This window comes from Epinephelus lanceolatus, chromosome 1 (assembly GCF_041903045.1).
Source record: "Epinephelus lanceolatus isolate andai-2023 chromosome 1, ASM4190304v1, whole genome shotgun sequence".
Classification (NCBI taxonomy): Eukaryota; Metazoa; Chordata; class Actinopteri; order Perciformes; family Serranidae; genus Epinephelus; species Epinephelus lanceolatus.
In genome coordinates, this window is record NC_135734.1 from 18,794,849 (window position 1) to 18,918,547 (window position 123,699).

At 40.6% G+C, this 123,699-nt stretch overlaps 6 protein-coding genes and 1 long non-coding RNA gene across 11 annotated transcripts; 1 reads left to right on the forward strand and 6 right to left on the reverse strand.

Annotated features, from left to right (window-relative positions):
* Positions 1–18,479: 18,479 nt before the first annotated feature.
* myorg (myogenesis regulating glycosidase) lies at positions 18,480–28,849 on the reverse strand. Of its 3 annotated transcripts, none has more exons than XM_033627207.2 (3): positions 28,731–28,849; positions 23,477–23,855; positions 18,480–23,317 (listed from the first exon to the last, which is right to left on the reverse strand). In XM_033627207.2, the coding sequence occupies exons 2-3, from the start codon at positions 23,737–23,739 to the stop codon at positions 21,526–21,528; spliced, it is 2,055 nt and encodes a 684-aa protein (XP_033483098.1). In that variant the 5' UTR covers positions 23,740–23,855; positions 28,731–28,849; the 3' UTR covers positions 18,480–21,525. The 3 variants fall into 3 exon arrangements, with proteins under 3 accessions (XP_033483098.1, XP_078023051.1, XP_078023046.1); XM_078166925.1 differs by lacking the exon at positions 28,731–28,849 and adding an exon at positions 27,345–27,583; XM_078166920.1 differs by lacking the exon at positions 28,731–28,849 and adding an exon at positions 24,035–25,117.
* Positions 28,850–33,757: 4,908 nt separating this feature from the next.
* On the reverse strand, positions 33,758–36,595 carry LOC117257516 (uncharacterized). Of its 2 annotated transcripts, none has more exons than XM_033627761.2 (5): positions 36,476–36,595; positions 34,613–34,917; positions 34,485–34,529; positions 34,255–34,365; positions 33,758–34,158 (listed from the first exon to the last, which is right to left on the reverse strand). In XM_033627761.2, exons 1-5 carry the CDS (start codon positions 36,593–36,595, stop codon positions 34,068–34,070), a joined length of 672 nt encoding a protein of 223 aa, XP_033483652.2. In that variant the 3' UTR covers positions 33,758–34,067. The 2 variants fall into 2 exon arrangements, with proteins under 2 accessions (XP_033483652.2, XP_033483651.2); XM_033627760.2 differs by having other exon boundaries at positions 33,758–34,161.
* A 953-nt stretch (positions 36,596–37,548) lies between these two features.
* LOC117257373 (BOS complex subunit ncln) lies at positions 37,549–46,868 on the reverse strand. Its single transcript, XM_033627532.2, has 16 exons — positions 46,778–46,868; positions 45,303–45,488; positions 43,449–43,639; positions 43,052–43,196; positions 42,863–42,960; positions 40,877–40,954; positions 40,681–40,784; positions 40,361–40,449; positions 40,134–40,273; positions 39,873–40,051; positions 39,031–39,118; positions 38,883–38,921; positions 38,330–38,502; positions 38,169–38,222; positions 38,008–38,086; positions 37,549–37,878 (listed from the first exon to the last, which is right to left on the reverse strand). Exons 2-16 carry the CDS (start codon positions 45,448–45,450, stop codon positions 37,822–37,824), a joined length of 1,662 nt encoding a protein of 553 aa, XP_033483423.2. The 5' UTR covers positions 45,451–45,488; positions 46,778–46,868; the 3' UTR covers positions 37,549–37,821.
* Positions 46,869–50,822: 3,954 nt separating this feature from the next.
* fam219aa (family with sequence similarity 219 member Aa) lies at positions 50,823–63,389 on the reverse strand. Of its 2 annotated transcripts, none has more exons than XM_033627496.2 (6): positions 63,179–63,389; positions 55,972–56,068; positions 54,924–55,017; positions 54,184–54,264; positions 52,171–52,225; positions 50,823–51,125 (listed from the first exon to the last, which is right to left on the reverse strand). In XM_033627496.2, the coding sequence occupies exons 1-6, from the start codon at positions 63,236–63,238 to the stop codon at positions 50,967–50,969; spliced, it is 546 nt and encodes a 181-aa protein (XP_033483387.1). In that variant the 5' UTR covers positions 63,239–63,389; the 3' UTR covers positions 50,823–50,966. The 2 variants fall into 2 exon arrangements, with proteins under 2 accessions (XP_033483387.1, XP_033483386.1); XM_033627495.2 differs by having other exon boundaries at positions 52,150–52,225.
* A 2,588-nt stretch (positions 63,390–65,977) lies between these two features.
* Positions 65,978–93,671, forward strand: dnai1.2 (dynein, axonemal, intermediate chain 1, paralog 2). The gene is made up of 20 exons (XM_033627270.2): positions 65,978–66,152; positions 66,368–66,433; positions 66,596–66,694; positions 66,918–66,998; positions 67,282–67,408; positions 67,711–67,766; positions 67,932–68,087; positions 68,281–68,340; positions 68,468–68,596; positions 69,419–69,503; positions 69,628–69,745; positions 69,961–70,004; positions 70,110–70,357; positions 70,722–70,811; positions 71,099–71,186; positions 71,388–71,467; positions 75,466–75,614; positions 80,303–80,402; positions 84,436–84,621; positions 92,165–93,671. The coding sequence occupies exons 1-20, from the start codon at positions 66,120–66,122 to the stop codon at positions 92,264–92,266; spliced, it is 2,097 nt and encodes a 698-aa protein (XP_033483161.2). The 5' UTR covers positions 65,978–66,119; the 3' UTR covers positions 92,267–93,671.
* Positions 92,274–102,307, reverse strand: LOC144462732 (uncharacterized). The gene is made up of 2 exons (XR_013490953.1): positions 101,515–102,307; positions 92,274–96,470 (listed from the first exon to the last, which is right to left on the reverse strand). It is a non-coding gene; the product is annotated as an uncharacterized LOC144462732 (long non-coding RNA).
* A 13,667-nt stretch (positions 102,308–115,974) lies between these two features.
* Positions 115,975–118,838, reverse strand: LOC117257243 (transmembrane protein 233). Its single transcript, XM_033627271.2, has 3 exons — positions 118,380–118,838; positions 117,685–117,819; positions 115,975–116,549 (listed from the first exon to the last, which is right to left on the reverse strand). Exons 1-3 carry the CDS (start codon positions 118,563–118,565, stop codon positions 116,538–116,540), a joined length of 333 nt encoding a protein of 110 aa, XP_033483162.1. The 5' UTR covers positions 118,566–118,838; the 3' UTR covers positions 115,975–116,537.
* Positions 118,839–123,699: the final 4,861 nt, after the last annotated feature.

The window sequence follows — 123,699 nt, forward strand, 5'->3', positions numbered from 1 at the left end:
ACATAAAGATGGTAAAAGTATTCAAATTAAAATGTAAAATGCACTAAAAGCTGCTCATCAATTAACCAATCCACAGCATCATCTCACGAACGTCGACAGGCAGTGGGATTAGTATCTCCAGGCTAACAAGCACTGATTCTACAGTCTGAAGCCTCTGTTATGATTTCCACACAGACAGTTGCATGGATATGAGTTTACGTAAAATCGTAACAAAGAAACGTTTGGATCTTTCTATTCCATGGGGGTTTTTCCTCACAGTAAACCAATATTCTCCCAAACCAAAGGGGGGCAGTGTATTGAAAATTTACATCTACAGCATTGTTCTCCATTTGCATTATGTATGTATAAAGAGATACAGAGGTGGGGCCCCATTAATTCCTATGAAAGTTGCCCAGTAGCGCATGAGGCCATAAAAAGTTCCACTCCCACGTGTAAAACTCAGATGATGGGCTTTGCACTGTGTGGTCCGTGGAACAAAAGCACTAGAGTCTTCCACCTGCTGAGCTGGCTACTTTTGATGAAGTGCTCCACTAACTTGAATAGAGAAATAATGATTCAATCATGCAGCTCTTCTGGACTTAACAGATGTTATTGCATCGAATGGACAAAATCGTGATGGTGAAAAGATTTATTTCAGAGTTGTGCAAGTCCAAAAATTGAATGTATCCACAGATTTACAGACATTTCTTTTGCCATGCAAGTCAATGGGAAAAAAGTTTTTTCTTCTTTCCCTTTGCCACCATGTGTCAATGTAATTACACTGTTTGGCCACTCCAAAGCTTGGTGCACTTCCTGATCCGCATCCACATTGTGAGAAAATCTCAGAACTCCTAGAGTTGAAAAAACTTTAAGCGGAAAAACGTCCCCCATCATCTCTTTTTTCATCATCTTTTTTCCCATTGTTGAATCGGATGATTTGAGAGGCGGGTCTTCTGTAGTGGTCAAGACAACAAGTTTACAGTTGGTAAACAATGGAGGAGAAACTGGTGGTAGCGGTTGCTGGATACCCAGAGCTATACAGCCCGGCGATAGACAGCAGGTTATCAAACTGCCCCCGAGTCCTCCTGAAATATGCCTGGAAACGGCCATCATTGAGGCAAAGCTCCTGCACCAACTAGCGGTGATCGTGATCTACCCTCTTTTTTGGGGTCTCATATACCCACACCGTTCTCTGTTTCTCACCCTCAGCCACGGCTAGAGCAAATACCCTCTGCCTGTCCGTTTTAGGAACTAGATAATAATTACTGTCGAATAACTTCAACGGTAGATTGATTACACTGAAAGGTTAGAATAACGAGGTGAGTCTGTGGTTGCCTGGCAACAATAAAAAGGCGCAGCAAGCTCTTTTTTTTTCACTAGTGGCATTCAATTTTTTTTTAAAAAAGCCAGTGCAGTGCACTTCGCGATTTTGCAACCTGCAAAACACTTTCAGTGTGATCGGGGCCTTAACAATGCTAATGTGTTGTGATTTTTTCTGCCACTGCCAAGCAATAAACCTCATTCAAAATGTACTTTTCCTGCCTACACTTATCGGGCTTGCTCATATTAACGCAAGAAGCTTTGTGTGGGTGGCACAGACTGCGTGGGGCATACTTAATAAGCTTCTGTGTCCTGCTTTTTGTCAAAGTTAGGGAGGGGCGAGAAAATTCAACTGAACTAAACGTACAAATCAAAAGAGACAAGTGCATGCTAATTTTGAGTAGAAAAAAAAACATACACACACATATGCATAAAACCTACATACGTGTGTTTTGTTGAAATAAAATCATCTGTATGAACACATGGTAAATAACCCGCCACGTCTGCTCATATAAGGTCGTGACACGGAACAATGAAATTGCAATCTTTGACAAAAAACATGTACTCACCACACATATGAATTGCTGAGTTCCTCTGAGAAGTGAGTCCAGCTTCGTCTGCTCTGTCACCCACAGAGTGTTTCCCTACCTGCCTCTGCCCACCTTGCTCCACAGTTAGCCATTCGGAGCCTTTTCCTTGTCCCAGCAGCCCATAGCCCAGCCAGTCAGAAGTCATTACACCCGCTATTAACTCCTGCTCAGCTTCATTAGGCATGCAAATTGAGGAGGGACAAAGACTTGAAAAACTTTACTCTGTCTGACGCCCTCCTCCTCCTCCCTCTCTTTCTTTCTTTCTCCCTGCTGCTAAACTGTCACCTGTGTTCAATTAAGCCTGGATCTGCATTGAATAGTCTGATGTGAGAACTTGTGTCGCGTCTTCAAGCATGGAGACTCTAATTGGCAAAATACACAAAGACTGTTGGCTCAGTGGCATGACCTCAAAGTCTTAAAACAAAAACTTGTGCGACTGCCATCACATCCGGCTGTATCATCAGCTGACAGCATACATAAATAAATTGTAATTCTTCTCGCATTACACAGATCTACTGTGCTGATGTCACCATCCTTTCAAAGATTCCTCAATTTGTTGGATTTGAGATTTTATGCCACATTTTTCACAAATAGCCTCTTCAAATATTCATGAAGCCAAACTGTGGTAATGAAATTTCAGTGGCTTATTATGTCTGATCACGCAGGCCTGAAAAACGAACGTGGAGATCCACGATTTATTAACTGCACTGGCTTGTCATAATTTTAAGTGGAGGAGGTTTCTCTTTTCGCACCCTGACCTCCATCCCTCTTTAGTAACCCTCTCCTTGTCCCTGCTGTCTAAAGCCACCAACATCAGAGGCAAGGCCAGCATGGGTCAGGGCCAATCCCTTGCTCTGACGGAGCATAAATGTATTACCAGCGGGCTGAATTACCAAGGGATAACACGGTGTGTCGCGCTATGCCACTGTGCATCACACAACAGGTTCAAACAGGTGGAAAATGTATTCAGAGGAGAGGAATAAAATCAGCCTCTGTCAGTTTGCACAAGCAACTCACCTTTAACATAATCTGGTTTCAACTGTACGGAGAGACAAGCTTCGAAGAGTGGTTAAAATTAGGACCAAGATTGATTGCATTCATTAAATAATAAATGATTAATTTGATGAGCACTAATGATACAATGAAATCTAAACAAGTTTAAAGATTTTTACAGGGTTAGAGTTATTTTACAAAAGAGGGTCATAAAATTAAAATCTTCAAATGTTGAAATATTTATGTGTTAAAACTGTGGTGATACTGTGATCTGACCAAAAGACAATCAATCCATTTACATTTGTCATCTGAGCAAAAGCATTAAGAGCTATGGCTGCTCAGCAGTCAGCTCAGCTCTGGAGTGTTAGAGCAGGTATTCTGTAGTAAACAGTGCCTTCCGCTGATTCATAAAAGAACTACACTGACATGACTGTCATCCAAAACTGAGGAACACAAGGAAAGTGTTACTGAGCTTGTCAATGTGCTGTGTGGTCTTTTATTATTGGGTCAGTTGATTTCTGCTTGGGCTTTGCTTTTTGAGTTGTGAATCTATATTTCTATAGAATGCTGACAGAAAGATAATGTGAATGAATAAAAATGGGATGGGGAACTGATCACGTATTTGATGAAAAAGTTTTGTCTTTTTTAAACATAACTTTCTACATTACTTGTCCACGTATCGAAACATAAAATCATGAAATAATTTTTGAGACCTTCCTTCCATCAGGTCCACAGTGATGAAGCATGTCTCAGTGAAAATCTTGCCAGTGCTAAATGGTGCCGTGACGCGGGCGGCCCAGAGGCCAAGGGCCAGCCGGAGGACAGGTGGCAAGCTAATCATGTGGAAAATGAGAGCCTGGAAGGCAAGTGTAGGGGTGGGGATGGGGGCTGATGAGGGGTGTCCACCTCATGCTCACAGGTCCTGGCCCGACTGGGAACAAGACCAGCGCCGCGGTCCTCCATTCTGTCTGCCAGCTAGCCCCCTTCCCACCCGACATTCCCACAACTTTATTTTCCATCCAGTGTACCTTACACCAACTCCTCAAGGCCAACCTGTTGCTCCACCAGCCTTTCTTATCCTCATTAAACAGATTAGAAGACACTAGCTCATAAAGTCATTATACTGAAATAAAGAGGATGAATGATATTTTAACCAACCTGTTTGGTCAATGCACTAATACAATATTCTCCCCTTGTTCATTATATAAAACTAATCAACAAGACATTATACAAAGCCCACACAGTACAATGACAGACCGGTCAGCATTGATGCTTAACCCTCACAATGCAGCTAATTGTTAATGAACTCTTTGGTTAGAGCTTTGTCACTGTCTAATAGAGGACTTGTGTTGGCAGCGATGTTAAAGCAAGACAAAGGAACTTCTGCTGAAAGGCAGCCAATGTGGACCCAAATAAAAAAATAATAATAATAATATTAAGTGCTAACATTGGCTAACATTAGTCATCATAAGCTACTGGTCCAGCCTGGTCTCACAGAAATAAGTGGAATGACCACAACCTCTTAACACCACATTATGTGGTGATGGCACATAATGGGTTCACATCACACATGCCAATGGAAAGTCATTTATGGGCCTTTGTTGTGGTGGACACACAAATTCTCTGGTTCAACAATGTCACATAATGGTAAAGTTCATGTAGGGAGGTGGTCGGGTTTGGGTGGTGAATGGGTCAAATAAAAACAGGACTTTCACCAAGGAGATCAGTGTTTGTGTCCCATGTGAAACCAAAAGTCAGCGTTGATTTATTTTAACTACATACTTAGGTACTCAATAAACTTGGCTCATGTTACAACCTACTTGCATCCTGTGTGTAAGAAACGTACTCATTTTACTTTTCCAAATCTACAATCTTTTTCTAAACCTAACCTAAGTAGTTTTGGTGCCTTAGCCTTACCAAAGTGCAACCGTTTCATAAAATTTACGTGTTTAAAACTACATCCGTTACAACACATTATTTAAACACATTGTCATGCCATGTTCTGCTACAGCAAAACGTGTATTGCGTTAACTAGCGTAGTGTTTTAACTATGCAGGATTTACCTAAAAAAACGACACATAGACTAATATTAAAGTAATCTCTCCCAATCATCACCAAGGGCCCACTAAAGGTGTGTGGTGGTGTATTTTTCTGCAGAAACTCTGCCCTCTGCTTGCACAGTGTATTTTATTTTCTTCTTATTTTCAGTTATCGGGACATTTCTGGGCATGTAGCCTCACAGCGCTTACATGAGGTCTGAATTTTATAAAAAGGTAGCAACCAGGTGCCAGACCATAAGCAGCCAGGAGAACCAGGAGATACAGTGCCAAAAAAATGCAAATATTGTGAGGCGAAACGCCAAATGACAGTGGAGCTGGCTTTTACTTTCTCTTTAGCTGGCAAGCGTATTCTCAAACAATAACCAGCAGTCCTGCACAGTATACCTTTCATACTTGTAGATGCAACTTTTGATTTGTGAAATGGGAAATGTGTTATTTCCACTTTCAAAAGTTGCATTGTCTCACCAAGCAGCACATGGCTGCTGTGACTGATGTGCACTTCAAGGTTTAAAAGAGCGAAACATTTGTGCATTACAGTTAGATAAAGAAATATTAATATTTATGAGGATTCAAATGACTTCCTGTAATGCGAAAGAGCTGCTAGTGCCAGTGATACCAAAGCTCAAACCAGTGTCAAATTTGCAGAAACTGTGGGTAGTCACTTGCAGCCTACAAGTACTGATGGACAACACCACAAATTTTGGTTGTGATCCAATACCAAGAATTATCAGTGTAGGTATGGTAATGGTCATGATGCCAATACTCTGCAGTAATAAGGACACAAGGCAGGAGCTTTAAGCCACTGGTTAAGACATGTGGATGACACATGGTTGGGGAAAAAAAGGGACCTGCAAGGTAGTAGCTTTCACAAAACACAACTCAGTGAATGATACCATCAATTTTACAGCGGAGGACATGTCAAGCAACAAACAGGCATTCCTACACCATTTTCTCTCTGGAAAAGTGGAGAGTCTTGAAATTGAGTACCATTCCCACCATCCACTTGATAAATTAGGTGTAAGTCAAACCTTGCACCACCAAGCAGAAACCAACACTGACTACTACCAGCTCTCACATGACTACCATGTGAGCTACAAATTATCATGTAACCTCAACAACTTTCATGTGACATCAAGGTGTGAATGAAGCACAGATGTTTGGCATCCACTGGTGAAATGTGTTTGGATCACTGAATCTTGTTTCATCTTTCCTGCAGGCGAGACATCTGTATGCTCAGTCCCCAGTTTCATTCTGATGTGTTTTCGCACAATATTTTGGTGTTACCACTATACCTCAGATTGCTGGGGCCAGTGTTGATTCAGTAAGTGGAAAGCAATTTGTTAAAGCAGGGCATCATGGGTAGGTATAAAATGCACTGCAGCAGCTAATCTCTTCTTTGACCATAGGTGATTGTAATTATGTGATTCTGTGACAATTTAGCAGTAAATGGAAAAAGAAATGGGATCAGTATTTTTGTGCAAAACATGAGGGAGACAGCATTTTTTACATTTATCATATTGATCTGGCTCTTTTTGAAAATCAATAGCTTGCTAAATGACACAGGTATTACAGGATCAGTACTTTTGGTATTGATGTGTTCATCACTACCTGCAAGCTCTCACAAGCCATTTGTACACATACTGAAAGGGCAGTAAGTAAACAAATGACTGAAGAAAGTCGAATATAACTAGGATGAGCATTTTCACATTTTGTTCTTGTATGTTTCCTCCAAATCTACCTAACAAAAATACAAGGAAGTGTTTGAGTGTTTGCCATATCTTACTTGGATTCCATGGTTCTTTGCTCCTGGCTTGTAGCACCCAAAATAATTTTTAATATAAAGATAAGGTTTAGCTCGTGTTCCTTTCTTCATTCAAAACATCAAGTAAAGAGAGACCTTTTTTTTCCTAAAGTTGGTGGACCAGATCGGAGCTGAAGAGTGAGTGAATATGACACTTATTGTACACTCAACAGATGGTGAAGGACATGACATAAGCAAAGGTGTGATAACATTAATGATGGCAGCATTCAGTTTGGCTGTGGCAGTTCATAGGCATGGCTGGGACACGTAAATGAGAGATACATCATTAATGTTATTTGTTTCACCTGTGCTTTTACAGCCAGAATAAGTCAAAGTGTCTCCTGTTTTACCACCTTCATGTGGTGTTCAAAATTGCTTTATATCTGCAATAATTGTTTTTTCCCTCTTGGGAATTGCAGCAAGCTGTAAACACAACACTGAAATATTATCGCCTCATATATTTGATATGGCAAAGGTGTTGGCAAAAAGTTGCCTATTTACACATCCAGCAGATGCAGGGCAACATTAGGCATGACTGAGTTTCAGTTTCAGTTTGGGTGTTTCAGGTGACCTGGTAAATAAAGGTCCAATATATTCTCTTCTTTTGGCAATGTTTTGCTCTTCACCAAATCCTGAGGGAAATTTTTAGTTCCCTAATGTTCCACTTTGTTCACAACATGTTCTCATGCATGTTTGTATGTATACCTACAAAAAGGCACCACATTTTGTATATAATCTACATAATCAAGAGCCAGTAAACAGCTGAATTTATTCAAGTTTCTCACCAAAGACTAGATTTTACAAGATTACATTTAACACTTCATGAGATGTGTTCAATTACAATTTACCCTCGCCCAATATGCTACTCATTTTTACTGAATAGTTATTGAACCCTTCACAATGTAAATCAGTGCAACCTCTGTGAGCCGTTTGTTGCGTCTGCTGCTCGGACATTACGATAACTAGCTCTCCTCATAATGATTTCAGCATGGGTTTGTTGTTGTTGTTGTTGTTGTTGTTGTTGGTTTCTTGTTCCTTCTCACAACATCCATTCCTCAAAGTAGTGTAGTGGTAGTTGAAATCATTTGTCGTTTCAACATGATAAGGATACAGCGTGTTATGGGGTTCACGTGACGTTAGATAACACGTCCATCTCCCTCAGAGAGCAGGTAAAGTGTAACGAGCTGGGGAAGGGGGCCGGGGGGCAGCAGGGACCCAGAAAAAAAGGCCTCTATTATTTAGTGGGTTTTGTTATGTAGTTATGTTGTTTAAGTTCAGTATGTAACATCATTTGTTGGTCGCAAATTTGTTACATATCATATGAGCCTTTGTGTGAGGATATGTTGCTAATTACAAGTAGCTAGTTACTAACTCTGTATATGTGAATTTTTTTTCTCTGCTGCTGCGGGAAATGACATTGATGATGACAATGAGTGAGTCACGTGCCATGAAACTAAAATAATCAGCTCAGACACCAGTAGTTCAGATGAGCTGTTGAAATTAGTAATAATTGTCTGTGGGTTTTTCACTGTATGAGCTTTCACATTTCACATTTGCATAAAAAAAATTGATTAGTGCAGCGTTACACCATTTACACCAGTACAGATTATCATTGTTAATCACTACGCATGAAGTGTTGGATTAGTCTAACATTTTTCTTACTTTCAGCAGCAAGCCTTTGGGTGCAGCAACACTGAGAAGTCACTGAGACACAAACATTTTAGGAATTTTTTTTTTTTTTTTTTTTGAGTGTCTGTATTGGTTTACTTTGAATATCTCTTGATGCATTTTCTCTACAACTGCAAAATGATGATGATGATTTACCCAACAGTGTTAGGTGCACTTAATTCAAAAACAAATGCAGGCAAACTAACCAGCTCAGATAAAACACCTACAAATAGATTGTCCCATGTTTCCTTTAAAACTCTCTTAAATGTCAACCATACAGAATGCATTGCAGGAGTGTAAGAGGGCTTTGAAGAAACTGTGACAGAGAGTCATGGTGTTAGAGCCATAAAAGCCAGAAAACCTGCATAGAGCAGAGGGCCACAACAATGTCTGTCTCCTGGGTTACCCGCTTCTTTGAGAAAATAAGAAGGCCTGCAGGGCAAGAAAAACGGGTCAATATCACAGTGTTTTTCAGGAAGGCATATTGCTGTATATGTGTTTGAATAACATCCTGAGGGGATTTATTGATCAACACTACACCATGAAAGAGAAAGGTCCCACAATGGCTTCAAATTGTTCCTAAATTGCTGTCAAATGAATGCCACTCACATTAGGTTAGCTGCATTTTGAGGGAGGAAGAGAGAGCCTTGGATGAAATCGAACGTGTTGCAGTTGCAAATAAAATTACATGGGTTTTTTTTAATGTGCATAGGAATACAAGTATACAGACTGTTAGAATATTAAATCAAATGTTTTTTTTTCTGTATCTGTGACTTGCTTGCATTCATTGAATGATCTCTAAAAGTCCAAACTGAGTGCAAATTATGTGCAAATTTGCAAATTTCATCTTCTTCCTGTTTTCATACTGCAGCTTCTGCCTTTTCATTTTCTCTTAAAGGGCCAGACACACCAAACCAACATCAAAGAACTGGTGGCAACAAAGACTTACTGTTGCTTCATCTCATGCTACCTGTGTCTTGGCCAAAATGTTGCACCTGAACACACCACAAAGACAGCCAATGGCCAACTAGCATGTACATGCTGCGCCTGCATGAGAACAAATAACTCAACACCAGCCGATGGCAGTAGTCTGTATTCATCATTCAAAAAGGGAAACTGGAAGACTTACAAGATGGATTTGAGAGGCTAGTTAGCCTGTTAGCACAACCGGATGTTGACAAACAAAGGATTATTTTATTTACCTTGCAGTGGTTCCCGACTGGTCCAGCCACAGGGTCCAGATTTCTCCTATGTCAATAGTTCAAGGTCCACACAGTTTAATATATTCAGGGTCATACTTGTGTTTGGCTATGTCGTCGAGCTAGTTTGCTGTCTCTGTCAAGTAGCCACCTGTTGGTTGGTCACTCACTCACTCACTCACTCACTCTTTTTCTCCTTCTTTGACTTTAATGGCAGTTGGCAAACCAGCTTTCAGGTGCATTGCCGCCACCTACAGGACTGGAGTGTGGAGCAGCAGATTGGCAGGAAACAAATAAAAGCAAAAACTTAATTATCTCTATTATTCCTGTCACTCTTGAATAATTAAAAAGAAGCTTATGTACATTCCTTGATGTCTTTCCAAGTAGATTCCCTAATGCAATACTGTGCTTCCTTGACACTGAGTCACATGCAGTCCATGCAGAATGGATCCACGACCCAGCAGTTGGCTGACTGGTACCAATGGCTCAGAACACACTGTAAAAACTGGGTGATAAACACTCACTGATGGCCCTACATTGACCAACAGCCAACCGTCAGCTTAGTGTGTCACGGCCCTTACACTAATGTTCTTCACATAATATTTTTTGGAATGATAAACAAAAGGTTTTTCTTCAGTGGGGTGCCACTGTTAGTAAGAGAGATACATTTATTACTGCCTTTTTTTTAATCAACATGACTAATTTTGTCACCATTGATGTGATGGGTGACAACAGCAGCTCTATCTCATCTGCTCCCCACAAAAGAAGAAGAAAACCTCACACAACCAACACTGGTGTGATGACACGAATTGCAATTTAGCAGTAGCTTTGCCCCCCCCCGACTTGAGAAAGCAGAGGAAAATTAAATCCTGTAACTCAGGGGTTCTTTTTCAGTGCAGAACCCAAATTAGAAATTTAGTCTCTCATCCTAGGATACGGACTCATTAATATTTATTGGTACTTTTACTTTGTGGGAAGACACTAAAAGTAGAGCTGTGACCCACTTTGGGTCTGATCCATAGTTTAAGAATACATATTATGCTCCATTTCAGATGCTGCAAAATATCCTAGTATTAAAAATAAGCTGTGAAAAAAAAGTAAATCTCAATGACATTAAATCCCTGTTAGTGGACACGACTAGCAGAATATGAAAGTCAGGAGCGTGAGAGGTGGCAGAGAGGCAGAGACTGATAAACAGAGAGAGAAGATGTGTTATCAAACTTGCCAGAAGGGGAATCAACTCCCCTGTCCCTATCCATATGTTACTAAGGTGATGTTCCATGACATCCATCTTGACTCAGACACCTGCCAGCCGGAGGTTCTAGCACTGTTCCCCTGCACGTCCATCTGGACCACTACTACCAGTGGCAGCTGCAAAACAGGACAGGAAGAAGAGGTAAAAGCAAAGGCTGCCAAATATGACAAGAAAATAGTCTGTACTAGTTAGGTCTTTTTTTCCCCTTTGAGAGTTCAACAACATTGTTAAAGCTATCATATCGGGAGCTGCGTGGTTGTTATGAAGCATGCAAGGTGTTCTTTTTTTGTAATGGTGTATTCATTCATCCCTAGAATAGTGTTTGGCTGTACTCTAAGCAGCTTCCTGTCTGTTAAAGATAGATCAGCAGGCAAGACAAGGAGAGAAATAACAGAGGAAACAGAGGACGAAAGAGAAAAGCTGTTTTGTCCCTGTCGCCCTATTAATTTGAGGAGAACTAGGAAATGCCAGCAGGATTAAATGTGCTACTCCCACGCCCCCCCCCCCCCCCCCCCCCCCCCTTTCTTATTCTCTCTCTCCGAGTTCAAATTAAAGGATGGGGTGGAGGGGGTTGGGTGGGGCAAAGAGGAGGGTGGAAAGAGAGAAGAAAGGTGTTAATTGCTTGCCAATCGATAATTCTATAATTACTTTGTGACAAATGGCTGGCTTGCGGTGCAAGGGTAGGTTCAGAGGAGGGTGGGGAGGGTGGTCAGCGGGTGGGGATGTTAAAAGGGATTGGCCATGATCAGGAACGGAAATATTTGCTTTTGTGCCTACAAGCCTGGCTGCCCCAGGGATTTGTGACAGGGAATTTATGTCAGGTTTAAAAGTGAAGCAGAGTCTCCCTGGGGGGTTTGGGGGTGGGGGGAAGGGACACGTTGCAGGATGGAGCGCGTGTACACACATGCACATAATGACACTCACACTCCACAAAGTAGTTTTTGCCTCAGCATACTTTACCTGATATTTCTACTGTGGTTGAATGAGTTACAGAATCCCTTTATTCTGCGGTACACGAAACAATAGCCACACAGAGTATGAAAGCATATTAAAGATAGGCTGGCAGATTATCATTTGTGCACCATTAAATTGTCAGACCGATTCAAGAGAAAAGCGGGCTGTAAAAGGAAACCTGGAGCGAGTGGTTTGAATTTGGCTAGACGACTTTGAGTCTACTACTGCCTGTCACAGTTCACTATCTCCCAATCACAGTTTCATTATGCCAGCCAAGCGTGAAGTGATGGGAGTCTCTCCTAGCCGTAGGGGGAGCTTTAGGCAGACAGCAGGTGGGCTATCTGGAGACCTGTACAGGTCAGGGCGCCATGACACCTGGCGCCCCCTAGCTGCTACGGCTGGGCGGGGGAGGGTCATAGGGGCCAACAGGAGATTGATGGCCCACCTTCACTCATGTCAAATCACCTGTCAGCACGCCCCTGGCACTGAATCCATTTTGTTCCAGGCCGCCATTAACCTTGGACCAGTTGGATTCATTCCTCCTCTCCATGGACCAGGCCCCTGCAACCTTTGTCTACTACAGCTGCCAAACTAGTTACTGGGCTCAACTTTTATCATGTTCACTGAGCTTCCGTCAACACAGCCGACTTTTAAACAGTAAACAAGGAAATAGTTGACGCTGAGTTGTGCTTTCTCGCCCCAGTCTGTTGGAGAAAAGAAGACAGCATGCGATTATTTGGAAAACAATAAGTTGATGAATAGCTTTATGTGTCAGCCATTTTGGCTTTCTTGATCCAAAGTATTTTGGTGAGTCTTAAAGGAACAGTAGGATTTAGTGGCATCTGGCTGTGAGGATTACAGACTGCAACAAGCTGAAATGTCTCCCATGTGCCAAGCATGAACTCTGGGTTAAGATTCCCTCAGTGTTAATTGTTCAGGAGGTTTTTATAGGGAGTTCTCCCCCTCTCCAAAACAAACAGACCAAGTGATTAAAATTGGTAGTAACACTGGATAAAGCAGTTTACCTTAAGAAACGCTGCTCATCACGAAGGGGCTGCTAACTACAATAGCCGACGCAAAAACATGAGTGGCCCTTTCTAGACCCAGTGTTTGGTTCAACATGGCAGCCTGGACAAGGACCCGCTCCTTATGTAAATATACCGGCTCATTCTTAGGTAACAAAAACACCACGATTCTTATTTTCAGGTGATTATACACCAAAGAAAACACATATTATATTCCATTTCTTGCAATATATTCCCCCTTAATCCTACACACTGGACCTTTAAAGAGCCCACTGATTCTCAAGGCGACTTATACCCCCATATATGCCTCTGTGAACACTTTGGGGTAAATGTACTGTATTGTTACACCCTGTTGTGCAGCATGATATCATCTGAATTTGATATTGTATGTATGATCCATCTATATATGAAGCATGGTTATGAGCAGATGTTTGATCATTTCACAGGCCTATAAAAGGGCGATTGGGCTGCCAGTGGCCGCTGTAATATTGATTGATGGTGGGCAGGTGGGGGCCACAGTGCTGCCCTCAGACAGACTCTGTTTATTTATACAGTCTGCCGTCTGCCCACCTTACCCACCACAGGGCTACATTCGCTGAATTTACAGTCGTCAGGAGAGAAAAAATATGCTAATGACGCCACGTAGCCCTGAGGAGAAACAAAAACATTTTCAATCCAAACTTTCCACAGACGTATCAGTTATATCAGGCAGGATCTCATGCACATTCGCCAACCAATGCGCCGCCGTACAGTATCTCAACCATTATTTGCTACTCTGTCCCCTGGGGCATACATAAATTGGATCCAGTAATGAGAGACAGTAATGATTGTCTTTGAATATTTGGTCTTGATTTTCAATTATATATATAGCTGATATTATTGTTCTGGATGCTGTGCGGTGTGGTATTAAATTGAACTTCTCTGTAAAAAAAAAAAAAAAAAAGGACTGTTATTGAACATGCAAAAGAAGCACTGTTTTCAGGCGAGATTTTATAATGGCCAGCGTCCCAGCAGGCTTATTCAAATCAGGAATCTGTGTGACCACTGTGTGAGCATTTGCATCATTTACAAGTTGCCACTACAACTTCAGCTTATTGCCTTAATCAGATGCTGAATGCACGTATATATTCCAGTGCTGTGACACACACAGATACAGCACGAGAAACGGGAGACAGTCCTCTCCACACCATTAAGGATGCTGAATAGTGAAGTCCTTGGTCCATTCCAATTTTCTAAGCTTTGAAGGAGTCAGTGGTTGGATGTGGGCTGCCTCACAGAGCGTGTCTTCTGTTCCACTGAGCACACAGTAGCTTAGGGATCAGCCTGTGTCCCCGACAGGAATGTGTGCCACTGAGTGTTGGCCTGTCCACTGAACAGAGCTGCGAGCCTCAGATCAGTGGCATTGGCTGGCCTACGGGTTGCTCTTTATGGCTGTGTCGCTGAGTGGCTGGCTCTCCGCTGTGCACACGGCAGCCCTCCAGATGGATGCTGGGACAGCAGCAGGCCACAGGGCTGAAAATCCCATCAAGCAGCAGTTCCAGGCCCTTGCACTGAGAAGATGAAGCGCACCAGCACGCCAGGGGACACGGGCCAAACCCTTCTGCACCTCCATCACCCCCCAACCCCAATCCCTTCATGCCCCTCTTTTCCTTCCTCCCTTCATTCCTCCCTTCCCCTTTTTTTCTTCCTTTTACAGGAGAAGACTGCAAGCCCAACCAGCCAGAATATGGAGTGTGGCCCTCAGGGTCTGTGGCCCTCGCTTGTTAAATAAAGGAGCTGACTGGCTGATTGATAGACCCTCAGCAGTCCCTGCACCTCACATGTTTTCCGGTTCGCTGCCTTATATACGAATCCTTTGTTGGCCAGGCCTGCGTTAGCGTTTGTTAAATGCAGTGTTTGATGGATGGCACCAATTTTCCTCCAAAACCCAGATGAGCCACCTAAGCACCTTTCCCCCTCCCCTGGTTTCTCCTCAGGTAAACCCCAGGAGCATGAGGGGACAGGAGTGTTCTAAAACGGTATCAATCAAACAACCTTGTGCGCGGCTGCAGCAGCAACGCAATGTTTCAATTATGCATCTGTTTCTCAGTGGCTGACATTTCGTTCAACCTCTTAGCCCCACTGAGGCACAAAGGAAGTGACCTGCCTGTTGTCCTCACCTAAGTCCTTAATTTCACTATTTAAGCATATGTGTCGCCATTTTCCTTAAACCTATATTATGTTTATATCAGCGTAGACTCAAGATTCAAAAGAGCTTTACTGTCATTGTCTGAAACACAGGGCTGTAGCCATGGAGTCATCATAGCCCCTAACAGCCCCCCGCCCCCCAGGTACATCTATCCTGTATATTATATGAATAAGCAGCATAAACATTTTACCTGGAATATACATAGGCTATCTGACAACACGCAACATGCAATAAAGACATTAACGTTAGCTGAATACACCCATGAGACATGTTGTGCTGGGGTACGGCAACACCACTTGGACAAACTACAATTATTTTCTTGATCAAGCAATTATTCATTTGATAATAAAATGTCAAAAATAGTGACTCCCCATTAACAGTTCCCTAAAGCTCTTGGTGATGGCTTCAAATTGCTCGCTTTGTCCAAGCAGCAGTCTAAACCCAAAAGTTATTTGGTTTGAAAACAAAAAGAAAAGACAAGCTGCACATTTACTTGGTAGACATGAGAATTTTTAGCGAATTTGTTGAAAAATTGATCAGTTATTAAAATAGGTGCCAATCAGTTTTCTGTCGATGCACTAATCAATTTGTAATTGTTTCAGCTTTAACATGACAATAATACCAAATAAGCAAATACTAAATAAAGCCATGAAAAAAAGATAAGATTATGCAGAGAAAATAAAAAAGATATTTAAAATATATATGTAAGTCGACTTGCACCCTATACTACACTATCTCACCAAGTCATAAAGTTAACAAATGTTGCAACCAGCCAACACTGACTATCTCCGTCCCTGTAATGCCAGAGGCATGCTCTGAAATCCACAAAGGCTGCAGAAGAGTGTAAGCCTGATGCAGTGCAGCGAACCGACAGGTGAAAAAGATAAACAGATGCGAGACAAGTCTCAGGGGTGTTGGGTTCATTTGTTACCTAGCGAGGACAGACATATTCCTGTCAGACAAGCCATGGCAGCACCAGATGCGAGGTCATTCTAGTTACGGAGTGAAAATCTTGGGTTAAGGACAAAGATTCTCACTTCACACAAGAGACGGCCATGGGGTTTTATTTCCCCTGTGGTCTTCTACAATAAATGCTCATTCCACACTTAGCGGCAAGAAGCCGGGAAGCTTTTCTAATAAAAACTGAAGCTTATTCATCATTGTTTGTCTCCTCTTCATTTTGCGTTATAATTGTGACCTAACAACAATTTCGATGATGGATGAAGTAGTTTCAGTGTTCATTACGGGTATTTTAGTGATCATGTTTAATGAGTTGTCTGCAATATGTATTTTTTATTAATTAGCTTATTTGTGGCTGCTGTTAGTTCCCATTTAGCTGAGTTTAGCTGTGCAAATTACAACATAAATTGAGATAATGCAATGTCAAATCTTTGGCACAATAAGCCACATACACTACAATACTGCACTTAAATATTCCTTTATGCACTAATTCTCGATGGTGATCATCATTTATTCTACATATTGTCAAATATTCCAAGCAAATGAGAACAATAACCTTAATTCTGATTAGAAAAGCAAGTTGGACACTGCAAATATGCATCTATTTTTAGTGTTTTTATGGTTGCTGTCCTGAGTACCACTTCTCTCTCTCTCTCTCTTTGTGTAATATATATTTGCTTTACTGAGGAGGACAGACAACAGACAGGCTCATGGAAGGAGGATTTGGGAAGGTACTTGAGACACACTGGCTCCTAACCAGAACAACTGGCGTCTCTCCTCTGCAGATGGACACACAGGTGGGCTCACAGGTGGGGAAGGAGGAGGGGAAGTGCTCTGCCAGTTTTGTGTCCTGCTCGGTGTGTGTGTGTGTGTGTGTGTGTGTGTGTGTGTGTGTGTGTGTGTGTGTACGCACATAACATCTGGACCATGGTCCACTGACATGTCAAAGAGGGAGTTTATCAATGAAGCTACACTGCACCCTTCTGGACATCTGCAGCACCACATGGCCAAAACACTGGTTTCATTGTTTATTTTTTAATATCTGTTAAAAGTGCTTTCACAAATAAACTGTGATATTTTTTTATCTTTTAACTACCATACTTATACTATACAGCTTTTAAAATGCTCTGTATCATAACTGTCTGTTGCTACCTCCATTCTTACTGCTATATCAACAAGTAAATATGCATTTTCTCCTTCTTTTAAATCAGTGGCTCTCAAACTTTTTCTGTCATACCCCCCTTCAGAAGCTAAAAAAGGTACAAATTAAAGAAACAAATTGTGGAAGCAAGAAATAAAAAAGGATACATGTTGAATTTAAGTTAAATAAAGATCAGTGTGATGCATCAGCAAACTGCATAAAGTATATGCATTCAGCTTTGTTAAATTTTCTCCTAGTCATCCACACCCCACCTGCAGGGTTTCTACCCCCACAGAGGGGCTCGCCCACTGTTTGGAACCCCTGATTTAAATTAACAAATTCATATAAAGTGAAAACAGTAAAGCATTTGACTCAAAACACTAAACTATTGCACAAATCCAACTAATCAAGCCCCCCACTGTTGAAAATTGTCCATTTTTCAGCCTTCCTCCTACATAGCTCCAATTTCCCCTTAAAGCTCCTATATACAGTAAATGACTTGTCCAGCCTATGAAAAGATGGCCAGAGCCAAACAATATGATTGCAGAAAGCAAACCAACAAATAATATTGATCCCTGCAACACACAGACAGCTAATCAATGAATGTATGTCCTCCCCGCACAGGCTGCAAGTCAAGATCAATTCTGAAGAAAGATGAGGCATTGGCAAACAAAGTGAAGTAGTTCTGAAGCATATCCCGCTGTTTTGAAATAGAATAAATTCCCCAAACATATGAAAGATCGACTATAGCTGTAAGAAATGGTCCTGCCAGGCTGTTTGAACTCAGAGCAGAACAATCATGCTTACGGCTGTAATTCTAATAAATATTGTTGCTATTATCTCCTGCTGATGTTTATCTTTTTTATTCTTGGTGTCTGGTCGTTTCATATCACTTGCTCTCTGGCCTCACATCATGAACCGCCAGATGATTTATTGATCTGAACACAGCCTCCAAATAACCTGCACAACTGTTTCATCACCTTGTCATTATCGCCCCGTGATGAGCCTGGCACCAAAAGTTGAAAAAGTCCCTCAAGGGTGTCTCTTTCAATATTGAATTGATAGGCACATTAGTTTTCATGTGTTGCAGACTCATATGAGGTTACAGGTTGGTATTGGCTCACTGGTTGCACAGTCAGCTTACTGACCTGGATTTCATGTCTGTGTGTCTTTTCTTGAACTTTATGTGTTTGTGTGTGTAAATAAGTAAAAGTTGAGCATTTATTGATCTTTGGGGATTTAACACCATCTGGTAGCAGCAGTAATTGTAGCAAGTCCTTCATGTGACACTTCCCTTAAAACTAAGATTATTGTGTGTTTCACACAAATTAAGCCGCAGACAGAAGTCAAACATGATTCCTTTTAATACATTCATACAAAATGACATCAAGTATGCACCCTTGCCGAAATTAGCACAATGTCCAGTTACAATAACTCGAGGCAGACAGCACACACTGGGTCATAAGAGCCTAAAGCAAAGAAACATTCAGTCCGAGATATATAATCTCTCAGTCTCATCATAAAGCAAGACAGTCTGAGACAGAAATAGCCTCAGAGGTTGGCCTGGCCCAGATGCTGAGTGAGAACTGCTATAAATAGGTAGTGCTGTTATGATATTACTATGTCAAAAGGCACAAACAAAACCCACTCAGGTCAACCTGCGAGCCACAGAAGACAGCGTTAAACAAAAATAGAGAAATATTGTCACACGAGAACATTGCACCATGAGAATGTGGACATTTCCTTTTCGTTATTATACAGTAACAGTGTTTTTCTAAATGCAACGTCAAAGCTTACCTCAACAAGTTTTATGAACGCTAACAGGAACCAGAGGGAGTCATTGTCATGTTCAGGGTCGGGATCCAAAAGCCTGGTTACCAATATTATTCTTTAATTGCCATTGGTGGGATCAACTCATTGTTTTGCAAGTCACAAGTAAGTCTAAATTCTTTGTACTCAAGTCCCAAGTCAAGTCCCAAGTCTTTAATGAGTTTTGAGTCCTAAACAGATTATAATGTACCCTTCATCACATGTAATGCCATTTTAACAATAGAGTAATAATGTATTATACTAACATAATTAATAAATGTTTTTTCATAGCATATAGCACAATAGTCCAGTACCACAGAATGAATTTTGTATGTTTCTGGCCTGTCTTGTTGTATTTAACTCATCTCATATTGAAATCATTTCTCAACGTTCTCTTTCCGAAGGTATCGAGTATTTTCAAGTCAAAGTGAGGTCAAGTGAAGTCAAGTGTCAATGGTGTTAAAGTCAAAGACTTTTTTTGATTTTGTCGAGTCTAAAGTCATCAAATTTGTGACTCAAGTCTGCAAGTCAAGTCCACATCTCTGCTTGCTGCCTTAAACAGAGTTTGAGGAAGTATCAGTTGCATCACATGATGTACTCTGATATGATACGATATGATATGAAAACTATGAGATTCTTTTTTTTCTCAGATATTTACAGATGCATAATGGGAACTTTAGTTTTCTAGCATAAGTGGTGCACTCTCTGATTGCACATAAAGAGTTAACTCACTCCGTTAAGTGGTTAAATTAATGATAATATTACATAATAAATGTACAATATGTAACAAGGCAACAACAATAAATGTATAGCATAACATGAAATCACATACAGTATGTGGCAGTAATTATTAACACATGGCACTTTGAGATGTCACTGCAGTTACAAAATATTCACATTAACAAACTCAAGGTTACAAAACACACTGTACCATCTACTTTGGTAATTTAATTTACGACATCTATGGACTTCCTCACTGCATAAGAAGTAGGTTTAAAGTAACCAGAGCATATTATATACTGGAGTATGACTAGCTGTTTAGCTGCATTTGGAGTCAGCAAAGCAAAATAAGACAATTACAAGACACTTAAAAACACACCACAGCCAGAAAAAGGCTGTTACCTGAGGAAGAGCATAAAATATTTAGTGCCTAATAAAAGGCATCGTCGTCTGGGCTAAGAGTAGTTACATGACACTCAGTTCCACAAATGAGAGCATGTGCAGTTTGTAATGATTAAACTTCAAGCATTCATCCTGATAAGTGAAGCATAAGACCTGACTTCCTGGAAAGTATCTCGGAGCAGCAGAGAAGAAGAGTCATTAGTGTCACAGGAAAGTAGGATGTCTCAGTCAAAGGGAATTTTTTATCAATATAGAAGGTTTTATGTAGCCTACTGTCTGTTTGATGACGATAATGACACCCCTTTAATTGTCCTCCCATGACATGATCTGTTTGGCTTGAATTTAACTTCAACTTTATGGCATGCAAAGACAACTTTGCCTCACTTAATTCACAGTTTGTGTATTCCCTTTATGACAAATGTTTGATATATGTGGCTTGCACAGGCTTTAAAGTGAGACCGTGTAACTTTTATATGTAATGGGATTTTGCTGCTGGAACTTTGCGTGGTCTGGTATGACAAGTAGCTTAAAGTGGCTAACATCAGCTAATGTCAGCAAACTTGAAACATACATTGCTGTTTAACTGACAATATGGAGCCAGTTTGTTAATTTGTATGACTCTTCATTACCTGTGCTACTGTTATTACAGTCATCATAAGTACATAATTGTGACTTCTGGCTACAGTGGCCAGTGTTGTGCATGAACACGCTAGCAGTGCATGCTCATTGAATGTGCTCATACTTTTGGTGAATGGTGAATTGAATGCATCAGTTTGCAATTTATGGACTTGAACACAAGTGTCAGTCACTCCTGTGACATTGACACTCAATTTGAGGCAAACCGAGGTTTACAACAAGTACTTTCATATTTCATATTTGCCACCAAGTCTGAAAATACAACTCTCCCAACATCAGCCACATTTGGCAACAAATATGAAACAACACATCGAGTCGATGCATCCAAGACACAAACGTAAACTAGTTCATTCTTTGGAACTGTGAACTTACTTCAAATTTCAAATTGTGAACCATGAACGTGACCTAGTTCATTTTAAACTATGTGAACTGAACTTTGACCTGGCTCTTGTCAAGTGTGAACGTGCATCACACTGACAGTGGCTGTCAAAAGTTACATAGTCTGTCTTTAAAGGACAATACCTTGATATATATTTACATCAAACCACTAAAAAAATACAAAAAGAAAATAAAAAAGATTCTACCTTTATTCATTTAAATGAAATAAGAAATTAAGATGAGGTTTTGAGCACTTTTGAGATGAACAGTTTCACATTTGTGGTGTATTGTAGTATTTAAAAAGTTGTCATATTGTGTGGCAGAATAGCTTTTCCATAACAAACAACCTTTGCACACAAGAATAAAAGCTGAATTTGTGAAGCTTGTCTTACAAGCAAATTGTAGCAAAGGCTAATCAAGTCTGTTCAGCTTTACAATCCCTTCTTGCTACACCCAAACAAAGTAAGCAATTTCATCCAGGTCTACAGGATAGTCTGTGAGATGCAGTGGCTCCTTGATATCAAATCTCTCCCCCTTGTAGCTTCTCCAACGGCCGGCAGGGAGGTAGATGTCACGCTCTTGCTTTCCAGGCTCCAAAACTGGGGCTACCATGAGGTCATCCCCAATCAGGAACTGGGAGTCGATTTTATAGGCTGTCTCATCAAGTGTGGCAATCCACCACAGGGGCCGTATGATTGGGTCCCCGGTGTCCAGCACCTCGCCAGCCAGCTCCAGGACCCGTGGCGCCACAATACTTTCGTGGATGGCTGTGTATTTCCGAGCAATTTCAACTACCTCATTGTCGTATTCCCATGGCGGGACAGAAAACTGCATGGAGGGCATGAAGGCTGCCAGCTCCAGCCAGCGGATATAGAGCTCGCGATCGGGTAATACACGATCTCCATCAGTGCGGTTCAGATAGGCATTCCCTCCGATCATGTCAGGTAGAATGAACTGATAGCCGAGGATGCTGATGGTGAGCACTGTGGGGATAAGGGACTTGAGACCCAGCTCATAGCCCCACACAGAGTCTCTGTCAATTGGTCTGAAGAAGCAGGATATGTTCTGGGACTGGTAGCCACTGCGCAGCTCAGCTCTGTCATTGTAGGGAATAGCCATTTCCGTGTAACGTCTTGTGAAAAAACTTGGGTCCCGAATGGGAGTAAAGGTACTAAATTTCCATGGTAAGTAACTGGTCTCCCCAGCATCAAATTTGAAAGATGACACTCCATAGCTCGAGCGCAGTGAACGGAGCTGGGAGGAAAACCAATTACGGGCTTCTGGATTTGTAAAGTCCACAATTCCGCCAATGCCATTCCACCAGCGCACCAAAGCTGGCAGCCGGCCTGTAGGCTCTCGGACTAAAAGCCCCCTCTCTACGCAGTAATGGAAGTTTGCAGAGTCATAATTGACAAACGGGTGAATCCAAAGCGACACCATAAATCCATCAGATTTCAGCTTTTGGAACATGGCTGAGGCATTGGGGAACTTTATTGGGTCAAAGTCAAATTCTCCGTGGCGGCTGGTGTATCGATCGTCTAGTCCCAGGTGACTACAGGTAAAGTTATACTTGCGAATGTTGGCGGCATACGTCAAGAGTTTCTCTTGGTCAATGTCAGTCTTATGTAGCGCCCAGGTGGACCATATAGGATGGCGAAACATGGATTTGGCAGGTACTTTGTATGGTTTGTTGAAGTATCTGCGGACCATGTACTTGTGTATGGATGTCACATCCAAGCCCACACACACTCTGTAGCTGAGTTCAGCACATGGAGCCTCTCCTGGGTTTGGCTTGAAGGGACTGTCATTGTATCGCGCTTGGAAGGACATGGTCTTCTCAGTGTCATTCCAGCCCAGGTGGAAGGGCACTGAATTATTTATCTTGATGGCTGTAGCATTGGAGGAAAGCCAATAACTCTCCAAAATTCCACCAAATTCATGGCGGTTTGAGTAAATGTCACTAGTGACAAAGGGTTTGGGAGCCTGTTGGCCGTAAATAGAAATAGGCCAGTGTTGAATTGCTGACACTGCACCACCATACCAGTGTGCAAACTTGTATGTCATGGCATGCTCAACAGGAATGTCAGGAACCAGTTCCTCCCAGCGCACACGATAGCATTGTACCGTGTCTTTGGGTCGCACTGTCTCAATGAAGAAATTCAGATTTCTATCAGAGGTGCGTGAGCAGCTCAGCATCTCCCCTTCTTTGGAGCATGAATCCAAATCAAGTGTACCTGACCTGCCAAGATTGAAAGAAAATCTTTGTCAGAACAAAACCTTACATATTTGATGTAAATAACTGAAAACACATTTACATTGTACATACATTGTCTGATGTATCCGAAATATGCATCATCACACAAACATCAAAATTCAAAGACCGTTGAAAATTACCAACCTGAAATCCATTCTGAAAACAATAGACCCTCCCTGGTTACGGATAATGTAGCCATCTTTATTCAGATCCAGAAGCTGAGTCTTAAGCAGCTCAGCTTTGCGTAGAGAGGCTATGTAATAACACCATGCAGTCACTGCTGCAATTACCAGCACCAGACCGATTACTCCAGCTCCGACTAAGGGTCGAGTGTCCTTGCTGTGTTTCTGCTTGGGGAGTGCATCTGTAATTGTGCCTCCCGCCCCTCCTGGCACAACTTGGTACATGACTTGTGCAGTTCAGCGTGCAATTCTGAGAGTCGCTGTCCTACAGATCACAGAAATGTTTTCCAGGGAACCTCGTTTGCTGCACACTGGCCCCGTCGTTATGTCTGTTTGCTTGCCTGTCATGAGAGAGAGAAAATAGGCTTTGAAAAGTCAGTGTCTGGGTCTTCATGCAATATTTGCTCTTCTCATATCAACACTGGTTTTTAGGGAAAAGTGCTCAAATAAAAATGATAACTACAAAGAGGCAGCCTGTAGCTTGAGCCTTTGGACAGAACATTCACCTAATGTTGCTTACCAGTTTTGCTTAGTCAAAAGATACATTAGGGAAAAACAGCCCCAGCATGATCAGCTTGAAGTGTCAGCCTGTTTCTTAGTCCATCTTGTTTCCTTGTCAGTTCAAAGCCTCCATTACATTTCTGGCATTGTCTTACATGCTCTGCATTACTGCACAAAGTGATTCCACAGCACTTAGAGGTATTACGCTGTCAGGATGTAAACTTTAAAGATGTGTCTGAGATTTAACAAAACAAATCTACTACCAATTACCCATAAGAGGATAAAGTGGATGGTCCCAGCAGTAATTCTAACATATGAGTTCAATTGAAAGAAGACTCATTTGTATGTAAGGAAGTAGGGGAGCAGAAAAGGGGATTTTGGCCTTAAAGCTCTGCCAGTGCTGGGAAGGAGAGGAAAGAATACTAAACTTTGTGCTCTCTGTCAAGCCAGACCAACCAAAACTGGAAGTAACCTGGTTCGTTCAAGACAAAAACATTCTGACATGCACGTTCGTTTCTATCGCATTCAGACCTGACTGTCCCTCCCAGCAGGGACACGGCAAAAAGTCTTACAGGTAATTAACTAGTTGATGTTAGTTATTTTGGCTTCAGCTAATCAGAATGGATTAGATTAAAGGTACACAGCCGACCGAGGGGAGTTCAGTCCTCTCCAGATTCCCTGTTTGCTGACTAGTCCTAACTGCAATTGACCCTCATGCTCGGCCCTGGCAGCAAGGGTCGATAATAAAAAATGCTTGCTATTAATTAGCAATCTAATTGACTAATTCTGTGTTCAACTACCCTTAGTATAGATTTCCCCCAACAACAGGAGTGATAACATAAGCCCATCATTAATTAACAGAGAACTAACTGTTGGTTCCTTGGAGATCCGCTCAGGCTGCTGGAATTGACCAGGAAAGTCGGGGGAAGATTTACTGTATTTATTCATTGTCTATTTCTTTCTTCTTTTCTATTGGAAAAGTGCAAGAACAGATGTAAGAACTTAACCTAAGACAATCTATGATATTACATTTATCATATCGGGCTGCAACTAACAACCGTCTCTATTAATCTTTTAGTATATAACATTGTAAGAAAAGAAATGTGTAAAATGACCACCACAGGTTCAGATCCCAGGAGATGTCTTAACATTTTGATCAACCAAAAGCCCAAAACTCAGTGACATTCAACTATTTTCATTTTCACTAAATCTGCAGATCACTTTCTCAATTTACTGAGTAATTTCTTTGCCTATAAAACAAAACAAAATAATGACAAATGCCAATTTCCCACAGCCCGAGGTGATCTGTTTAGCTTATTTTATTCCATCAACTAAAATCAAGATATAAGATATTCAGTTTACTGTCGTGAATGACAAATCCTGATATTTGAAAAGCTAGAAACAGAGGGTTTGATGTTTTTTGGTTGTTGTTTTTTTGCCTGAAACGATTAATCATTTATCATAATGTTTCATTTTCTGTGAACTGACTAATCGATTACAGTTTTTTCTGAATGCATAAAACACCAGCAGTGATCCTTGAAGCACTATCTCTGAAACCATTAGGACTAACAGCCAATAGTTGGACAGAGTGTACCAAACTGAATAGACATTCTCTGCTTTACAATCAGTTTGTAATTCTATAACACACTTTTTGCAAAACTGTGAACACTGGTCTTTACATTGCTACACTATTTTTGCCAATGGCCTTTTTATACTGACGAATGTGCAGCCTGGCACGACATCCCATGTGATGCTAATAAAGTGCTCCACAGCCAGACCCACAAGGAAGACGAGATTTGACATGTGTACATGTATGACAAAACTTCAGTGCAAACTGCTGTACCCTGCACACACACAAAGGAAAAGCCACAAGTGTTTTTCATTTTCACCATCAGTGCGTATTTGGTGCGTCATGTGCTTATTTAAAGGGCCAGTGTGTAAAATGGGTTGAAAACCGTTGGAAACAGTGACATCAGTGGTCAAATTCTAGATTGCAGGGCTCACTCGCTCACCCCTCCAGTCGGGTAAATGACGGTGGCCTCGTAGGGACAAAAAGCCTTGCGCACGAGTTTTTCAGGAGTAGGTCTATCTAGCGACGAGGTGAATGTTTATTTAGAAATCTAAACCAGGTTACGATATTGTAATGAATCCCTCAAGAGCAGGAGACCAGAGGAGCGTTCAGGAAAAAGGCCCGTTTATTTGAGCAGTCCAGAAACTCTGGTAACACTCCACTCCATCCCAAACTCTGACTCTTCTGGCGTAACAGACACACTTCATAACTTTACACACATGCTCGTTTACGATACTAAGTGGGGACCGACCCCTCTCCCCTCTCTGCTCCGCCAATCTCCAGCCCGCACACTGACTGACAGCATAGCCTGTAAACAGTGCTCAGCTGTTTATTTAGCCTAGCAAGCGCCGCAGAGAGTGCATCACAAGGAGTGAAGTTGCGTCTTCTTTTCCTCGCAGATGACGGTTCGGGTTCATTTTCTCCTGTTGCGTGGTAAGTGTGGTCCATTCGCAAACTTTATAACTAAAAAAACTTTTCACTTCTCTCTATCGATGAACTACTAACACTCTGCTGTTTCCTCCTCCTTCTTCCTTCCTTCCGCTGTCCTCGTTGGTTCATTTATACACGCGAAACGCGTTCTCTGGCTGGCTGGATTGTCCACTCGGTCTGCTGTACATACATGGCGGCGCAAGATGGCGACCTCTCTAAAGCAAGGCCCTTGCTATATATATATATGTGAAAGCATAATTATAAGGCTACGAAAACCAAACGAATTTTATTTTATAGCGATCATACACTTGTATAAACATATTAATGGGTAGAATATTCAGATTCAGATTCAGATTGACAATAAACCATGCCAAATATTACACACTGGCCCTTTAAATGATGTGTTTGTGTAAACTGTATTGACGCAAAAATTGAGAGTTAGAAAAGTTTTGCAAGAGTTGTTTGCTTTTCACAGAAATGTATAGTGTTTTGCTGTCTGGTTTGCTGTCAAGTTTTGTGGTTAACGCCCCAGACATGGTGACGAAGGCTGACTGCTGCATCGCCTTACATCTCCTGTGTCTCAGCAGATGGTTGCACCTTACACACTGCAAAAACCACAGCTAACAACCAAATATGAATGTACATTCTGCACCTGCGTGAGAGTAAATAACTCTCCTAACCTGAAGGCAGCGGTAGTCTGTTTTCGTCATTCAAAAAGTGATTTTAGAGGCTAGTTAGCCAGTTTGCACATTAACAACACAACTCAATGTTAAAAGCACTAAAGATATTTACCGTGTGCTAGAGAACAACTAAACAAACAATTACAAACCATTTTTGCAAAAGAGATCAGCAGTTAAAATCACAGTCTTATCCAATATAACAAGTTTGTTTTGATCTCACGCTCTCTTGACTTTAGTTGTTTGTTTGCTTCCCTAACTTCTGTTTCTCTTCTCGTGCACTGAGCTCAACTGCTTCTGACCGACGGGCTCTGTTATCTCAGATTCAACATGCTGAACTGGATGGAAAAGGATGACAAGGGCTGACTAGTGCAAACAGTGCAGGACACACCGCAAAAAAACAGAACAAACACAGACCAATGGCCCTGCGTTGACCTAAGGTGGACCGCTGGCTTGGTGTGTCAAGGCCCTTAGTGTCAAGAGTTCTGTAAACATAGCCTGCAGTTTCTAAGATGGTGACTAACCAATCAGATGAAAAAATGTAATAAACTCAGCAAGCTTTTTGCTTTTGCAAGAAATTTATGTTTTGCTTGTTTAGTGTTAGGTTTTTACAAGAAATAGCCTATAGCTTCAAAGATAGTGCCTCAGCAATCAGAAAAAAAAGAATCACTGCAGCAGCTCTACAGCAACTATTCACATGTGGAACCAGAGAGGAAGCTGGAGCCAGGAGGTTTTTGCTTAACATTACTTACCTACTTTTATTGTTTTATAAAATATAAAATCAAAAATCCAACCATGACTTAGTAAATATCTAATACAGACACACAAAAAATAAGTCTGTTGTTTTTCACGCATGTAGGGCCTTTGTAAACAAAAAATATTACATAACACATGTTTTTTCCATTTGAACAGTGTGGAAAAAGCAGAAAATGCTCAGACTAGGATATTTCTTTGTTTATAGCTGATCACTATCTATCCTGACATGGGGAAACATGGTAAACACAGAAGTGCTGATTCAGTCGGAACATTGGTCTGAAAAAGGAGCGCGTATTTGCGCGTGCGTATACAGTATGCGAGTGTGACGTGTTGCAGTGTGCTGACTATAGTTACATACTTTGTTTAAAAACTAAGATATAAAAGCAGACAGCAAAACTTTAGAGCACCAGAAACAGTTACAAGCAGTTAGGATCTTTACTTTGTACGTGTGTGTGTGACCGACACTGATTCAGAGTTCATATTTAGCCTGTAACATGCATTTTGTTATTAAATAAAAAGTCTATAATACACACAAACACGCGTTTATAAGGTAATAGTCGTACAGAATATAAGGTCTTGTTTGCTTATGTAACCCCAACTTCTACATACAGTGTAGTCCGACGTACAGAAAGCCGTTGTTGTGCGCGGTGGTGGTGGGTGGCGCAAGAAAGTTAACGGAGGGAAAATAACACGGGATCCGTGAAAGTAAAATGGCATGTTGTTACCGGTTATACGTGTCCTGCTTTACGTGCAGCTGTTCATTAAAAATAGTTTTTGCCTACCGATCAGCAGCAGTCCCCCTCTGCAGCTCCAGGCACAACTTGTTTGCCACAGTTCACAGAAAAAGACCCAAGACGCATCAAGGCATGTTGATGCGTATCCGCCTTGACTACGCCCACACCACAGCATGGGAAATGTAGTCCAGTGGGTGGAAACACAACCGTTTATTTCCACCTCTCATTCTGCACATGTTGCACTGTTTTACAAACTTCCCATAACACAGTGGTTGCATAGTGAGAGGCAAATGTGCCAAAACAGCTGCAATTAGCAGAGTTAGGCAACCAATGCTATCTCTCTGGGGACCTGAGGTCCATCTGTGCTATGCATGCAGTGGTATATTTTGTCTACCATATGGTATCACTAGAAATTCCCTATAATAATCACCATGATAAGTCTGTAAAATCCCTGAGTAGTTTCATTGTTTGCAGTAGTTTTTGTTTAACCCTCCAAATGTGCAATAAAAACGTCCTATAAGAAATACAGAAAATGATCTCTCTAATAATACGTGAAAGGAAGAAGGTGGATCAGTCAGGCAACTAAAATATTCCTGATAAAGGCAGCTGGGGTCTTATATCATTTCTATTTTGAATTATTTATAATCTTTAATACTTGTATTTCTTTATTTAGTTATGATTTACGCAGTATCACAAATCACCTAATCTTCATAGTGTACTCTCACTTTTATTTTCAACTCTTTTTTTTGTCTTCTCACTCACAACTCAGCAAATACCGCCGCTATGTCAATGATTTCAGTGTCAAAAACCAACGTACAGAGGCACCTTTTATGGTAGTTTGATACACACAGGGTTGCAGCTATTTCTATCACCTCTAGCCAAAACACAACCCATCACATACCACCACCTTGCCAGTGGATGCCAGCGTCAGACCCTGACTCACCACAACACTCTATGCAGCAGTATGATTTGCACCAGGCCACAGCTATTTCTGACACCACCCATAAGGAGTAGTTTAAGTGCATACAGGGCAGGCGGAAGCAAACTCCAGACTTTCACCCAGGAGTCCACTCTTTGTTTCAAGTATGAAACCAAAAGTCAGTACAGTTATTTGAATAACAACTAGTGTGCTAGTAGGTGGAGCATGCTACACTCGTAACATGTCATGTGACGTGACATTACATTAGTAAGACGCATACTTTTTTCAAAACCAAACCATGATGTTTTTTTCTAAATTTAACCACATACTTTTGTTGCCTATACCTGAGGAGACAAATGTAAAATCATGTTTTACTTACATAGTAAATTTATTTTGAAAAAGTCTGTGTGCATGTTACCAGCAGACACTGTACATTTCCTGTGAAAATGGAAATGTATTTTGAAAAGACACAATGCATGTAACAAGCGTCAATTTAAATGCTGTCCGTGAACATCCATAAATGATTCAGGAGGCTACCTAGCATGTCTTACTTGAAAATTTGGGTCAACTGACGAAGCAGCAACATTTGATTGACGTGAGAATGGTTTGCAACTGTATGTTGGGGTTCCTTTATAGGTCTGACATTACAGCTGAAAATAACACGGGCTAATGATGATGAGTGTGCACGTCAGGGACTTTATGTCATCACCATTCTTTTATTGTTCTTTTATGGTTCGGGTTCTTTATTCATAAACACTCCTTCTAACACTATTGTTATTATTCAGTTCTCTGCCTCACAGCCCTCTGAGCCCTGCCACTCTTGTCATACCCAACACACACTTTTCTTAAAACTTTTAATCGTTAAACTGTTCTATATTTCTCACCTCTGTTTTAATACCATAATGCTTCACAACATTTTTTCGCTGTTTCAACACTTCAACGTCGTGTTACGCTGTCTTTTACTCATTTGAACACTGTAATATTGTAATACATTTACATTTGTTTAATGTTGGCCATACTGTTGTCTCACGTTACAGCATTCAATAATGAGATTTCACAGTTAATTATTTAACTTATGTTGTGTTTATTGTCTTCAGTATCAGTCTACATCACTAATTAATCAATCTTCCTCTCAGGGGATTTTAAGAGTTTAGAATCTTCACAGCAAGGGCTCTACAGGAGAACAAATAGTTCATTTAGCCACAAAGCAAAAAAGAACAATAAAGATCTGTCCACCTGCTTTAGCCGACGCCATTCTGTTTGTGACACCAATTGAAAGGAAGAACCAAAGAAAATGAATTAATCAGGCAACAAAAGGACTCCTGATAAAGGCAACTTTAATTCATGTATACATGAGTAGATTAACAGGGCACAAGGTGCATCAGTGAATCTGCAAGAACAAAAAAAGGGCTGGGCATAGAGAGGAACTGAGAGTGTGTGTTCAGACATGTCTAAATCTGTATGAATGAATATATAGATTGTGTGTCAGTATGTGCACATGCATGTCTGAATATGTGTATGTCTGTGAGTTGATGTGTAGGACTTTGCACAGGGATGTGTTTGAGTGTGTGGGTGTAGGTAGAGTGCATGCATGACAACGTTATGATGCAGACCCGTCTGAGAGAGCTTATGATATGAAACCTCCCAAGCCTCCAAAGCTCATTGCCAGATAAAACATCAGCTTGGCCCAAAACCTATGGTGAAACATCTCCTTTTAAGGTATTCTTGATACTCTGGGAAACCATATGTTATATTTCTGATAAAGCCAGAAGAGCCTCGAAGCTCCCCTGGACATCTGGAGAGAAGTTCAACTGTGCGCATACAGTTCAGCTTAGAACAAAGCAGATACACAAGGACACAGTGAACACATGGGAGATCTAAAAGTAAAAATGAAAGGTTTAAGTGTTGATATGAAATGATTATAAAATGAATGTTCACTGGTACATTTACATGCACACTAATATTCTCCTATTATTCCAAAATATGACAATATTGTGAATTTAATGTGGGTCATGTAAACACCATATTCCATTTGGTTATTCTGAATCAGGCCTTTTTTAGCAAAAAAAAGTGTGTGAAAAAGGGTGTCAGTGTCCAAGTGTGTTACTGAAATTACCACATGCACAACATGCATATGAACACAGATATTTACCTGTACATCACTATTGGTTGGTTCATTTGATCAAAGAAGGTAATATCAGGGTCCCTGTGTGAAGAAATACAATTCATCAGTAGTGATACTGTTGTATTTCTTTCCTCATTGTATCTACACTGCAGTTTGTTTTTTCTCTCCACTGTACTTCCTCCTCTTACCTCCTGTCCTGTCGGAAGGCGTGTGTGTGAACTTGCTGTAGGTAACGTTTGAACTCGTACTCCAGTGAGTTAACCAGCAGGATGTGACCAGCAATTTAGCATTTCCATTTCAGACATAAAACATTCTGCTATTATTTAGGTTTCGTATTTGGAAATGTACACAATCTGTTCTGAATCTGTGTCTCAATTGGGATTTTTACTGCAGTTTGCGACATGCGACCTAACAGTCAGCTCTGTGCGTTGTCATGAATGCAGTGTACACAAACCCACAGTTTGCAAGGCTGGGGTAGAGATGCATGCCCAAAAGAAAAGCCCACATTTCTGGTCTGGAAAAGAACCACCACACCTACACCAACAAACAACATGTTAGGGCATGTTAATCAAAGTTTGCATGGCTGCGTGTAAACTGAAGTATTAGTTTACAATAGTTTTCATTTTCATCAGCCATGCAAACAGTTAAGTAGGAATATTGTCTTTTTTTGGAATAAGGGTAAAAAACAGAATATTATCTGCATGTAAACATGTCACCAACTCACCTTCAGACTCACTGGCACTGACTGTGGGGTGAGACTTTATGTTTGCTGTGAGCCAATGGCTGTGAGTCAAGGTGCCTCCTCACACTGTGGTTTAGTTAAACATGTGTAGTAAAAGCTGCAGTCTCATTTTTTTTGTGTTCCTCTGTGCAGGTATGGTAGGCCTGTGAGGTCTAAGTGAATACTGTATCTGAACATTAAATTGTCTCATTTCTCTTGTGTTTCTCTCTGTGCAGGCCGGGGTCCACTCAAGACACCACTGCCAGAAGGCAGAATTTGGACTTCCCCAAAGGCTAAAGTGTTGCCAGGCATGTCCAAGGTGTTGGCTCAAAGAGGACCACCACTATCTGAAAAGTTGTTAATGGACTGAGAAAGTAACAAAGCTGATTCTTGGCCTTCAACTGTTCCTCCTCCTTCCCTGCTAGTAGAACACTGACACTGGCTTTTTATAGTGGAGAGATTAGAGTCTCTCAGGAGCCTCTAAGTTTTCCTGTTTTGGTTTTAACATTTATATAAAAATAAATTGAGCTTGTTAACCTTTCATGTCCTGTGGTCTTTTGCCCCTTGCTGAGACAATCTAGAAGCAGTAGCCCCATTGCAAGTACCACAGCGGGTGTGTTGTAGTATGTCTGCAAGCTGCAGCACTAATAGGAAATAACAATAAACACAATAAAGCGGACAGAAAAAAAACATTTAACCACAAAGGCTATGTACTTAGGATGATAGCACAAATATTAAGGAAAATGGTTAAATCAATAAAATCAGCAAGTCTACAAAATCTGACACTTCTGAGACACTCCCACTGTGGTATGACACAGTTTGTGGGACAAAACAAAACCAGGTTGCAGATGTGCTCTAGTGGATCATAACACATTGGGTATGGAATTAATCTGCAGATGCTCCAGTTCAAAATGAGACCAAACTTTTCAATGGATGTCAGTTTTAGAGCTACAACAAAAGCCAAAATGTGGACTGCAAGGGATGGTATGGTTTGTTGTTTTTTAGCCGCGCCATTTTCAGGAACACTTGTGGCCCCTACCACCCTTTTCAGAGGAGTAAGAAGTCAGCAGTCAGTTACAGTATAAAACAGTCAGTCACTGCAACCACAAGATGCCCTTGAGCATCAGCGCGTGGTCATACATGTGCACATAAAATATTAGGCTAATTTGTCCAGTAGTATGTGAGATTAGCTGTGGACAGACAGATACACACACACACAAACACACTAACACACACACATGAGACCAAATACCTGGCGGAGATAATTAATGTAGTATCGTTACTTCAGTTTAGCATACAAAACCCACCAATCAATGGGATAAAATTTTAATGTCACACACTGATACACATTAGGGCCACAGTGCCTCATTTGATTTGATCACCACAAGCCCCTTATGGGAAGATCTTAGCTGCTGATTTAGCACTGAATTGTAAAAGTGTCCAGCTGTATGTAGGGAGATAATAGTAGTGAGAGTGCAGCCTACAGTTACATTATTCATCCTTACACCTTGTCTCCCTGGGTTAATTAGTGGAGAATTAAACAATAGTGAAGTTAACGATCCCCTCAAGGACCTCTGCAGGTCCCCGATCCCCACTTTGGAAGCCAGGGCTCTAACAGTCCTAACGAAGGCACTCGGACACAAACTCTGGGTGTATGATGTAGTGTCCAGCTTGGTAGGGCTTCACCACGTGGAAGCAGCTGTAGCACCCACTGCTGAGAGACCAGCAGAGGAAAGATTAGACCTCACAGGCTAATATTTGCAGCACATCAAGACGTTTTTTTAATCAAATGAAGTTCAATATGCACCTAAAATCCCAGCTGCTACGAGAGCAAGACCTCCGGTATTGTGTGCGCAGGAAGTGGTGCTGAGGGTTACTGGTTTGAGGTCTTGTCCGAAGCTGAGCAGCTGCATGTTGCCTGTCAAAATCAATGTCATTTGCAGAATCACTCAATCATCACTCAACAATTCTCATCAACATATCAAGTGTTTTCAGGGGTTACAGGCTGCAGGAAGAGTTCAGAGGTCATTGCCTCACCTGAGTTGCTGTGCTGAGAGTGGATGAAGGTTCCTCTGATAATCCCTTCGAATGCAAAGAAAATCAATTACAATCACTGTGTGTTTAGAGTCACCTTTGGACCATAGATTAAACTGATCTAATACTACCTCTTCAAAGCCAAGTGGGACGTAAATCCAGTGCCAGAAGGAGGCTCCGTCAGCTGTACTTTCTGCAGGGCGTCAGCAGAGGGCAGAGCTTGTGCTGTGGATGGATTGACAGGGGGCATGTGGTTTGGTTTGCCTGTATCCACAGTGTTTAGGTAGTTGTCCGGACAAGTCGTAACTGGACTGTGGAATGATAAATGTTTGACAGGGGGAAAGAGAGGACGGCCAATGTCCACAGGGGGCGAGTTGCGTGGTGGTGTGAGGCGTGATCTGTAGTTGGGCTGGAGACTCCAGGGAAACAGAAAGTCCTGGAGAGGCAAGGAAATGAAGGACACGTGCAGTAAAGGAAGAAGAAGAAAGAGAAGAAGAAAATGAATATCACTGTCCTTCTCACTCCACTAGATTGAAGATCTGTCTTTACATGCACCATACAGAGCACCTCACATTTAATATGGGTTTAATAATCATACGTACTTTTAATTTACTTATTATTTTCTCATTTATTTCTTTATTCTCATTGAATAAACCTTGCCCCAGATTATGTCTTTCTCTCAGTGCTTAGAATTAAGGTTGCAACAGTACTGCAAGAGATTTTCACAGATAGCTATCTCAGAAAATCAGTTTCACGGTATTAAAGTATACAGCATTACACAATTATCATTATTATCATCAGTTACAATGACCCTTAAAAGACTTAAAACTGAAGGGTTTTTTTCTGGTTGACCAAAAACTTTATTAGAATTGAAACCATTTTAATCCTTTGAGACCTGGGGCAACATCACTTTTCTTGTGCTACTTTCTAACGCCTTTCACAGGTATTTTAACCTTTGAACCCTAAGTAAATCGATGTGATTTCTTTCAGAGACATGGGGGAAAAGGCAATGAGCAAATTGGTAAGAAATGTCTCACTAATTGCCAAAAAATATTACATTTAAAAAATTGTTTAAAAAAGAAAAAAGCTAGGGGAAAAACTATCTATAATAATTATTATTACATACATATGTTATAGAGTTATTATAATTTTTAAGCACTTTTCCCATGTCATGTCCTTGTTCATTTGTTTCTTGGTTTTTAAACTCTTTTTTTTTTAAACAAATTTTCATGTTTTAAATTTTCTCTTTTTACTAATTTCTTCCAAATTTTGGCGGTCATTTCTTCTTCCGTTGCTCATGGCCTTCTTCCCAGGTTTGTCAAAATAAATCAGCCAATTTGCTCAGGTTGCAAAGGGTTAATGGAAGTAAGTGTAAAAACTTTCCCTTTTGAAAAATAAATCATAAATAAAAGTGAAATTATTCATCCATTTGCATTTTTTTTTCAATACATGCAAATGTGCACGGTATGATAACCCTCAATCTCACACCTCAGCATACCTCGAAACAATGTATCAAGCATTCAGGTTTTGAAATGCCATTTGGGTTTTTACCAGCAGCATTATTTTTTTTATTTCTTTCCCCTTTACAGTCGGGTAACTGTACTCTCTTTTGTACGCTCTGTTTACCCCATGTCTGGATAGATAAATAGGCATGGAGGAAGTACTGAATAATAGATGCTATACAGCTTTCACCAAGCACAGGGAAATGTAAACAACCAGCCACCAATTAGTGTAAGACACTTCAGCCTGGGTAAATGAAGGACAATAAAGAGAGTGCCAATAATAAGCAATCCAATTAGTCTTGTTTGACCTTAAATGCACCACCTGGAAATGTGTTAACTCATTTTGTAAAAACAGTTTTCAGTAAATTGCATCACTTGACGGGGTACAACTTACATTTTCTGAGTTATTCAATAAATTCAACATGGCACACTGTCATAAATAATTATTTTATCCCAATAAACCTGTGCAGTCAATGTGGTTGTGCCTCTTACCGGCCTGGGCTGGGGGTTGTTCCTGCGGTGGGCAGAGGTGGGTCGAAGTTGTTCTCGTTTCACTCTGCCAGGAGAGGCAAACTGCTCTTTGTACATGGTGATGTAAAGCTGGGGAGCCATCTTCACTTATTGTGTTCTTCCCTCCAGTCTGCATGACAGTTAAGAACATCCTTCTCCTCCCCTGTCACCTGCTGGCTCCTCCCTTTCCCTCATACATGTGAGTCTGTTCTTATTTTAATTCCTTTCCTTTTTGCTGCAGAATTCCCTAAAGTGTGCGTGTGTTTTTCTGCTTAAAATGGGTGCTGGGTTGTGCATGTGTTTTACTGGCATTTATTACCCTTTCTGTGTTGAATGTATTACAGCATAGTATTTGTGCATACATCAGTATTTATAAATCTAGCTTGGATCCTTATCAGATGGTAAAAAGTTTTTGTTTAACTTGTAGCTATTATGATGCATCTATATGCTGAAGAGTGGTTGAAAGCACTTGGCTGAACTAGAACAACTCTTTTGTGCTACCTGAGCACTTGGCCACTAATCCTCCTAAGCCCCAGGCCCCCTGCAGAGACACACATACCTGGGGTCACTGTCCATGACCTACTTACCTCCCAGGGGCCCTCGCAAACTAACCACCACTGATCTCAAACACTTCAGCACCTGGCTGTTTAGCCACCTCGTAGTTAAGACAGAGTCTTATCAGTTCTGCAGAGCTGGAACAAACCAAGGGAGGGATGGGGTTTATAAGAATCCCCCACCAGCACCCAGGGTCACCTCTATTCACTGTCAGGATGCCACATGAGCATCAATAATTCACCAAGCGCTGTAGGGTGCCTTTGTGGCTCCACTGCTCTCACTGAGTTATCTGTGACAGGAACTGGCTGTTCATCTCGCTGCAGTGGCTCGGCCTTGTTTGACAGCCATGTTAAGCCCAGTCAAATCCATGTCAACAGATGCAGAGCAGAGGACATGGGGAATCATAGTAATGATGTGGCAGGAAGGAACGTCCTTCACGGCTGCACAAATCAAATCCTGTCTCTAGATTGTGCTCCAATCTTACTTTGATGCGACACAAATCCCAAACTCCTCCTTTATTTATTTTGTTTGCATCTTCCCCCAAACAACAAATTCCAGTCCATTCATATAAGAAAATGTTTACAGTACAATGATTTATAAAAACAATATACATTTCAAAGCAAATGCACACTTTATAAGTTGTGCATATGATCAGACTCAGAAGATTCTCACTGCACTGCTTTCATGTTCTGCGCAGCCAGTGAAGCAGAAGTCCAACATGTGCAATGCGGACTTCAAAGCTCTCGTAATAAAATCAGTATTCACAGTCTGGTTTACTCGTGCTTGGATTTCACTGCCGCTTTGAGCTTTGTGTAGAGATAACCGAAATTCTGTAAAAGAGAACAGACAGATGCTGTGAGAAAACAAACCTGATGTGTCAAGGGTTGTCTACTTTAAGACAACATACAACACAGAAGATGCTGTCTGCTAAGACGCAATGCAGCAATACATTAACAAACCTGAATGGTGTAGTAAACGATCCCCAGATAAGCAGCGATGCAGCCGCCGAGGAAGAGATCAAAAGCTGCAGGCTTCACTCTGGAAGAAAAAGTGTGTCAGTGTCCAAGTGTGTTACTGAAATTACCACATGCACAACATGCATATGAACACAGATATTTACCTGTACATCACTATTGGTTGGTTCATTTGATCAAAGAAGGTAATATCAGGGTCCCTGTGTGAAGAAATACAATTCATCAGTAGTGATACTGTTGTATTTCTTCCCTCATTGTATCTACATTGCAGTTTGTTTTTTCTCTCCACTGTACTTCCTCCTTTTACCTCCTGTCCTGTCGGAAGGCGTGCCTGTGAACTTGCTGTAGGTAACGTTTGAATTCGTGCTCCAGTGAGTTAACCAGCAGGATGTGACCGGGCTCTTTATCCAGCAGCTGGGTGGCCCGGGGAACTGATGTGAGGAAGGACATCAGACTGGAGATACGGCCGTCGTGGAAGTCCTGCATCGAGAATTTATATTAACAGAAAGGAAAATGTAGGAAATGTCTTATGTGCAATCACATACAATTAAAAGTTATTGTATATCAAGGAGTCCCACTTTTTACACATGAAAAGCCTAATTTGAAATTCACATCTCTTTTTCAATTACTTATAGAAATTTTTATTTTAATAACTTTGACATCAAGCTGCAATTTTCCACACTCTAAATATATCTTCTTTTTTTCCCCAAATGCCTCCAATTTTAAATAAATCAAATTAACAAGCTATGGTTATCATGCAAACCCAACCCTTTGAACGTGCAAACACTGCAGTGCCTATGAACTAACACCAGAGGTCAGCACTTGTCTTTGCATATTGGCCAATCTAACCAGGAACTCACCAATTGGCCCTTGAAAACCTGCACGTCTTTAGGTGAACCCTTGTGGAAGATAATAAAAGTTAATAACACATTAAAAATGCTGGTAAATGATGAAACCACAGTTTGGGTTATTTGGATACATGCATCCTGTTTTCCTGTATTTAATCACCTTGTCAGAGAGATTGTACATATAACGTGCCAGTGCTTCTGCTATGATGATGCCATTGCGCTTCATTTTCCTGAAGTCCACTTGTGACCTGTGAGAAGACACAGACATATGATGTGTTGCTTTACATCATCTTAACATATCATATGATCCTATCCGAGGTCTCTTAGCTGGTCACTTGGATTTTACTGTTCTGGTTTGACTTTTTTTATTTGACTTTATCATTTATTCTGTCTTAAAGGAACAGTGTGTAGACCCGGTGGTTTACATCGGTAAAAACACAGAATAAAGCAGTTTCATGTTTAAAAAATCTGTGTTTTTCCTGCACTGCTCGTCCAAGAGGGGCTGCAAACTACAGTGGCTAACATGACAAAGTGAATGCGAATGGACCTGTCGAGAGCCAGTGTTTAGGTTGTCCATTCTGGGCCACTGTAGCAAAATGACAGTGAAAATTGGCATTGCAACAAGGCAGACTCTGCTCTGTGGACAAGGACCCACTCACTATGAAGATACAGTATAAACAGCTCATTCTAAGGTATTGAAAACATGACTATCCTTATTTTCGGGTGATTATACACTAACGATGACATACTTCTGCCAATACATCCCCCTAAATCCTACACACTGAACCTTAAATGTGACAGAAGGTGTTTTATTGTGATTATGTTGTGGTCTTACTGTACTTGGATGGTGGATTTTATGGTGTCTTTATATCTGGATCATTAGACCAAATTAATTTCCCTGTGTTGGATAATAAAGTTGATCTAAATCTGAATATCATCTCATAGTAAACAAGGCCTTCAAGCACCTAGTCATAGTAATCCTAAACAGACTTTAGAACCCACATGGTGTCTAGCATGGAGCCACGGAGCTCAGATTTGGGGTCCTCCAGATGAGACAGTGTGAAACTTGGTATCCTGCGCAGGCTGTAGCGCTCGTGCTCCCATGCTACTGTGGACTCCACAAGATTGATCTTCTTATGGACCAATCCCACCTTCACCCAGGGGAATCTGGAGGACACCACCTGGACCAAATTACAAATTTAAGCCTGTGAGGACTGAGAAAGGCCGACTCCACATTTTGGACCTTGCGGTATAGCATGTTACCTCTTCCAGTTGTTGAATGAAAGAGTGCATGGGAGCGTCGGGTTTAGGAGGGCGGGACACGTGCATGTACAGTTCATCACCGTTGGCGAGTGTATCCAAACACACAACGAATGCCACGTTGTCATGGAGCAGGCTGGACTCTGCAGAGAAAAGGTTTGGATGAAATAAATCAAACTGGGCTGCTCATGTTCAGATGTGTCAGTACTTTTCCAACGCCCAAAACTCACCAGCATGGTCCAGATTCTCTTCAATCCATCTCCTTGTGCCAAGGAAATTGTATTTTCCTCCTCCAGTTAAGGAGAACATCAAATGATATCTGAAAGAACAAAAATAAATCTGAAAATTTATCTAACAGTTGAGAATTATGTCCTTAATTATCATAAGTTTAAATATCAAGCAGCATCTACCAAGTTTGTAATGTTGTTTTCTCGATCCATAATAAAACATATGTTCTCATCACTTTTTGTGCTTACACTTTAAGCATGGGATAAACATAATGACCAAAAAGCATGTGTATCATCATACTCTATGGGGGAATCAAACTTACGGTGGTCTTGTTCTTGGACTACTAAAAAGCTTCTGAAAGAGACGTGCCAACTCCAACAGGATGATGACCCCACTGCCATTAGAGTCTGCTCCATACGATAACCACTGTGTTACACGACAAAAACAAACATCATGCTTGAGCATATATTACACTGCAAGTGCTGAAATTGTGTTTCATCATTTTGTTTGTGACTCACCGGTGCCAGACCGTAGGAATCATAGTGGGCAGTGATGACGATAGTTGGTGCATCATCCCCAGCTCCAGGAAGCACTCCCTAAAATAAACATCACCAGTTGTACAGTGCAGACATGAGCAACAATCACAACCCATACTAATCAGGATTGATGAAATTTGTATCAATCAAATCAGTCGCCAGAAGAAGAAGTTGGTATTGTACATTTCTGCAAAGCATTGATGTGTTACGTTTGTTTCACACATAACATGTCAACTTTTCTAAAGTGATGTAGTTCTGATTACATGTACATTAGCTGACTTTGTCCTTGGAGGTGAAGGAGATGGTGGATGGTGTGAACACATAGGCGAGATGAGTCCCAAGCAGCAGACCACTGCAGAGCAACAAACCACAAAGCAGTTATGCTACCCAAAGCCGGTATTTTTAGCAAGACAGATGGCATTTCCAGCGTCACCTGTGCCACCAAAAGCAGTTGCTTTTTAGCGACACATCTGCAGTACTTCCTGTGGTGACTGTGCCACCAAAAGCAGTTGGCTTTTGCTGAAACATCAGGGTATTTGCTGTGGGGATTGTGCCAGCAAAGGTGGTTTTTTGTTTTGTGAAACATCCAGCAGCAACTGTGCCAGCAAAAACAGTTCAATCAGGAGAGACTCGTTCTGAGAGAAAAGAATATTTATTTATATGAGTTGGCTGTTTACACATGAAACATATAAATTAGCCAGGTATCTGGAGAAAGCTTGGGAGAAGAGGAAAAAAGCTCTTTATAATTCATAGATATATAACAGTTCTTTTATATCTATTTATATTGTTTGTGTTTCTTTTCTTTTTCCACATGTTTTGTATATGTAAGACCGGAAGATGTATATTTTGTAAATAATGTGTCTTGTAATCCCATGTGGGATGGGCCAAATATATGGCATGACACGGAAATAAAATATAATGAATGAATGAATATATGTGCACATAAGTATGAGAAATGTGAAAAGTTTGTAATGTCATCTATTCCAGGAGGGTGGTGAAGATGTAGTACATTAGGGATCCCCCCAAAGAAAAAGATAGAAAAGAGGAAAAACAAACGATATGAGTTTATCTTTACCTTATCAGGCAGCAACAGACATCTAATGAAATAAAGAAGACTATGAAATGAAATGAATATGTATATTTTATACACATATTTCTTAATGAAGCCATGAATGAGATCAGTTGACCGTTATGTGAAGATTGAGATCAGAATAAGTCTATGTTGATGACTTAAGGGAGGCAGAAATGTAGATAAAGAGATTTATATTAAAAAGAAAAATGCGAGTGGTGTTGAAACAGGTAAAGTCTAACCACTGAAATAATGTAAAGGCAGTAATGAAAAACAGAAATAATAGACGAATGAACAAATCGAGGTCCAGAGACCATGGGTGTCGATATGCTGAACATAACAAAAGGTCAGCAAGGACCAAAATGAAATAAAATGTCAAAAGATTAAAAATTACAATCATTTAAGATCAACTTAAATAAAATGGTAAAAGGAACAAAAGGTCTGACGACCAAACATAAATTAAAGTCAGCAATGACAAACAGATATTATGGTCCGACAACTGAAGTGAAAATACAGTGACCATGAGATCCCACAGACCATGGGTGCACAGCGTCCTAAGGACCGTGTTTTTATGTTGAACAAGAAAGTCTTCCTGATTGAACTTATGCTGAGCTTCATTTAGTTTTTAGCAAAAAATGGGGGGTATTTGCAGTAGTGACTGTGCCTCCAAAAGTGTTCGTTTTTTAGCAAGACATTGACAGCATTTCCAGTGGCAAATGTGCCACCAAAATTAATATTTTAAGCTTAAAACACAATCTTTTCCTAACCATTACACAATAATGTGCAGATGTTACATATCTGCGGTATGCAAAAACCCAGAATGCTAACATTTATTCTGGCCAGTGGGTTGGGTATTTACTCCTTTGTTCTGCACATAAAGTCTTGTGTTCCACACTCACCTCCAGTGCAACAACGGCGTTGTCAGTGATGCCCTTAATAGGGGCATTGTTGCTCACTAAGATCTGAAAGGCCGTAGCTGTAACCATACTTCGAAGGACTGCCAAAAATGAAAACATACAAACTTCAGTACAGACATGTTGTATTGTTTTTTGTAAATGTACATCCACATATCGCCTTGCTCCTCTTACCTCTGACAAATATAGATGAGGTCCGGGTGGCTGCAGCCTGCTTGACCTCCTCATACATGTAAAGCAGCTGTTCATCCTCAGTCGCCACATACACAGGCATTAGAGTCTCCTTCAGCAAGGCCTCACTCTCACTCACCATGAAAGACTGAGCAGGGAAAAAGAGATTTATTGAAACAACCCTCTCTGTTAGCACATGCAGCAATTGTTTTATGTTCTGCAGTGTGGTGATCATAACGCTTCAGCAAGCTGTTACCTAATACCCTGGAGCTGAAGATATAAGGTATTACACTCAGAAACCGTTTTCTGTCTGATGGATCAGAAAAGATGCTGTAAATTTTTTCCTTGTTGCCTTGCAGCATGTCCTCGAGCAAAAAGGTGTTTCTGGATAACTTGTTACCTGTATGGTGTCATGTGGGATGCTGGAGATGTTTTTGGGCAGCAGGATCAGGATGGCAGCTGCACTTTGCCTCTGAGCCTCGAGGTATTTTTCTGTGGTGAAGTCCACCACCTTCATTATGACGCAGCGGCGTGTCAGCACTGGCTCGTCTGCTGAGCGTGCCTCTGCTACCACGATGGCTCCACGGCAACCTCAGCAGACAAATAAAAGATGAGGGTAAAATGAACACAAATATAAAATTAGGCCACTTTGATTATAATCTGTTCTTCTGCTGCATAATTGAAAGTACATTTACTTAAAAGTTTTGACATGTACTTAACTGTAGTATTTCTATTTTTATATCAGTTTACGCCTATACTTCAGTACATTTCAGGGGATATGTTGTATTTCTTACCCCACTACTTTTGTCTAAAATTTGCAGACCTCCTAACCCTTATTCTTCCTACAGGTCCCTCAGGTCAGCTGACTTGGGGATCCTGGACTGCCCCATGCCCCAGACTCAGCTCAGGGGTAATCATGCCTTTGCTGAGTCTGCCCCCAACTGTGGAACAGCATCCTCCTCCTGATCAGATCGGCCACCTCCACTGACTTAAGTTCAGGCTCAAAACCTACTTTTCTTCATTAACGTTTGAGTCTCCCTGATGTGACTTTCTCTGATGTCTGCCTGTGTGTGTTGTGTCCCTAAATGTATGAGCTGTGTACCTGACAGTTATGTTGCCTCTCATCTTATTTCTTTTGTACAGCACTTTGGTCAGTGTAAATTGTTTTTAAATGTGCTTTATAAATACATTTGAGTTGAGATATATATAATATTTTACACTCTGAACAAAGACATCATGCATGAGTGACTTTATTTTTAATACTTTTGGTTCATTTTTAAAATGTACTGTCAGTATCTGTTATCTGTCTACTAAGATTGTCTCAGTCAACATCTTTTCGTTATGCTCACATGAGCTGACACATTATTTCCATTTTCATTAGAGAATAACACAAATGGGTTAAGCATGTGGTGGCCATGCTGTCTTGAGTGTAACATGTTAATACAGTAAAACCTTTGTTTTAACTCCTTAAATCACTGATTAAGACTGGTTACCAAATGTAACAAATCACAATCCCTTGTCTCACTTTATCCCTTGAAACAAGACTGACATCTACATTTTACAAAAATGTACACATCATAAGCATTAAATAACCCAAGGTGAGCAGTGGTGGAAGTGCTCAGATGCCTTTCTTCAGTACAAGTACTAAAATACAACAGTGTAAAAAAACAAACTCTATTAGAAGTCCTGCTTTCAAAATCCTACTTCCGTAAAAGTACAGAAGATTTATCAGCAAAATATACTTAAGGAATTAAAAGTAAAAATACTCTTTCTGCAGGAAAAAAGGGCTTTGACTGATAGATCATTGTATATGACGTTAACACATTGTGAACACACACCGTTAACAAGAAAAAGTCTGGGAAGTTGTGAGATGATTAATCCGGTAGGGGAAAAAAAGTGTCATAAATTTATATTAATTTTTCAGTCTTTCCTTTAATTGCTTTTTATTGTATAAGACACTGCTTTCTTAATAAGGGACACAGGCTAAAAGGGTTGAGAAATTTTAATCTTTAACAATGCATTGTCTTTTCTACAACTGTGAAGTGATGTTTTATGTAAAATCTGTGGTAACTATAGCTGTCAAATAAATGCAGTGGAAATATATTTCCCTCTGAAATGTAGCAGAGTAGAAGTATATAGCAGCATAAAATGGATGTACTTAAGTGATTTATCTGAAAGCTGTACTTACGTACATAGCTTAAGTAAACAGATACTTTCCACTACTGGATGTGAGGTGTTAACTCTTTAAACTTACCATGCTTCTGTTGTGCCAAGTTGTACTGTTGCATCCTGTAGGCTGTGAACTCATAGGAGGAGACAGCGGGGAGAGCAGAGCCATGCAGACACTGGACACAGAGCAGCAGCTGCAGCACAGCAGCTACACTCAGGTCTCTCAGCAACATGATGTCACGTCCTGCCTGTGTTCTGTTACGGTCTCAATCTATGAGGGAAGGCTAATGTTACTGTAGGCTACGTACAAGGCCAGACTACTGAAGTGAAAGGAATATTTCAAGTTTGTGATACTTACACATTTTGCACACCAAGATAATCTTTGCGAGTGAACACTGCTTTCATGATTTTTGAAGCATTATTTCAATATCCAGAAGTAAAAAGCTAACGTTACGCTGTGAACAAACTCATTTAGCAACTTGTCTGCAGCCATAATTTTTAAGACACGTAAAGGCTTCAAAATTTATATGTGGTGTATTTACTGATGTGTTTGTGTCGTAGAAGAAATCCTGAAAGTCTCTTGAGGTTGTGTTAACCACAGGTCTTATTTTAGACATCTAACCAAGAACCCTTTCAAAAAACTCATCAACTCCAAGAGAAGGGAACCAGTGCTAAAATGCTAACTCATGTCCATGTTTGAGGACTCATTCCTGTTCTTCTTAATTATCGACATCTCATTTATCCAGTCGTATGGTCCGTGCTCCCCACACAGACAGCCTTTTCCGACAGGAAATTGAACTAAAAGTGAAACTTATCTATGCTCTCTTTAAAGCCAGACTCCACTGACAAAAATAGTAATTTTACCTTGCTGTATTTGGGAGCTGCTGGTTCACTGTTTCCTTTAGTATTGTAAAGGGCTAGTTCTGATTCAGCAGTCGGACAATAATATAAACAAACAACAAAGCAAGGCAAAATTACTATTTTCATCTATAAAGTTTGGCTCTGAAGAGAACAAAGTTTCAGTTTTAGTCTAGTTTTCAGTCAGAAAGCTCTGTCTATTTGGGAAGTACTCAGTATATGACTGAATAAATTAGACTGGAATTATACTGCACAAGATTTATGAGAGTTTGTAAAATTCTGTTTTAATATAGTTTGGCTGTTATGAAATGTGGACCCCCGTGACTTCAATTCATCAAGAATTTTCTGTTTTTAGATTTTTCATTTACCATGAAGGATTGCAAGAAAAGCAAAGTTTTCTTAACAAATTCAACATAACATGGAGTGAGTAAATGATATACAAATGGCCATTTGGGGGATGAAGTATATTCAAAATGAATGTGCTATATTAATCACAGTTAGATTTTTTTTTCAGCTCCCATTATAAAAATCCTTGATAACATCATCAATCATTGGTGGGTTATCCATTTTGTCATGTACTGAAGGGTACCATATTCTCAACCAACCTTGACTACCATGCTCTCACAGTTTACAATAATATATTCTATCTATAACCATGAAATGTCCCACTGGCACCATTTTAGGCATGGAAATGTTCCTCACCTGTCTCCCAGAGGTCCTGTCACATGAGCCTTCTCACTATGTCCTCCTCAACTTCGGTGTTGCTCCTTGCAGCGTGGACACAAACTGGCTCCTGTGGATTCAAGGCATCTTCTGTAGGTAAGCCACCATTCACCATCTGCTCCCAAGGGATCAACTCAAGGCTAATCACAAACACCCAACCCCCATCCCTAACACTCACTACTCCTCTATCCATCTATCTACCCATCCCTCCCTCCCATCCTCTCTGTCCTGGCTGCATTCACTTCAGTAGGTAATCACACATCACCAGCAGAGACTCTGTGTGGGAGGCAGGCAAAGTGTTTCATTTAGTAGCTATTTGTTTCATCTCCTGCAGGGATGACAGTTTGAAGCAGTCTGAGGAGCCGCTTGGATACGAGCACTTGAGAACTTTCCGAGACTGCATAGAAACCTCACCCTCTAGTCCGTCTATCTTTGAATAAAATGTGTAAAATATTGTTTAAGAAAAAAGAAATACCTAAAAAGTACAGTTACAAGCATACAGAAACACACAGCACCATGACACTTAAGATATCTAATATTTATTTTTTGATATGTTGCACTATACACAGAACTTTGACACTGTTAAAATCTAAATGGAACCAGTTCACAATCATCATAATAAGCACCTGACAAACAAATAAAAAAGCATCTGTCTGCACATGAATTATTTCCCATTCTTGAAAAATAAATTAAAAACACACATCTGCAAATAAATAGCCTCTGTTACAATGCATTACTTTAAACACTGAACTCAAAAGAGATTAGTGAAGCTACGCCCCGAGTGAGGCCAGGGGTAGTGCACACGCCTCCGACAGCCTGCGTGAGAATCTGTTAGCATGATGTTAATGATAGAGAAAACAAGAAAAATCAGCACCATAGTCAATCTGATAGTCAGTCCTTCAATGTTAATGGTAACTGTACACAGCTACTGGTCCAACACACACTCAGCTAGTGTAGTAGCTGCATTAGTGACATATTAACTGACCTGCTGTACTACTCTTGTATTTTTCCTAATTAATGCAAGTCATTTTATTATCTACAAACATGGCACCTTATTTGCAAATGTATTTATTTTTGTCTGTTTACTTTTGTAACTCTGTAAATGCTGTAGAAACATTGAGGCTGTATCAGGTATATCAGTGACAAGAGAAAGGAGATGCCCTTTTACAGGTTAACAGGCAGAATTAGCGTTTTGTTCTCTTTCCAAGTAGCTTTCAGTTTTGTTTACTCACCATGTACGTTGCTATGAATTAATTCACTTGACCAGAGCAAAAACATGTGTTCCTTTTTTTGACCATGCCTACATACCTCTCCAAACAAAAAGCTCTACCAGATGCAGTCAATACACACTCTCAATAAAATGACGTTTGCTTCTGCTGTTTCTGTATGGATTTTCATAAAAATGTAAAACGCCCTGGTTGTAAACGTGCTAACAAAAATCAGCAGAGCATCAGTCATGAAAGATTAATGCAATGTTTCCCCAAAACACTGCAACATAGCCACAAAGATAACCCACATAAGTTTGTTTATAGTAGATGTGCACAATATTTCAGAAGTAATTTCTTGTCGTGATCTCAAATCCCTCGATCATGTGTCAGCAGAATATCCTGAATGTTTCCATGAGAATGACTTAACACTCAACACTCTATCACTCCAACCGAGCCCTGATTCATGTCTCATCCAGTCTCACAGTCAATCTACCCACTCAGAGCCTCATTAAACAATGTATAACTGTGTGTGTTTTATCCTTGGGGCACCTGCTGACCCCAGAGCTGTACTTCTTGTCAATCTCGCAGTCACATCAATCAAATTGTTCCTAATGACTTCATGTCATTGTTTTTGGTTTTAATTAGTGCTATTTAAAAATATCAATGGGGTCCTGACAGCATCCAAAAGCACCCAATTCCACCTGTGCAGTTTTAAAAGACTAGGTCCTAATTCAATGTATCACACACTATGTCAGTCATTGTGAAGGAGACACACACAGATTTCCTCATATACTCTATCGACGACCCTAAATACTGCTCTTCCTAAGGTAAAATGATATTCAAAGCTAATTGTAACTACCCTAAAACAATAAAAATCATTTTTTTAGATGACAGTTATCACATAAGTAATAATGTGATAAGGAGAAAGTAGTTACCATTTTGCTGTGATGGTGGTGTCTTACAGTAGTTTGCTGCTGGGGTCCCCAGAGTGTATGTTAAATATGTTAGTGTGTTGGTAGGTCAAGAGTTAAAGATTTCAGAATATTCTGAACTGAACCATGTCATTTGTTCTTCAAGCACTCCTCTACTTTCAGGGTCATCATCAAACTGTTAAGCCAGCAATCCAAAACTACAGGATATGAGCAATAGTGTTAAGTGTACAAATACAAAGAACTGCAGTTATATTACCAGATATAAGAGCTTATCATGGTTAAAGTTATTTTAAATACAAAAGGATTTTCAAATGAGCATGTTGCATTTTTGGGAAACCAAGCCTGATCTTCCACGGTCGTTTGTTCCAGAGCAGATTCACATGCAAGTGACTGTTATCATTGATTAGAAAACAGCCGACGTCTGTCGAGCTCTAGAGATGTCTTTAGAGTGATGTAAACATGACAGATAAACAATATGCATCCAGTACTTCCTAAAGGCAAGGACTAATTCCTTATCAATGACGTGGGAAACATCCATTGGCATCAAAGCGTCGACAATACACAGCTGTGTCTGGTGCTACATTTTACAGTTCTTGTCCCCAAATCAAATTAGACCAATTGGTTATATTAAAAATTAAGGGGAAATGTACAACCATACAAACCAAATACACTTGAAACAAAACTTAAAACTTTCATTAATTTGCAAAATAAGGTGTGCCCTTTCTGGAAAAAAATTAAAATAAAAATGAAAAAAAAAAATTCCATTTCATTTCCATCCAGTCAATATGGAATCACTTTACAGACATTCTTCAGACCCCATAACAGGTATGTTCAAAATTACATAGCTTTCTATGTATTTGCACATATTCTAAGCCTCTTCTTATTACTATTATTAGTAATATTATCATTATCATTTCGTAACCACATTCACTGGTGTTGACTGTCTTTGTGATCCTCTAATACATCAGCTCATGTCAGGACTCACATGGACAAACACAAAGGAAGTATGCACTTACTCATGAGCTGTTCTGCCATTATTCTAGTAACGGTTTCTCTACATCTACTGGTATTACGGTGGGTGAACCTAAACATTGCTAAGTTGATGTTTTTTAAAAGCACGCCTCACACATAATGTCTCATCGGCACAAGGATGTGTTCAAAGGTCAATAAAAACGGAGAAATCATCTGCACGAGCAGGTCATCAGGACAGTGTTAACAGGCAACATGCAAAACTATTTGTTTTCAGCTTCTTTTAAAATGGAGTATGAAACAGTTAAGCAGTACAGCCTCGGTGTAACAGACAAACTTAGAAAAGAAAACTGGACTCTCATAGTGTTGTGAGTGTAAGCATTAGTGTTTCATCAGCAGCTGGATGGTTTAGCACTACGTTCTTGGACATATTTAGAGACACATGTCATTTTCATGTTTGACACATATATACACAGGAAGACGAAGCAGACTGGCTGAGAGAAATTATAAAGAGAAAAAAGAAATGGCCACTACAAAACTTCCAATCTCTTCTTGTCCGTCGTATCTGACCATCAGTGACACCAGCTGAAGAAGTAGATTCCATGAATGATGCATTATCATGGTAGTCACCATTTTTAGGTTCAAGTTGACGTACTTTCTTTGCGTTCTTCCACAATGTCGCACAATCCTTCACGGTCCTTGCAAACCAAAATATCCACAAGCATAAGATGGAGGTTGAATGAAGAAAGAAAAGTAACATGTTTTCCTCAGAGGTAAATGTTTCTGCCATCAGTCGAGTCCTCGCCGAACCAACAATGCAGAAGTAAGATGCACAGATCCTACCATAGGAGGAACGTGCACAGATACTGTACATATTGACTCTTTTCTCAAGACTTGAACTATCTCCATTTCTTAATTTAGCATTTATAAACCCTTGTTTTCCCTTTGTGCCATTGCCAGCCGGATAGTTTTTCCTCCCTGCTGCCACTCTGGTCAGTAGTTGGCCTCAGTGCAGGTGGCAGACAGGAGGTTTTTTGGGGAGGGAGTGGGGGGATGGTGCTACTGGATTTGACAGGCTGTGGAGGGAGCAGCCTGGCAGCACATGCAGGTGGGGTTGACTGCTTTGGGAGGGATCAGATCCAGGTCCTCGTCATCTGGGATCTCATCGAGCCGGTATCCATCCTTCAGGAGCTGGATGTTCAGGTCCTGGTTGATCTGCTGCAGAGGCAAAAGAGAAGAGAAACAGTATCAGCAGAGCTTTGGGACAATTTTGATATAATCCTTAAACTAACAGTACACCACACACACACACAAGTAGAGAATATATATTTTTCCTCTTACATGTGGTGCTATTTATAAGCCTAGATTTTTTTGGTGTGTTGCTCAGTATTGGAGATATCTGATATAGAGAGGTCTTTCTGGAACTAGATGGCACTCAGCTTATGGTGCTCAAAGTCCCCAAAAATACATTTTAAAAAGCTCAACAGTAATGTCTCTTTCAATAAATCATGACCCAGTTACTCAAGATAATCCTCAGACCTTGTTGTGAGCAGTTTCATGTAGGAACTATTTTCCCTCTTCCAAACTACATCGCCAACCATATCACAGTGCAGAAGGAAGTGTGCATCTACTCATGGATGAGAAGTCTGAGCTTGTGACAGCGTGAGATGTTGACATTAATGGTGTCCACCCCAGCTGAGCTGTAAGGTTAGGTAGCTCAGTGGTGCTTGGTCAGCTACCAGTGGATGCACGCTTCCCTCTGCACCAAACAATCTAAAGTAATAAACAGCACTAGAGGAAAGAGAAAAAAAATATGTATTTTTGATTTTGGGATGAAATGTCCCTTTAAACTAATTAGACCTTGTTAGTTAAATTAGTTCCAATGTTGACTCTAAAAACTCTCATTATAGATGTTTAAAAACATGGTGATCCAAATTAATTTGATTTTACAGAAACAGAAGGCAGCAACATGGAGCACAGGCAGGTCAATGGTGGCAGTGGGGGGAGGCAAGAATCACAAACAAACAAAATATATTCGACTCTAACATGAAGACAGGAACAGGAATTTGGATGGGAATTGTGGATAAATCACAACAGATGACTGTGACTATGAACCCTTATTTCCAAGGGGTGCACATATACCTGGTGTGAGTGGTGAGACAATGGAACTGGGTGATCAGGTGGTGATGTTTGTGGGTTCACCAAATGACGCTGTGAAACAGTATAATGCATGTATAGATACCTGGTCCCTCAGACATCTCACCTCGGCTGAGGAGTATCCTGATGATGAGTATCTGGACATGTCAAAGTCATCATCACTGAAAGACACGAGACGTCAGCAGTTAGACAACAGTGTCTCAAAAAACAAGGTTCAAGATAAAAGTGACATGTGAGAAATTATATCTGAATATTTAAAAGGGTCAGCCAAGCAATTAAGCATTGCTGGGACACTCCAGAGAATCAGATTTATTTGACAAGAGTTAAATCATACATGGCAGGCTGATCACAATGAGGATTAAAATACACAAAAAAGCCTTGGGGGTTGTTTGCACTGTGGTTCTCTTTTGCAATATAACAATGCAGACTGAATACAAAAGTGAAAAGCAAGGAGGATACTGAATCTGAATACATAAACAGATGATAAAACACCAGGTATTTATATACCTACAAATTATCCAACAACCATTTCTTGAGATGTGATTTTAAACTCTCAGCTGGGTTTAGTTTAAGCTAGATTGGCAGCTTGTTCCTTTGACATGTGGCAGTATATAAAAAAAAGTAATTTCCAAAACAAGTTTTAAATATTTTAGGAATCAAATTTGTTAGACTGCCTCTAGTGTTGTGGGAGTGGTTGTTTTTTTAGGAGATTAAAATATTACACCCACACCAGTGCTCCATCTAGTGTTTGTAAGGTTGGCATGTCTAATTCAGCTTTTCCAGCCAGTAATTTTGTTTTATTTGTAATTTAGTAAAATGCTTTGAAAGCTATGTCTTCCCTTGATTAAAGACTATCAAGGACAAACCCCAGATAATTTACTGAAGACTTTGACGGAGGTGATGCCTGCCCAATCGAAGCAGCAGAGGCTGAAGTATGCTGACTATCAGCTTGAGTATGGGTCAAGCCTAACAAAATGCTGGATCCTACAATTACCATAATGCAACTTTGCAAGGTATTTCGTTCTACGCTTCCATCATCATTCAAACTTTATGATCCCAGTTTGTAATGCAAACTTAATGATTTAAATTTGTAGCCTACAGAAGCATAATGCATTTACTTCAGGAAAAAAGTATTTGCCCTATTCTTCTGAATGAACAAGATCATGATCTCAGAATTTTAAGAAAAGTTATCATGGAAAAACAATTCTGCTCTTTTTGTCTGATGTAACAAATAATAGTCTTGTGAAGTCTCATTTTTCATAATTAACAAGATTATTATCTCCTTAATTCAGAAAAAACAAGGGCAATTTTCATTTCCATAACAACCTTTTGTTAATAATTCCAAGATAATGATCTTGTTATTTCAGAAAAACAGAGCAGAATTTGTTTTCTAAAGTGGATGCATCACACTTACATAGTGGGCTCTATTGGGGTTATGTAAGGTTTTTTAGTCTCAAACAACTACAATGATGTCATCAGGGGTTATTTTCAATTATGTGGAAAAATCATACAATATTATGCTAATGCAGCTAACAGGCTTTTCCCCCAAATGAATAATCTGCCTTTCATACTGTACACAAATAGAACAAAGCCACATTGTCAAAGGCTCTGCACGTGAATCTAAAATGTGGACAATAAACAAACGGTGCCCTGTGTGGCTGTGAGTCAGAAAGCTTGTCAGAGTGTGTGTATGATCCAATACGTGATGTAAGGATGGTTGGCCTCCAGAGTGCTGATTACACGAGAGAGTTTCCCTCGTGTCACAGCATACGGAGGGCACAAAGGGTGGGACTCAGCTGTGTCAAATGCAGACCTGCTGGTACAGGGTGGAAGTGAGCACTCCCTCTGAGCCGCTTTTCCCTGTCCAAATCCTCGCCCCGCTATCCTCTAATCCTGCGCCCTGGGAGAGGCTTTGCCCCTTTTTAGGAGACCTTCTGTTAAGAACTCTCTCAAGTTGCTCTATGGATTAATGTGACATCACGACAGAGTGAGACCTATAAAACTACACGTTGGCAGATTTTTCTCTTTTTCTCTCCTTTTTGAATCAACCTGAAATGTTTGTTCTTTTAACACTGTCATATTTTAGTGTTATAGATATTATACCAAATGATGTACAAACCTGTCAGTATCCAGTGCTACCAGCGGCTTCTCATCTGGGCTCTGGTCTAAAGAGGAGTAGCCTTTGTTTGGCACCACCAACCTGAGGATGAGCACAGAAAACGAGACACACACACAAACACAGAGAAGACAAAAATTTGAAACAGCATTCAACAGTCAACAAAAGGATTTTCACCATGTAGTACAATGCATTCTTAGTAAACCAACCTAAAAAAGTACATCCAACCATCTCAAATGATGCAGACAGTGGAATAGAGCTGTGTAAAAAATGTCACTCTCCTTACAGGCTGCAAAGACACAAACAGTGGGGCTAATCTGCAGCCGTCAGACTGCAGGCGTTTCTAGATTATCTTTCCCCCTCTGAGACCCGCAGTCCAGACCAGTCGGTAGCCTTTCTTATATTTCCACTAATCCACCAGGGAGTGGGATTAGACAGATGAGCCAGTTGTCAATGCTGTGGGTTGTATTGGGTTTATGCTCAGCGAGCTGACTCTTTTATCACCATTCACTCACACCCACAAAAACATCCCCTTCTCTAAAAAGCCTTGTTGTGCGTTTGATTGTAACATTAGGAAGTCTGATGGCGTCCCCGGCAAGCTGGCAGCAAATAACGCCGTCAGTAGTGGGCCGAGCGTAGGACACAAAAACATATTGCTTGAGATGCTAATTGATGCAAAGTGTAACATTTGTGGTCGAATCAGTCAAAATAGCAGGAAACAAGCAGGCTGTGGAAGCTGTTACCTTGTCCTGGCATTCTTCTTGGGTTGTTGATTGACAGGACTTCCCACGGTGCCATTCTTCACTGATCCCTTCCTGGCAAGATCCCTCTGTTTCTCTGGGCAACCACAGGATGTGAGGTCATCAGTAAATGCATCAGTATACCTCGATTTCATGACCATCAGTTGTAGATTTATAATATTAAAGTAATCAAATATGTTCAAAATAAAAACAGGCTTTTAGTCATTTTATCTGTTATATCATATATAGCAGTGATGCTCAAGTTATGGCCTGCGGGGCAAATCTGGGTGCTGGGTGGCCCCTATGACCATTTTCTACTTCACAATGAAAATAATTTGATTCATACAACACTTTGAATACACGCAAGGTGCAAGAGTGCATTAAAATAGAGCTACTTTGTCAAGAAAAGGTGCCAGGAGAGGATCCCCCAGACACCCACAAAAGGGCCCATGCTAAGCCACGGATGTCCTTAAACCCTAGATATTAGCCCCTGGCCTCCTTTTATTTTGCAATAGTGGCCCCCAGGACAAAGCAGGTATATCCTTGGGATCCACTTTATGCTGTAGCCGCCACAGGCAAGTCCTTCAATTCAATTTAGACCTGTTTTAGAGGATGTTATCCTTAGACAATACTGATCATTTTGGAGATAATGAATGGTGAGTTTCAGGACACAAAGATTTTTTGGAACAGAGCCCTCAGGACAAAATAAAAATGAGGAATGCTGAGTGTGACAAAGGCGTTCACAGTGTTGCAGCGGTACAATAACAGAGGCAGCTCAGAAACACTCTGACACCTCTGACATTAGAAGTAAATTGCAGTGCTGGGGAATATTTTTCCACTGACATACAATACTCTGAATACTGTATGATACTGCATATGAAGTCATGTTGAACAGAATGCTTATTTTGACCTTTCATGATGCTAAAACACAAATCTGCATACTGCGGCAGCCCACGGCAAACTTCATGCACGAATATGCTAAATGCTTTCCATTCTACGAGTCTTTGCTACGGCTAAAGTGTGAAGTCATGTCATGTGTTGATTGTGATACCTATTTGGACTTGCAGTGGTGAGGGCTTGTAGTTCATGGCCACAGTCTCTCCCTTGGTGTCAGGGTCTGCCTCTGAGGTAGAGGATGCTGCTGGGTCCTGGGGGGAAAAAGGCAGAACATGTTAGCTTTGATAAAACCAAATAACTCAAACAACTAACATGTGATTTTTTTTATTTTAGTACAATCTTGTTGGAATATCCTAGGGTCATGTCTCTTCATAGATTGTACTGTTTGCTAATTCAGTAGCTGACAGGGATTAAAGTTGAACCCCAGCTGTTTTCTAGTAACACAGTTCAAATCAACTTGTGCTGTACTTCCACTGAGCCGAAAATTGAACACTGTCCTGAGGGAACAATCGAGAGCAACCCACTGATTTATCACCAGGCGAGCAGAGGCCCACATGGCCCAGAAAAAAAATCAGCTCTTTTTTTAGAACCTGCTTGTGTCCAATACCCTGGCGAGATTTCCCAAGCCTATGTGCTACTATAGCTGCCTGGCTTGCAGCATCAATAGACTTGAGTGTTCTGCCTATGTCGCTGGCTCCGTCTCTTTTATGTGTGAGTGGTGATGGCATGGGGAGGAGGCCGTGGGAGAACAGAGGGGGTTGCTGTTGGAGCCACGGTTTCACTCAGATTGAGAGAGGGGAGCTGGGCCGCACTTGGCCTGCTCTGCTGACAGAGCTCCACATTATGTTGATCCTACAGGCCTCCCCTTGTTGCACTCTGAGGGTCTCCACAGGCCACATGGGCGAAGGCTATCAGGCATTTGGCTCTTTATAACTCTGTATTCTCTCCTGAGAAATGGCTGCTATGTTTAAATAACACTCCAAGCAATTAAAACTGGAGCTTAGACGTAGACTATAGACCACGACGTTAAGCTACTAGTATATAATATAATCAGTAGTTTAGTTTGGTTTATTTGCATAGTAATAAAAAAGTTAAAATACATACAAATCAAAACGACTTATTCAGGCTTATTCATTACTCACCTATCTATTTTTTTTTTAATGGCACTATACTACATACAGTAGTGAAAAACATGTCAACATGTCAATTTTTTTTCATTATGCATTTTCAGCTATTTAGACCAGACATTGGGATTAGATCAATAAAACTACACTGATAAGAAATCATAACAAATAACAAATTATGTGCAATAAAGCAGCGGTGCCTGGACAGCGTGACGTGTGTGGTTGTGCTGCTGCCGTGGTCCTGCCAGATGCCTCCTGCTGCTGCTGTTATCATTAGTCATTAGTCATACTTCTACTGTTATTATACACATATGACTATTGTCACACATGTATACTGCCAGATATTAATACATACTTTCAACATATTGTACCACAGTAGCCAGAACTATAACTATAATATTATTACTTTCAATAATGTTGTTGTAAGCTACTGTTATTACCTGCATCTCTCTCTCTATCTCTCTCTCTGTCTCATTGTGTCATGCGGATTACTGTTAATTTATTATGCTGATCTGTTCTGTACGACATCTATTGCATGTCTGTCCGTCCTGGAAGAGGGATCCCTCCTCAGTTGCTCTTCCTGAGGTTTCTACCGTTTTTTTCCCCCGTTAAAGGGTTTTTTTTGGGGAGTTTTTCCTTATCCGCTGTGAGGGTCTTAAGGACAGAGGGATGTCGTATGCTGTAAAGCCCTGTGAGGCAAATTGTGATTTGTGATATTGGGCTTTATAAATAAAATTGATTGAAAATTGATTGATTAAAGTGGAGTTTCAAAGGAAAAAGTTTTGAACATGCTAACTGAAATGTATTTAATACTCAGAGAAGCCTTTGTTTGTAATGCTAGCTTCAAAATGCTTCTTGTATGAAGAAACTGAACATGCCCCTGTCCCAACCTTTTTTGGAACATGTTGCAGGCATTCAATTCAGAATGAGTGTATATTTACAAAAAAGAAACAATAAAGTTTATCAGTTTGAACGTCAAATACTTTGTCTTTGTATTGTATTCAATTGCATGAAAAGGATTGTTAGATCATTGCATTCTGTTTTGATTTACGTTTTACACAGCGTCCTAAATTTTTTGGCATCGGAGGTGTTGAATAAGATGTGTACCACCAACAGAAGCGTCTTGCGATAAGGTCAAAGACGAAATGAGAACTGTTTTTTGAACTGTGTCCTAAAAACTGGTGAAGAAGATGATGATTTCAGTGTCACATCCAATGCATTCTATATCTATGGACACCTAAACTTGATTAAAAAAATGTCTTGATGTGCAGTTAAGGTAAATGGAAATCATTTTTGGCCTAATCGAATGTGAGTAAATGTCTGAAGATAAAATTAAAAAATATGAAAAGTATCTGTGAGATATTGCCTGCAATTCATGTACTTAAACACACACAAGGATGCTTGAATTTTACCTTATCTATAGGCAGCAATAATTAATTTATAAACAGAGGTGCAGATGGATGTTGTCTGTTAGAAATCATTCTCAAAAACTGTTTATGAATTACCAGTTAAGTGTGGGATAGACACATAACAGGCCTAGGCATGTTTATACTTCATAAAATGTTTTTTTTTTCCTAATTCGTAAAAACTAAAGTGTCTTGGGGGATTGAGAGGATAACAAAATAAATAGGTCTAGAGACACAGATATGCCCGAATCTATTCCATCAAAACCTTTTCATGGAATTACTGTGAATTGCTGTAGGAATTTAGGCCAATTCCATGAGACCAATAGAGCTTATCCAATCTCACAGGGCCTGATAAAAAATTCATGAGTGTTTAGCAGGGACAGTGAGAAGCTTATTTTGCATATCAATTTTCATGTAATACATTTAAAAACAAGCTGCCAACAACAAAATCTGGTAAAACAGCAAAGCACAACACGTTTGGATACATGCGATGTCTGGTTAATGCACAAGCAAAATTAAAGTTACACGATTGTCATCAGAGCAAAAGGCTTAATTTTATTTTTGAAATATTTCTCAGCAGCCATTCATCTCTTATTGTAAAAGAAACAAAAACTTCCTTCCATTCCCCCACTTCTCTACAAGATGATGAATGACAAGCTGAGGGTTTTAAAACAATGTGATCCAATATGGCCAAATACACCTTCAGTGGATTCAGTGGTGTCATTCTCATCTGGAGATGAAGCTTTGGTCATGTAGCTGGAATAATTAATGAGAGCTGCAACAGTGACTACGGTATGCATGCTCGTAGGAGCACAGAAAGCACACAGATGAGGCATTCCCAACTGCAAGCACAAACACGAGCTCTTTCTGTTCTGTGACAGGCCCGTCCCTTGGATCATTAAGGCTCACAGGATTTTTTTTCATTCTTGTTTTTCACACTTCCCTTCCGCCACGGACAGATACTGTGATGAGGTAGTCACATTGTCTGTCAAGTAAATCCCTTTGAAATTTCTTCAGCAGGACTGGCAGTGAAGAATGAAAGGGACTGAGTATTAAGCTGTCTGTGACAGAATTCACTGCCGCTTCTTGAACATAAGACGCTTCAATTACTGATAGCAACTAGCGGGTGGCCCACAATAAACAAGTTAAAACTCATCTGAAAATAGAACAGCTTATGCCATATCTGTCTGACGTCGGACATAAAGAAATGCTACCTAAAGTCACAATATAAAATAAGTCCCTATGAATCACTTTGCTGAGGAGTCAGTCACCAAAATTAGCTGAGGAGGGCCAAAGCCAGGAAGGCCATTTAAAACATACATTAACAGGGAACTACGCACATTTTCAAAATCCATACATGCTATTTCTGTGGTTTGAGACTGTCCGATAATATGAGTGCACATGAACAATTCTCTTCCTAAAACTAAAATTTGTGATGTCATAAGGTATTGAGTACGGAGCTGCTTCATAGACGATGAATTGGGAAAGATGTTCTCGATGACTTTGAGAGCAGCCAGACAAATGTTCTGGGTATATGGGTACATTCTGTGGGTCGACAAAATCAGGGTCTCATTCATTGGCTGTGTTTGAAATCACTCACTACTCACTGTACAGTCCACTATATAGTGACTTTGCCATTTTGTAGTGCTGTCCGAGCATATAGTGAGAATCATTATACCCTATATAGTGAACTCAAAGTATCCCACAAGGCATTATGAAAAGTAGTATACAACAGATGGTCACTAACCAAGCAATATATCCCATCATGCACTGCGCTGAAAGAACAGACAGAATGTCAGGAATGGATACAAGAGACAGACGAGAGGAGAGAGGGAGTAGTGAATGAGTTAATGATTTCAAGCACAACTATTGTCTGTGGAGCAGCTCCAGACTTTATACTTGAAGACATCACCAGTTTGAGACTATTGGCTGAGTTATGGTAGGGTGCTCAACACTTTTGTGGTGCTCAACAGAAATTACACATTTTCGACAGAGAAAAATGGCGCTCAACACTTTCTCTTCATGTTGCACACCTGGACGATGTTATGTTTTTGTCACGCCATGTCATTGGATCGTCATGGTGGCCCTCCCTGACATATTTACTGGAGTTGTGTGTGTCCGGGCATAAGCAACATAGGGCCAGATCTAACTCAAAGACAAACAGTGGCTGAAAATGTCGGCAAATTGGAATAACAATGACTGTCACGTCTCTTTTACTTCTGCGATGCTGGCATTCTGTCTAAAATCACATACTGGAGCAGAATGATGCCACTGTTGTTTGGTCGTGTGTACAAATGAAAAGGTGGCATATAGAAGGGACTTCATAATGGTCCTATTGAGCAATCTCTTTGTAAAAAGGGCTACTGATTTCATCAAATCCCTCCACTATCAAAATGCAAAAGGATTTAGAGTAATACAAATATAGATGCAAAACAAAGAACTGTTAAAAGGATATATACTAGGATGATATAATGTAACTAAGCAAACTGGCTGGAGGTTAGTGTCTGGTACCAATGGAGACTGGAAACTTTTGCTGAAGCATAAACTGAAAATGTTGCACAGATTTTTATTTTCTGTCTAGCAACAGTCATCAAAGGTGTCGAGTGCCCTACCCTTAAACAGACTATTTTTCTGGTTTCCACCTTTGAGAGAGGGCAGCTCATGTTCGCCAATATTGATTGATCTTTTCTAGACTATGAAAAAACACATAGTGGAATTCTTAATGTAGGAGGTGCTCCCCTTTAAACGCCTGTATGTCCCAGTAAACTATATACTGCAGACAGTCACATACAAATGATTACAACCTGGCCTATGACATGTGGGATGACACTCTGATTTTGATGTATTAAAAGTCACACCTGGTCGGTGGCCTGACCTTCAACATACATTTACTCACACCTGCACTCACTCATGGTCACACACACACACACAAACATATGTACACACATACACATATAAATGAGATGACCTATCTGTTTCATCAACCTGTCCTGCGACTCCTTTACTGCCTCCGATGATGAAGAGCCACAAGGTTGCTGACACAGCACAGACACCAAGCGATTGGTAGGATTATACATCATGGCCTCCCACAGGCCAATAGCAGCGGAGACTGATACATCAGGTGACCATTAAAACAGCTGCATGTTGTCCTGATGACAATATTAACTGGACTGTGTCACGGTAACATTTAGTCTATAGTAATCAGTTTCAAATGTCCTTGTGCTTAATGATGGCCCGGTTTGTAAAAGGTTTCATTCAGGAAATAGTTTCAATTAAGGGCAGGTTAAAAATAATGTACACATTAAAATCCACAGTCTAGCTCTTAAAACAGTGTTGATAACACACAAAAACACAGTGCTTCATATCACTTAAAATTCTCTTTAAATGTTCTGCTTTATTTGTGTGACATTCACTCTCAACAAGGAGGCAGGTGCCAAGTGTATTCATGCGGTTTAGGAATCACAATGAAGTTATTAGCATTAAAATGCACGGCCGTGTGTGCCACAGCAACTGTGATCCTGACACAATCAGATAAGGTTTAAATGTAAACTGAGGCACTGCTTGGCTGGATCTAGATAGCAGGTAACATTTAAGAGACCCACGTTGTTGTTTGACTTTGGCATGATAATCACATGAGATGATAAGGAATAAACTATAGTATCAAGACTTTAAGGGACACAAGATGACCGCAGGCGCAGACATGCTGCAACCACAACCCCAAGCATCTGTGATATTGGATTCAACTCCACAGAAGCCTCACTAGATGAAACGTGAGAGCAGACTGATCAAATCTTCATAAGGAGAGGCAATTGCTGCTGCATGAAAAAAGGAGACTTTCTGTACCAAAGTGTGTGTATGTTCTTCTGTGAATCCTGCTGGAATTTAGCCTCGGGGTGAGAGGGCTGGGGAGGGGTGCGATAATGAACAGTAGAAGTTGGAGCTCTGCTTTTGCCTAAAACCCCCTAAGGCAAACACTTAAAAAAGGGACAGCTGTTTGAGCCTGCCTTGTTTGAAGTGTTGAGAATAAGGCGGGTGTATCAGAATTATCTATGGCATTAATAAGCTGTATTGCTGGAATGAAAGCTCAACTCAAGATGAAATGGGAGGAATAAGAGCAGTGGTCCAGTAAGTTAGTGGTGGCCATGACATATCATTTTAAGATATTGTCTAGTGTGCAGGTTGGGCCTGAGAAGTATACTTGTGTCATAAACAGTGCGATGGAGAGGGGAGCACTATATGTACTCTGATTGTGCTGGCAGGTTTGTATCATATTATAAATCATAGAAGAAGAGACTATGCTCTTACTGTGGGCCTGCTCAGGCTAACCATCCTCAGGGTTGCAGTCTGCAGTATCGATGTGGACAGAGCCTCTGTTCACGCGATCATTTGGGCTCAGCTCCCACAGTCATCCCGACCCATATAACACGTCACCAAATGACGAAATGTGAAAACAGTGGGCTATTGATGTAAACAAGCGCATACTGACGTGGGTTTCAAAAATCATGGTTTTAGTTAAATGCGTAGTTAAATCACAAAGATAGAAACACTGAAGGCTTGTTTATTATTTATTTTGTATATATATAATTCATGTAACCTATCTTTAGAGAGACAGATAACCGCTATCCTTTCATCTATAGAAAATCAATCTACACCCATCCCAAAGCACCAGCTCGTGCCAAAGCTGTAGATAGCTATCGGCTAGCTCTCACACGCAGATTATGTCACACAGCTGTCACGGTAAACCCACGAGCGACACACACATAAAAAAAATTGCCGTTTGCTTTCAACAGAATTATTTGCACAAGATGTGTTTTTGTCTTTGCGCTCTCACCAAAGGCTGTGTCTCCCCGTTGACTGGAGGTACTTGGAACCGGTCGATTTCTTCCATCATTTTGGCGAAGCTTCACGGAAACGATACAGCAGACAAGATAAACGGTGACTTGTGTCTAAGTATGCCGGTTGGTGATGCTCGGTTGTCGGGGTCCTTCGTTTTTCAGCATGATAGCAGCTCGTTTTCCTCCATCCTGACAGAGGTGACTCGACAGCAAAACAGCAGTACCGCCCCACTTCCGGGTCTGTGGGATATTCATGAGGAGTCTGACCAATCACAGAGGAGATCATATTGAAATGCGTAGTGAAGTAAATCCAGGACGGTCGATTTAAATATCTAATAGAAACATTTGTAGAAATGTATACTCATATGATACTGCATTTTAATTAAAATCTCGTTTTTTATTATTTAAAATCTCATTTTTTATTGGTATCCTTGCTCATTTGTTTGTCATAATAGTCTCAAGAAAAATATAGCCACTCCTTTTGCTTACTGTATAATACAACATAACATAATGAAGAGGAGAGTGATAACAAATTTTTTATTTTTTGCACTTTATTCTTTATTTATGTAGCCTTGTTGTGCACGGTTGGTAACCTCTGTGCACAAAGCTTCTAATTTACACATAAAGTATAAAAATATGCGATGGACTTAGTTATGATTTGCACAAAATATTTGTTGCATGTTGAAAGAAACATTGCAATAAAGCAAATAAAATATAAAATAATAAAGTGAAAGAAATATCTTACATTGAGAGATTATATAAAATTTAGCTTGCTAAAGAAATGTTGGAAAGATTCAGGCTACATAAAGACTGGCTACATACGCTTTTTGTAATTCAGATAAATTAATAGTATTTCATTTGTTACTGTTTTCATTAAGATTTAATTTGGACTGATATACACAGCCTCTAAATAGGAAAATATGGTAAAAATATAAAAATGAAATTTTCAAAATTCATTGGTTGCATGTTATCCCTATGTCTAAGACAGTCCAAAAATATAATAATACAAGAACAATTCACTCCCAAATCCAAAAGCTAGAGCGCTAAAACTCAAATTGTGATGTCATAGGTGCTCCAGAGACAGTGAATGGTGAAAGATGTTCTAGATGACACTGAAAGCAACCTGGGGAATTTTCTGAGCATATGGGTACATTTTCTGTTTCAGAACTAACAACACTACAATAGAAAAACATGTGGGTACAAAAAGAAAACAAACGTGGTGTGGGTCTACAAAATCATGCTCCATGTCATTGTCTTTATGGAGCAGTATCAGACTTTACAGTCTATGACATGGCAAGTTTGAGACTTACTTCTCTGGTTTCTGGCTTTAACAAATAGTAGCTCATGTTTACAAAGATTGACTGGACTCTCCTAGACCATGGAAATAACATATTGGAATTCTTAATTTAGCTGGTACTCCCCTTGCATGTATTTGATGTGATACAGGCCTATTTTGTGTTTTATGGTATGAATAGCAATATTACGCCTACCTATATTATTCAGCTATTGATCATTCTTGGTAAATTCCACATCCAGTCAAAATGGTCTGACTCCAAACCCCAAGTTCTATTGTTGTATTCAAGCAGTATGGCACCTTACTTGAAGATGTAACCAAAAAGGCTTGCAAGGTTTTAAAGAAATTACATTTTCTTTTAACTCTGACAGGACTAAAATCAATGGACTTTGGACTCATCTAGCTTGTTTTTGTTTATGTACAACAAATGTGCTACACATCTTTGTTACTTGCTGTTTTCCATAAAAATAGAAAAATAAGACAATAACCCAGCACTGCAGAAATCTTGGTGTCACTTTTGATCAAAACCTATGCTTATCAGCGGTTCAATCCTGCTTTCATCATCTCAGACACATTTCAAATATTAGACAATTTCTTTCCACCATAAATCTGGAAACTGTTATCCATGCCTTCATAACTACTCGATTAGACTACTGTAATTCCCTGCTCTCTGGCATCAGATAAAAAATTACTTTTCTGCCTTCAGCCCATCCAAAATTCTGCTGCCAGGATTTTGACTCCAACCGGGAAACATGACCACATTTCATCAATCCTGGCTTCCTTACTCTGGCTACCTGTTGCTTTTCAAATTGATTTTGAGATATTATTGATCACTTACAAAGCCCTAAGAGGCCTTGCTCTAAGTTAGCCTACTTATCTGACCTTTTATCGCCCTATATCCCCTCTCGCACCCTGAGATCCTCAGATGTGAGGCTCCTTGTTCTTCCCAGGTCCAGATTTATTCAAAAAGATGGCAGAGCCATCGTAGTCAGAGCCCTTAGATTATGGAGTGACCTTCCTGTGGACATCAGGGTTGCAAACTCTTGTCTCATCTTACTAATCACTTAAAAAATACTTTTTTAGAACTGCCTTTTAGAATTTTTACTTATGTTATAGGACATTTTAATTCATCTAACCCAGTTTTTACTACGTGCCTAGTGTTTGTCTCTTAGGTCATTCCATTCTCTATATGTTTTATGTGTTCTGTTGTTATTGTAAAGCAATTTGTAACTGTGTTTGAAAAGTGCTGTATAAATAACGTTTATCACTATTATTATTATTATTATGTGTCGTTTTCAGTAATGTTGCCTAGTAGGCTACAATTAATGTTATGTCGGTGCTTTTATATCACAACTTAGAAAAACAGACATGTATCCCGAGGGCCCGACGTGTGCTCTCAGTCTGATGGGAACTATCTTGACTCCATTAGGATCTTTGCCCTGTCTAATGGCTGGCCAAGACGGCTGGTCGTCATGGCAACCTGTATACAGCAGCAGGTAGCTGCACGAGAGTCCTTTGTAGAGAGAGAGTTTAAGAGTTTTTCAGCTAACTTATTAAAGGTTTCTTTTTTTACTTTGTATCGTTTGACAAAGCTAAATCGTTAAGTTCTTGTTCAAGTCGTTAAACCGGATTTTTTTTTCGCAATGCCACTGCCCAGCACAGTTTCTATGAGAAAGGTAGTGTTAAATGATTTTGTTAAGCTAGCGATAACGTTAACAAACCTAATGCTAGCTAACTAGCTAGCAAAGTGATAATGCTACGCCACAGCAACTGAATAAAGTAAAAGCAGTACAGTTAATGTTAAGTAGGCAGTTGTTTTAAGTAAGCTGTTTATTTTATGTGTTAGTCATTAAGGTAATGTTACCTCTAATTTGTATTCGTTTCCACACAGGGCTCCACTGTTCAGAAGGTAACTTTACCTGGTGCCAAGTCAACTAAAGCTTCAAGTAAGAAAAAGGTGGGTGCACTTCCAACACACAAGCGTGTCACCAAGTTTCAGATAATGTTTTTTTTCTGAAAGGCTGTAGTAGGAAAAACTATGACAAACACGTGCTATTACATCTTGATGTAATTTTAAGTTTAACCACGACATAAATCTGTGCTGTATGTACTGTTACAGGATGAGGAAGAGGGTGTGGATACAGCTGATGGATGGGAGGAGTGGTCTCATGGGAAAGCACTTATTAAACCTCCAGATCAACTGGAGCTCACTGAGGCTGTAAGAGACCTTCATTGCTCAAGTGGTAGACAGCCACATTGCTTGTGTTGGGGGAATTGGCGAAGACCTTGCTGCTATTGCTTAATTCTTTTTTCCCCCATCTAGAATAGTTCATCAGCATCGTTTGGTCATTATTTTTGCAGTAAATACCTTCGCCAAATTAGTCACACATGTGTAACCTGTGCTGTTATGCATTCTGCTGTATCCGTAATGATTTCACCAGGAGCTGAAAGAGGAAATAACAAGGATCCTGACTGCAAACAACCCACACGCCCCACAAAATATTGTCCGCTACAGCTTCAAGGTAACCAAGTTGTATGGGGGTTATTGCTTATATCACTCACTGTAGATGCATCACTGCAATACTGAAGCCACCTCATCCTGAGGATTATTTCATTAGAAAGGCAGACGTTCTTGCTTCCCTCTCAGCTAGTCACACTTAAAAGACAGCTATTCCCAATCAATGTTCCTTTGCTATGCAAGTAGTTCATTAACATAGATTTTCTTCTTGCGTAACCGCAATTATACAAAACTAACAGGTTTCTCTGCTCGCTGTTCCTCACATAATTACTTATTATGTTTTCCAGGAACGTTCCTACAAGCCTACAAGTGTTGTGGATCAGATGGCCGTTCACTTTGTGTTGGAGGGCAGCCTCCTGCATCAAGACTCTGATGAGGCTCGTAGACTGAGGGCCAAAGAGGGTCTCTCTGAGGGTAGTTACTGAAACAGGCTGCAATAATAATGTGTTTACAGTTCTCAGTAACACTTGGTTAGAAATTCAAGGCTAATAAACTATTCTCTTCGATGAAAACAGCTCACAGTGTTGCATAGTGTGTTTTTGTAGCATGTAGTTTGTGTTTTCCTCTCTGGTGTAGTGTGTACTAAGCACCACAAGGTGTCACTTTCAACATGTGCCATAAAATTGAAGAGCTGCTCAGAGTTTATATGTAAAATGAGTGATGTGTTCATTTAACACAGTCAAATTCTGATTTTTTGATATTTCTAATGTGTCCAGAGACTACAACTGTCGATACTGGAGCAGAGCCTAATGAGGAAAAACCAGAAACCCCGGTAAAAATATGTTTTGTTGAACTAAAATCAGAGCACTGGTTTGTGTTGGACAGCATATTCCATTTTGAACAATGCTTTGGATCTGGGTTTTTTTTTTTTTTCCCACAAGGTCAATAAGTCAAGCGAGTAACTTGAGCAACACTTTTCTCTGTTGGTTGTCCACAGGCAACACCTGTAGAGGATGGAGGGGAAGTGGAGGAAGCTGGAGAAGAGGACAGACCAGACAGCGTTGTCTCCAAAACTGACAGGAAGGAGCCAAAAGCTACAAACCAGTTCAACTTCAGTGAAAGGGCCTCCCAGACCCTCAATAATCCACTGAGGGTAGGGAGGAGAAGGAGCATCTATTTAAACAAACATTTTTTACATAGTAGTTGATATGTATTCTAACATTTAAAAAGGGAAAGTTTAAATATTGGAGAGTGTGAAAAACATAATATTGATGTGTGTGTATAATAAAATATTCATAGCCTAGTGCCTCAAGAGTTTCACTGGAGTCATTTTTATTTTCCTGTAGGAAAGAAGCTGCCAGACCGAACCTCCTCCACGCAGCATCTTCTCTGCCACCGCTAATCAAGTACTGGATCCCCTGACTTGTTTAAAAGAGATGTTTGGGCCGGGCTTGTTTTCACCCTGCTGAGCATAAGTGAATATACAGTATGTGCTCACATGGGCTGACTGTAATAACTCAATTCTCTTTGCAGTGGGAAATCTATGATGCGTATGTGGAGGAGCTGCAGAAACAAGAAAAAAATAAGGAGAAGCAGAAAGCTGTGGTGTCAAAGAAAGAGAATGACAAAAGCAAGAAGAAGATGATGCTGACGGAGACCCAGGTAAGTGGAGCACTCACCAACTTTGCTGCTTAAACTTAACATGTATCAGGGGCCCCAAGTAGCTCTGTAGTGCAAAGACACTGTCCTTGACGCAGCGGGCTGCATGTCCGATTCCAGCCCACTATCCTTTGATGCATGTCACCCCCTCTCCCTCCCCCTTCATACATAGTCATTTATATCTGATATACATGTTGTTCCCATACATACCATACAAACATTGCCTTACAATACATTGTTAATGGCTTTCAGATCATAGTATCCCATCATCAATGCTAACAATAACTACCCAGGTCTCATGAGAACACTCTGCCATCATACTAATGTTCTCATATTGGTCTAGAACAGGGGTGCCTTTTTTTTTTTTAATTGGGGCCAGCAAAAGAGGATTCAACTTTCCACTGCTCCTGAAAGTGGCGGCCCTCACTGTCGACTTTACGCTTCTTTGCTGTGGCCATGTCTATTACCTAGCAGGAAATGTCTGCTGTTAGGTAACCATTCGTTTGCTAGTTAACTATCTGTTTATGAAAACACATTAGTTTCGTCTGCTTAGTTTCTACGTGGTGCATGGCTACAAAGTGTATGATAGTCCTGCCATCATAAGGTGATGTTACTTGATTAACCAGTATTGTGTTGTGGCTCACGTAGTATATTTTGAACAACAAGCCGTGGGTTGTTTAAAGTCGGTTTGTGTGCCACAATTGGCCCCTGGGCCACACTTTGTGTCATGCCTGTTCTAGGATCATTTAATAAGATAGAGTAGCAGTGTTTAACGTATGTTTTTGCAGTGTTGCCATCCAAAATTTTGCCATGTTTCTGTCACAGAATGACGACATCACCAAAGTGGGAAAGGCGTCCAAGATCTTTGAACGAATGGTCAATCAGAATACTTTTGATGACATAGCACAAGGTATGTTCTACTAAATATGTCAAGGGACATAATAATAATCTGTAATCTCATTAGATTCTCCATTTGCCTAACACTCTTCTCTCCTTTCCTCTCTTCTCTCTGCCCCCATTTCATGCCCTTTTAGATTTCAAATACTTTGAGGATGCTTCTGATGAGTTCAGGGACCAGGAGGGCACCCTCCTCCCTTTGTGGAAGTTTCAATATGACAAAGCCAAACGACTGTCTGTCACTGCCCTCTGCTGGTCGGTTTGCTCATCAGCTAACTAACTAACAGTCCCTTATGATGATGATGATTATTATTCTGGGGTGAAATATATAGCTGCAGCTGCCACACTAGTGGCACTCTAGTGTGTTAAAGATCATGTCACTGTCCCCAAATATCAGTGTTTGTATTTCATTGTGTATCGCTTCTGCTATTCGAGAAGGGATGACTGATTGATGCATCTGTGTTGAACAGGAATAAGAAATATCAGGACCTGTTTGCTGTGGGAATGGGATCATGTAAGTGCACAGGATCAAAATGAGGATTCATTAGTGAGTATTTGATATTTGGCGTGACCTTTTTGTGACCTTCCATCACTTCCCCTCCATCCCTCTCCTGGCCAGATGACTTCAGTAAGCAGGGGCGTGGCATGCTCGTCTACTACTCATTGAAGAACTCTGCCTTCCCAGAGTACATCTACCCCACCGATTCTGGCGTCATGTGCCTCGACATCCATGAGCAGCATTCCTACCTGGTAGCGGTAGGCTTCTATGATGGCTGTGTGGCTGTCTACAACTTGAAGGAGGAGGGACTGGAGCCTGTGTATAAAAGTACAGCTAAAACCGGCAAGCACACGGATCCCGTCTGGCAGGTGAGAGGAGGGGACGAGGTGGAGGTGATGGGAGTTCAGGATGTCTATTTAGTTGCAGTCATTCCACCCTTGAACTTTTACTTTGACTCCATTTGTGTGTTTACTTGAAAGTTTTGCCTTTGAGAGCAATCCCAAACCAGCAGGTTAGGAGTGAAAGTGGAGTAATAAACTCTGACACTGAGCATGCAGCAATGCTGAGCTATAATACTCTAACCTAACGGAGAATTTAATGTGTTGGAGAATAAAGGAAATGTCACATAAAGGTGTCATCTTTGTCAAATAATATTACGATCATGCACATAAACCTTTTCACTCATACAACAACCAGACATTTTCTTCAGTTTTTGATCATTTTTTTATTCAGGTGCGCTGGCAGAAGGATGACATGGACAATAATCACAATTTCTATTCTGTATCATCTGATGGCCGAGTTGTGTCCTGGACACTCGTCAAGGTTAGCCAAGCAGTTTTATTCATTTACAAATATTCTCTCTGTAACCTGAACACCTGCATGGTGTTTTTAGAGATATTTACCTCTCTTCTCTCGTGTTATCTCACTAATATTCAAATATAAAGATAATTATGAGATGTTTATTACATGTTTTTGTGTGCACTCTGGATAAATGTGCCTGTGTGTTTGTTCACATTTGCAATTGTTTGTTTTCAGAAGCACGTGTATATAATTTGCATGTATACACAGTATATTTATCACTGCATCACAGTGCGTTTGTGTGCTTGCAGAATGAGCTGGTCTTTACAGACATTATCAGACTGTCACTAAATGGAGCCATCTCTGAGGGGCCAGAAGGTGCACAGCAGCTTGGCACTGGTGAGATCTCCATTACTCGTTATGTTATCTTGTGCATGTATAAAAGAATGTACACAATTACAAAACCGTTTTTGAACTGCTGTTACTCATGAACTTTAAATATTACCTGATATCAGATCAGATTTTTAATGCCTGGTGCATTAGGCCGGTTTCTGTAACAGTGCATGTCTGATTTGAGTGCTTGATTCCTCTTGTCCACAGCCTGCGGTACATCGTTTGACTTCCACAAACAGATCGACTTTCTCTTCCTAGTTGGCACCGAGGAGGGGAAAATACACAAAGTATGTATCTAGGATTTTAACTTAATATGTTATTGGCTGGATGACAAAGGTCACTTCTGAAATTACATTAAACATCTCATTGATGTGACTCATTTATATCAATAAGGGGGCTTAGGGAATAACAGCATAACTTGAGATACAATAACAGTAATGTACTTTACACTGGCTGCAGTAATGACGATGATAGACAAATCTATAATACACTGTTGCACACATTACGGGAGAATCAACTATAGTAATACATTACAGTACAATAGGTGCAGAACTGATGAAAACATTACCCTATAAAATTATAAAGTTGTTTTTTAAAATACGTAAATTTATATGGCACTAAATTATTTACTTAATTTACATACTTTAAAGAACCATTCATACTGAATTGTTTTCATTCACTGTAGGAATACTATTATGTCAGACTGATTTTTGAACACACGTAGCTATGAATATATAGTAGAGACTTGTAACTTGCTTGAGATAATCCCATATTGAGACAGGTATGCTGCAAGTCCATGCTATGCCCTGCGTACACAGTGTGTTTATTTTGAAAATGGACTATTTTAGCTGATAATGTGCATTAAATGAATCAATTTTTCAGTCAATTGAGCACAGGTGTCTCACTTCAACAGGCGGCCCCCTTATTCCCTCTAATTGAATCTTAAGAGTCATTATTATAGTTATTTGGTAATATTCCCCGATGGGTATGTTGATTATGGTTTAATGTTTTAGTTTGTTCTGGTTGACAGTCACATAAAAGTTGCTTTAAAACAGAGTCAGTGTCAAATAAACAGAAATACTTGATGTCAGTTTATCAATTATGCATTACAAGAGTGTTGCCACCCAGAGTGCATATGAACGACCACAAGGAGACAAAGGAGCTAGACCAAAGAGAGACATAACATGTCTGGAATTTTTAACATTTTGCCAGTTAAAGTAAAACATGCCAAAATTTGGGCCAACATTCTTATGGACCTATTACTAGTCCCTGCACAGGGTGTTGTTACGCCCCTGGGAGAGTCTGCTCACCCCATGACCACGACCACTATGGCCCATACCTACTGACCACTGCCACCCATCTTACCTGCTCAAATCCCCCCACCCAGTAACCTTGTATCCTGAGGACCAATTTAAGGGTGAGGAAACTAGTTAAACAGGGTCACTAATAAATATACAGTACTGGGTCCTTAGACAGACAACAGTCATCTCTAGCCCTGACTTACTGTACCTTTAGCTGCTTTAAAATCCTCTCACCAAGCAGTATTATTATTAGTATATACAGTATTTATATTGTATCTAGTTCGGCAAAAGTGTCATTGACAGCCTGACTGGCTTAATGACAACTTCGTGTGAACAGCAATTAGTTAGCAACCTTAAAAAAAACTTTTCCTGAGTTATGTCCCTTGACCTGTCTTTTCAAAGAAAAGAACATTATTTTAGTATTTAATATACTGCCAAAGTCACGCCCTTTTGCCAGTTTTGGTCACAAGGCGCTGTACAAAGTTAGTTGGTTGATATTTCTGATAATTCATTAAAAAATCTGCTGATGTTGTGCAGCAAAGCCTTATCCCTCAAATGCGTTTTGCTTCTGCACCACCCCTAAATGACATTAGGATCATCTTGGGGCTTCACACTGCCTCCCACTATCTGCCCCTGAAAAACTGAAGCTCATTTTGCTTGTGGTGCACTTACTGATATCGTGCTGTGCTTGCACTCCAGAGGGTGCATAGCCTAGAAAGCATCCATTAATTGTGTGTGTGTGCAGTTGTCCATGCACGTGCACTTGTGTGTGTCCATGTGGCCCGTTGGGAGCCCCTCAGGCTTGACAGCGTTTAATGAGTCTCCTTAAGCAGAGGCTCTCTCTGTCCACATCAGACAGTTGGTAGTTTTTGGCTGGCCTCCCACTCACTCTATGCTTTCCTTCCTCGTGTTCTTGTTACTGTCGGCAGAAAGACACTCATAAAAGTCTCATTTATTTGCAGTTAGCGTGCCCTCATTCTATTGATTTAATAATACAAAATTGTTAAAACAGCTCACTGACTAATGTATACATCATTGAAATTAGCTGATGTTTATAAAAACTACACCCAGTGCTTGAAGGATGACTATCTCACATGATCATAAAGAGAATACAGCGTTCAGCAGTGAGATGGTAAGAGTTAAAGGTTCTGTATCTGACATTGAGAACACTAATATAGTGGCAAACCACTATTTGCTATGTAAAGATACAGTGGAATAATGACGTCCTGACCAGAAAATAAAGTGACGCTCCCTCTGTTTGTGTTGTAACCTGAGCTTCTCTGTTGTGAGTCCCTGTGTGTGTATGTGTGTCCTGGTGTCTAGCTAATCACTGTTGCTCTGCGCTTCACTCGTATTATGGTTACCGCTGATATCAGGATAGCATGTTGCATCCCAGTCACCCACCCACCACTCAACACCATTAGCTCTGTCAGCACTGTTGCTGTTTTTAGCATTGTGTGCTGTTAGCATCATTAACTGCTAGTCTCCACATCCATGTTGGGAACAGTGTCAAGACAACCTCTGAATCAGGCTCTGAATTCATAGATATGCTCTGAATGAAGCTCTGTTAAGGTTAATTCCTGACTGCTGGAAATGTAGCACATGAATTACTTCATTTAAAAAGATAAAATAACCATGTTTAATGTGGTGCACCTTTGTACAAACAGTAATTAGTACAAGACATTCATTAGTTCTGTTCACTTGTTTTGTTATGTTGTCAGTAAAAACACAATCACTGTCTCTTCTCCTGTCAGACAAGAATCATCGTGAATCCATGAGTTAGGAAACTAAAATGCCTGATTATCTTAACCTTTGGACTTAACTGTAATCAGACACGTTTTAATCATTTTTGATTGCATTTTGGCATCTTTATGCCATGCAGCATGATTATGGTGAGGTGTATGTTGTGTGTATAGGGACACACACACCTCGGCTCCACTCCTGTGAAATCATTAAACTTACCTCACCCTTCCTGCAGACATATGTGCAGACACACACCCAGTATGTGTGATGAAATATGTTCTGTCTGTCACCTCAAGGTTCAGTGGCACAAAAACCCCAGGGGAGGACGGATAAAGAATCTTTCACCTAGCTGCAGGTCAACAATCAAACTGTCAGCGTTTGGAAGTGCAACAGCTGTCCCCACGAGCTGTCTAGCAGTTTCATCCTGGCCTGTCCAGTTTATTTATCCCTGCAATCTAACTCTGTTGCTGTTTTGGTGCTTTTGCTAACCCTAGTCTGTCAGCTGCAAACAAACTGTGAAAATGTATAGGGCAATTTAATATTGAACCACGGAGGATTAAATTACTCTCTTTGGGTTAAAACTGTCAAGTAGATTAGACCCCTGTCCTTGCTTCAATCAATGATTCAGCAAGACTTTTCCTTCAGCTGTCAGTGGAAAATTACCTTAGAAAACAAAATTAGTTCACAAATTCAACTCAAGGGGTGTCCGTATCATTTTTCATGTTTTATGTGTTTACTACTCATGAAGACAATTGTGACAATTGTTCTGTGGCACTGTGGAGGGAGAGTGATGTCTAGTTAGACCTCGTTTTTCTCTGATTTCAGCACAACATTTTTACCAATTATACTATATAAACAAACCACAGTAACAGTTGGGATTACAGTCAAGATTTGATTAAGCTGAGTAGGACTGGCGTTACCACGGCACCTTAGATTAAATTTAATACTAGACTGTTGAGTTATCACTTAGTATTTTAGGTAGCAACTTGAGGAAAGAAGTAGAAAAGCCTACAATTGCTGTATCTGTATTACCCTTTGATATATAGCATGGTAAAAGCACATCATTCCACTTAGACATTTCAACAATCCTCCAATACAGTGGTTATAGTAGCAGGTGCCACCAGCAGATAGTCAAGGGCTTCAGTCACTGAAAACTATGTTAAATAGTACAATATTAGGAAAAACTTTGTCTTCACACCATCACCTTTTATCCAAATCAAGACTTTGCCTCTATTCACTAGTGCTCCAAGACATACTCAAGCCAGTTCCTGGAGACCTACAGTGCCCACAGCATGGCAGTGGATGCAGTAAAGTGGAACCACTTCCACCCAAAGGTTTTCATCTCCTGCAGTTCAGACTGGACTGTCAAGATCTGGGACCATACCATCAAGTAAGACGACTGATAAAGAGAAAGAGTGAATACTTACAGCTTCTGTAGATGTGACATCTCTCTGCACATCGTATACTGTATCACAGATATAAGAATTATTCTATTTTGTAGGGCTGCCCCCAACTAAGTCGTCATATAGGGCCATTAGTCAACTAGTCGCCTTCATGTTTACGATATTAATTTAATTATTAAAGTACATATTTTGGGTGGGGCAACACAATGGTTTTGGTTCAAGGTGTGAGAAAGAATAGTATCAGTAACATTGTTAACACTGTGCTACATTACAGAGAAATACAAAACCGTACTAATGAACCTTCTTTAATATAGGCCTATATTTTATCAACAAGTGCACGTCACACACTGAGCGAGCCGCCTGTTAAGCAGTAATGATTGTGCTAAGTGGCTAATGGGCATGTAGCTACTTCCATGTTTCAGATGATACGTCATGTTTGTAGTCAACGAATGAAGATGATCTTACATATCACCTTGGATTCGTCCTTCACCTTCTCAGAATGATCCCACACTTTGGATTTCCTGCCAGACATGTTATTAACTAGCCTGTGTAATAACCACAGGAACCAGCTCTGTAAATCAGGGGCTGTACACATGCCGTGTCTTTAACCACCTGGAAAACACAAGGTGGGGCGCTGATCTTGTGCCTTTTTTGTGCCAGCTTTTAAGAGCGCAGTGACAGGTTGCGTCTGAGGTTGCTTTTTTTTTTGATGAGGTTTAGCTCCTAATAGAGTTTCATGTTTGTTTTTTTGTTGTTGTTTTTTTTCTGCGACTTAGCAACCAATGAAAGCTTGCCGACTAATGACCTTTCTGGTCGACTAACGTTTGGTGGACCATTAGGGGGCAGCCCTACTATTTTGTATATGTTTTATCTAGTTTTTAGTAGAAGTTTAATTATGTCATTTCCATTCCTGTGTAGTTTTTAAGTTCTGTGGTTTCATTTCATATATCAAGAAATACAAACAGTACATGTTGGTATAATTTGTAGGGGTGTAAATCACCAGCTTCATCACGATACGACATTATATCGATTTGTTTGGATGACGATACAGTGTTTGCCAATATCACAAAGTCTGTCACGATATGATTTTGATTCGATTCGATTCAGGAGCCTGCGATCAATATGACGCGATATCATATGTCCATCTAACACAATCATTTACATCAACTCACAAAAACAACTAGAATATGATTTGACCATTTTATTTCTGAGCTTTTTCTGAGTTTGTTGTTTGAGTGGAGGCGCGCTTGCCCAGGAATGGTGACACAGATGTGCTATGTGAATTTCAAAATAAATGTGTATCTTTAAGATGACGATATGGATCGATGTTCTCATTTTGCATCAATATAATTGGATCGTTAATCAATGAATCGATGTATCGATGTGGATCGATGTATCGTTACACCCCTAATAATTTGTGGCATTGAGCATGAGCGTGGCATGACGTGGTCCTGGTAATATTGAGTAACAGCACTCGCCCACCATTGCAGCGATTAGGGTTATATCTTTGACACTTAACTGGGTGGCCCATCAATGTCAACTGGCAGTATTGGCTGGTGGGAAGCTGTTGAGGGACATGTACTTGTCGCTGCATTAGTGACTCCTACTGGTTGGCAAGGTTACATTTGAAGAGGAGGGTGACACCTCCGGGGAAAAGAAATACTCAGTGTCACAGACTCTCTGTGAAACTCTCCAGTGTTGGATGAAAGAAGGAGCTCCTGTCTCCGTATGTGTTGTACTTGACACATGGCTGGCTGTGTAGTCCGTAAGCCGACAGTGGGATTTAAGCAGTGACAAAAGCTACAGTGCATGAGGAATTGGTCGTGTCAAATTGGGAGTAAAAGGAGAAGAAATGTGAAAGAATTACATTGGGGAAAAATTAGTCAATTAGCTATTGTTAATTTCATTGTTAATTTCAGATTTTATTCATTTTAATAGACTGTTCATGAATATATAATTTATGTTTCAGTTTCAGCATAATTCAAGTAAAAGTACCTGACTGGAAGGAGATGGAAGATAAATTTGTCATTTATCTCTCATGGGAATGAAATGCTGTGGTTAGTTGCAGACGCAACTGCAATTTTAAGCTGTATTTATATTTTCATGGTTAGCAACATTATTAATGTGCTGTGTTGAAATGTTCAGTGAAGAAAGGATGAAATAATCATCATTCCTGTAATCCTTCCATAATATTATAGTATATTTGTCTTTATTACCTTTTTATACTCATTATGGGCCCAGCATAATTTTCCTTGCTTATCTGACTAACCCACAGTGCCTCCCACTTCTTGTCAGCACACGCAGTTTGATTGAATAATGATAGTAATCAACCTCCCATTATGAGAGACGGGGTTTTCAAGAATGATCCATAACTTCCCATCGCTACAGGACATATTGTTTCCAGGAGAGGGTCTGACTGGATCAAACAACTTTTCACAAACTTTACCACACTGTTCAGACGTGTGTCAAAGCTTAACAGTGAAAAGTGCTACTTTTGTTTGGTGGTTGAGGTAAATATATAATGTAAAACTGTCATATGGCATTCCTAAATGACCCAAAGTAGTAATAGAGATTTCCTTTAAGTTTCTTAATTAGACAAAAGGTTGGCTTGATAAACTCACCTCAGCCTGGAGATAAACTAGGACATCATTTATGAATCCCAGCAGCTCTGACTCTTGGGTTTACAGTTTGTGCAGTGTCATTTTCCTGTAAAAAGCCTTCTCTTGAAATACTCCGGGACAGATTTATGAGCCTTTTGCGCCTAATATCAGACATTTTCTACACCTACCAGAGTGCATGTTATATATCAAACAGGCAGAGCAGCACAGAAGCACAGTTTGTCATCTGAGGCGTTTCTTGCACAAAATCAATAATGGAGGCTGGGACAAATAATGGGATGAGTATTAAGTGTGGTTGATTGTGCATTCTGGTTTGTTCACTAAGGTTCATACAATTTTTGATCATTGGTTTTGCATAGAAAATGCTATTCGTGTGTATACTGTGTTTAAAGGGATATCATGCAAAAAGTTGTATATTGTTTGTAAACCCAACATTCAAGCTTAGCACCTCCTCCTTACACTGCTTGTACAAACACTGCAAGCTACTATTGTCAGAGTGTTACATTTGTTGTAATGGAAAAGCCGATACTTTAGCAAGCTAACTAAACTGTCCAACAGAAATACAGCCAACTCTGTGTCGCTTTTAATCCCTATCCGCTCCTTCAGAGCTCGCCAGCAGAAGTAAAAGTGAAAGCCAACCCCAGATTCGCTCTAGTTTTGGAATGAGCTTTGTCCGCTTGGTTATTTTGCTTCGCTATATTTGCGTTTCCACTGTGTTGTGTCCATGACTTTTATAGCTTCCTCTTAGTTTTGTACTGCTGCTATCTGGTTGCTACATTTTTATAAAGGCCAGATGTCACTTGTGTGCTGTTATTGGCCGGGGGCTGCATGCCCCTGCCCAGAAGTTGCAGCCCCATAAAACTCCCCACCGCAGCAAAATAAGAAGAAAAGGAGAGTAGTCTCTGCAGAGACATCACCACACGTCTCTAGTGGGTCATAAGTGATGATTGAGAGGGAATACTTTTTTATGAGTCCATACATTGTTCCTCAGGAACATCCTGCATAGTATACTTTTAAGGAATGGTGTTCTGTAGAAATGTCAGTGATAGCAGTTGGAATGTAAATACACCTCAGAAAAGTACTTCAGCGGCGCTATAAGAAAATTGCCCCAAAAGAATAAATAACATATAAATGAATGTCATAAATAAACACAATATGTCCACTTCAACCAAAGATGGGATACCGATTTGAGGCTGTGTGAGTGTGGCCATCTTTGACATTCACTGAGCTGCCGAAGCACTATTTTGAATGCATTCCTGATAGCACATTTCAACATTGCTATATTTTGATTTATTTTTTTGAGCTTGCTGATGGCAGACATATTCCACCACTGAATAGGGCCTTTTGAGACCTGCTTCACTTGCAGAATGTGCCTAGAAGGCCATCTCAGGTGTTGGATGTGTAATTAGTTTCTGCCTTAGTAAATCAAACACAAATTACTGACAGACTGCTGGTGCAAATTGCTTTCATGTATGCACCAAACTCTGTCCTTCTGTGTTACCAAAGTTGCACCCTATTGAAATTGTAAGTTTTGCTTACACTGTCTCTCTCTCTCTCTCACTGTCACACACACTCCTCAGTATTTGAAGAGGACTTGTATGTGCCTTGTTTCTTTTTATATTTCATTTCTTCCCCCTGGTTCCAGTGGTGTTTCACAAGTTAATAAGGTAAGGAAACAGTGTGCAGGACCCTTCTGTTTCATCTCCACACGTGTTCTCTGCCAGGCTCTGCTGAGGCATCAGTGTCTGGACAGATTGTGACTGATTACCATGGATGACAGTCTGAAGAGGGTTTTGCACCACTGGAAACGTGTTAGAAGAAATCACGGATGTGCCATTGCCTTGACCGCAGAAATAAAGTGTACAGTTTACATTTGTGAGCAGAAAGTCTCATGATTTCTCTCTGACTCTGCTGAAAACACCAATTCAAGATGATAAGTACCAGTTTTTGTTTAATTTGGTTGACACTGGATTTCAAAGGCACACATCCTTTCATGCAGGATAATGAAAAGTTACAGATTTCCTGTCTGAACATGAATGTCTTTGTGTGTTTTTCAGCACTCCCATGTTCACCTTCGATCTGAATGCAGCTGTTGGTGATGTTGCGTGGTCTCCATACTCCTCCACTGTATTCGCTGCTGTCACAACAGATGGAACAGTAAGTGTCTATCTGAACATTTTGCAGCCCAGAGCTTGTCTTAGAAGTTTAGCAGTTTATGTTTTGTTTTGTTTTTTGCCTGTTTTGGTCTTCAGAATAATCTGGTTCAAGCCTCAGTGCATGATTATTCTTAGATTCATTAAGAATCTCACATCATTGATTTCATTCATGTCACATTCATATTTAAAGAGAGATGATTTTGCACAGTGTACACACCAAAAGACACATGACTAATACTGAATGGCTGCAGGTGATAAATGCTGACTGTACATTACAACCAGTCTCACACCTTCATGAGAGCTTATAGGATGTTTTGTCTGAAGGCTGTGATTATCACCGCCACACATCTGCTGTGTACCACAGATAACATGAGCTTGACGCTTACCTGACAGAACACGTGAAATCACAAACAGCTGCAACATCTACCACCTGCCACCCACCTCATTATCCTCGTAATATAGTTATAGACTCAGCTGACTAAATCCGTGCTATGTTCATAAGGCTAAGCCCCAGATTAATGCACAATCGCCTCAGGCAATTGAGTTTGTTCAAACACGGTTTCTTGTGACAAAGGCAGCTTCCCGCCTTGCCAGTGGTTATTGATTCCAGCCAAAAGTAATTTCAGCGGATGCCGTGTTGCTTATCTCCACATATTTTCTTAGTATGGCTGCAAGCTGTCCCCATCTGTTTGCCTTCGCACCAGTCTGCACCATGCTATAAAAGTCCAGAGTGTTGTGTCTGACACATTTCCTGTCCAGTGTGCCAAGTGAAGTCGAGTGAGAGTGACAAAGAGGAAATGAGAGCTGAGCAATTTGAGAGACACCTTATGTGATAGTGTGTGTGTGTACAGTCTTCCTCTCCAATGCCAGGATTCAGTCACCACAGACACAACACGTACTGTAGAATACCCACAATTATGCAAATTATTTCACAACCAAACATCAGTCTTAATAAGATCTGAAAGAGAGGAAACATCAGATTTGTTAACTAATTAACAGCCATAACTAAATGTCCCTGTCATAGTACACAAGTTGTGCATAAATAACAGTGGTAATGTACACAGCTGATTTTTAAACCCAGAATAAAACCAACAGTTTGTTTAATTGTAAACATCCTCTACAGAAAAAAAATCTAATTAAATGACTTTGCTAGAAAGCGTATTACATCTCAGTCCTGTATTGTAATTTATTCCCTGAAACTAGATCAAAAGCAGTTTTCAGCAGCTATTAAAAAACTCATTAAAAGCTCATCCGTTGGCATACATTTTACAAGCACAATATCCTCTCCTTTCTAAGCAGCAGGAAGGACAAGAATATTAAACTGGCGTCGATCAAGGTCAGTGTGCCTGCCCCATTTTTCCTCATCATGCTACTCAAAACTGAACTATCAATTCAGTCTGATTTTAAGAATGTGCTTGGGCAAAAATAGCTCAGACTTTGCTGACATGAGCTAGTGATTATATAGGCATACTAGTATTTACTCAAATGTCAGATTTTAAGATAGTTTAAGTGTCATCTGTAAAGTGACAGGGCTGTGCAGAATTAACTGCATCCACTAAATAACTGTTATACATTCAGTCCAAGCCAATGCTAAACTCGCCATTTGGTTGCCATCACATTTTGAAGATTGACAGAATATTGTCAGAATTCCCACATTCACCAGTGCGGTCACGGTGCATGATGTTTATTGGCGTAATGTTCCCCAGGATAGCAGATTCTTTGCAGTAAAATTTTTCCGTTTTCTGTGACAAGTGTGTGGTGGAGCTTGAGTGACTCAGCCTGAGCTGTGCGCCCCTTGACGTGTATTCTCTGTTGATGAAATCCTGGCCTGCTGCTGCTGCTGCCACACTGCAAAATGTCAGACACAATGGCGTACGTGTTTGTGTGTGTGCCTGCGTACGTGCGTGTGTACATGTGTTCATAAGGATAATGACTTGCCTGGCAAGCTGAGGTGCAAGAATGACACTGAGTTGTGCAGTGCAAACAAATATCTCTTCGTTCTCTCTGTCCTTGCCTCTCCATCTGAGCTGACTGTTGAGGAAATAAAGTGTCAGGATGAAATAATGAGAGGACCAGGCTTATCCTCCAGTGATTAGTCTCCAAATCCATATTTGCTCTCTGTCCAGGTTCTCTTAACCTTTTGCACGTGGACTGCCTCATATATCAGTGGCTATACCTGTATCATTCTACATTTTTAAATCTGATACATCAACAACATCAAACAGATGAAAATTGCCTACATAATTTAAAGGATTTGATAAAATAAAAAATCAATTAAAATACTAGAAGAGTGCTCTTAGTAGAGTGCAGGTCTCCACCAGGCAGCCAGCTGAACTAATCGCAGCCATTCTAGACAATTCTGCTCCAAAGATGTGCTGTAGCACGTTTCAGAAGCTAATAAAAATACACAACACATCTATTTTTGACAGAGCTGCAGCGCATTGCATAGAGCAGATTGAGTTATCCTGCTATGGGCACTGTATGTGAAATATAGATACCATGTAATTTTGAGCATGAATGTATTGTTAATGACAAAGCAGCTATGAATCTGTGATCTGCTGTTTGTGATCCATTTGATCGATTGATCCATTCATAACTGGACTTTTAATGGTATTAAGTTTGTAGGCTACAACAGTTAAAAAAGGTCCAAAAAAGAAACCATTAACTATGAAGGCTACTTACTTACGTAGGGCAGAAGCATAAATGTCAAGGAAAAATGACCAAATCAGCAAAACTGAGCAGGTGAAATGCTCCATTTCTGAAACACTGTTGGTGTGGTGTGATACCATGCAGCGGACGGAGCAAAGCTGGGTCACAGCCATGAGAGCCAGCGTACAGCACAGCTTGATTTGTCCCCAGGTGCCTTATAGTTGAGATGACAGCAAAGATGAATCCAGTTCAAAATGAGACCGAACTTTTCTACGTATATGTATATGGCCAAAATGTGTCCAGCAACAGATGGTTAGGCTTGTTTTTAGACTAGTCGATTACTGGTAAACTTGCGACCCTTACTAGCTGGTTGAGAGTAGTGAGGAGTCAGCAGTAAGTGATGGTATAAAACAGTCAATAAAACAGTTTTTTCACTATGGTGAATCAAAACAACCACTAGAAGTTCTTGACCATGCAATCATAAATGTACGCACAAAATATTAGGCTGATTGGTCCAGTGGTTTTAGAGTTAGCTGCGAACAGACAGATATACACATGCACACACACAGGACCCAACCCATGATCCCATCCAGGCATATGCCTGGTGGAGATAACAATATGTAATACAATATAAGTTTGATAACATACAGGCAATCATTTCAACACAGTGAAATGTATCTCTGCCCCAAGTACTTGTGTGAATTACAAATATAGTCAGTGTGTACTGCAATCAGTCATGACTAATGAGCAAAAACACTGTGGATAATGGCTGTGGTGATGGAGGTTACAGAAAGTCATACCCTGATAGAATATGATGATTGGTTGCAAGTGATGACTGCAATGTTTTGTGTGGTGCCGGTACACATAGACAGTGTGAACCCTAGCAGCCCGGGCACAGTCATCTTTCTGGTAAAAGGAGTGGGTTGTGCTTTGCAGTGGGCTCGCTTGTTGCTGACAGATTGTCTAAATGCACTTATTACTTATGCACTTCTCTGTGATCTGGTTCCTTCTGGATAGCAGTGCCCATGATTTTATTTTGGGGTTGCCAGCACAGAAAAGCATACATACATACGGACAGAAGTGCATGCCGGGAGCACCCTTCTGACCAGATGGTCAGGCTGCATCCCAGCAGAGGCTTGTGCTCCACCAATCTCCCTCTCACATAAAAGACAACACAAACACAAGATATGAAAAGGCAGTCTGTAGCAACAGATTTAGCCTTTACTTACTTACTGTGGAGGCACAATCTTCACACATACATCCTCCAGGCTAAATATGTCAGTAAGATGGGTCAGTTTTACCAAATATTTATTAAACTTAAATGTCTGACTGTAAAAAAAAAAATCATAAAAAACATTTTTCATTTGATTACTCATCTTTTTCAGGTTCATGTCTTTGACCTCAGCGTCAACAAATATGAGGCTATCTGCCAGCAGCCAGTGGTGGCCAAAAAGAAGACCAGGCTGACTCACATTGAGTTTAATCCCATCTATCCTATCATCGTAGTGGGTGATGACCGAGGCTATGTCAGCAGCCTCAAACTCTCCCCTAACCTCCGTAAAAAACCCAAGGTAAGAATCTTATTGAGCTGCCAGAGAAAAACTTTCAGGCTGCATCCACACAAATACACTTTTGTTTCAAAATGCACAACTGTTGCTATGTTTACACCTAGCATCAACACTGCTTTGGCGTATTTGAACCCCTAAAATGAAGACTTTTGAAAACGCTGCTGACCATGTTTTAGTTTGAGAACTTTGGGTTTTGTGGTTTATTCTGGAAGGGCAGAAATGGAGACTTCTAAAAATGATGACACCCATGTTTTCTTCCTGATTGGGTGTTATCAGTGACAACATATCAAGCCAAAACACAATAGCATTACCCTGGATTTTGCCGGCAATAGCTAATGCTCTTGGTAATACCATAATAAGATGTCACCGTATTTGCTTTGTAACACTTCCCAGTCTGTTTTGTGCTGCCTTTACCACCTTATGCTCGTGTTACTTTCAGTAACAGTTCCATCTTATTGTTCGTCTAAGCAAAGAAATCTCCAATCTTACTTTTTGCCACTGCTGTTCTCCCCCCTTGTTATTTTCTGTAACTAAGCAAACTAGATTGACGAAGGTATGATTTGCACTCCTCTGCCTTACTCTACCTCCTATTGGCTTACCCCGATTTTTCTTACCCTAACCCTAATCCGTATGACTCCGCATGCATAAACCTCAGCAACCCATCCAACAAAGGCACCTAGTACTAGCCAATCAGAGGGAGAGTAGGGTGGGTCATACCTTGATAATCCTAGGGAAAACAATGTAGCCAACCACAGAGCCAACCACAGAGCACAGACCATATGTATTAATATATGTGTTAATATATGTTTAATGTCATGTAATATGCATTTTCAGGCATGCTAGTATGAATGGATAATATTTTTTGAAATGGTTTTAAAATGATTGTGTGTACAGTTTTCCACACTGTGGCTGTTGCTTCAATCATATTACAATTGTTTGAGCTAATTCACTCCAAACCTACGCCCATTTCAAGGCTGCTTATAAGTGGTAAGAGAATAAACTTGCCTTTCCAAATGCAGCAGCTCTATTATTCCATGTTTATTCTCTTGCTACTTTGTCTTTATAATTAGGCGCTATTGGCAAATACAAATGGAGCTTGTCCACATTACAAATTAGGTACCAAATCTTCTGCCACTTAAAGCACTATGGAGAAGTTTGTTCTGCATTGTTACCATCACACTTAAATGGCCTATTGTGTTCTTTCACCTTATTTATCACCTCATCTGTAAATAATGTGAATGCATTTCTGCCCTTCTGCTCCACATCAATGAAAGCAGATCAGATGATTCACTCTTTGTCCTGACCTCAAGCTAATTTCACCAAGTAACAATGGAGTGAAGGCCACCGTTTCCCCCCCCCCCCTCAGCTGCTCATTATCAGCATCACTAATCGCCTGTATTTCTCTCTCCCTTGCTCATTTAGGCCAGTTAACAATTAGCCACAGAGAAGTCGAGTGTTCCTTGTAATTGAATAAGCTTGTTAGGACAGATCACAAAGGAGAAGCTGAACACAAATTGTCACATATTGGAAATTTTACTGAAAATCGACGTGATTATCGGCAGCCCAGTGGCTTAAAAAGCTGTTCACATAACTGCAACTGCCATCAAGGGTACTCATGATGAGGCAGGCATGGATCTTTTTTTTACAAGACAGACCCCAGTCTGTCTTCTTTCCATATTCTCTGTACCTCATACTGGCAATAAATACCAAGACATACTGGGTAAAATAATCTTTAAAAAAAGGGAGATAAAATAAATATTGAATTTGAAGCCAGTTGTAGCTATACAGTAAAACAAAATCCCACTTTAGTCCATTTACAATTGATGAGTCACCGAAGGCTCTGTTGCCACTCATGACAGTGCTTAATGAGCTGTGGAGTAATCACAGCGGTCCTACTAAACACAGGAGGAAACCAAATGGCACACTGAGTCACAACACTTTAATCAGGGCCCATTTAGAGTCAGCTCTGCAGCCTCTCCAGTTTTCCTTTGTGTTGCTCACATAGGTGCATGTAAGCTAGAAGAAATTCCAATGACTAGTGTAATATTTATTTTCACAACATATTTTGCATTATGCACGGCGTCGCGCGGGCCTGGGTGTAACACATAAACACTTCTCATTCAACCACTCACACTTTGCATGGGTACAGCATATCAGCACATACACACGCATCCAGTGCTACCTCATTAGCGACCTCAGACTGTAGCCCTAAAGTGTACAATTGGGAAATAATTGCACAGTTCAGCACCACTGACAGCACTCAGAGCATTTTGGAGCCCAGAGTGGCAAATAAGCATCAGGCACAAACACCCACAGCAAATATTATCAGTAATATGTCTTATACAATTGGCACAGCAGCCCACAGAAACTTGCACAATAGGCATGGTGACCCATTAATATACTCAAAACACTGGCACAGTGGCCTGGCAACACAAACTGTAACAATTCAAGTGTGTTGTGCTCACCTAGTTGAAGGGCATTCAGTTAGGCTGACAAGGCAACTTCTGCAGTCCTTTACTCTCACTAAACCAGTCCACTTGACTTCTGTTGTCTTGTGGTGCCCCTTAAATATCTTTTAATTAATCGTTTTGAGCTTCCAAAGTGAGAGGTCAAGTGTTAGAGCTCTGACTCTAAGTGTCAGAAATTTAGGATGTACCTTGCCAAAGTATGCTCTAAAATGTTCTCTCTGTTGTGCTGAACCAAGTAGTTATTTCCCAGTTGTAAGCCTGAGGCCTACAGTCATTAATGAGGTACTGTTGTGTCAGTCGTGCCTGCTATACACACAGAAATGTACAGGCGTGTGGTAATGTGGAGTTATTGTGGAGGGTCTGTGGTGGTGAGAGACAAGAGTCCACTGTTACGTTTTTGCAGACTGACATTTCAGGTTGAATCTCATCTAATAGTGTTTCACAATTCCCATAATGCATATTAAGTACCTGAAAGTGCACATAATAGTGTTCTTTAGACACACACTCACACACATAAATGTTCATCATCTTTACATGACTACTAGCATCAAACAGTGCCTGTCTGTCTTCAACACGACACCCTGTTCTGTTCAGCTGTGTGCAGCCTGAATGTGTTCATCTCCTCTGTTCTCCTTTCAGTGGCCTCATTCTTTGTTCCCACAAATCACAAGTGGCACTTTCAATATAAAAGCAGTATTATGCAAAATTTTGTGATTTATCACTATTGTCTCCCAGATTATAATATCTTTCATAACATTTACATTTGTATCAACGTTGAGTGCTAGAAAATGAGCAGACACGACATTCTGGGCCTTACAGCACAGGTAAGGCTTCCCACCTGTATGCATTAGTCTGGGATTTTATCGCTGCAGCAAGAAAACAAGCCAGGGAAAATAGTTTAGCAGATAAATCATATCACAGTATGACATCTTGAAAGATAATGAATTCTTGTGATTTTGATTGCTTTGGGAGTTTTATTAATTTGTTGTGGAGGTTTGTGTGCGGTCAGCCTTTCTCTCCACTGTGGAGGAAGCTTTATTGAGTCGTTCATCACAGCAGAGATATTGTTACATCGCAATTTGATGCTCATTCGTTTAGGGAACACAGCTGTCTGTCTGGATCAGCCCCCTCATGTATCCATTTCAAACTTCAAAACAGCTACGCCATTATATAAATATAATTTTCCTAGCTTCAAAGGAGGAGGTCGAAAGTCAGCCCTCATTCAGCTCGTTCAACTCTGTTGATGGGTCAATCATGCTTTGTCACTATGTCATACTTCCACTACACAATTAAACAACAAACTATTATGTACTAATGTTTCATGTGTGCTGTTTTGGTTAGTTTGATTACAGTGATTAAATTTAATTTACCAGCGAAACGTGCACAGACAGAAATTTAATCAAGGATAGAAGTGTATTTTGTTATCAAAGCCATAACACCAACCACCATCCCCATCGTTTATTGTACTCTAGGATTTATAGCATCCATGGAATATATTTAGTATGCATATTGCTATTTGTATTCTTCATGTTGTCATTTTTCCTGTGTGAACATTCTACATACAATTAATTATTAGAATAGACACAGCATTTCATAGCAGACATTATGGGATGGCGTAATGAGAAAAGCACAAGTGTATCTAATAACACTGATGATAACTGCATTAGCGCCTGTGTCCACATAGTGTTTTTCTTCAGCAGTGAAGCAGCAGTGGCAGGGCACTGGGGAGCGCCTCATCCCAGGGCTTTTTAAATGATACACTGTGTGTTGGTATCTTGACATTAACGTTAGCTAGGTAGCTAATGCAATGCTACATTAACAGAGGGTTGACAACACAGGCTACAACAAGTGTACAGTGATAAAAGCTCAACACTCACGAGCAACATTCAGCGTTCGGCGGCCAATCTGCTCCCACAAATGGCCCTTTTCATCTTTGCTGTGACAGTAGAGAGTAGCCTATATAAAGGAGTGGCAGTGACATCACCAGTGCCTTCCTGAAAAGTTTAGAGATTTTTAAGGTCTCGGAGCGGCCACACAAAAAAGTCGAGGTGTTCTGAAAACAGAAGATGGATGCAGCGCTTTTTCTCTAGGCGGCCACATGCAGCTAAATACGTCCTCTCTTCATTGGGAGAACTTTAAGAAAAGACCCCAGTACTGAGAAAAAAAAAGCTTTATGGACACAGGCCATTACATCCAGATGCTGTGGTTCCAGGGTCCTGGGACAGTGCACGCGAGCTCACTAGCATGACTTCCTGGGACACTTGAATGTAACAAGCCATCATTAATGTTACTATGCTGCCCTCAAACACACTTGTTAGCTCGTGGCATTGACATGTGAAGACGACATGTACACGATATGCTTGCAGTTCAAGTGGTAAATCATGAGACTATGGCTGTTAGGCAACAGCTACTAAGAGGCTAATAATCTAGCAAGCTAGCAAGCAGGTAACAAAGTGAAGAAAATGCAGAGATAATAACAGAGGAACAAGATGAGGCTGTTGAGAGTATCACCATTTTCCTCAGACAAATAAAATCACAAATGAAAACTATGGGCCAGATCCTCAAAAGGATTGCACTGCTTTTGCGACCACTAAACCTGTGCAAATGAGAGAAAAAAAATAGCGTGCAATCCACAAAGCACACGCAAAGGGTGAAATGCACGCAAACTGAACACAAACTGCACTGCCACTCCTAGCTGCGCCGGTCCAATTTGCATGCATGTAAATTAGGGAATATTCATAAATTCTGCGCAAAATTGCCCCCTTCTTATGCAAATAAGCCTCATTGCAAATACCACCTAATCCACAAAGACCAGCGCTAATTGCCACAGGCAGTAAAGCGGTGCTATTTAACGCCAGTGAGACCCGTGTATTAAATCCGCGCAATTTCTCTTTCTCCCTCTCTCACTCTCTCTCTCACGCAAAATGATTGCAAATTTCACTCAGTTGGTGGTAACTGTGGAGCATAGCCTATATAAGGGCTGTCATGCCAGGACTCCGGTAATCATGGCAGCAGTGATTGTAGCCAGGCGAAGGCACCGTAATGGCAGGCGCGCACCAGAAAGGATTTATCGGAAGAGAGTATCACTTTTTGATTTAAGTGACAATGAAATCATTTGCAGATACCGGTTGCCACGCCGCATGATCCTTGCGCTACTAGATGACATCAAGGATGACATTGAGCCTGCCACCCAGAGATCCCATGCTTTACCTGGCATTGTCAAATTAGTGTCTACTAGTGATGCGCGGATGGGCTCTGACGGCACCCGAATCCGCATCTATCCATCAATCATCCATCCACCACCCATCCGAGCAAATTAATTTTCTGTAATTACAGACCCACATCCACCCGCACCCGCACGTTTATATTATCAGGAAAGATTAGATCCTGACCGATCCTGTCAGCTGACTGACATTAAAATAATCAATAAAATGGCGCCGTTACTCCGTGCGTAAAGGCGCACATTGGCACTCTTAATGAGGAGACACTCATTTCTGCTGCCGCGGGGATCACTGTGTTAAATAAACCCTTCCACATGACACATTTAAAGAGTATGCTTGCCCAGCCAATCATACATTATTTATCAGCGGGATATAAGCATGATGATATAGAGGGCCTATTGTATTGCACACGACACAAGTAGGCTCATTTCACATTTTAGAGCATGCAATTTTCCCCTCATTAATGTTTGTCAAAGCAATTTGTAAACTTTGTTTTTAAAGGGTGCGATTTAAATAAAAGTCATTATTAGGCTATTATTTTCACCCGCCCATAACCCATCCGCCATTAATCAGATTGTTCATTTTTATCACCCGATCGACCTGGCGGTTATAACTGCCATCCGCGCATCTCTAGTGTCTACACTACAGGTTCTTGCATCTGGCTCTTTCCAGAACCCCATTGCAGGCGTCTCAGGGCTCTCACAGTCATCCATCAGCAGGGCCATGTGCCGCAAATTGCGCTCAGCTGCCAAACTTTGTGGGCGTGTTAGCGCCGGCATATGATTAGAGCAAATTCTTTTGAGGATAAGGTGCTAAAACAGGGCAGATTGCATGAGCTAATTCTGCGCAAATAATGGCGCTATTAGCAGGAGCAATCCATTCTTTGTGGATCTGGCCCTATGTGACTATAATTACATTATATTAACTTCCAATCCACCAAAAAATTAACTTCCATGGCCTCTGCCATTTCTGTAAATGTCAGCAAACACATCACAACTTGTGAACTCAGAGCTCTCAGAAAATTTCCACTTTCAAGGACAAGAATGTTGACATGAACTCTTCTTGTGAACACAGTAAACACGACCCCATTTGAAGGCAGCTGTTACACCTGTGCTTTCCTGCTGTCAGTCACAATGTCTGCTGTGGCAAAGGTTTAAGGACGCAGGGAGCGTTCTTGAGCCAGTTTTTTTGGATGTCATGGTGAGAGCAGGGCAGTCAATTCACTGTTTACATAAACTTTTCTGACGATGCTCACTTATTTTCTTGCAGTTTTAGGATAAGTTAGGCTTTTGCACCTCACTTAATCCAAAAAACAGTGTGTTATTCCTCGATAAAGATCAAGTGAAGCCTCTGTATGTATGAGAAAAGCCTCTAACAATAGTAAATGAGCCCTGATAACGAGAGGCCCGTTAACAGAGGTAGAATAAACTCCTGCAGCAAAACAGAGTAAATGTGGAGCCATATTATATAGCTCTTAAGTGGCTGCACTTTTCTATACACAGGAGTATTTAATAGGTCAATAATAATAGCACACCACAAACTGGAAGATCTCTTTGAATTTGCCCTTTGTAATGGTGCCCTTCAGGCAAGAGCTCCATGACTTCAAAGACGATCTCACAACATGGTGGAAAGAAATTATTATATAATGGAGTAATATCACCACTCTGCTACTATTGACCTTACATCCATTTCAATTTCTGTCTGATTGTTTTGTGTTCTCCTCTGGTTAACTGCCTGCCCGTCGGGTTTGTGGTCCTCCCAAGTGCTTGGTAAGCATTATGTCAAGTCATTTCTGATTTGCTCTCTGTGTCTTCTATGTGTGTGTGTGTGTGTGTGTGTGTGTGTGTGTGTGTGTAGGGCAAGAAGGGTCAAGAGCTGCCTAAGGGTCCAGAAGTGGAAGTAGCCAAGATGGAGAAGCTCCTCAGTCTGCTGAGGGAACCAGAGCAAAGCGCAGTTTAACGTTGGCTTGCCAACACAGCAACATGGTACAATCTTTTATTCTCATTCATAAAAAAAGGAAGAAAAAAAAAAACATTCGCTCAGTGTGTGCAACAGTAAACAGCATCAGCAAGACAACAGTTTGTATGTTTCTTCTGATCTTGTTTAAGCTGTTAATAAATTATTCATATTCAATAAATAATGCATTTATTTATACTGCAGTACTTGATACATATTAAACAGGCAACATTAGAATTCCATTGACTTGACTGACCTCTTCTGCAGGGATTTATTAAACCAATTCCATGTATTGTACAAGTTGATTAAGCTAAAAAGTGAAGGGGGAGAGTTACTGCAAGTGAACAGGGAGATAAATTAGCGTAATAGATTGAGCATTTCTGGACTTTATCCAGACAACTTATCTTGGCTGGCACCCGTCGTCCTGGGCATCCATCCAGGGATGAGCTAGAAGCCTTTTAATATCCCATCTACGGAGAGAACTTTGCTTTGACTCATGGCGGCGTCCGTTTTTATTTTGTCTGTTTCTCCATCCCTCTCCGTCTAATGATCTTGTCCTTCAGTGAAGTACCACCCAGTGCTTTGATGCTCAACTGGAATCAAATGTTGCCACAGTGCTTGCTCTCTTTCCCTCTCCCTGCTACAGAGAGCATCTCTGCCCTTCACATCTTCCTGCAAACACATGCAGCACTCTCTCCCTAAAGTGTGATTCATTACTTCATCTCCACAAGTTCAGTTAGAGAGGGACGCCCAGTCACCTCATTTCTACAGACAATGCGTAACAAATGATTGTGGCCATGGGTAGTAATGAAAATACAGCTGCAAGAGTTACCTCATTACTGCGGTAATAGGAAGCATACTGCGGCTTTGTATGATTTGTTTATGTTGCATTGTTGTAGATTGTTGTGGCTGCCAGTATCACGTTTGGGCGGGGTGGAGGAGTATTCTAGTGGGTAGAAAAAGCAAATCAGAGGTCAGTTTCGGGGCAATAACTGCAGTGTTTGCAGAGTAAAATGCCACCTTTGTGTACTTTTACTCTCATGTGTCATCAATATGTAATATTCAGCGAGCTTCAGGAGCTACTTGATGATGTGTTGTAAGTTGCTTCTGTCTGTATCCACTGTCTCTTGTATTGTGAACATTAACTTCAGTTATTTTACTAAAAAGACTTTTAACAGAGGGGGGACTTCTTTCTTTTGTGGTTTACTCTTAAGAGACAGACAGAGAGATGCCTTTTACTCATGATATGTTTCATGTCTGCATTGCATTCTGGTCTACTGAGGCTATTGTCAGTGGAGGAATCAGTTTGTCTGTATCTTTTACTTAACCTTCACAAAGTTTTCAGGATAGTTCAGAGACGCTATGTGTTATATAGAATATTTATGTGATTACAGCATATTTTAAATTATTCTGATTGCTAAAGGTTTTTTTTTTTTTGTAGAAAAACAAGCTCATCCCAGCATGAAGTGTATGTATTGCTTTCAGCCTGTTCCTCTCAGGCTACATCCACATTAACACATTTTCGTTGTAAAACGCTGCGTTGTAAATTGCTACCTTTATACCCAGCGTACACACTAGTCTGGCATTTTGGAACCACTTAAACTGGAACTTTTGAAATCGCTGTGCTGCCCCCATTTTAGTTTGAAAACTCTCAGGGTTGGGTTTTGCAAACAATGACACATATACCCATATTTGCTGTCAGTCATGATGCGCCAAGCCAAAACATTATAGCGAGATCTACATACCTTATGTGGTTTCATTGCTCTTGTGTATATACTCCTTTCCCATTGCCATGGCGTCCTCCAGTGATGGATAATGTTCCTTGTACTGCCCTAATATGTCGCTGTATTTGCTTTGCAACGACTCCCTATCTGTTTTCTTCCGTCTTGACCACCTTATACTCATGTCTTACTCTCAATAACAATTCCACCTCATCGCCCCTTCAAGCAAAAACATTTCTGGTCTTACTTTTCGGCATCCTCATAGTATTTTCTGCGACTAAGCAATCAACCACAGAGTCGATAATCTGCTTCCTGTGTACATCAGCACACGCTTGCCCAGTGTGCATGAAAGGTCATGTTATATACGCTCTCAGGCATGTTAGTATGGACAGAGATGAATTCTAATATGTGTACAGAGATTGTTTTTTGTTTTTATACACTGTTTCAAAATGAAAACATATTAGTGTGGATGTGGCCTCAGTTTCCCTGCATCAGCTCCATGGTTGTGGTGGTGGGGGCAATGCTGCAGTTTACCTTCCTGTCGATCACAGTGTATTTTTGGTACTACCACTGGGGTGCCCCAGAGTTGGAAATCTTTTAAACTCTACACACACACACAGTAGCAGATATATTCTTATGTGAGCAACAGCAATATATTCTGAAATCCTTGCTTGCATAGTCCTTACTCTGTGTTATTCTGATATTAGTCTCGCATAGCCGGACCTCTCTCCACACTTGGTTTTAGCGCTGTGCCAGCACTTGAGAGAGGTCTTCCTCACTAAAGGAAAAAAATGCTCAATCACAACCATCTTGGGCAGCACTACGCTCAGGCCTCAGCGACAGTGCCCTTGCAAAATAGTGTCAGGGGACAGTGAAAGGGGAGGGGAACTCTGTCCGAAATAGGCGGCCAATGGCAGGCTTATACCCACAGTCTACACCCTGTGAGTCAGACTACTCTAATATCAGCTAAAAAGCCTGAAAGGTAAAATTTAAATTACACATCTTATTATCTTTTAACTCTACAACATGCCTTGTTAAGTTGCAGCACCAGCTATACAGGTTAAATGCTTAAGTATTGATAATTTGTGGTGGGATGCTGGGGGAGCGTGTTGCTGTTTGTGGTCTGCAGATTCCATACGATAGATCCCTCTGTATGTGTGCGTCCCGTGCTTCAGTCCAGAGTGAGTGGGCCATCATGCACAGTCACAAGCAGATGTCAGTGTGAGGGCCGTATTGAAGAGGACACAAATCTCAACTAAGCCTCTCTAGTCCTTATGTAACACCCTCAGCAAGCCGCTATGCCTCGCAGATCGCTGGTATTTATGAGTGACAATGACACACACACTCCACACAGGCTCAAGTCCCTGTTGTCGGCAATATACTGGTTTTGTCTTTTTTTTCAGGACAGAGTATGAAATAAGAGGATATATTTAGAAACCTCCAACAACAGGCCAGCCGCTCTTTGTGTACTGAACATTCCATTTTCTTGGTCTTTGTGCAATCTGCATCCATCCCTGTGGCCGTGTCCTTTTTCTCCAGGCTGTGTGTGTGTTAAATGTATACATTCACATCGGCGTTCCTCCATGTGACGAGGTCTGACAAGTGATGGCTGCTTAGAAATAGTCTTTCCACTCTACCATAATTCATCCTTGCTCTCTTTGTGAGGCGCAGCCACTCCTGCCATCTGATTCTAAAAACTACAAAGGGCAAGCCTGATTATTGCTTTAAGTCAGTCCCAGTGCTCCCTCAGTCCCCTCTACTGTGGAGGAGTGCACTATGGCCATCGCTCATTGCTACAGTTGACGCATCCTTCTGCAGTCAGGAAGTCAGCAGGTACTTGTGCTCGTTCAACTGCTGGGGTTCTCCTTCGCTAGGAGCCAGCACCGGCAGCCTGTCCGGGCTGGAGGGGACCCTGCAGGCTCGGTAGAGGATCAGACAGAGAAGGAGGAGGAGGATGGCGACAAACGTGTTGCAGGCAATGGCCACCAACGCAGCTGTAGACAGTCCTGTTATGCTCTCTTCAGATTCCATAATGAAGACTGGACTGCAGTGTCCACTGTGGGTCGACTGAGATGTTAGATTTTAAGTTGCTTCCATGATGTCCTCAGTTCGTTATTATGGAATGGGTCCACAGATGGGCTTGACTCACTGTATTCCCATCATATAGTTAAATGCCTCAGGTATTGTGAGGTGAAAAAATCAATATGTATTGTGACTGTGAAAGGGGAGTGTTCCTTGGCACGGCGCACATAGTGTTTTGCTGAATATTTAGATTAGACAACAGCAGGAAATTCTGCTTGTACCTCTCACTGCTGAGATGAATGTTTACTCCTCAAGGCTCTGTTTTTCTTTTTAGCTTCTTTAGGGTGACACACCACCACTCCGCCATACAGATGAGCCTCGCAGCGTTTACCGGCGCTGTTGATTTCACAGTAGTCCGCACTATCAAAAGACTGCTTACAATTCCAGTAAATGCTTTCTGGCGTCTGCAAGAGAGGAACAGAGAGAACAATTAGGAGTATTTGAACACAACAGGGTATAAGATGGGACATAAGAACAAGCTCTGTGTCATATTTATCACATAACATATCAACATTCACCAGGTCAGCAGGCAGATAGCTGGACTATTGGTCTTTCACATGTCTGCAATCAAACAAGTGTGACCTGGTGATAAGAAAACAAGATTTTAGTGCTTATTTTTGGTGTTTAAAGTCAAATGAAATTCCTGATAAAAATTAAGACATCAGGTCATGCTTTTTGATTTTACAATCATAAGACTTATTTTGTCAATACAGAGCAAAAATTTTATTCTGAATATGGCAACAACCACATTAGAGAAAGTATAGATCAGGGGTAGACAACCATGAGGTCAGTCTGCAGGTTTTCATTCCAGCTGATCACCACAGACAAGTTCTCGCTCTCCACTTGAAGTACTGTGGAATCCTGGTGCAAATGAAAACCTGCAGACATGGTTGGCAAGGCTGGATTACTGCATGCCATTTGGTTTGCATAGTTTGATTATTGTTAACTTGCCAAGGAACTTGTACCACCAAAGTCTGGCTGTTTTCATCAACTTTTCGTACGTTTCCCCATGAAAATAAATCCGCCAAAATTCATACTATCCCACATAATAATGAACCAGTAATTCATGCATAACCCGCATATTTCGAAAGGCTGCGGTCATGTGACCAAAGCACCTGACGGGAGTAAAGAAGGAAGTGGTCCAGAGCAGTCTCGGAAGGCAGCAGATTGGGGTGGTGGATGGGTCACAAAACACAGGACTTTCCCCAGGAGACCGGTGTTTGGAACAGTTTGAACTTGTTTCTTTTTCTAAACCTAACCACAGTAACTAATTACATAACTTACATTGGGGACGTAACGTCATTCATGAGGCACTAAATTGTTGGATATAATACAAGCTGTTGTGTGTGCACTTTTGTAGGATATCAGATGAAATGTTGCATGCACATACGTTGCTAAAGTACCACACCAGGTCTTTTAGGAGGATTTAGGAGCTTCATTATTTAAAATTGCATTGTGTTACACTGTGCACGTTTCTGATAAAGTTGTGTGGAATCAAATTACCACAAGCTAACACAATTTAACTGTGGTTCCAGCATACAAGACATGCTTGCACTGGATTAGTGGCAACTTTCCCACTAATGCGAAGAGTGGGAACCTTTTACAAAGGGTGGTTGATGAGCCCATCAGAATTTAGTTCTGCAGTTTGTTAGTGGAAAAATTAATGGAGAAATTTCAAATCACAATTATCGACTGTAGTTCGCTTTAAATGTCACAAAACCAGTATTTCTCTGCTGCAGAATGACCACACATTGTTCTTAGGCTGCTCTATTTCAACTCATACAACTACATTTCACACACAAGAACATGCTTTCCACTTAAAAGATACTGATCCAGACTCTTCACTCTATTGCCACAACTGCAGTATGCACTGCTTTTTAAGTGATAATATCAATGTATATGACTGCTACTAGTCCTAAACCAATTCATAGGACTGATAATGTATGATAATGGATTCCTACTAATCCCATCCTGTTTGCACATGCACCACTGGTGCGCTGCAAGTCTGCAACTACACACCACAAGTGTGACTGCGCGTTGCACTGTGCACTTTGATTCAACCAAAATAAGCCCAAATTCTGTGTCATATCAGATGCTGCATAGCTTTTGTTCCACTTGCACTGCCCCACTCTTCCATACACATCTACATACTCGATGTGCTCATCTTTCTTCATAAACCTTCAAATTAACATCTGCAGGCTGCAGTGCAGACGCTCCGTATGCTAATATGGATGCACAATATCTGGAACTGGATTGAAAATTCACTCCCATTATTTTCCCATTTGGTGAATTAGCATATCTATCAATTTGCATCGGAATAGCGCTTGGGTGAATAGTTAACAATATACTTACGCTACAGTGAGTGAATAGTGTTTACCTGGAGATTGCTTATGGAGTCTCATCGTTCTGAATTCATGGAAACATCCGAACAACAGCAGAAAAATAATAGTTAGTAATAATAGTTATAATCTGAGTTATTGTATTTGTGACCAGTTGGGTTAGATGTAGAGATTATTTTTTTTTTTTTTCAAAGAAAGAAAAATTATCACTTGTTCTGAGAACTGATCAAAGACATTCTCATGGAATATCTGAATGATAGGAGATTTATGTTATTTAAAACAAATGAGCAGTAATTTGCAGTTGTCTTTCTAAGCAGTAAAGACACTAGCTTAGGCATTAAACTTCTATCACCTGCCATTTCATTTTGTTTACTACTACTCTGTTAATGCCATAAAAAGCTGACATGCACTGACTTCTCCCCATGAAATTTGGCAGAACAGCAAAATTTGTGTCATCATGAAGTCATATTGGATGAAATTTAGTGTAATTTACAGTGTAGTTTAAGGTTTATATTTGTACTGAACTTTTAACATAGAATCGTAAAAATAGTTGATGTAAGTCAAACCTGCTGCAGGGCAGAGTTGGAGCTTTTCATTTAAATATTGTATACTGAATATCAATGAGCCTTAAATGGATTTTAGTGGCCAGGGGTCTCTCAATCAAAACTAAAGTGGTGCAGGAGTGAGTCCGAATGAGATGATGGAAATTAGCATGGAAATAAGCATGTTAGCACTCTTGGTTTCCTCGTCTTAAAGTCAGTGGGGTTTTTTTAATGGATATTGGTTCAATACCTGACACAAGGTCACAAGCTTGATATATTTTCACATTTTGTTCCATGACATAAAATACGTCAGTAAATACCCTACTTGGGAATTTTGAAAGTTTTGAGTATCTTAAAAAAGATGGTGTTGTGGCAATTTTTAGCCAGTCTGCTTGGGAGTCAGCAAACAAGACTGAATAGCTTCATGCACGAGAGTTTATTCTCTATAGAGAAGAGCTCAGAGTTTGTGCCCAGAACAGTGAATACACGTTGTCTCGATTACATCAGAGGAGCATACCTGTTGCATTCTAGTCTATGACATGTTAGATAACCAGCTGTAACTGTTAGACAGTCAATGGACTGTCTTTGAAGGCGAGATTATAGTGAATGTACATCTCTTGATGATGTCAAGTAACGACAGATGTTTACAAAAGGGAATGCAAAGGTCACACACTTACAAACACATAGGAAGAATGAAACAATATAAGTTTATGCATGAAGATGACAAAATTTCCACCACAACGGTTACTAACAGGTGGCTAAATGAGACTGCAGAGTGACCACAGAACACAGCGTCACAGTCTCATTTTGGTGGCAACATCAAGTCATGCAATCCCAGTGTAGCTTGTTTATACCTGAACGTTCTGGCGATTGCATTAAGTCTTCAGAAAAATGTAACTATTATAAAGTACTGTTTTCCACAAAGCTTATTTTCAGCAATAATCCAAAATCCAATGGGAAAATCTCATTTGACTTCATTTTGACAAGGGAACGAGAGCGATACGAACTCTGACAAAAAATTGAAGACATATTTTGATGATGATGTAGTTTGGGATCATGAGAGGTGTTGTCTTCATTAAACAACCAACATTACCATTTAAAATGATGTGATTCAGGCAGAAATCATGTTCACGGACCAGTTGATGTGTGTAAGTTTTATTCACATTACATTAATTCATGTTAATTTATGTTATGTCATGTAATTTTAATGAAATAGCCCCAAGTAAAATCCACCAACATGACATCAACTTGCAAGCTTACTATTAGCATTAGAGGAGTCGACTACCCATAAAACTATGTTATGTGGCAAATTCAGTTTTGGAGTAGCCCAGTGCTGCTGTCCATGGTCAGAACAGTTCTAAACAGTACTAAAAATAACTTTACAAGCATTTTGAACATTGTTGTAACATAATAACATGAGCTTGAGCCACTTGTCATTGTGGTGCTTTAGTAAACTGGAAATTGAAATATCAAATCAATAAATTAGGTCTCTACTAGATTAATATGATAAGAAATATGCTGTGTCACAGAGGAAACGCTGCATTACAGTTACTAAGTGTAAATCTGTGACATCGTATGATTCCCTCTTCACTCTCTGATGTATCATCTGGTGTTTCCACAGAAGTTAGAGCAACAAGAGGCGGTAAAGGGGATTGAATCTTTGAATTAAATTACAGATTTCCGTGGGTTTGAACATTGTTGGAAACAGTCGGGACAATGTAAGCATACAGCCTTACCAAAAAAAACCTATACAACATATGCAACAATGAAAAAACGTACCATATCATACCTTTCATGTGCGATGAGATAAATATCCTTAAAGCTCAAGAATAGTGGCCCGAGTTCTCAATTCAGAAGTTTTGCTCTGCATTCTCAAATAAGTAGTAGAGAGCATGAGAGCAGTCACTTCCCATGAGAAAAAGCTGGTGAATCACAATGATGTATCCCCAACTGAATTATTCACTTGACTCAGTTGAATTTCTTTCTTCCTATCAGTCGATCTTAAATCTGTTTGTCTCTTTCTCCCCCTCTGGGTTACAAATACAAAGGTCTACCTGGAGCTGTTGGGGAAACCTTGACAGCTCTATCACACCCAGACCCCTAATCGCCTCTTATCAATTAGTCTGATCTGTTAATCAGATTCCCTCGCCTCAGTGAATGTTAATACCCCCACAACTGTAATAGGAAACCTGGCTGCCCACAGAGTGTGACAGGTGGAATTGATAAAGTCACAGAGCGTTTGATCTGGCTTTGGCGCAGCCTTCAGCCCTCAGGTGGAGGGGAGCCTTCATTCTCTCACTCTAAGGAGATTAAAGAGAATTGTGTTTCATCAAAAACAATCACAACTTCCCCTGAGATTATGAGGACGCAGCAATCACAACTAGAGATCTGCTTTGTGTATCATTGCTTAATTCAGTGTCTAATTACGTCACATTTTAGCCACCAGTCACCAAACATCTTTCATGCTGTCTGGATGTTTACTTCAGCTCACCGAGACTTTTTTTGAATTTTTCTGTGCTGTCACATGCCAGAGCAAAGTCTTAGATTCATACTAGTTGCTCACTTACCTCAAAGACTCAGCCAACAGTTTGTCTTGTGAATAAATATCCCGCCGTATAATTCAGTCATCCTCCATCCTCCGTTCCTGCTCACATGGATAACGGTTCCCTCTCCAGCTGTCTGCCATGCTCTTTCCTCTTTTCTCTCATCTCTGCCTCTGTCTCACCCTCTTCCTTTCCCTCTCCATCTGCTCCGCTGCACTACACACACAGCTGAAGACGAGGCAGGACTGCACACTTGCTGGTGAGAGAGCTGTCCAATAGCGGCGGCACAGATAGAGAGAGAGAGGGAGAGAGAGATACAGGAGGGGCTGTGCTCGTCGATGTCAGCAGTGATATCAAGCGTAAGGGAGAGGGAACAGGTTGGATGTAATTACACAGAGCTCCTGCTGCAGACAGGAGTGGGGGGATGAGGGGAGGGTGGAGGTTGTTACGGAGAACAAGCAAAGCCGCCTGTCAGACAAAACAATGACTTCCGCCTCGCATCGCAGTGCAGAGTATGGCCAAACAAATTGTTTCTGCTGTTCAACACAGGACTGGGAACACAGGGAAGCACGTTCGCCTATTATGAGAGGAGCCCAAATTAAGACTCAATCAATGTCATTGTTTTTAGTACAAATGGTACACGCAGTGCACAGGAAGTTTACACAGTCTCCAAAATAGGAACTTTCCCTTGTCTACACATGTCTTGTTGTTGTTTCTGCTTATTCTCTTTTATCCTGATGCTTCCATTTTTTCCCAGCCCCACTCCTCCTCCTTCAGTCCTGCTAGTGATGCACTTTTAGTGGTTTGATGGTTCACCGTAAATGGATACTCCGGGAATCTACAGGGGGAGACAGAAATTTTATCATGTTATATGAGGTTTTAGATGTTAATGAATTGGCAGGAATGCTGGCTCACAAATTGGACATAAACCAGATTGCATGTTTAAAGGAGCAGTGTGTAAGATGCAGGGAGATTTAGCCGTGCAGATTGTAACCAGCTGAAACCAGGTTAGAATTCTTTCAGTGTTTATCAGGAGCCGAGTTATCAGCAGAGGTCTCCTCCTCTCCAAAACAAATGGACCCATTGATTTAAACTGGCAAACATGGCTCCATCAAAGGTAACAAAACATCCATCCATTTTTGTAACCGCTTATCCTCTTGAGGGTCACAGGGGGGCTGGAGCCTACCCCAGCTGACATTGGGCGAGAGGCGAGGTACACCTTGGACAGGTCACCAGACTATCACAGGGCTGACACATAGAGACAGACAACCATTAACACTCACATTCACACCTACGGACAATTTAGAGTCACCAATTCACCTGCATGTCTTTGGACTGTGGGAGGAAGCCGGAGTACCCGGAGAGAACCCACGCTGACACGGGGAGAACATGCAAACTCTGCACAGAGGGGCTCCCTTCTGGGATCGAACCAGGAACCCTGTTGCTGTGAGGTGACACTGCTAACCACCACACCACCGTGCCGCCCCTAGAGCCAGTGTTTCATTTGTCAGTTCTGGGCTACTGTGGAAACATGGCGGATCTGCTCCCTATGTGGATAGAAACAGCTCCATCAAAGGTAACAAAAACACAAGGATCTTAATTTCAGGTGATTATACACTAAAGAAAACACACTTATTATAATATATATCCATTTCTGCCAATATATCGCCCTAAATCATACACACCATACCTTAAAGGTCGTTACATAAACCTACCCTTTGGCTCCTCTGATTGATACTGTAATATAAGGTCCACTTTGGATCTAAGTACACTGCAAAATTATTGCTGTGGCACAGTTTCTGGTAAATCAAACCATCATATGAACTACTAACACTATGATTTCAGCACAGAGATGTCTACAAGGCTAAAAAAAAAAAGCAGCTGACAAAGCACAGAGAGAGAAACAATTAGCATTGCAGCATTTCTGTAATGTACAGTATGCACACTCATAGAATTGCCCCACGAGGACATTATGTTCTGTTGCGAATGAAAACTCTGGATTGTTTTTCATCTGAGGTTTTTGCATTAGATTTATGATCCGTCTTTGTCAGCCACAATGATCTCTCTCATGGGGTCGTATTTTCATCAAGTTGCTCTGACTTCCCAGCTTTTTTTTTTTTATTTGGGGGAGGGGGTGGTGACTCAACAGTATGTGCTCTGTGTAAGGCCGTGAACATACATCTGGCTGTTATGTAAGGAGGAAAGCAAAATAAATTAGTTTTAGCGGTAGGTTTAATCCAAATGAGACAGGTTTAAATTAAAAGTGCAGTCATCTTGAAGAAAATAATAGGATTTGTGGTGTTTCACATGCAGGTAAAATAAACAAGAACCTAATTTTCCTGTTTACTGTTGATCAAATGCTAGTTTGTACAATTTAACACGTTCCATCAGCTTAAAGTCTCATATAACATGTTTCATTTTCAAACTGAAGAAGGTTTGTTCAGACTGTTTATTAGTTATGTGTCAGTATATAGAGTTACTGACTGACAGGGCTGACATAAACAGTTGTTTTGGCAGATTCCTAGTGAGGCAGTTGAAAAGTTATTTAAAGAATCTAAAGATGTATTTCACTGCTGAAAACGTGGTCTCATCATAAAACTGGGCTGTCTGTGCAGTAGAAACATGCAAATACTTCTGAAATTGATGCTATATGACCAGAGAAAACACAAGCAAAGGGCTGTGGCATTTGCTTTTGCTCGAGAGGTGGAAAACTTACAACTACCAGAATGCACTGCACCCCACAGTGCCAATTAATGCTCCCGCTGATGGGTGGCGCAAGGCCTTTTTCCCCCACACGAAACATGATGGTGGCTGTCTGGAAACAAACCTATGCAAATTACAGTTAAACAGCAAGCTAAAGTATGTTTCTAAAAACATTTTTGGCAAGAAATAGACAAAGCAGTAACAGAATTTTGGTTTGCATTTGATCAGCATTGTTTAGTTTTACAGTTTGAGCTCCATTCTTACTAAACAGGAAACAGTATGTCACCCACGTCTTTTATCACAAATTCTTGTATTACAGCCAAGCAGAGCACTAAAATATGTTTCTGAAGACATTTAGCTGAGAAATAGGCAATACAGTAATAGAATCTTGGTTTATATGTGATCAGCACTGCCTCGTTTTACTGTTTGATATGAGTTTGGAGTTTGAGTTATAGAGGGAAGGGCGAGGGGCGGGTGTCTTTCTTGATCTGCTTCTGTACTCTTTGCGTCTGTGATGTGGGGCATTCAAAAACGAGGACGCACAACCTGTAGTGAACAACAGCCCTAGAGTCAGAGTCCACTGGATGGTAAGATGGAAAGAGGTGTACCACAGTTAGAGTTGGGTACCATTCATAATTGAACCGATACGGTACCGGTACCGGTATCTGGAATTCGGTACTGGTACCAAACGGTACCTTATTTCGGTACTTTTTAACCCTATGGGCCCTACGCCTTTTTGGGGTATTTTTACTGCCTTTACTTTTAAGCTCATATCACAGTCATTATAAAGGCTACATACACATGCTATATCTTGTTTTTTTTTTCAGGACAATCTGGGCTAACCAGATTTGCCATCATTTCATGTTCTTCTATGTGCCTGTATTTTATATTAATTTTTATATTAATGAAAAAAACAAATCTGTGTGCCTAAATTCTTACATTTTTATTTTTATGTATCTCAGCATAGCAAGTTGGAAAATGACATATTCTGCCATATATGAAGAGGGGAGACTCTCTGGAATCTGGCAATATAAGAACCATGATGGTGGGACATTCTGTCACTTCACAGTTGTCCAAAATATGTGGTTTGTGCCAGGCGGACATGTTTGCCAGTAAGAAATTCCATTGACTCATTCACAAGTCAAAAATGTGTTTTATCTGAAAGAAACATGCAATATTTACATCTAAGATCATAGAAAAATGGTCAACCAAGTGCAATGATGTCCTCCAAGATAATATTTGTTTTTCAGTTTCAGTTATATATTGGGGAGACATTTTGGGCATTGGTGGGGGGGCACGTGTCCCCCTCAATGTATATGGTGACTACGGCCCTGTCAGCATGCATTAGGCTGCAGTTGTCTGGGTGCGCAAAGGTGAAGTGGCTGGTCTTGTCATACAAAGTTTGATGGAGTGTCAACTGGACAATATGGAGATATTTGCATCTTGAATGCCGGACTACAAATGTGGATAGACAGGGAGAAACACACACAAGCCTAAGACGTGCTAAGATACGATATTCCTCACTATATGAAGTGACTGATAACAAGATCTGTGTAATGGATTGTAAAGAAATTCGTCAGGTTTTTATTTTGTAGACAATTGATCTGTATTTATAGCGTGATGGGATGACAGCACAATGTGTCTGGTCCTGCGCTTTCATGTGATATGCGTTCGCGTATAATCGCGAGTAATCCATCCAAGAGTAATGTGTGTGCAAAGTTGTATGAAAGCTCTGTTATACATCATTTTATTGTAATTTTTCGCTGTGAAAACATTGGATTACCGACAAGCCTTGTCGGAAAGCTACAATTCTGCTGTTTCCGCTGATATGCGTGGCTTCTCGCTATGACGCACAGTCGCGGAGAAAATCCACAGAGAAGAACGGGTGTGAATTTGGACACACTATGTGTCGTTCGGGCCCATAGTCTAAACTTCTCAGTTTCAACATTTTATTGAGAACATTTAGGAACAGTGCTGCACGTTAACTTTTGTCTGCACATTGTTTTTGTTGCCATTGTTGCTGAGTCTGAGGTGCGAGTCATGCGCTCTAGCTCTGCCTCTACCTCAGGTACCGAAATTTGGCACCGTTTCATTTTAAGTGAATCGGTACTCGGTAGTACCGATGTGAATCGGTACCAAGTACAAAAAGTACCGAGTTTCGGTACCCAACCCTAACCACAGTTCATTCACACATACGACCCACATTGTTATGATATAAAGCTGGTTGAAAATCAGCAAAGTATCCCTTTCATTTCTTTTGTTTGGATCAGTTTGTGAATTTGTAGGTAATTATTGTTGTAATGTAAATGTGTTAATACAACCTGGAAGAATCAGAGTAAGATGATTTTGTCCAAGCAACCTCCTTAGACTCTGTAGAAATACGTATTCTATACAGACATACAGCAGCTGTTGTGTTTGTGGGTCTGATTTGATGTAATGACTCCTCTTCTCTCTTGAACCATGAATGTACAGTCTGCTTATTTATACCCATGTGTGTTTACTGTATAACCTGGTGGAAGGCAGGAGCAGTGTTATGGGAAAACAGGAAACATTTTGCTTGAGGCCCCTCTACAGGCCAAAAATATTATTACTGGCACGTGTAGGACAGTTTGCTTTGACTTTGGAAAACAACTCTGTAGACCATCGGGCTTCACAGGAAAAATCAAGAAGTTGCAGGTTTGCTTTGGGACTGTGGGTGTACAGCAAAGATAGGAGTACTGTCTGCAGTGTCCATGTCAAGGTCACCTATCTTATTGCGAACTATTGATACAAACAAAATAACATGTTGTAATTCCAAAACAACACATAAAGGCAACTTAAGCTAGCGCTAAAATGAGCAGGTTCTAGGCTGAATGTCGCACATAGGGCTATACATGGATTCCCTGTGAACTCACCTTGGCTCCCTCTCAATCTGTGTCTCTCACTCTCTCTCTCTCTCTCTCACACACACACACACACACACACACACAGCTCAAAATGCCAGGATTTGGGATCAAAGTCAGTTTTTGCTTTGAGAGAGAGAAGCCGATGCAAAACAGATTGGCACCTTGGCTGTGCGTAGGCAGGGCATACTGTAACTCTCTGTTAGCTCCCAAAATGTGACAGCACACATGCATATTCTTATAAGCAGGTGTTCCCAGAACCAAAGACTGGAGTCGACCAGGCAAAAAAGAAAAAGCTGCACACAACCTGTAACAGCAAAAAAGAATAGACAAGCCTTAACACTTTCATCTAGTTGCTGTACATCTAACTTCCATACACCTGTGGAATGATTATTAAAATGACTGAAAATAGAACTGAGGATATGTGGGGGGGGAGCCTTTCTTTACTCTTGTTTTCCTGCCAGATTTAGACAGATGCAGAAAGCAATAAAGGCAGAGATATGTTTAGAAATGTCACTTCTTTATTGTTTTCAGCACCGCAGCTCTTTTGAGTTTGACAGCTTTTTTAAGATAAAAGTATCAGAGGCATCAAGTACTTCTCTATGAATTCAAATCTGCTGAGGGATGCTCTGTTTTCACATGAAGATCTCAAATCCTGCTTTCCTTAAATCACATCATTTCAGACTTTAGTCGTGTTGAGAGGAGAGTCACTTATAGTTCAGCAAAAGCAAATAAAATTCAAATGAGAATGTGAATGAGGAGCTCAGTGTTGACCTGCGTACAAAGACGTATATTCCAAATCCCAACAAGTTTCACTGGTTATTATCTGCAGCCTTCAAACTGTTCCTAAAAGCTCAGTCGTAACTTCACAGCATGGCCAATGCCATTAAAGATGTCATCGCTGAAATGGCCTCAGCTCATTTTGCAATCATGTCAATGACCACTCTCTATGAGCTTCATATAATTAAGGGTTGTATCAAGAAGTAACCAAAAAAATGTGGTCAATTCTGTTCATCATTGTTGTGTAAAACAGCAATTACAGGGTGTCCGCAGGTCCTTAGAAAGTCTTAAAATGTCTTAAATTCAAATTGGAGCTGGCTGGTTGCCAGACTATCTCAGGGCTGACACATAGAGACAGACAACCATTCACACTCACATTCACACCTACGGACAATTTAGAGTCACCAATTAACCTGCATGTCTTTGGACTGTGGGAGGAAGCCACTGCACTACCCTGCCACCCAATGCAGAGATAGTAGAAGTAGAAGTAGTGCTTGCATCCTTAAATAAGTAAAACATGATTTGTCCAAAAATCTGTCTAAAAATTGGTTAAATGGTGTCTTGGACAGGTCTTAGAAAGCATTAAATTTAACTGTCTGATAATTGTAGACGCCCTGAATTAGGCAAAGCAAGTTTATTTATATAGCACCATTAAGACTCAAGGCAATTTAAAGTGCTTTACAGGGGCAAAGAAATACATTAATTAGAATACATTACCAACACATCAGAACTGCAGTCAAAATAAAAATGAACAGATAAATGAGGAAAAACAAAACATTGAAGCAAAAGCAGGCAACCTGAATTAAATGACTTAACAGTTTAAGCAGACCTCAGGTATTCAGGGAGCTTGTCCACAGGTGGGGAGCATTGAAACTAAAAGCTGCTTCACCTTGCTTGGTTTTGATCCTTTAGCGCTGAGTAAACCTGCCCCAGATGACCTGAGGGGTGTGGATGTTTCGTAGCTTTATAGACAAGTGAAAGGATTTTAAAATCTATTCTTTGACACACAGGAAGCCGGTGACGTGATTCAGGCACCAATCCAAAGTCGGGAAACTCTAACATTTACTTTCCATTTATGAAATTAAAATCATTGTTATACCTGTCTTGAATAAATTGTTAAAGATATTATGAATAGGATTAAATGGTAAATGGACTGCATTCGTATAGTGCTTTTCTACTCTTCTACCAGTCAAAGGGCTTTGTACACCACGTCATATTCACCCATTCACACACACACTCACACACTGATGGAACAGCCATCGGGAGCAATTGGGGATTCAGTATCTTTGCTCAAGGATGCTTCGACATGCAGAATGGAGGAGCCAGGGATCAAACCGCCGATCTTCTCATTAGTGGACAACCCACTCTATCTCTGAGTCGCCCTCATTAGGAACTATAATCTTGATGTGCTATGGTTGCTCACAATCATATGTGCAGTTGGACAGTAAACATATCGTAGGCCCAGGACTCTGCATATGATATCAAACCAAAACTGAACCAACAGCAGTGTCTGTCTGCTCAATAATCCACTGCCTGACTAAATGTAAACACAAACCTTTAATGAGCACATGTCATCACATGTCTTATAAGAACAATTGCTGATTAGTTTACAGCCAAAACAGCAGACAACTCAGTTATTCCTCCATTCATCTCTCATTCTCCTCAACTTCCCACAGACGAGCCTGGTCGTCTCTACACTGCAGTGTTTGTTATCTCCGCCCAGCACACCACACACGTCCTCCAGCTGAAACACACCCACATAATGTTAATAAGCATAATGTTTCAGAGGGGAACTAAAGAACTGCAGGACATGTAATCCACAAGATGCAGTTTGGAATTCAGTGAAGCCTTCGTGGCTCCTACACTGTGTAAACAGTGTGCTCAGTTTCAGCCTCACAGCCCAGTGTAGCTGACGACGTAACAGGCAGGAGTGTGTTGTTGGCAGCAGGAGCACAGGCCAGCTGAGCATGTTCAGTCTGGATGTCCAGCACACAGTCACTCACACTCACCAGCAAAATAAACAGCACATGATGTTCAGTGTATTCTATAGAAATCCCTGTGTAGTTAATGTTAACAGCCATTATTTGTGTTATGACAATATACACGACAAGATGAATCATCCGTACTTTTCTACTGTGTGTGTGCTACTGACCCAGTTTGTGGCAATCATTTTTCTACCACTTGTGTGTTTTCAAAGGTCATTTGTGCCATGCAGAGAACAAACTGCAGCAGATCAGAAAAGCACATTGCTTACAGGTCACCATTAACTGTATGAAATAAGCAGGTCAAACAATTAAAGGAAAAGCTAAACAAGCTAAAGCTAAAAAAAAGGGCATCTAACCCAGTTGATTGTAACACAGTTGACATCTCAGGCTGTCTGTGCGTCACTACCTCTGGACAGTGTCTCATTGTCTGTATGTAAGCCCACCAGCACTAATGAGATTCCTTTACATAACCTAACACAATAATCAGATCTCTCTTGACAACCATCCAGCTAAATTGCAGTGCCATTAGCGAAGTGGGCACCACTTCAAGTAGACAAAGATATGGGTCGACATAAGCAACATTGGTGTGGACGTGGGTGTCAAAATACTGTGTTAACACATTTATGAACGCAGTGAAAAGCATCTCAACAGGAGATAGCTACAAATACATAGTGACAGTTTGTCAAATGACAGTCAGAAGTATTCACTGACCCACTGTATCCACAACAACAAACAGTGTTAGTGCTGATATGTCTCCATGTGTCATCACAGATGTCACAACAATACAACTGTAATGACCGTGTTGTCACTAACAAGTGGCTGAGTTTAAAGCAGCTGTAATTGATATTTTTATGTCAGCAATGGATGACATAACTGAGTGCATGTGAACTGGGTCGCTTGCAGCGATAAACCCACAGGTTAATATTACTAGACTCTGCAGTTTCCCTCAGCTCGTCGGAGCATTTTAGTGTCCTTTAGCTTAAGGTCTACACACGCCCCCAGTGTGTAGACCTTTAGCTTAAGGTCTACACACTGGGGGCACTTTTTCATGCAGTTAGTTTACATGTCAATTTACTTTTTGGAGCTGTTGTGATAACGTAATGTAATGTCAACATTACGTGATGAGAAAGCTGCGTAATTTTTTCCCCAAATTAGGTTGATTTTTCTGAGCTTTCATTCCATCAACCAAACATGTTGCACCTTCAGAAGATTATAAAACAACAACAGAGAGGCTCTGTGGTCCGAATGAAGAAGGCAGTCTTCATCACTCCTTTCAACTTTGAAAGGCAGGCAGATCCAAATATTTGCAGGCAAGTATTTCACATATCCGTGCTGTTTATTATTGTTTTGGTTTTTAGGTGCGCCACTTTACTGTTTCGGTTGACTCTCACAGTTCTCATCAGCACCATTTCCAGATCTACACTGCTCAAACTATTTAGGGAACACTTAATGGTCATAGTCTAACACCAAGTCAGTTAAAATTCAGGGATATCAATCTGCCCATTTAGGAAGCACGAGTGATTGTGAATCAGTTTCAGCTGCTTTGGTGCGAGTGAAAGTAACATCAGGTGCATGGAGAGGCAAAAGCAAGACAACCCCCAAAAAGGCAATGGTTTTACATGTGGAGGCCACAGACAGTTGCTCTCTCCTTATCCCTCCTGTTTCTCCCAGCGGCACAGTCTTAAGAGCATGGAGGAGACACCAGGAGACCGTCCGTTTTACAAGGAGTGCTGGACAGGGCTGTAGAAGAGCATCAACCCAGCAGCAGGACCGGTGTCTGCTCCTTTGTGTGAGGAGGAACAGGAGGAGCACTGCCAAAGCCCTACAGAATGACCTCCAGCAGGCTACTGGTGTGCATGTTTCTGACCAAACTGTCAGAAACAGACTCCATGAGGGTGGCATGAGGGCCAGATGTCCTCTAGAGGGAAATGTGCTCACAGCTTTGCACCATGAAGCTCAGCTGGTATTCAACAGAGAATACTAGAATTGGCAGGTCCGCCAAAGGTGCCTCTTTCTCTTCACAGATGAGAGCAGGTTCACACCGAGCACATGTGACAGGCGTGACAGAGTCTGGAGATGCAGAGGTGAACATTATGCTGCCTATAACGTCATCCAGCATGACCGGTTTGTCTGGAGTGCATTACAGGTAGGTGGGGGCCATACACACTACTGAGTCACATTATAAGTTGCCGTGATGTAATTCACACAAGTTGGATCAGTCTGTGATTTCAAATATTTAATTCATTGTCAGTGCAACTTTGAATCCAGCTCTCAGTGGGTTGATGATTTTGGTTTCCACTGACCGTTGTTACGTCATTTTGCACTGTACATCTGTAAAGATTTTCAACTTGAATAATTCATTCATCAGGATATGCACTACCTACCCAGCACCAAACAGCAGACACAGTTAGAAGCTAGCTGGTGAGCAAAAGGAGCGTTTAGCAGCTAAAGAGCTATTTTATCAAAAGATGGTGGGAACCAAAAGCAGAGCTAAAAGGAGTGTAAATATTAGACTTACATTTGTCAGGTGGTCACAAACACAACTCCAAATGAATGCCAATGTTGCTCCGTATCTGTTGCATGTGTAAATGGGCACCTGTTCGCTAACACATTGGCCATAGCAGTTCTAGCAGATGATATTATGTCAATGTTGAGTGGTTGCATCGCCCCCAAGAGGCCAAAAAAGCCATTAATGCAGCTTTAATAAACCTGAGACTAAATCTATATTTAAAAAAAACAAGCTTTCATTTCCTGTTGTATCAGACACCTGAATGCATGTTTAGATTTCCCTGCCTGCTCTGCATCATTCCCACAGTTATCCTCTTTCATGTATTCAAACTGGATCAAACTGCTGCTCCCTGGGAGGAATGTGTCATGGGATATGTACGCACCAAGGCTCTATCTTGTGCTAATGGAAGCAGCTGCTTTGAGTGGCCTATTTATGAACACTTCATGTGAGTCATGGAGTGCTCTCCAAATGTATTGGCTATAGTGCAGCTAGAAACACAACAGCACAGCTTCAGGTGAGTTGATGCTGTGAATGCGAGCTGGAAAATAATATAATTCATTATTCTGGTATGGCAGAGAAAGAGCTGCTGTCTAACAAAGCTGGAAATCAGAATCATTTTAATGTAGCATGGGACAAAATGAATGAAAACTATATTAATTAATTTTGTTTGTGTGAAATTTTCAATACAAAGGAGCTTCATTATATCGTAAGGTTATCAGTTTCCTGTCACAAAGTCTACCTTCATCCCCAGATAATCTTACTAAGTGCTTTCAAGTCGCCTAATCCCTGCACTCATTTCATTTTTCATCTAGTTCTCTCGAGATTTGCTTTGGTGTGACATCAAAGAGGTGGCACTCCAAACACGCTGCATTTTTCTTTCAAGTAATGGGAGATAATAGTACAAGATTACTGCCAAAACTAATTTGTCCAAGTGCATTAGAATAACTGCCGAAACTTGGCAGCGGGCCTATTACATCAGAGGCACCGCTTTGAATTACACCTGCACACGGCAGATTGGTTTGCCGGAAAAGGTACTGCAAATCATAAATGAAAATGCAAACAGCACATTTTGCTTTGCTTTGTTTACGGCATGTAGGTGGTAATTTGTACGTCAGTGAAGGTCGTTGTTACCTCGTGAAGAGCTGTGAAAGTAAATGTATGAAAACTGAAAACAGCCTGACAGTGCTGCTGTTCAGTGGAAACAATGAAAAACCTGGCATGAGATACTGGACACACAGGATCAGGACCCTCCTGCTTGAACCTATCTGAATCATCACTTTATTTCCTCCCACCTTTTATGACACTTTTCATATGTTTCAGTTACCTCGCAACAGGGTCAACTCTGCTTGGCCATGTGACGCGCTGGGCAACTTGCAACACTGATGGGAAATCTGCTATATTTAGTTTGGGATATACTATGACATATCAAACTACAAGAAAATTTCCCAGCATGGCAGGTTGTACTGGGAGGTTCAGAGGAGGTGTCAAAGTTAACTAGGGTGAAAACAAAATATTTCAAATAAGTCTGAGTCTGTTTCTGTGAACAACCTTAATAAAAATCTTCATTTTAAACGTAATTTAAAGATTTAAAAGAGCAGAGGGTCTGATAGGCAACACGTGCAGAATCTCAAAGATGTGCAATATGATCTTTTGGTTTGTATTTACTTTTATACGATAGCTTTGATGCCAAATTTGTCACAGTCTGGAGCCATGCTGTCACGTCAGTCCACACAGGAAACAGTGTGACACCATCGGCTTATTCTGTCACCAACAAGATGATATTAATCAGACATGTGATATATTCCCTGCAGTTGCCATGAAAGGTCAAATCATTTTTTAATATGCTGTTAAAAGGGCACTTCAACAATTTAGTTAGAGACAGATCTGAAAAACATGTGAAAGGAGCTACAGTATAGGACATTCAGAGCATTAATACAGCAGCAAAGCGCTATGTAAATATGGAGTAATGGCATCCTGAGCAGAGAATGAAGTCATGCTACCTCTTTATGTTTTAATCCCAGGTTCTCTGTTGTTGTGGTCGTCGGTCTGGCAGCGCGTGCATGTGTGTCTATTCCACTGACTAGCTCATTACTGTTGTTCTGCATTGTACTGATACAGCTGTTACCACTGATAACACTGTCCCGACCCACAGTATCCTTGCAGAATTGTAGCAGCGGCCCCTGGTTCCTCCCCAAGGTTACTGCCATTAGCTCTGTCAGCACTTTTGCTTATGTTAGCACTGTTTATGGAGTTAGCATCGGTAGCTACCACTCTCCATGTTGACATCTGTGTCCAGACAGCCTGAATCATAGATATGCTCTGAATATCACATAGAGCTCCTTTAAAAGACTGCAAACTCTGTCTTTTAATCACAGGTGTCAAATTTCAAAACTATGGATCCTGTATGTCCCATATTGCAACTAAATAGCATCCCTCTTTGGACCTTTGCTGCCTGAATGTTCACGTCTTTCAAACCTCAGCCTCAAGTTTGTAAATCAGCCTCTCTCTCTCAGGCTAGCAATATCTTTTTCTCACAGTGTAACCTAGTTACTGAGCAAGTAACAGGGATAATTACACTGTGACCAAAATGTTTTTTGCTGGCGAGTGACAACAGCGAGGGGAAGGTGAGCATAATAGCTGCCAGTGGTAGATGTGGTTATAATGTAACTACAACATGATAAGAACCTAAGGGTAGGCAACCTGCAGCTCCAGAGCCACATGCGGCTCTTACACCCTCTCCAGTGACTCCCTGTGGCTTTGACATGAAATGAAATGAAACGAATAACTGTTCATCTTTAACATTCAGATTTTCATGTGTCATCATTTCCCTCCCTAAAGTGATTATTGCATTATACAACTGTAACTACTTGTACTTGTGTAGCGAAACAAAAAATGTTGTAACGTTTCATCAACTAAAATGTGCGTCATATGTCTGTGGTGCCTAAATTTTGCGGAACTCTTGTAGCGGTGGCTAACCTGAAGTCTCTCTAGCAAGGCTAGCTATGGATTCCAAATCCAAAAAGGAAAACAAAGGATTTAATAGTATGTGGACAGAATCATTTGTTTTCACCACCAGCACTGCAAAGTTAAAGTACTGAATAATTATAAATAGCCCACTGCAGACTAGCCACCTTGTAAATCACATTAATGAATGCTCATTTAGACCTATTCATAATGTTGATGGGCTAATTTAGACTCAATAGGCTGCTACTTTTATTCAAATATGTTACGCGGCTCCAGGCAGATTTTTTTTTTTTTTAGGCCAGTAATGGCCCTTTTTATTGTACAAGTTGCCGACCCCTGTCTTAACCTATGGGGGTAAACTTCTTTGGCTCACACCAAAGATGCACCACATTGTGCTTAACAATGCCCCTTAGCTGTTCTGAAATCACTGTAAACCACGGCACTTCACGGCTCGCTACTTAAACCTATAACAACACCGCAAGTGGAGAAACATAACAGTAACTAACTAAACTAAACTAAACCACTAATATCTAACTAAAGTTTGCTAACACTGGCCACCATAAGCCACTGGTCATAGCAGACCATGTGAGGCTACAGCAGCAAAACCCCTGACTGTGCTGACTAGAACAAGAATCATAAAACAAAATGAACCAAAGTCAGGTTTGTGTGTTCAGTAATTCTTCTTCTTCTAACATAATGTGCAGCAGAAAATAATGTAGAAATGAGTTCAGAGCAAAGGAGTTTGCTGTTACTGGTAAAGAGCATGAAAACATTGTAACATAATTATTAACAGAATTTGTTATTTTTATGGATAGGTATTTTAATTAAGTTATACACAGTTTACTGTCATCTAGCAATGATTTGAGCAAAAAACAACAGACAAAATAAATACTTTTCTCACATTGGGGTCACAGCCTAACAAAACTTGCTGTACACCCTGGATTCTCTAAACATGTATCAAAAGCTGCCAAAGAATCATAGACATTAAACACCAAAATGTACACGCTCACTTGATTTTATAATCCCTGATTGTCCATATGAAGAGCAGTAGACATGAGAGGAAGTGATGCACAGATTTAAGTAAACATGAGGCGAGTCATAGTCCTTTCATTGGCAGATGGTATCGTTTGAACCGACCACCTGAGCCCATCCAGACATCATCATCCACAGTTTTCTGTTCAACTGTCTTATTTCTCTTCTCCCCCTCTCTCCACTGTCACAGCACTAAAAGTCCATCTGGAACACAAACAGAAGTCTATTAAACACTCACATTAAAGAACATTTCTTCAGTTACGTATAGGAGTAGATAACCACAGGAGAAAAATTCTGGCAGTCATAAAATTTACTGTTATTTACACAGAATTATTAAACATTTTGTCTTGCATAACAATGCACGATTAGACTGTTCCACAGCTCTGTGTGAAAGTGTTCAATATTAAATAATTAAATTAGTATTAAAAAATAGTTAATAAATTGTGTAAAATATATAAATGAAGTAATCATTTCTGAAATAGTTTAAGAAGTTATTAAAATCCTGCTAATTATTATGAATTATTTCATCAATTTTCATTACATTTCATAATAATAAAGTTTATATGATAACAGAGTCCATTTTTTTTAATTTATTTATTTATTTATTTCAAAATGCCCTTTCTCAAAATTCTTTTTTTTATTTTATATTGGCATTTTTTTTACAATTACAATTTTATTTCATGCCATTTTTTTTATTTTATAACATCACTTTTCATCATGACAAATTTTATTTTGTATTACATTTCATGACAGTGGTTTTGTCACTGCCCTCACACCTTTAAGCCAATCACACACACGTCCCTGCAAGCTCAACAGCTGCTACCAGGTTTAGCCAGTTAGCACCTGAGAAATGGCATTTAGAAATTAAAGTGTTGGTAATTAAATAGATTAAATAAATAAATACATAGTTGGCTCTATCCAATAAATTCTGTTATGAGAATAAATGATGAAATAACATTTCATCATAATGACTTCAGTTTTAACAATTTCACAAATTAAATCACTGTTTCACACATTGTTGGATCATGTCACACAATTTATTGACATGATTATTCCTTTAATGGTGTCCTTTTTTAATGGGGAGATTATATAAAAAATATTTTTATTCTCTGTATAATTAAGCACTCAACAGAACTTGCACTGAGTTGACATAGGGAACTAAAACTTTTATTAAGATCTTTTTCTTTTTTTACAATAAATATGCAGAGGTATCATATTCTCTTGACAGTGACATTGTGAATTTCAAAACCATCACAATTAACACCTTGAAACAACTCAGGTGTGTGTACATGTACGGATAATCATTCTCAAACTGCTCAACCAGAGGAGTGTGTCTTACAGTGGTAAAATGAACGATGCAGGAGACAGCGATGATGACAAGGCCGATAATGATGGAGGCAACAGCGACATAGAGAGCGTTCCTGCCCAGGCGCCTCGACCCATCATAGTCACCCTGATAATAGCTGTTCCTAGACTGAGAATGAGAAATCACTGTGACACATAAAACTCCATCAAGACATGTGAGTATTTACTATAAAGACTGTGACACAAACCTGCTGAGCATTTGATCAGCCCCAGAAATGAAAAAGCCAATTTTGGTAACTTTAAAATGTCATCTGAAGCTCTCTTTATGCTACCTGGTCACATGGTTTGAACGTTAAATAGTGTACCTTTCAGATGTTGGCATGCCTGTTAACAAGACGACCAGTGTGGAAACATCAGACAGTGCTGACAGTCTCGTTTGTAGTTTGGTCATTAACTGCATGTTTATATCATCAGTTTCCAACATGGAAATTTTGTGTCATTTTCCAAAATGGAGGATCAAGCAAGTTTGTTTGACGGGCAGAGCAGGTGTGTGTGTGACTGTGTTGTAACGTGTCCAACACATCCACTCACATGTCGGAACACTGTGTAACTGAAACACAAACATCCTGAGGAGAGAACAGATTTCTAATCTCTCTAACACCTTAATGACACACAGCAGTACATCTGCATACTGTTAGATTATATTTATTTAGAAAAGGCCGTGCCTACCATTATAGAGAAGACCAATGCCACAATGTTGACAGGGTATGCAGGACAAAAGCAGGTGAAAATAGTCAAACAAAGGTAGCTGCGGAGTGGAGGCGGAGGTTCCTGTTCCGCTATAGAACCGCGGTCGAAAAATACACTCCCACTCAGGGAATTTTTAACTTGCGAATTAAGCACTCCAAGAGCCATTGTACCTGACAGAAATGAAACACAGTCAGGGGGGTGAAAAACACCCAAATTAGAAACGGTGAAAAGATACAAACCGGAAGCCGGAAAATGAGCACAAAGGACTAAAAATCCAACTTCAGGAACTGGAGTCCAATTTCTAACCAAAATATGTTTGAAATCAGAAGGTCAAAGTGTCGTTGAAAAGTCTGAAAAGTTGTGTGGTGGCTGTACTCCTCTTTCAAAGCTGGGAAAAAACGAAGTTTGTGGGGTGAGAGGGAGCAGGAGAGAGGTGGGAGAGGATCACTAACCCTGCTGGCCTCCATCCAGGACACGGCCCTGAGATGAAGTGTGAGCAGTCAGACTCTGTTTACCACTGCTGGCAACTCACACAAACACAGCACATGCTGAGACATGGAAATGATCCCTGTCTACAGTTCAGTGCTATAACGCCTGTGAATGTTGTTAACACAGCGCACCATTTACAGCACACATGAGTAAGAAATTCTGCTGTACCATGAACCCCTCTCTGGGGTGAAACACTGTTGAGACTATCAGGCTGAATGTGGCAAACATCCTTCCTTGCAAATCTACTGTATCTTGAATATCCTTTTATTGTAGCTTCTGCTCTTTATACTTTGCATGTATCACCTTTAGGTATATTTTCATATCGTACCTCAGTTATATTACAGAGAGAAAAGGATACTATATGTTTTAACGTGGCTAAAACTTTGCCTTTCTACTATCTGATGTGAAGGCTCTCTCTGATGACAAAACCAGGAACAACAGTAGCTGCTTTTCTGAATCACAAAGATTCATCAGTTGTACCATGAGAAATGCTAATAGACATGGCACTGGGCCCACAAAGGGTCAGGAAGATACAGTAGCTTACAAGTGTCTTTAGTCTTTTACGCCACTGTGTTAAGAAATTGTATTTAATTATTGATTTGATGGCAAGATTTTGTTTGCAGAAAAATAATCCTGGCGAAAGGACCCATCCTCAGGACTTCCTTAAAAACTTTGCATTTTACCCAGGTGTGGTTTTGCAGGATGTAGCAGTGCATGCTTCTGTGGGGCTGTGGCTGTCTCAGCAAATTGCACTGATACTGAACAAAACTTGAAACACAACACTTTTGTTTTTGCTCCCACTTTTCACAGGTTTAACTTAAAGGGCCAGTGTGTAAAATGGGTTGAAAACAGTGACATCAGTGGTCAAATTCTAGATTGCAGGGCTCACTCGCTCACCCCTCCCGTCGGGTAAATGACGGTGGCCTTGTAGGGACAAAAAGCCTTGCGCACGAGTTTTTCAGGCGTAGGTCTATCTAGCGACGAGGTGAATATTTATTTAGAAATCTAAACCATGTTACGATATTGTAATGAATCCCTCACGAGCAGGAGACCAGAGGAGCATTCGGGAAAAAGGCCTGTTTATTTGAGCACTCCAAAAACGCTGGTAACACTCCAGGGGGTAAAAGACTCCGTCCCAAACTCTGACTCTTCTAGCGTAACACACACTTCATACACACATACTCGTTTACCATACCAAGTGGGGACCCCCCTCCCCTCTCCGCTCCGCCAACCTCCAGCCCGCACACTGACTGACAGCGTAGCAGGTAAACAGAGCTCAGCTGTTTATTTAGCCTAGCAATATCTCCGGACTATAGTAGCTGCAATGAACGACTTTGAACGCGATTTTGAAGAGTTTCTTGTAGCGGACACAGACCCAGAGCCATACCTGTTTGAGCCGGAGCATACAGATGAGGAACTCCATGTGTTTGATGCTGAGCGGGCGAGAAGAAAGGCTGAATGCACAGAATGGGATTCGGTGCTACTGCTATCATCGTTGGGGAGATATATCATCAGGAGGAAAAGCGCCGCAGAGAGTGCCTCACAAGGAGTGAAGTTGCGCTTCTTTTCCTTGCAGATGACAGTTTGGGTTCATTCTCTCCTGTTGCGTGGTAAGTGTGGTCCATTCGCAAACTTTATAACTAAAAAAACTTTTCACTACTCTCTATCGACGAACTACTAACACTCTCTGCTGTTTCCTCCTCCTTCTTCCTTCCTTCCGCTGTCTTCGTTGGTTTATTTATACACGCGAAACGCGTTCTCTGGCTGGCTGGATTGTCCACTCAGTCTGCCGTACATACATGGCGGCGCAAGATGGCGACCTCTCTAAAGCAAGGCTAAAATCCGTGTTAGTGAGCCCTTCTCATTTTCCAAGATAATCCATCCACCTGACAGGCATGACATATCAAGATGCTGATTAAACAGTATCATTAATACATAGGTGAGCCTTGGGATGGTCACAATACAAGTCCACTCTGAAATGTTGCAAGTTTCGAGGGAGCGTGCCATTGGCAGGCTGACTGCAGGAATGTCCACCAGAGCTGTTGCCTGTGAACTGAATGTTCATTTCACTACCATCAGACATCCCCACTGTTGTTTCAACAAATTTGGCAGTACATCCAACCAACCTCACAATCATACACCATGTGTAACCACACCAGCTCAGGACCTCCACTTCCAGTGTCTTCACCTGCAAGATCATCTGAGACCAGCTACCTGAACAGCTGATGCAACAACTGGTTTGCACAACCTAAGAATTTCTGCACAAACTGACAGTAACTGTCTCAGGGACACTCATCTGCATGCTCATCGTCCTCACCGGGGTCTTGACCTGACAGCAGTTTGTAATTTATCGACCTTTGCGGTTGTAAGGTTGGTTGGATGTACTGCCAAATTCAAGGAAACAACATCATAGAAAACTTGTAGTAGTGACATGAACATTCAGTTCGAGGGATAAGCACAAAAATGTATTAAAATGTTTGTGTAATTTTGGCTATTTTACATGAGAACCTGTGTGAATGCACAACAAAAAAAAAATACTATATTAGTTTGGTTTGTTGAAAATGAAAGGTTGGGCTGAGTGGCAAGTTATGGGCTAGTTTTATGACTAAAGCTTGAAAAATTTACCAAGTTTATTTGATGCACATTAAGTATGAAGGCATACAGAATCTAAGCTACTACTCATGTCTTCCTATAGTTTGTTTATTTGGTCTCACACTACTGTACACACACAAACTGATAGTCTGCCTTGTCAGCCTGCAGAATACAGACCTCCATCTGAGTAGATTTGTGTGGTTGGACATAATTAAGTCCATCTAAATGTCAGTATATTTTAGCACTATTTGTTTGTACATGTTCTCCAGTATAATGTTATGATGGTCAGTTTGAGAATTTATTAGCAGTCAGGTGAAAGTCTAGCTGCAGGTGCAGCAGTACGAGGAACACCAATTTAAGTGCATCTTCGTAAATCGATGATCATGAAAAAATTAAAGCCCCATTACCAAGTTTTTAGGGAGATCTGTATGCCTAGTCCAAATCCACTGGGGGAGGGGTATATTTTGCATACTTACGTGTCACCAAATTCAGAAATGTTCAAATCCAACATGAGGGTTGGAGGCTTTAAGTTGAATTAATATGGAGAAAGACCACTTTCGCACCTAACATTGTATGTCATTGTTGATCAACCGTTGTGAAGTCAGTGTACCTGCGTAGTCTACTGTATTGAAAAAAAAAACAATCACAGTAAAATGCTTTAGAATAATTTATTAGGATTTTAAAATTGAAATTATCAGAAAAATAAACCAACAAAAAAAAAATAAGAAAAGAAAAGCATTGCTGTAAAGCTTGGCGGGGGACAGCCCAAATCTTAAACTTTAACTGAGCTCATGTAGACGAGCTCCTCTCAAAGCATTGGCCCTTTTCCTTACATCAACACAACAGAAGACATCATTAAAATCAATATACAAGGGGAACAAGATCTCAAAACAGAAAAATATAGTTTCTTTTTTTTTTCTGAAAATAAGTCTTAATGCCGCAGAATTATTCACACATCGTCTGCTATTACCAATAATAGTACTATTTTCATTTGTAAGGTAAAAAATAACTTATTGCTTTATTGTAAGTTAAAAAGTTACAGTGTTGGTGTCCAGCAGTAGTTTTATGTCATGTCCCAGGCGGTCTGACAGAGGAACTACTGGCTGGATCAGGAAGTTTTCTGCTGTGCTGAACATCAAACAGGCTGCAGCAAGAAGGCTAAACAAACAGCCTGCTTGTTTTTGCAAAATGTTGAATTGGTTCCAGCTTTCTGACTTTTTCCTGCCAGCCAGTGTCGTCTGTACTGAGGTCCTGTATCAGAGCCGACCGGGAGCGAGACCCTGTTCCATTTCTGGTTCCCTGCCCAAACCCCCTCTGTTCACCACTACACGGAGCAGCAAGTGTGTATAAACAATAATATGTCGGTTCCAGAGGAGCAGAAATTTGTTAAACCTAAATATGAAATGGGAGGGAGGCAGGGGAGAGGAGCAGGTGAGCCATAATGGAACAGGGCGATCTTTTTTTTTTCAGTACCAAAAAAAAAGTGGCAATCGAAATGCTCCTTCGTTGCCAGAAGTAGTTCCATATTACACCTTGATGTATGCGCACAAACACTCACTCACACACACTCAGACGCAATCACATGCACCTTCAATAGCGATAAGAGGACAGAACATGATTGTGATGTTTTCTACAATTGCTTCTCTGAGAATGTCCTTCATTTGTTTTCCACGGTAGAGAACACCGCATAAAAGAACTTTTTTTTAAAAAAGAAAACAATAAAAACAAAAAACATTAAGAAGTGAATCGCGCAAAAATATATATATAATATTTTCAAAAAAGAGGAAGTCAAGTCAACCCCCCCGCCCCCTCCCCAACCCCACGAACTCCTGATTTCTGCTGTGTAAGGTTGTGATTCTTCCATAGTCCGCCATGTTAATCTTAAGTAGTTTTCGTGAAGATGCGAGAAATCTGGTTCATCATGGTGCTGTAACTAAAGTCGAAGTTGCTTTTTCAAGAAGCGAACAAAGTGATGCGTTTGTGACAAAACTGTTATTGAACTGAACACATGTGCCAGACTAACTCCTGGAAGTTTTATTTCTCAGCAGCGATCGCCGATGGCGCTGCGCTGATGCATCACTGGAGCCGACTGGCCAAAGATGTACACATATACCTGTGCATACTGGTAAAAGTAGTGAGATGACCACACATAGTAGTAGATGACAGCCAATCAAATAGCTGTTAACCCTCTCCAAACCAACCAATGACATGCGAGCCG

Excerpts from the sequence above, each read along its gene's own strand:
- myorg (XM_033627207.2), bottom strand. The coding sequence starts at position 23,739 with ATGTACCAAGTTGTGCCAGGAGGGGCGGGAGGCACAATTACAGATGCA. Across the intron at positions 23,318-23,476 it reads GTTTTCAGAATGGATTTCAG|GTCAGGTACACTTGATTTGG; the intron begins GTTGGTAATTTT and ends CAATCTTGGCAG.
- LOC117257516 (XM_033627760.2), bottom strand. The coding sequence starts at position 36,595 with ATGGCTCCCCAGCTTTACATCACCATGTACAAAGAGCAGTTTGCCTCT. Across the intron at positions 34,530-34,612 it reads TCCCACTTGGCTTTGAAGAG|GGATTATCAGAGGAACCTTC; the intron begins GTAGTATTAGAT and ends TTGCATTCGAAG. Across the intron at positions 34,162-34,254 it reads CGTAGCAGCTGGGATTTTAG|CAGTGGGTGCTACAGCTGCT; the intron begins GTGCATATTGAA and ends CTGGTCTCTCAG.
- LOC117257373 (XM_033627532.2), bottom strand. The coding sequence starts at position 45,450 with ATGTTGCTGAGAGACCTGAGTGTAGCTGCTGTGCTGCAGCTGCTGCTC. Across the intron at positions 42,961-43,051 it reads CTCATCTATATTTGTCAGAG|TCCTTCGAAGTATGGTTACA; the intron begins GTAAGAGGAGCA and ends CATTTTTGGCAG. Across the intron at positions 39,119-39,872 it reads GGCTCCATGCTAGACACCAT|GTCACAAGTGGACTTCAGGA; the intron begins GTGGGTTCTAAA and ends GTCTTCTCACAG.
- fam219aa (XM_033627495.2), bottom strand. The coding sequence starts at position 63,238 with ATGATGGAAGAAATCGACCGGTTCCAAGTACCTCCAGTCAACGGGGAG. Across the intron at positions 56,069-63,178 it reads ACGGGGAGACACAGCCTTTG|GACCCAGCAGCATCCTCTAC; the intron begins GTGAGAGCGCAA and ends TTTTCCCCCCAG. Across the intron at positions 52,226-54,183 it reads GTAGCACTGGATACTGACAG|TGATGATGACTTTGACATGT; the intron begins GTTTGTACATCA and ends CGTGTCTTTCAG.
- dnai1.2 (XM_033627270.2), top strand. The coding sequence starts at position 66,120 with ATGCCACTGCCCAGCACAGTTTCTATGAGAAAG. Across the intron at positions 66,999-67,281 it reads TTGTCCGCTACAGCTTCAAG|GAACGTTCCTACAAGCCTAC; the intron begins GTAACCAAGTTG and ends TATGTTTTCCAG. Across the intron at positions 70,005-70,109 it reads TGCTGTGGGAATGGGATCAT|ATGACTTCAGTAAGCAGGGG; the intron begins GTAAGTGCACAG and ends TCTCCTGGCCAG.
- LOC117257243 (XM_033627271.2), bottom strand. The coding sequence starts at position 118,565 with ATGGCTCTTGGAGTGCTTAATTCGCAAGTTAAAAATTCCCTGAGTGGG. Across the intron at positions 117,820-118,379 it reads CATTGGTCTTCTCTATAATG|TCTAGGAACAGCTATTATCA; the intron begins GTAGGCACGGCC and ends TCTCATTCTCAG.